Source organism: Hyperolius riggenbachi, chromosome 6, assembly GCF_040937935.1.
Source record: "Hyperolius riggenbachi isolate aHypRig1 chromosome 6, aHypRig1.pri, whole genome shotgun sequence".
In the NCBI taxonomy this organism is placed as follows: Eukaryota; Metazoa; Chordata; class Amphibia; order Anura; family Hyperoliidae; genus Hyperolius; species Hyperolius riggenbachi.
In genome coordinates, this window is record NC_090651.1 from 94,801,329 (window position 1) to 94,945,507 (window position 144,179).

A 144,179-nucleotide genomic window follows, 5' to 3' on the forward strand; every position below is an offset into this window, starting at 1 on the left:
AAAGACAGTCCCGGTGGGCATTGCAAAGGCTTTGGCGTTTTTGAACAGTTCCTGGAAGGCGGTGGGTATCGCTCAGGGAGTTTCGGAGGGCTTTCTTCTGGAAATCATGGTTCTGATGGGTGTCACACTGGGGCTTGTAGTACTGATGGGCATGGTTCTGTAGGTTCTGGTTCTGATGGGTCCAGTCTTGTGGGGACTGATTCTGGAATTCGGTCTTGCCGGGCTGTCCCGGTCATCATGAATTATCAGTCAGACTGTTTTGTTGGGAATTTCAGTTTTGAAAAGCGTCTGGAATCCGCTTTTAAGGGCGGGGGTACTGTCATGATCGCTGCTGCAGCAGGCATTGCTGGAAGTAGTAGTGCTGCAGCTCAGGTAGTTCTGATCTCTTTCCATGCAAGCTGCATAGCTTTGTCTGCCTTTCCCTGCTGTCAGCTTGTGACTGATTATCATTCACCTGTGTGGGAATCTGCATGTCTGCTCCCATTGGATGACCTCAGTATAAAGATCTGCTTCCTGCAGGACTCCTCGGGTTTTCATAGCTTCAGTTTAAGCCTGTCTTGCTGTCGCTTCAGCCCCCGATCGTGGTTCTTGTTCTAAAGATACTTTGCTGGTCTTTGCATCATATATTGGTTCATTGCCAATATATATGCATACCAGCACGTTTATTATTTTCCTTGTATTCGTGTTACATTGATACATCAGTGTCGCTGATGTATACGTACACGAACTGTTTATATCCTGTGTGCAGTTAGTCAGCTTTCCAGCACGTTTTGGTAGGTTGCGCGTACCGTGATCACCCGTGCTGAGGTAGTTACCCTGCTCCTGGTTCTGTTTGTGGATTGCGTTCATCTCTGCGAAGAGATAACGAATCCTTCTGAATCCTGTTCTGTTACCGTTTGTGGATTGCGTTCATCTCTGCAAAGAGATAACGAATCCTTCTGAATCCTGTTCTGTTACCATTTGTGGATTGCGTTCATCTCTGCGAAGAGATAGCGAATCCTTCTGAGTCCTGTTCCCTGTATTGCTCCAGTCTAAGTCAGTGTTCCTGCTTATGTCATATATCGGTTCATTGCCGATATATACATATGTTAGTCAGACGTTACAAATAGTTTCATTGATAGCTGTAATTGTAATACGCTAGGAAAACATACTTATTGTATTTTTGTTTGTGTTACATTCATCTAAAATTCATCTATCTTGATCCTGCTGATCGCTGCAAACGCATTGGCTGCCTCATTCCAGTCTGTCTTGTTGTGGACGCTTGCTGTCACTAAGTAGCGGCTAGCTAGCAAGCGTTCATTCTGTCTACCTGTCCTGATCTTCTCAGTTCTGGTTTATGCGCTCAGCGCTACCTTGCGCTGAGACGTTATCGCAAAAGTATTGTTTGTGGCTGTCGGATCTGCACCGGCTCTGTGCGCCACAATCTCCTTTTGGAGTCAGTCCTCCCCTCCACTATACTAGGGATAGCCTGTTTCCTTGTGCTAGTGTGTGTACCTCCTCCACGTCAGCTCATGCGTTGCATGCTGACTGTGGAGAATACACCACCAAGCCTTACACAGCCAAAGCAGGATCATCCACAAGACAAGGTTGGCAATTACCTTTGGCCCAGTGGGTGTCATGGGGCCCACCTACCACTTTCTCTGACCCATCTACCATTTTATATTAACAAAAGGACCATAAGGTGAAGCCAAAGCTACTTCCTTGCCTATGGCCACATCTTAAAGGGAACCTAAACTGAGAGGGATATGGATGTTTCCTTTTAACCAATACCAGTTGCCTGGCAGCCCTGCTGATCTCTTTGGCTGCAGTAGTGGCTGAATCAAACACCTGAAACAAGCATGCAGCTAATTCAGTCTGACTTCAGTCAGAGCACCTGATCTGCATGCTTGTTGAGGGGCTGTGGCTGACAGCATTAGAGACACAGGATCAGCAGGAGAGTCAGGCAACTAGTATTATTTTAAAAGGAAAAATCCACATCCTTCTCAGTTTAGGTTCCCTTTAAAGAAAACCAGGCTTGGCCAGGCTTTCAGGCAGTATTGCGGGTAACAGGAGCCACCCGGGGAGACAGTAAGGAAGTAAGCGACCTCAAGGGGGCTTAAGGAAGCCCTCGGTTAGTATGGTACCTGAGATGGCTGTCATCTCATATACACTTTAATCCGTCTCTACATACACCATATAGGTGTCCCTTCTACATTCCAGCATACCACTGACAATAAGCCTGAATAAACCAAGGTGTAGCATATGGCTTTTCATGCACAGCCAGCGGATGGTTAGAATGATTTGATTTCTCCAGACATTGCTCTGTCCTTGTACTCCTCTGCAGTGCTTCATTATTTAGCGATACTATGACAACACACACACACCGCAGCCCCTCTCTGCTTTCACTAAGAATCTCACTGATGTCTTGCCATATCCTGGATACATCAGGCTCTGAAGAGTCTGACACGCAATCCAGAGGCCAAAAGTGTTTGATTATAATTGCCCAGATATGTGTTCTTTTAAGGAGAGATTGCATTTGCTTCTTCGGGTCTTAAAAAGCACCTAACCGTACAATGGCACAATGACGTAAATGTGGACGGGGGAGCGCGCGTGAGAGCGCACGTGTCTTCTCTTCCCAAGACATGTGCAGGCTGAGCGCAGGTCTCTGCCGAGTGATGGTGACTGGCTGAACACTGATCGGATGGACAAACATTGTCATGCCGCATGCTGCTCAGAGTCTTAAAGTGGTCAGATATATCCAGAGTGATCTGGGGAGCCTCACCACATCAATTCATGTAGCAAGCACTACATCCAGGTGAATGCTATTATTTGTGCCTGTGAATAACTAAGGGCAGAAAATTATAAAGGTGAAGTGGGGCCCTAGGCAAGATAGCAGTTTTTGCCCACCGCTGATAAACACCTCACTCTTTTTTTTTAGTAAGGTTTGGTTAGGGATATCGTCAGGCAGTTTCTAGGCTAAATTGCACCCAGGATGGGGGTGTAAAGATTGCATCCCCTTCCCCCCCCCCACCCCCGTGGACTCTCGAACCCTTAACCTTTAGGGACAGTCACACAGCTACAGGTCACAAGTAGATCTGCCTACTTACTAGTTACCAGCCACTCATCCAGGGGGAAGCAGGGACCAGGAAAACACACAGGCGAAGAGAGCTCAGAAAGCCGACTCCTCCATGGGCACCGCGCACTGACAGCCTGCAGTACCGCTACAGGACATCGGGTGTCATCACACGTTGGTGATGTGATGATGACTTGACGTCTGACGCAGACAGCCCAAGAGGAGTAAAGGAAGGTTATCGTGCTGGTAATCTTCTTTCTTCTTCCATTTAGTTGTACCATGCATCACCAGCTCCCTAGCAGTTATGTCCTTCTGCCTGCGCCCCCCCCCTTCTTCTACTTGCCGTTTTGCACCCAGGGCGGTCGCCCTGCCCGCACTACCCAAGAAACGGCCCTGGCTATCATCCATCAGGTCCCTAGACATTTTCCAAGCGCCAGGCAACTGCCTAGGTTTGCCTTGTAGATGATTCGGCTCTGACTGAGGGTGAGGAACAGGAGCATCAGGGCAAAACAATTGGAATTAGGGTAGGGTTTTCAAGCAGTCTGATCCCTTTCCCTTCAACTGCAATCTGCCATTGAAGGGCAAGTACCAAAGGTATAGATAAGGAGCAGTGGGCCCCATTGCAAGTTTTACATGCCGCCCCCCCCCCCTTCCCCTCTTAAACACTCTGTATGTAACAATTGATGTGAAGAATCAAAACCCACCAACCCAGCGCCAGAAGGTATAAGAAAGAAGAGGAACAGTTTGTTAATAATTACCATCATTAAAAGCACATATAGGGGTGGCCATTTTAAGCATACCACAATGAAGAGCTAATACAGCAGTTGAAGGAGGGACCTTAGTGGGCCCCTCTGACCTTGGGGCCCCGGTGTGGTCACAGCCTCTGCATCCCCTGTGGCTACACCACTGGCAACTACAGTATAGACTGGCAACTACCACTACAGCATAGACATGATCAGTGGCGTTACTAGGGGGCTACACCTACAGAGGGGGTGACACTAAGCTCCAGGCGAAGGGACAGTGAAGTAGGTCTATGTAAAGACAGACCAGGCTATTGCCCAACTCCCTTTTGCCCTATAGCAAATGGCTCCAGTATAAACCCTTCCCAACTCCAGTCTCAACAAATGTAACAAGTAATGATACTACTGTGAGAAAACGCGGAAAAGCCACCGTATTGATAGCAAGGCGGCTGGCTCCGCGTCCAGCGCGGCGGTTTGTACGCAGCAGCATGTGTCTGATAATATGATAGATCGCGGAAAAACCGCCGCATGTACTGGCAGCAAGGCGGCTGTATCCGCATCCAACGCGGCGGCATGCGTCTGGTGTGGCTGGGTCTATTGGTGCACCTGGATGGAGAACTACGCGCGCGAGCCAGAAGTCAGGACCTTTATGCCTGCAGGAGATGGATCAGCTGATCAGGACGATCAGCTGATTCCTGCTGGACTCCTGATTGGCTGAGTGGCTCGGGCGGGGCGGCAGAGTCCTGCAACTATATATACAGCTTGCTTGCCAGTTGCTGGTTGTCTGCCATTGCGATCACTATGTGGAAGCACTCAGACCTAGTTGGATCCTCAGTGTGTTTGAACCAGGTGGACCTGGGAATACACACTTAGACAGATTATTTGAATTGTATTCTGTTTATGCTTAAGCTAGTTCCAGGGTGTAGAGACCAAGGACCTCACACCCAGCTTAGGGAACTGTGTTATCATCTGTGTTATACCTTAAGCTAGTTCCAGGGTGTAGAGACCAAGGACCTCACACCCAGCTTAGGGAACTGAGTTATCATCTGTGTTATACTTCAGTCTAGTTCCAGGGTGCTGAGACTACGGACCTCGCACCCAGTCTAGGGAAACTGTATTATCATCTGTGTATTCTTCAGACTAGTTCCGGGGTGCTGAGACCAAGGACCTCGTACCCAGAATAGGCATTGTTTGATATATGTTATGACTTATAGCTTTTCTGACCACTCTTCTGTCTTCTGATTCGGTACCTCGTATATCTGATATTCCGTTGCCAGACCCTGCTTGACTTTGATACCGAATCAGCCTTCTGTCTTTGTACTTTATCTGTCAGTGTGTTGCCGACCTGGCGTGCCCGACCTCGAAAGCTATCTCTCCCCTTTAAGAGATAGTCTCCAGATCAGATAGTGACATCCATCTTAGGTGTCACTCACTCCTAGGCCCTTCCTGTCTCCAGCCTGACTCCTGCCCTCGGAGAGCCTCAGGCTGCTGGAAGGTTCCTGTGTTCTCAGAGCAGTGTCTCTATATTGTCTATCGCCTGCTCAGCAGGTACATCACTCAAAGTATTACTGTTACACCAAACACTCACATATCCATAGGTGTCCAGAGGTTAGCAATATATCTGATTGTCGGTGATACTGCAGATCATCAATAATCGGGTATATATCTGCATTCTTGGTGATACTGCAGATCACCAATAATCAGATTCTCTCTGCGTGCTGACACCAATCGTTACAACTACAAAAAAAGTATTATTGGTTTTGTTTAGCCTGGTGAGGTTGGTTGGAGGTTCATGGGGTAAGAGAGGGGTGACATCAAGAGTTTCCGCACTGGGTGACAACAACCCTAGTGATGCCTCTGGACATGATTTCATTGCATATTCCGGATGGGCGGATTTTCTTCCATCTATGGCAGGGGTGTCAAACTCAAATACAAAGTGGGCCGAAATTGTACACTGGGACCTACCGTAGTTGCGGGCCAAAATTGTACACTGGGGCCTAGTTGAGGGCCAACCACAATGTCTACTGGCCACCTTCCTCCCTTATAAACTTCTCTGGTGTCTAGAGTTCCTCCCACCCCTACACAGTTCCCTGGTGTCTAGAGACCCCGAGCCTCCCCTATACAGTTCCCTAGTGTTTAGTGCTTTCCCCCTACCTCCCCATATGGCCTCCCATGTGTTCTAGGGCTTCACCTCCAATATAGCTTCCCTGGTGGTCTAGAGTGGGCCAAACATAATGCAAAGTGGGGAAACCACTTGAGGGCCAAATTTAATGGCTCTGAGGGCCAGAGTGTTTTTACATGTATGATCTATGGGCAGGGCCATTTTGTGGGCAGTGCGGGCAGGGCGACCGCCCTGGGCGCAGACCAGCAAGTAGAAGAAGGGGGGCGCAGGCAAAAGGACATAACCGCTAGGGAGCTGGTGACGCATGGAGCAGCCCATGGAGGAGTCGGCTCTCCAGGCTCTCTTCGCCTGTGTGTTCTTCTGGTCCCTGCTCCCTCCTGGATGAGTGGCTCGTCACTAGTAAGTAGGCAGATCTGACCTGTGGCTGTGTGACTGTCCCTAAAGAGTAAGGGTTCAGGAGTCCACAGGGGTGGGGGTGAGGAGGCACAATTTTTACACCCTCGCCCTTGGTGCGATTTAGCCTAGAAACTGCCCTGTCTATGGGTACCTCTACTTACACTTTATAAAGTGAAGTAAACAGAGGTGCTGCAATGCTCATCAATTTGTATAGGTGTACCCTAATCGTGGATGGGGGCTCCTGAAGCTCGGGTCGGGGGACAGAACGGGGAGTGACACCTGCTACTATGAAATCTCTGTTCACCATCTGGAAAATTATTCCAATAATTCAATCCTTTCTCTGAAATGTTGCTCTATTAATCTTGTCTCCTTTCAAGCATTACTTCATGAATTCTACCTCCTCTGCAGACAGCTTGCTTGCCAAAAACTGACTGATATTCAGTGAAAGCGGCACTAGCTATTCTGCCTCATCAAGTAAAGGTTTGGGAATGTTAATTCTGTGCTGTCCTGAGCCAGTATCTGGTCTTGTCCTCACAATAAAGCCAATGCCTCCTCGTCCATGGCTGCCTTAGTAGGGAATAGCAAGCCTGGAGAGAGTCCTGAAATGTACCCCCTCTGGGCAGATCTCGGGCACGGAACATATGCCAGAGATCCAACACTATAGTGGAATAGCACTCACTCAGTGTGCATACCTAGAAAGCTACACACCTTGCATTTGATGGCTTGATGAAAATTTGGAATGTGTGTTTTTCTTAAAGCGATACTTAAAGGAACACTATCAATAACAAAGTGCTCTAAAATAAAATTGTACAAATAATGTGTAAGTAGCTGTGTGTTTTCCTACACTTTTCATGCTAAATATCAGAGGCAAGTGCTGTTCTTTGCATTTGAGACTACAGATTATTGTTCTTTAGAGTATTTTTCTTTAAAAAGCAAAACACCCTTAGTATGAAGTATCAGGTTTCACACACAATTACAAATATTTTTGCTGCACATAACAAGATACATATCCTATGGTCTGTGCGGACAGCTCATTCAGAAAGACGAGCAACTGCTAGTGAGTCCTGTCTGCAAAAGGTATAACGTACACACAGGGTTAACAGATGTAAGTGGAGGAATTCCTCCTCCCCTCTTGACTCACTGGTCCTTCACCCTGGCCCGTCAGTAAATTGTGAAAGGAATTCGATAACAGTAAGCAATAAGATAAGCAGTGAAATGTATAGAGCAGTAGTTAGGAACCCTTCACAAACTATTCCCACCCCAGTTTAAAAAAAACATGTTAATCAATAGTTTTCCTTTAAACAAGTGTTCCTTGAAAACAAAGTGAAGAGATAAACAATTGTATTTACCCTCCTACTCCTAAAAATGACTTTTAGATATCCCACAGTTTTATGTTATGTTTAAAAACTTAAAAAAAAAAAGCAGATTTATTGTTTTGTCTCAGCTGAATGAAACAATCTGTCTCTGTGTCTCAGAGTGCTCAAATATATGAACTATTGACCTTTTTTTAATCTATCCTCTCCTGGCAAAGAACTGGGCTTCCTAGCGAAAAGTATTTTATGGCTGTAATTCCTTATCATTAGTCCGACTGGGTCCTGACTGGAGAAAAACTGTCAGTTGCAAAGTAGAATATTTACTTTTTCAGGCAAATAAAGAAGAAAAGCATCACAGCATAGTAATTTGTGTGCTATGCACAGTACATACACATATCTATCTCATCGTATCACATATCAGTTAAAGTTTCCTTTAAGGTCCGTGGCCTGAATCTTTATATAAAGGCAACTGCCAAAAAGGGTGCCGGATGTAGCAGATCCGTGAGATGAAAGACAACAGCAGCAGCTCTGTCCCGCAGATCAGAGAATCAGTGAAAGGCAGCTGCAGCTCTCTCAGTGAGGCGGCTAGGATAGGCTTGCCGATCATGTGCCCAGTGAGCAGCGGCTCTGACTGTAAGGAGGCGGCTCACTAAGAGAGCCAGCAAGCAGTGTACTTAAAATTAAACAGGGCCGGCCCTACCATGAAATCACCTGAATCAAATGAATCACGTGACAAAATCTGGGGGGGGGGGGGACTAAATATGCAGAGTGGCCGCAAAAGAGCACAATTACTTAGTCCATCACCAAGTCCTCTCCTTTTCCGCACTGCAGCCAATCAGTGCAATAGCGTCTCTCCATAAGCATAATGTTACATGTCAGAGGCACCGAAGACTTAACAACAAAAGTTGTTTAGGTGATACCTGTAATGACAAATTGTACAAGATATCTTTGCAAGCTTTTGAAATGTTAAAGAGACACTGAAGCGAAAAAAATATATGATATAATGAATTGGTTGTGTACTATGAATAATTACTAGAAGATTAGCAACAAAGAAAATATTCTCATATTTTTATTTTCAAGTATATAGTGTTTTTTCTAACATTGCAACATTCTCTAATATGTGCAGATTACACAACATTCGGCATTCAAAATGATTCTTTCAGAGCAGTCTGTGAACTAATGACCTCTCCTCTGCCAGAGAAAAATAAATAGTTAACTAACAGTTGAGATAATAAAAGTCAGAAAACAGCCCTCTCTACGACTTTTGAAAGGAGTTTCTTAACTCTTCCTGTACTGGAAACAATTAGACTGATGTATCTGATCTTAATGTTTTATTTCTTAGCTGTACTACACATATAAATCATAACATCATAGTTTTTTTTTTCGCTTCAGTGTCTCTTTAAGTTTCTTCTTCAGGGATGTTACAGAACTGGTTATGGTTCTGATCCAGTTCTGAAACATGCCCACCGGCATAACTATAGGGAATGCAACCCCTTCAGCCGCAGGGGGGCCCTTCTGGAGCCCGCCTGCCGTGTGAGCTTTGCCGCCCGCCCGATTGTGGGACCCCCCAGGTGTTGAACTGACCGCAGCTTCTAATAGACACCGCGCCAGTTCATTCCCCGCAGCCCGCAGCTCACCTTAGCCTGCTGGAGTCTTCCGGGAGGCAGAGCAGGGCTACGGGAAGATGGCGTCTTAAGCTCTGCACTGGCGACTATTTGTGTCTCCAGTACAGGGCTTCGGGCGCCATTTTCACATAGCCCTGCTCTCAGCCTGTCAGCGCGGGAGATTTGCTGCAGGAGGATCGTCGGGGGAGCTGCACACCAGAGGCCGGCGGGGAAAAGAGACTTCTGCCAGGTGAGTGGATTATTTTTTTTACAGGTGCATTTTTTTCTGGTGAATGCTGCCCACATTAAGATTATTTTCTGGTGACTGTTGCCCACTGTACAATTATTTTCTGGTGACTGTTGCCCACTGTACAATTATTTTCTGGTGACTGCTGCCCACATTACGATTATTTTCTGGTGAATGCTGCCTACATTACGATTATTTTCTGATGAATGCTGCCCACATTAAGATTATTTTCTGGTGAATGCTGCCCACATTAAGATTATTTTCTGATTAATGCTGCCCACATTACGATTATTTTCTGATGAATGCTGCCCACATTACGATTCAGTGGCGTAGCTAAGGAGCTGGGGGCCCTGATGCAAGTTTTACAATGGGGCCCCCCAAGCACTCTGTACATAACAAATGATATGGCGCACAAAAACCATGCCAATGGCAACTACAGTGTCAGAGGTGCAAGAAGGAGATGGGGAACAGTCTGTTAATGATTACCACTGCTCAAAGTATCTATAGAAGTGATTATTATTTGCACAGGACCAATAGAGAGCTAACACTGTGTTTGAGGGGTGGGCCCCAGGGCCCCTCTGGCCCAAGGGCCCCGATGCGGTCACAACCTCTGCTATTGCTACACCCCTGTTACGATTATTTTCTGGTGACTGCTGCCCACTTTACTATTATTTCTGGTGAAATGCTGCTCACTTTACTATTATTTCTGGTGAAATGCTGCCCACTTTACGATTCATTTCTGGTAAAAGTCTGCCCTATTACAATTATTTTATAGTGAAACGCTGCTCCAAAATGGGGAAATCCATTTTTTCGCAGGGGAGCCCAGTGATTTCTAGTTACGCCCCTAAACATGCCTAAAGAAGAAACTTAGTTTTGAAAGCTTGGAAGGAACTCTTATACTGTTTAGCCATTACAGGTATCGCCTAACTGTTTAGCCATTACAGGTATCGCCTAAACAACTTTTGCTGCTTTATCTTCGGATTCTCTCCACGACTAATACTGGACCTCACAAAAGAGGCAGCGGATCTAATAACTTTTTGTGTAGACGAGTATATAAATAGGCTGAACTAATGAGATCTCCATCTCTTCTGTGTCAAGTGGAGCTCTGCCTGTTATGTATATCCTGTTTGCAGCACAGCTCTGAATGGTAGGAGAACAGTGGCTGTTGTGGGTCCAAGGGGCAGATGGGGGATCAGTTTATCCCTCATGCGCCCCTCACTCTAATCACCAGGCACTTGTGTTTATACCAAACAACTGCACTTGGTGAGGAGGCCCAGAATGCATGCAATGTAATTAATGGGAAACTCAGTGTGTACTTACAGATGCAGAACTCAGGGGGCGTAACTACAAACCATGCCCCCCCAGCAAAACTTTGATGGGGCCCCCCAAAATATTCACCCCCTTTTTTCCTTGCCTACCTCTAGTGACCCTCACAGCCTGGGGGGCCCATCTTACAAGGGTCATAAAACAAGTGTGGACATCGTAATCTTCACACCCATAACATGTATAGCCACAAACACCTGATCTGAAGGATGGACCCCTATATCAGAGGGAGTCATTTAGTAGTTGGGGCCCACCTTCTGGCAAAACCTATAAGAGAGGTATTTTCGGCATAGCTGTCACTTCTGCCTTTACTTTCTTTATATTCTGCATGTAAGAGTATATTGCCGCATTCACTCGTATGCATGGGGAGGGCGATCTTTTGCCATAGTGCATAGTTTGTATCTGATTTGTATTCAATGCGCTGCACACCTCTGTTGGTTGAATTTCAGTTGCAGCCCGATTAGGAGCGCTGACAATTTTTCGCTGTAAAATTGTTAGTTAGTGGTTAGGTCTCAACGTGGTGGATGTAGTACTGAACAATCTGCGCGCAAACGGTTTTTGGAAGCTTATATCCTACATTCGCTGCATCTATTTTGAATGCAGGTTGTGTACTCGTGTTTTGGGCTCTGCACATCTATGCAGCTGGTCAACTCGGGTGCAGCCTGCATTTGGAGGTGCTGCCATTTCCTCCTGTTCAGGGGCGTAGCAATAGCCAGATCAGCCATAGCAGCTGCTATGGGGCCCTGGTGCAGAGGGGGCCCAGGTGGTATTCACCATTAACTTTCTTGTCTTTCTCCACCCTCAAACATTGTCTCAGTGCCCATGAACTATGTGCGGTGTTGATTTCATGGCAATGTAAATTGCCCAGCTAACTCCTATCCATAGGGTAGGGGCAGGTGGCATTGCTTATGAGTGTCTACAACTCAGGGCTCCATGAAAGTTTTGCTATGGGGCCCCATGATCTCAATCTACACCACTGCTCCTGTTGTACAAACATTTTTGCCATGTGTATCCATAATTAGTACTTATTCCTCTGCTGGAGGGCAAGCATGGCAATAAAAAGCAACCCTGCTAAACTGGATGGTGCAGGATATACAATCCTGTAGATGAGTTTGTACTAGAAAGCTGGTGATATTTTTACATCTATTTGCTCTGCGGAAAGTATAAAGCATATTTGCTCTCACATGACGTCACTCAATCCTCTGATCCTGGTTATGAATCAAGGTGTTATTCTGTCCACCGTACAGTATATGTTCTGGCAGTGACATGCCCAGTAGTGCTATATCATTAAGTGGCAGTGTTATTCCATTAGCCAGTAGTTTTCCTTAGCTGCAGAGGAATATTCCCTCTGGTTCATTAATACCCGCTCATCTGTCTCCCTGACGTGGAAAAGGACATTTCTTCACACAAGATAAAGTATGTGGGGGACGGATCATTTATTATTAAACAATTGGTACTAATAACAGAGTTCAGAGTGTGGGCATTGCCTGGCTGCGATACATGATGTTCTCCGCAGCTTGGCATGGTCACAGATCTGGACTTTGTATGCAAACACTGCTCACTGCCTGGGGCAACCTCTGCGACGTTATCTCTGATAATCCGTAAAAACAACAACAAAAACACAGCAAATCATGATGCTACAGTCACACTAAAGGGAATAATAAACGCACACTCAGAAAGGTCAAAAAAACAAACATGCATCTTAAAATGCAGTTACACATCATTTATCCAGGTCACAGTGTAACAAAGTGGTCATAGCAGATTGCCATTGGTTCTGGAGCTTTTCTACAGGGTACAGCGACAGGTAGATTTTGCAGCAGCTGTTTAGGCATATCTGGAGCCTAACTAAATTCTGCATCCAGAGGAGGGTGTAGGGCAGTCTCAAGGTATCTTATATGTGGTGGCTGGATGGTGTAATGGTTAAGGGCTCTGCCTCTGACATGGGAGACCAGGGTTTGAATCTCGGCTCTGCCTGTTCAGTAAGTCAGCACCTATTCAGTAGGAGACCTTTGGCAAGTCTCCCTAACACTGCTACTGCCTATAGAGCATGCCCTAGTGGCTGCTGCTCTGGCGCTTTGAGTCCGCCAGGAGAAAAGCGCGATATAAATGTTGTTTGTCTTATATACCCACGAATAAGCTGATTCGCAGATAAGCCCCCGCCTCTTTCACACATACTCTTTTGTGAGTGCAGCCACTATATCTCAATGTGCCATGTGCAATTGTTACTGGGTTCTGAGCTGTTAGCAGAGGTGCAGCAATAGGGGTTGCAGAGGTCTCGACCGCACCGGAGCCTTTGAGCCAGAGGGGCTCCATAGGGTATTAGCTCTTTATTGGTCCTGTGCTGGTAATAATCAATTTCTATAGATGCTTTAATTGTATTCCCCATCCCCTTCCTGCACCTCTGGCACTGTGGTTGTCCTTGGCAGGTTTTGGTGCGCAGTATCAATTGTTATGTACAGAGTGCTTGGGGGGGGGGGGGGGGGGGTCGCACTGGGGCCCATAGCTCCTTAGCTATGTCACTGGCTGTTCGTAAGGGTGTTCTTTATTACCGGAAAATGATTTGTTACTAGACTGTAACACTCGCCAGTTGAAACCCGGTCGATGCTTACCAAGTCTTCCTTCCAACCACCGCGGCTGCCTGGGACCCTTCTGAAGATTGAGCACACAGCCCTCTTCATGCACGAGCGTACTTCACACACGCAATAACAACCATGCCTGGCTTACTGTGCAGGCTCAGCCATACTGGCCCAGGCGCAATATGGGCACACTCATGAATAAAGAGGAGCGCGGTTGCAATCAGATATCCGATAAGCTTTTGTCGGATTTCATTTGGGGGTCCAAGCGTGGCAATGGTGGGGGCCAGGAGGACGTGGGAAGCCTCTGGAGGATAGAATGTTGTAATTACCTTCCATGTCTTTTTCCTCCAACTCAGTCCCCAAGCCACTTGTCCATCGACTTCCGGTGTGTAGCCCCCTTGCAGAGGGATGTTGTGATGCTTCCATGCCACATTTTATCTTAGATAGAGTGCCATGGAGCTACTCTGCAAGGGGGAGGGGCTATGTGTCGGATGGTGGCAAACACGGGGCATGGAGAGTGACTCGGAGACATGGCAGGTAATAATAACCTTCTATTAGAAGATGATCTATAGCATGTGACAGTTGATTGAATAGGCTTTTTAAAGCTTTATACAATGAATTACTTTTTTTTAACCTAACCCTTCTCACCTGCTACCTTACCTAACACTGAAACCTCACTCCTCCATTCCCCATCCATACTCATTTATGGGGGTCTTCTCCCATAACTCCACCTCTTATGGGACAATCTTGGTTCTCTCAACCACCGTCCTGTGATCATCCAGTCCTAATGACACTCTCTTTTCTCTCTACCATAGAAAACAATGGGGCATATGCACAAATGTATGTTGCATATTGCCATACACAAGGAATTTGCAGCAATTTAACTGTTACTTACAGTGCGAAGAATCACTCGCGTTCCCAGCCTGTCGGCGCCTGTCGCCGAAACCGGAAGTAGCCCCCGGCGGGGACAGGAGGATCGGAGTGAGGCTGCGAGGGCACCGGACAGCTGCAGGGGGCTGAGGGAAGCCCCAGGTGAGTAAAACTCATTTTTTCTACTTAAGGTTCACTTTAAAGAGAGACCGAAACCAAGAATTGAACTTCATCCCAATCAGCAGCTGATACCCCCTTTCCCACACTAAGGGCTTGATTCACAAAAGAGTGCTAACTGTTAGCACGGCCGTTTTCGCACGCAAACGCGAATTTTCACGCAAAAACGTTATCGATTTCGCGGTAAAATTTGCGCTTGCGCGCAAAACTGTTATCGTTTCGCGCGAAAATTCGCGATCGCGCGCAATGCGAAAATTTGCGCGAAAACGGCCGTGCTAACAGTTAGCACTCTTTTGTGAATCGAGCCCCAAATGTTTACCTTTTCTCAAACAGATCATTAAGGGGCTCTGTATGGCTGATATTGTGGTGAAACCCCTCCCACAGTGTGATGACAGCGCCTCACAGCACTGAGGTGCTGACATCACACTGTGAGAGCATTGTTGCATTGTGGGAAATAACAGCTGTTTCCAACTGCCGAAAAGGCAAGCAGCAGCTACTTCCACTGACATCACCTGCCAGCAGTAAAATGTCTCCATATTATACATTTCAGAATGTAAATCAGGAAGAGGAAAGAATTTACAATGGGCAAACAATGACTAGATCACTTATATATAATTATTGTAAAAATTAAGCACTTTTTTTTCATTGAGTTATTTTCACTGGAGTTCCTCTTTAACTGTACTTTTGTGCACATGTTCCAGTGGAAGGCATATTGAGTGGCAGGCTGGCCATGCCTCCACCTACAAGCATACACACCCCAACCCATAAGCCTCAGCACTGACTCTATTGATACTGTGGTCAATGCCTTGCTGCTCAAATATAAGCATGCCCACTGCCTAGGTTGGCATGGGATGGGGGAATGAAGTGCTGAAATAGCTATGTTGCGCCACATCCCCTTCTAGAAGAGACAGCAGGAGGCTGGAGCACTCTTGCTAAAGGGCTGATGCCATACCCTGACATCACTGGACATTAGGAGTTTGCCTAATTAGAATGGGTGGGATTTTAAGGAGAGGGGACCCTCTTTAGTGTTAGATAGCATGATGGCTTAATGATTAGAACTCTCGCCTAGCAGCGCTGGGTCCCCACTATCTGCACAGAGTTTGTATGTTCTCCCCGTGTCTGCATGGGTTTCCTCTGAATACTAAGGTTTCCTCCCACATCCCAAAAGCATACAGATAAGATAATTGGCTTTTTCCTAAATTCGCCCCAGACTACGATACATACATAGGCAAGCTCAACACACACCATACAATCTTGGTTGTACAGATTTACCAAATCTATGTAGTATAAGGGCCAACAGATTGAAAATACCTGGAATGATTGATTGGATAAGCTCTTATACTACATGAAAGTGGTAAGATTGAACAACCAAGATTGTATGGTGTGTGTTGAGCCTTAGGGACAGTTAAGTGATAAGACAATATACTCTGTACAGTGCTCTGGAAGATGTTGGTGCTATTTAAATAGTAATAAGTAATAAATAATAATAATAGTGGACAAAGCAGAGGAAGAAAACGTTTGTAGATAAACTTTTCAGTCACATTATACACCCACTCTATATTTATAACACCCAAGCCCAAATTGCAGAGCGGTGTTACACCTGCTAGGGCTATTACTGGGCACGATGGCCGTGGGCAATTAAGAGATAACAGTAATTGACCAGTGAAGGGAAACCTGACTACTGGCTCTTTCGATTGACCTTTTTAAAGTGCGGCTCCGCCATGTATTTTAATTCTGACACGGTGCACCGCAGTCACGTGTAAATTCCCCTGTAGTGCTGCAGCTGTGATTGAATTACAATTCTCTTGCTAAGCTCGTTAGTGGAGTCGTTTACCGCAGCTGGATAACAAGTAAGAGGCAGGCATCTTGCTGAGAGCGGGACCAGCCACATGGGCACACTTATATTTCTATTTTTAGACTTTCTATGCGAGCAGAATAAAGAGTCACGTGACTGCGCAGCTTTCGGCTTTGAATAATATTTAGTGTTGTTCAGCTAAGTCTGTTGCTGTTAGCGGCACAAGCCCTGGCAGCGCCACTTGTATGACTCGTCCTTGCCTTGTAGTCAGCCACTTACTCGCTTTGAGGAGTCAGCAAGACGCTGGTTGGTGGAGAGCTCCGTTTCCATGGTGACATGATCAGCGGGATCTGACAAAAATAGAAAGCCTATATTTAAGCTAATCCTCTTGTTATGGTTCAGCCAATAGTTTATATTCACTGCGCAGTGTATGGTATGACTCAGTACCTGCTTTATGTCTCCCAGGCTCATTTGGCATCAACAGCTGGATTCCTTTAGACAGACTGAACTTCAGGACAGGGCAGTCATCTGCTAAGATAGGACAGAATTCCATACGAATCAATCAATTTATAAAGATTTACATCATGAGCTTGTTTTTTTTTCCTAGGGGAAAAAAACTGGAAGGCTGGGAGAAAAACGTGATCATTTTGCAAAACAGGTGATTTTACTGCAGAACCTCTGTTCAACTCAGATTCTGATATGATACAAGGCCGCCCTCTGCTGGTCAAAGTGCGTTTTCGCATTTGCTTTACTTCCAAGCGGTTCTCAATTTTGTTTGCTGTTACAGATTTGACAAATTGTCATTGGGTCTGTCTTGTAAAGGTCAGGAAAAGTTTCCATAGTAAGCAAAATACAGTAAGTCACACACAGAGTTTCCATAAGTAACAAATAACGTCACACCATCAACAAGGTGGACAAGTAAGGAGCGACTAGACATTGTGTTTCTGTTATTAAGCAGGCCTAATTACAAATAAGGGAGAAGAATGTAAGAAGGCGAGTGCTGGGTGTTCAGCTCAGAAACATTTCATGAGGAGATATAAAGATGACAGCCATACACAGTGGCGCTGCTAAGGAACTTTGGACCCAGAGCAGGATTTATGGGAAGGACACAAAGGCCCAGGACTTGGGCGGATGCAGCCCAAGCAGGTGGCGGGATATTGAAGAGGGGTTGCTGTATATGAAGGAGGAGGTTGCAAATTGAAAAGAAAGGTTGCAAATGGGGAACAACACGTAGAAAATGGGAGCTGCTGCACAAGGGAGCTGTACATGAAAGAGAGGGGCTGCTGTGCATAAATGTTTCATATGGATGAGGGGGCTGCACATGGAATGGGAGGACATTGCTTCATGTGGAGTTGACACAAAAAATATAAATCTGGCCTTGTTTTGGCTCCAGTGCAAGTTTTACATTGGGCCCCTCAAGCATTCTTCATATGAAAAGTATATAAAAAATTTTTAAAAAAAAAACTGCCAAGGACACAGTATGAGATGTGTAAGCAGAGATTACCACTATTCAAAGCATAAATAGAAGTGTTCATTACCAGCATGACCATTGAAGAGCTAATACTGGTTGAGGAAGGGCCCCTCTGGTCCAAGGGCCCTGGTGTGATCACAACCTCTGCATCCCTTATTGCTACACCACTGGCAATGCAGAAGACAAACCCTTTCTTTTTGATAAAAGGAAAATCGTTTTGTAGGGGCCGCTAGTAACAAAAAGTTTTAACTGATTTTTTTTTTTATCGATTTACTAGTCTTTTGTCTAAGCCTCAAAAAATCTCCTACAGCCATTTTTATTATGAAAACACGCATTCATAGATTTCCTGTATTAATTACCTCTTATAAAAATGAATATCTAAGTGATGAAACTTCTGAACTGAGAATCCTGATTATTGAGAACCGTGGGGTGTTATCCATTTCAAAAGTAACTATTCAGTTTAGGTAATTCATAATGTCCCTACATCCCCAAGGAGATAAAAGTCTCGAATAAATAATGTCAGCTAATGGGATTTTAATGGGGATAGATTAGGTAGAACTTTGCATATTATGATATCAAAGAGGACGGAAACATCATCCAGTGAATTAAGAGTTTTACATTTTATTGATTACAAGAAACAATACAACATATTAAAATGTATATATACAACAACAATACAATAAAGTGTGCTTTGTCCATTATTCATAATACATTGTGGATAAAAAAATATATACATATGTCAACATTACCCAACATCAATAGGGTGCAGGGATCACGGAATATCTCCCTTTTTAGACTGGGATCCGCCTATAGAAGTTGAGGACAATTGCCCCATCTAGGGAGTAGGTATCTGTATACCGTACATACTCTAATACATGTCAACCTTGTGTATAAGTCGACTCCAATATTTAACCCTCTTAAGCTGGAATTTTTATTGACTCAAGTATAAGTCTACCTAGCAAAGTTAATGGCTGACTTAGGGCTCAGGAGGGGTTAATGACTGCACTGCATACAGTATTGCAGCCACTACCCCTTCCTGTCCCTTAAGTGCAGCCTATTCCTCCTTCAGGCCCCCAAGTGCTGCAATTATTCACTCCCTTTTTATGCAGTCCAGTATCCCCGCCCCCCCCCCCCCCCCCTGCCCTTTTCCCTGTTAACTGTTGTGGCCAGGACTTTCAGACCTGTGTTTTCCTGGCATTTCCTTTCCTCAAAGTATCACTTACCAAAGGGTAAATTGCTGCAAATGGTAATGTCACTATTAGTACACACATAACTCAGTGTTCTCAGGGTTGCCTGCGACTCGTGTATATGTCGACCCCTATACTTTTATGAAGTGAATCAGACCTAAATTTCTACACTTATACTCAAGTATATAACATATCTTAAAGAGCTATCAAGTTTAGGCCGAGATCGGTTAGATCTCAACATGTTTCTTGAACCATGACGCAGATAGCATTCACTTCTTCAGGAGCAATTCTTTTTTTAAAACATTATTGTTGAATATGCTCTATCTATCTATCTATCTATCTATCTATCTTTATGTTTCTTATTTGGTCATATGAGGAATGGAAAATATTAGTCTCAAACTGGACCAATTACTCATAGATATCACAACATAAAAATGGAAAATGCCCCACTGCTGCATTGCGATGCCTAGATATGGAAGACATAATAAAGCGTGCATCTGAAGTGATGAAACTTACCAGATGAGCCTCTTCTCACATAGCCTTCCTTTGTTAAGTTTGTTAAGCTGCTGTCACTTTTAGACGTGGATCTTTGGGTCATTGTGCTCTGAAAACCACACATTGCCCTTATTGTACAGAACCTTTAACATAAGAAAGACAAATATAGAACAGTGTCTGCAGACAGTCTTTTGGAGGTTGAATACTATGCAAAACTAGATGCAGTTTGTTACAGATTGGCCTTGTCTTGAAAATTTTATATTGCAGGGCTAATTTTTGTAGATGCAAATAAAGTGTTCTTGTTGCATTGGGCTACCAACCAGGTCTCAGCTGTTAAATGAAAGAAGTTTCGGATTGGTTGCTCTGAACAACCGCTCTACTTTTGTCTTCATAAGGCACTCACTGCATATGGCTCAAATTTGGGGTCTTATCAGGGGTGTAACAATAGTCTCCATGACCGTTGGAGTGCCCACAGCCTATGGGGGGCCAGCTCCTGTTTACTTCCCTTTTTCTGCAGCATAGCACCATGGACCATTATATTTACCAGCTCCAGTACTTAGAGAACCAGAGACGAAGCACCCTCATGTATTTTACCATATATATCAATGGGAACATGACAGTAAACACCTACTTTGCTCTTTGTTTCATTTTTCACTGTTCAGTCTTCTTGTTTTCAGCCCTGATAAAATCTCCGACTGATCATTCAGTCTAGCTTTGCCTCATAATGATTATAGCTGAGTCAGTCCTCTGTGATGTATTTTCAACCCCAAGCCTGCTACGAGGATACATAGCAGGAAAGCAGAGCAACAAGGCGGCAGGCTTGGGCTTGAAAAGACATCACAGAGGGCTGACTCAGCTATAATCATTACAGGAAAAGCTAGACTGAATGCTCAGTCGGAGATTTTATCAGGGCTGATAACAGACAGACTGTGCAGTGAAAAATGAAACAAAGAGCACCAAAGCAGATAATGCACATCACTCTGCTACTGTTCTGCATTATGTACAGGAACGGGGCCCCCTATGCCATCCCACAATGGCAGGGGTCACGGGGTCTATTGTTATGCCCCTGGGTGAGATAACCAATAGCTAACATTTATTTAGCTGCCACCAGAGACAGACATGGATACTATGGGGTGAACTTTTTTTAAATTTTGTTTTGCCACCAGAGACAGCAACTGCTTCTTCACAAGAGGTAAGGTAGGCACTAAATTTATATTTGTACAGTGGGATCTCTGCTAATCTTTTAATTTAATTTTATTTACTGTATTTATCTTTTATTTGAAGTTACTTGAAAAGCCCCTACGCATGCTGTTAGTGTCATAATTGCTATGGAAGTTGGAGGCAACATGTGTAAACATTTTTAAGACATTGCAGAGACTTTCCAAAATCAAAGCCAACTTCTTGCCAGGAAAATGCATGTTTAGACTTCCTCACTGTAGTGCTGATAACTCTGCAGTGAGGGAAGGGTTTATCCTGGAAGGGACCACAGATTTACAATCAAAAGAAATACGTGGAATCATGTTTATGGGAGGAGTTTAGTAATAGCTTCTATTTCAAGAGAGCTCAGAAGTTCCAGCACACATTTAATGTGACCTCAGCTCAGAAACTTTGACCTCAACCCAGAAACTAGCATTGAGGAGCACATGTAAGATGGTGGCTTGAGACGATGGGCCTTAAGACCCTTTGTCATCCCTTCTCAGGAACAGTTTTCTCCCCCAACTGATTTCAGGCGTCCATCTAAAAATGGTGCAGGGAGAGAAATGGCGCACCGTTTTGCCGATAAATGTATCTTAAAACGCTATTTACCGTTTTAATGTAAATACATGTCAGGAACCTTGTATTGTCACTTTCTGCCTGCTGGTGGCAACATGGAACAGGACTGTCCTGGACTTCTTTTATTCCACCAGCAGAGGGCTCTGAGGACTTTGCCTTATCCTGAACCTCCACCATCCACCAGCAGGTGGCCTGTTACTGCCTTCACAAAGACTTGCAGTTCCCTGTTTGGCCTCTGGATGGCTTCATGGGAGCTCTCATTAAAACTGTTCACCACCAGCTGCATCCTGTGGTTGCTGATCACTTGGACTATTTAAGGACTGCCTTTTCCCCTTGCTAATTGCCAGAACTTTATGTTCCCAGGTCTGAGTTCTGGACACCCTGGTTCCTGTTCCTTACCCTGATTCCTATGTATGCCTTCCTGTTGCCAAACCTGTTTATGCTGTCTGAGACCTTGCTTTTGTCTAATCCCTGGTACTGTGCTTTCTGATAACCTGTTGCTGACTTTGCTCTCCTGTTTGACTCTGATATTCTGCCTGATCCCTGTCTGTACTGCGATTGATGTGAATATATTTCCTGTATATATTATTGTGCACTTTAGATAGATAGATAGTTAGGTGTTACACATATTTATCACTGCTTCCCGGGTTATTTGTATATATTGTGTGCTGTACATATGTTTGTGTGATACTGCATTACGCTTGCATGTATGCGTGCTCCATTGCATTTGCAATAAATCATTATTTTTTGCACCTTAATTCCTGGTTCCAGTGTCTGTGTACTGCAAACTGTGGTCAAACCCTGTTTCTCCGCTCAGGCCCCTGACAGAAAGTTCTGGCCATACATTTACTGACCACTGCAGTTATACAGGATACTGAGAATCTGTTGTCTGTCAGAATGAGTCCGCAAGATCTGGATTATTATGCATTATTGGCTGAGGATGCAGAGGATGAATGTCGTGATTTCTTTGCAAACTACCCCAGAGAAGAGTTGCTAAAGTTTATTAGCCAAGTGTATGGTTATATTAAAGATGGAGCTTTTTATGCACCTGATTTTGAATGCATAATCAAACTGTGGTATGATCTTGCATTCCCCACTCCAGGAGACCACTACCTGCCTCCATTTACCAATAAAAAGATAACAGTTCTGATTAATTTGTTTGAGAGTGACCGAGCAGGATTTCTTGATTATTATTCAAACAAAAACAAGCAGACTGTTCAAGCTTGCATAGATTCCCTCCAGACTCTGATCAATCAGGGAATATGCAAGTATGGGAAAGCCTCCTTCTTGCTGACTGCATGGCAGAGAATTGTCTCTGCATCATGTTCTGTAGCTTCTGCTTTACCTGCTAAAAACCCAGTTAATGTTGATTTCACATCTGAACAGGTAGATATGTACTATAGATGTCTGAAGAGGGATAGAAGTGCTTTCTTTGAATTCTATTCCAGACAATCTACTGATTTTGTCTCAGGTTGTAAGAATAGCGTGGAAAAGTTAATGCATAAGAAAGGTTGTAAGCATGAACCAGCTGCTGCCTTAATTGCTGCCTATTCAGAGATCCTGCCCTTAGATATTCCTTCTGTTAACCCTCTGAATACCACTCACTCCCAGTCCACTGCAGTTAAACAGCTCCAATGTCAGTCTCCCAGCAAGGAAGAATTTAATTTTATTTTTGACTCTGAACTGATTGATGATTTGTTTGATTTTCTGAGAAAGGATAGAGAAGGATTTATTAATCATTATGGTGAGAAAAGTGAAGGTTTTGTGTCTGCCTGTATACATGCAACTGAGTCATTGATGCTGCATAAGCTCTGTAAGCGTGAATTTGCTTCTATGTTGGTTACTGTCTGGCGTGAGATCCTTTCTTCCTGTTTCCACTCTCCTCCTTCTGCTCGCCCTCCATATATCTCCAACCATGTACAGAGCTCAGAACCTGTAAAAAGTAAAAAGCCTGTAAAATTACAAACTGCCATCAAATCCACACCTTGGTCATGGCAATTTCCGGTTACTTCACAAGAACCTGTTCCTGTTTCCAGATTGGTTCATAAAACAAAACGCAAATACTTTCCAACAGCATCCATTACTCCAGTCAGTTCCTGTCCAGTGCAGCCTCCAGCCGACTCCTGTCCAGTGCAGCCTCCAGCCGACTCCTGTCCGGTGCAGCCTCCAGCCGACTCCTGTCCGGTGCAGCCTCCAGCCGACTCCTGTCCGGTGCAGCCTCCAGCCGACTCCTGTCCGGTGCAGCCTCCAGCCGACTCCTGTCCGGTGCAGCCTCCAGCCGACTCCTGTCCGTTGCAGCCTCCAGCCGACTCCTGTCTGTTGCAGCCTCCAGCCGACTCCTGTCTGTTGCAGCCTCCAGCCGACTCCTGTCTGTTGCAGCCTCCAGCCGACTCCTGTCTGGTGCAGCCTCCAGCCGACTCCTGTCTGGTGCAGCCTCCAGCCGACTCCTGTCTGGTGCAGCCTCCAGCCGACTCCTGTCTGGTGCAGCCTCCAGCCGACTCCTGTCTGGTGCAGCCTCCAGCCGACTCCTGTCTGGTGCAGCCTCCAGCCAATGTTCCTGTGACACAAGTTATACAGACTCTAGCCTTTATCTCACAACTCTTGCAGATTTTACATACACCAGAAACCAATCCAACCGTTTGTTCTGCAGAATCTTGCATCCAGTCTACAGAATTTTTGCTCCAGCCCGCACAGGCTCCGCTCCAGCCCGCACAGACTGTATCGGGGTCTCAGCCAACGGCCCAGCCAGGTGCTCAGCCAACGGCCCAGCCAGGTGCTCAGCCAACGGCCCAGCCAGGTGCTCAGCCAACGGCCCAGCCAGGTGCTCAGCCAACGGCCCAGCCAGGTGCTCAGCCAACGGCCCAGACCCCGGAGGTTTTCCAGCCTGTTGCCACCCTGTCTGAAGCTCTCCAGCCTGTTGCCACCCTGTCTGAAGTTACCCAGCCTGTTGCTACACGGCCTGTTACCCAGCCATCACAGACTTTTGCTGCTGCCCAGCCGTCACAGACTTTTGCTGCTGCCCAGCCGTCACAGACTTTTGCTGCTGCCCAGCCGTCACAGACTTTTGCTGCTGCCCAGCCGTCACAGACTTTTGCTGCTGCCCAGCCGTCACAGACTTCTGCTGCTGCCCAGCCTCCACAGACTTCTGCTGCTGCCCAGCCTCCACAGACTTCTGCTGCTGCCCAGCCTCCACAGACTTCTGCTGCTGCCCAGCCTCCACAGACTTCTGCTGCTGCCCAGCCTCCACAGACTTCTGCTGCTGCCCAGCCTCCACAGACTTCTGCTGCTGCCCAGCCTCCACAGATTTCTGCTGCTGCCCAGCCTCCACAGACTTCTGCTGCTGCCCAGCCTCCACAGACTTCTGCTGCTGCCCAGCCTCCACAGACTTCTGCTGCTGCCCAGCCTCCACAGACTTCTGCTGCTGCCCAGCCTCCACAGACTTCTGCTGCTGCCCAGCCTCCACAGACTTCTGCTGCTGCCCAGCCTCCACAGACTTCTGCTGCTGCCCAGCCTCCACAGACTTCTGCTGCTGCCCAGCTTCCACAGACTTCTGCTGCTGCCCAGCCTCCACAGACTTCTGCTGCTGCCCAGCCTCCACAGACTTCTGCTGCTGCCCAGCCTCCACAGACTTCTGCTGCTGCCCAGCCTCCACAGACTTCTGCTGCTGCCCAGCCTCCACAGACTTCTGCTGCTGCCCAGCCTCCACAGACTTCTGCTGCTGCCCAGCCTCCACAGACTTCTGCTGCTGCCCAGCCTCCACAGACTTCTGCTGCTGCCCAGCCTCCACAGACTTCTGCTGCTGCCCAGCCTCCACAGACTTCTGCTGCTGCCCAGCCTCCACAGACTTCTGCTGCTGCCCAGCCTCCACAGACTTCTGCTGCTGCCCAGCCTCCACAGACTTCTGCTGCTGCCCAGCCTCCACAGACTTCTGCTGCTGCCCAGCCTCCACAGACTTCTGCTGCTGCCCAGCCTCCACAGACTTCTGCTGCTGCCCAGCCTCCACAGACTTCTGCTGCTGCCCAGCCTCCACAGACTTCTGCTGCTGTCCAGCCTCCACAGACTTCTGCTGCTGCCCAGCCTCCACAGACTTCTGCTCCTGTCCAGCCTTCACAGACTCTTGTTACCAACGCTCCTGATAGTGCCAAAACCGCTGTCTGCCCTGTTGGTGCCAAGCCTGTTGGTGCCTGCCAGTCTCCTGCTCAGCCTGATGATCCTCTTCAGTCGCCTGCTCAGCCTGATGATGCATGCCAGTTTCCTGCCAAGCATGTTGGTGCCTGCCAGTTTTCCGTTCAGCCTGAGCCTGTCCAGTTTTCTGCTCAGTCTGGTGATCCTGTCCAGCCTCCTGCTCAACCTGATGCTCCTGTCCAGTTTCCTGCTCAGCCTGATGATCCTCTCCAGTCTCCTGCTCAGCCTGATGATCCTCTCCAGTCTCCTGCTCAGCCTGATGATCCTCTCCAGTCTCCTGCTCAGCCTGTTGATCCTCTCCAGTCTCCTGCTCAGCCTGTTGATCCTCTCCAATCTCCTGCTCAGTCTGATGATCCTCTCCAGTCTCCTGCCAAGCCTGATGCATGCCAGTTTCCTGCTCTGTCTGAACCCTGCCAACCCGTTTTCAAGCCTGATGCCTGCCAGTCCGCTATGTTGCCTGAGACCTGCCAACCTGATACCTTGCCTGATGTCCTCCAGTCTCCTGTTTTATCTGCTTCCTTGTCTGATGATTTCCAATCCATGTTCCAGCTTCCTGAGGTCCAAGTTTTGAAACTTTTCATTGCACAGCTGGTCCAGTTCATGTTTTATTTTTTCAGATTGTTTCCCTCCCTGCCCGCCCAGTTTTGGTATCCACTATCCAGTGTTCTGTTTGCTTTTTTTTGGATCCTGCCTGATACCTACCAGCCTGCTGTTATGTTTGATATTTTCGTTTTCCAGTTTCTGTTCCAGTTTCTTGCAGACCAAGTTGCAAAGTTTTATTTTTTGTTTCCCTCCCTGCCCACCCAGCATTGGCACCTGTTATCCATTCTGCCAAGGTGTTTGCTGCCTGCCACCTCTTGGGACCCTGGTGGTAGGGTTAATAGATCATGGTGGAGCGTCCTGAGGCCGCTCCTTAAGGGGGGGATATGTCAGGAACCTTGTATTGTCACTTTCTGCCTGCTGGTGGCAACATGGAACAGGACTGTCCTGGACTTCTTTTATTCCACCAGCAGAGGGCTCTGAGGACTTTGCCTTATCCTGAACCTCCACCATCCACCAGCAGGTGGCCTGTTACTGCCTTCACAAAGACTTGCAGTTCCCTGTTTGGCCTCTGGATGGCTTCATGGGAGCTCTCATTAAAACTGTTCACCACCAGCTGCATCCTGTGGTTGCTGATCACTTGGACTATTTAAGGACTGCCTTTTCCCCTTGCTAATTGCCAGAACTTTATGTTCCCAGGTCTGAGTTCTGGACACCCTGGTTCCTGTTCCTTACCCTGATTCCTATGTATGCCTTCCTGTTGCCAAACCTGTTTATGCTGTCTGAGACCTTGCTTTTGTCTAATCCCTGGTACTGTGCTTTCTGATAACCTGTTGCTGACTTTGCTCTCCTGTTTGACTCTGATATTCTGCCTGATCCCTGTCTGTACTGCGATTGATGTGAATATATTTCCTGTATATATTATTGTGCACTTTAGATAGATAGATAGATAGATAGTTAGGTGTTACACATATTTATCACTGCTTCCCGGGTTATTTGTATATATTGTGTGCTGTACATATGTTTGTGTGATACTGCATTACGCTTGCATGTATGCGTGCTCCATTGCATTTGCAATAAATCATTATTTTTTGCACCTTAATTCCTGGTTCCAGTGTCTGTGTACTGCAAACTGTGGTCAAACCCTGTTTCTCCGCTCAGGCCCCTGACAATACATTAAAACGGTAAATAATGTTTTCTGATACATTTATTTCAGAACGGTGGGCCATTAAAAAATGCAGGAGACTGCTAGTATAGGCAGGGGGGTTGGGGGAGAGAGGCAGCGGGATACTGGAGGGAATAGGCATCGGGGGAGGATGTGTGTAATATGCATACATTACCTTGTCCCGGCCGCCGATCGCTCCTTCCCTCCGCTCCTTCACTTCTTCCATTCGTTTGCTGTAGTCCTGCAGCTGGCCAATCACCATGTGGAGACTGAAGCCACATGGTGATTGGCCGGCTGCAGGACTACAGCAAACTAATGGAAGAAGTGAAGGAGCGGAGGGAAGGACAGATCGGCGGCCGGGACAAGGTAATGTATGCATATTACACACACATCCTCCCCCGATGCCTATTCCCTCCAGTGTCCGCTGCCTCTCTACCCCCAGACCCACTCTGCATTTTTTAACACTTATAACGCTATTTAGTGTTATAAGTGTAAGGCACACTGCCTGCGCCGGTTTTTAACCCTTATAACGCTAAATAGCGTTATATAATGTAAGTCTATGTGGCGCCCTTTTCATTCCCCTGGCGCTGTGCGCCATTTTTAACTGTCACGGATTTCAAGGCATTTCCTAAAAGACTTCCTGTTTTCATAAGAAAGGAGGTAAAACAAAAAAAAGTTAAAATCAGTCATACCTATGCTTCAGTAGTAGTATGTCACCAGGCCATTTACATCACATGAGCCTATAGAACAGATCTCCTGGCACCCTAAACTTTGCCCTCCATGAACCTACAAACCCCTGCCGAACTGCACCACAAGAGTGCTGGCATTCCCAGCTGTCACTTCTCCCTTACATCCCTTTCCTGGCGTAGGCAGCTACAGGTGCCATTTAGTATGAGGTAGCCAGAGGTTCTCTTAGTATTAAGTAGCTAGAGGTGACCCAAAATATTAGGTAGCTAGAGGTTCCCCCAGTCGAAGGTAGATCTCATCAGTGGAATGCTGGGAGTCAAGTGAGTAGCCTCTCATTTAAACTCAACTTTGGCCTCTGCACAGGGAAAGAAGAGAGGGAGGCACTCAGGGAGGGGAGTGAGCCGCCTTTCCATCATCAGGCGCCTGTAGGCATGTGCCTACAGTGCCTTATGGTAAATCCAGCCCTGAATGTCACATATTTGTATTAATATGTATTAACCCATTAGCAGCTTTAATAGAGTTAGCTCATTTGAGATAAGTGCACTGCTTTTGACCTCAGTCGTCAGAACTTATTGTGCTGTGAATTCGTGGAATGCTTAGATCTCTTTCTCTAGCAGAATATATGAAAACTCAAAGTAGAAGTCCTCCGTTATTGCCTCACACCGCCCCTGGTGACAAGTGGCCGTAAATACACCTCACAGCAGTACTAATTAGAAGCAGGGAAATGTTACAAATAATAAATAAAACATTGTGCTAAAATAAATTAGCCTGGAGCACTTGCAAGCCTCTAAGTAAATTGGCTGCTAAAGGGTTAAAGTTTGTTACCTTTTCCAGAAGAAAATGATGGTGGGAAACACTGTGAGAAAAGCTGGATGAAAAACAGAGCGGTCTGCAGCACCTCGCGCCACCATTCCCTGGATGAGATCACGCTGGGACTCTGAGATATTTATCTAACATATAAACAAGACAATATATCAAATGTTTTACCAGCAGATCTTCATGCCAAGGCTTGCTAAGCACAACTCTGTGTAAACACATACTTGCTGTGCCATCTTAACCACCCTGGCGTTCTATTTTTTTGCGGCGTTCGGCCGCGGGTGGGTTTTTTTAATCTATTTTTTTTTTATCATGTAGCTAGCCTAGCGCTAGCTACATGATTCCCCCCCCCCCCCTCCCTGCGCCATCCCGCCCACTTCTCCAATCGCCGCCAGCAATCATACCCAACAGGAAATCCCGCTCTGAATGGGATTTCCTGTTAGGGCTTCCCTCGTCGCCATGGTGACGATCGGTATGACGTCATCGACTTCATGACGTCAGGGGGAGTCCAGATCCACCCCAATGCGCTGAGGGTCTGGGGGGGCCTCTTTTGCGGCGCATAGCGGCGGATCGGCGGCAAGCGATCAAATTAAACACGCAGCTAGCAAAGTGCTAGCTGCGTGTTTTAAAAAAAAATGTAAAAAAAGACCCACCAGGAGCTGAGCAATCCACCGTGGCGGTAATGGACGAGCTGAGCTCATCCATACCGCTAAGGTGGTTAAAGGAAAAGTCCACTTTTCTCACAAAACAAAAACAACTGAGTTCTCTAAAAGCCATTTCCTAATTTACAGCAGATGAACTCTCTCCAACCCAGCTCGACAAAGTTACAAGGGAAGGGGGGGGGAGGAAACTTGTATTTCCATAGCACCTTAAGTGAAATTCTTTTATCCTCCTTTTCAGTCCTATGAGAGGGCTTTGCTTTGATGTCTGCAATGTGGGAGGAGACAGGATGCACCTTCCAATCAGAGACCTTCCCACTGTTCCCTATTTGAGAGCAGAATGGCCTAGAGCAGGGGTGCCCACTCTTTTTCGACTTGTGAGCTACTTTAACAATTAGCTGTAACGATTGTGGAACTTTCTCCGTGATCAGCGCACAACGCGTGCACTGACACGGCGGAAATCCTCCACAAGCGTATATTTGCAGGCACCCAGCAAAAGGTGCTACGCACCTGTAGAGGGAAATTCCTGTTGGCAGATGGTGCTGGGGAGTGCAGAGGAACCAATCCTCTGTACCTCCACAAGTGCCAGACAGGAATTGTACGAAGCGCAGAACGCAATCGCAAGAGAGGCGATTGCGAATGAGATTGAGCAAAGGGACAGGTTGTATGTGTGTGCGCCAATCCAGTCGCCACCCCGCACACACAACAGCAGATATGAAATAGGAACGCGATCGCGAGAGGTGCGATCGCCAGACGTGACACAAGGCAGATCAGAATAGAATACGAGGGTAGCAAAGGCACAGCAAATAATACAATAAGGAGATACGGAAAATAACAAACGCTAGCTAACCGCGAACACCGCACTCATTCGCAACAGTGCACGCGGTTATGCGCAGTCTCCACGTGATAAGCACAATAGAGACAAGCACGCCTAACTAACCATCGACAGACAAACATGAAACAGAGGACGCGAACGCTTGCTTAACGGTTACCTCACCGAGGCACCAGCAAGCGTAGCAGACAAGACAGACACACGAAAACAGGGACAAGCGAGAGATAGGATCCACAACACTAGCGAAAAGTGGCTAGCGCGATCCAGGTACAGAGTAGGAGAACAGAAGGATCCCCAGCGCTAGCGAAAAGTAGCTAGCGCGATCCCAGGAGACAGAACAGAAGAGATAGCTGGTAGCAACCGCTGCACCAGCTATGCTCCAAGAACAGAGATCAGAACCATTTCCTGTCGACCACCTTTGGGGCAGGACAATGGCAACAGGCAAGACAAGACAGAACAGGCAATACAGATAATACAACCTGACTGGGCTAGAAGGGGAGCCTAAAGCAACCCCCAGGAATTAACTATACTAGACAGCAATGGCTGACACTCCAGCAGTGTCCATCAGGAACAGACCATGGAAAGGAAATGACCAGCAAAGCCTTCTGGGAAACATAAAGCTCTTATAGTGCCAGTCATCAAAGAAGGCAGGTAGGGTATTTGCATAACGAATGTATGCAAATTCCCCAGCAAGAGAACAGACCAGAACTTGCAATGGAAAGACAGGTCTCTGTTCCAGAGTCCTGCAGCATGCAAACCTAAACAATGGTCAAAAGGCTGCCTGCCTGCGCAGGCAGCTGAGCGGATTCTCACATTAGCAAGTCAGAATGATCTACCTAGAGAATGGGGGCATTTCCCCAAATTACCACTTCTACAAAGGAGTATAAGAGGAGTTTGGGGCAAGGGGGATGAAGGATCATCATTCTGTGTGTGTGTGTGTGGGGGGGGGGGGGGGTGGATTCAGCATTTCAATTTGCAGCCAGCATTAAAAAAATGTTTAGAAATTAAAATCACTAGCAACCCTTGAAATAACCGAGGCCATTTCTAAGCATAGGCCTCCCAGACAAGTGTTTAGTATGCCAATAGTGGTGAGGGATTGAGTGTGAGAACCCAGGAAGTTTCTTCCCTCTCCACACTGCTGGAAAGAGAAAGACCTGCTGCTAATGAACTTCTTCCTGGGAGCTGCACTAACTGTCTCTATCTAGAGATATCTCTGCTTCTCCTGGATACCGTGCTCCTAATTGGGTAGTGACTCTTGAACAAAGCTGCCCCATATAACCAAGTTCTGGAAAAGGTCAGGACTGGCAGCTATCTTGTATTCAGAGGTTGGCAGCATGCAGGGCCGGTTTAAGCAACAATGGGGCCCCAAGGCAAAATAAACCTGGGGGGCCCCCCCAACAGATACCCCGGAACAAAAATCGGCATTAAGGGACCTTTTTTGCAGCTGGTATAGTCAGGGTTTGAAGCCCCAATCGGTCGCAGCTCCACATTCTGGCTACCCTAGCCAGCATGGGGGACAAGGGGTTAAAAAGTTTCAGGAGGAGGGACCCCACATAATTTTTTTTTTTTCAAAATTCCCACACTCTAAACATAAAAAAAAGAGAAAATAGGAAAAAAATGCCAGGGATCTTCATACAGCCATATTGCGGCTGTATAGCGATCCCTGGCCAAAGCGCTGCGGCTGCGTATGGACCCCCTGGAAACCCCGTCAGGAAATTTATTGCGCTTTCTTTTGATACATGTAAAATTACACTACTGTTAGCTTTGCTACTAAAAGTGACATTTATCGCATTTAAAAGTATACTTTTTTCCATCGAAACTTTAAAATCGATTTTCTCAAAAACTATAAGGTCTTTTTGAAAAATTGTTTTTTCCTCTTATTCCCAATGATCTCCTTAACATATCCTGCAAATTTAGGGTTTCTAGAATTTAAGGTTGATTTGCTATTAACCATTAAAGTCGGCAGCTTTTTAAATGTGTCTTTTTTTTCCTTTGAAACTTTAAAATCGATTTTCTCAAAAACTATAAGGTCGATTTGAAATTTTTTTTTTCCTCTTGTAGCCACTGGGGGCCCCTACAAGCTCTGGGGCCCTGGAGCAGCTGCCTCCTTTGCCTCTATGGTAGCGCCGGCCCTGGCAGCATGATAGGGTACAGCAGACCTGAAAAGTAAGAAGGAGAGGACCAAGGACCAGAGGGAGTCTTCAGCTCTCCTTCTACATGTCAGATTTTATTCAGTAGCATGGAGTCCATTTTAATCATGCAAAATATCAAATTGGAATTTGATATTCATTTTGTGTCTTGGAATTTGTCATACTTTTTATGTCTACCAGTTCTGTATTTTGTACCACTGTCTATATTTGTCTGCACCATTATGTACCTCATGTTTGTTTCTTACTTTGTACAGTGCCACGGAATATGTTGGCGCTTTAAAAAGCAAAAAAAACAATAATTGTGTTATTAACACAAAAAATGCCAGCCTTGTAGTTATAACGATGTAATGTTTACAGCGCTAGTGGCGCAGGACATCTTTAGGCCTCCTCTCCACGGACTGGCTGCCGGTCACAGGCACCATTCCGCTGCGTGCATCTCTACGGGGCCTGTCCCCCACCCATGCCAAGCGCTAGCAAGCCCCCAGGCCAGTGGATGGGAACAGCTGACAGGCAGTGAATTTACCAATTATCAGATGCTCGTAAAAAAGAGGCCTTACTGTAGAATAGCATGCTACCTGTAGTTATGCAAGTCAGGGCAGCTGAGCTCAAGTTCCTTCACTAAGAGGCTGAGTGGAGGACCTGAATAATTTGTTACTCGGAGGGAATTTGTCAGAAGGGATCTGAGGGGTGACTTGATATGCAGTAAACTGTCCAATGGGAGAGAAGTGTTAAGGAAAAGTCGAGATGGGTCATGCAGGAGGGCCTGTGAGCACTGTGGAGTCTGATATGCAGGAGATGTGCAGTCCAGCCACCGGTCCATACGCTATGTGCATCTTCTCCATCAAACTGGAGCATCTGCTGGAATTTGTAGTTCCCGGCAGTGCCTTTCTCGCACACCGCAATGCATGCTGAGAGATGTAGTCTGTGGATGCAAGTACATCTCCCACACAAAAAAGTGATGACATTTCAAACTCTTCATCACTATCCTGCTATCCTGTCCTGCTACCCTCTGCATTTACACAGCCACACAGAGGTTTAATGGCCTCTAATGAGTCTTCAGTAGAGCTGCTGCTGTCTGTCTGTTCTGACTGCACAGACAAAACACTAAATTATTAACTGTTGCAATAAAAAAAATTAAAAAGAACACAAGCACATTCTAAGGTGTGTATCAAAAAAGAGAGCCTGGAAAAAAGGGCGCGGGATATAGTCGAAATTATAGGTTGTAATGTAAAACAATAATTTTCTTTATAGCTTGTAAACGAAAATGTAGTGCTAAATAGGTTAAATAAACGGAAATTAAACGGCAAAATACCGCCTATAACAACAAACGAATTCTAAAATGAAACGTCAAATAGCGTCTATAACAAAAAACAATATTTACACTTGTATTAAACATAGTAATACAATGGTAGATTTTACCTATATTTTACTGCAATTGTACCTAACTGTAGGCTCACACAGATCTCTCCCTATCCCTATCCCTAACCCCTAGACCCCCTCTTTGTTTAAATATACATAATTTAATAAATTGTATATATTACATATATTGTGCTGTAACTATACCTAACCTTACTCTCACACAGAACCCTCCCTGTACCTATTCCTAACCCCTAGACCCCCCCTGGTGGTGCCTAACCCTAACCACCCCCCTGGAGGTGTATATTGTACTGTAACTATACCTAACCTTACTCTCACACAGAACCCTCCCTGTACCTATCCCTAACCCCTAGACTCCCCTGGTGGTGCCTAACCCTAACCACCCCCCTGGTGGGGCCTAACCCTAACCACCCCTCTGGTGGTGCCTAACCCTAAGACCTTCCTGGGGGTGCCTAACCCTAGCCACCTCCCCGGTGGTGCCTAACCCTAACCATCCCCCTGGTGGTGCCTAACCATAACCATCCCCACTGCACAAACACCCTTGCACACATATAAACAATAATATATTTAATCCTTAAAATACTTCACTATAAATAACTTGAATAGAATAATTTATATATTTGTAATAGAATAAATAGCCTTAAAATAATAAAATCACTACACATTAATAATACTATAAATAGAAAAAGGTGTGTATATATATATATATATATATATATATATATATATACATATACATATATATACTATATATATACATATATATATATATATATATATATATATAGATACATATATATAGATACATATATATAGATACATATATATAGATACATATATATAGATATATATATATATATATATATATATATATATATATATATATACATACATATATACAGTATATATATATATATATATATATACATATATACATATATACAGTATATATAAGCCAAGGGATGAGCAGCACAAACCGAATTTTATGCAATACTATGCAAAGCATGCACGCAGCACTGGAGGTCCCCAGACTCCATAAGAAATATATAAATACAGAGGGTGCTGCAGCACACAACAGGAAAACAGTGACAGGGGCTCTTGGTTACGCTTTAACGCATTTAAGCTCAACAACTGCGCCAAAGTGTCCCCAATCTGGTGAGTCCTGCTCTAACCAGGCAAAAATGCTAGTTTTTATCAGCGTTCTAGTGGGAACCATGCCAAAGTTGGTGAGCTTAAACGCATTAAAGCGTAATCCATATTTCTTATGGAGATTGGGGTTCTCCAGTGCTGCGTGCATGCTTTGCATAGTATTGCATAAAATTCGGTTTGTGCTGTTCATCCCTTGGCTTATGTTATTTTCCCCTGTGAGCGTGCATAACCACACCCATCTCTAGCACAGTTAAAGGAAAACTTAAGTCAAAAAAAAAAAATGACATTTACTCACCTGGGGCATCCCTCAGCACCCCGAAGCTGGATGGTGCCCTCGCAGCCCCGCTCCGATCGTCCTGTCCCCGCCGGCGGCTACTTCCGGTTCGGCGACAGCCGCCGACAGGCTGGGAACGCGGCTGTTTTTCCGCGTTCCCAGCCGCTGCTATCACCCTCTATGCTGCTATAGCGTATATATATACGCTATAGCAGCATAGAGGGTGATAGCAGCGGCTGGGAACGCGGAAAAACAGCCGCGTTCCCAGCCTGTCGGCGGCTGTCGCCGAACCGGAAGTAGCCGCCGGCGGGGACAGGACGATCGGAGCGGGGCTGCGAGGGCACCATCCAGCTTCGGGGTGCTGAGGGATGCCCCAGGTGAGTAAATGTCATTTTTTTTTTTGACTTAAGTTTTCCTTTAAGCATATAAATGAGCGGTGCTCATAGTTCAGTTAGTAGCTAGTAGAAGGTGAGGTGTTTTTAATTTCATTTCTCCCATTTAGCTGACCCCTGGGCTTTTGGCATGGTTTCCACTAGAACGCTGATAAAAACTAGCATTTTTGCCTGGTTAGAGTAGGACTCACCAGATCGGGGACACTTTGGCGCAGTTGGTGAGCTTAAACGCGTTAAAGCTTAACCAAGAGCCCCTGTCACTGTTTTCCTGTTGTGTGCTGCAGCACCCTCTGTATTTATCACGTACGCATTAGAATTCTTAAAATAACGGTAATATTAAAAGAAATATATTAGTAAGTTAATATAACTATAATCGACGCATTATAAGTGTGAAAAACAAAGTTAATACCAAAAGTGATGTATTTCTAATACAATAAGGTTGATAACGATATTTAAAGAGAACCTGTACTGAGTAAAATTATTTAAAAAAAACCACATGAGGTAACTTCAAATGAACATTACATAGTTACCTTGCCATCAGTTCCTCTCAGAAGCTCACCATTTTCTTCTTACAGTGATCCCTTCTAGTTCTGACAACATTTTGTCAGAACTGAAATATATCAGTTGCTGTCAGTTATATATCAGTTGCTGTCAGGTACAGCTGAGAGGATAACTGATGTGTCCATGTTTCCCTATGGCTCAAGTGGGCGATGTTACAGTTTAACAGTGTGCTGACCAGGAAGCTGTTATGGGGTAATGTACGGTGACCATATGTCCCACTTTACCCGGGACGCGTCCCGCCTTCGGGGGGCGCTGTCCCAGGCTGCATGAGGTCCCGGGAAACGTCCCGCTTTTAGCAGCGGGACGTCCCGGCCTCGGGACTCTGGCCACCGTACAATGAACTAGCCGTAGCGTCTCCTAGACGCTGCGCTAGTTCATTCCCCGCAGCCCCGCTCCAGCCTGCATTGTCCTCCTCCGGCAGGCACAGGCAGAGCAGGGCTACGGGAAGATGGCATCCGGAGGCGGAGCCCTGTACTGGAGACTATTTGTGTCTCCAGTACAGGGCCCCGCCTCCGGATGCCATCTTGTCGTAGCCCTGCTCTGCCTGTGAGAGGCTGAGCGGGAGATTGAAGATCGTCCAGGCCAGGGGGAGCTGCACACACCAGAGGCACCAGAGGCCGGCTGCGTGAGGGGACGTCTTCTGCCAGGTGAGTAAATGCTTTTTCTTGCAGGTGAAGTGTTTGCCCACATTGTGCACATTTTGTACTGACATGTTTGCCCAAATTGTGTTCATTTTGTACTGACATGTTTGCCCAAATTGTGTTCATTTTGTACTGACATGTTTGCCCGCATTGCGTTTATCTTGTACTGACATGTTTGCCCGCAGTGCGTTTATCTTGTACTGACATGTTTGCCCGCCGTGCGTTCATTTTGTATTGACATGTTGCCCGCCGTGCGTTTATCTTGTACTGACATGTTTGCCCGCAGTGCGTTTATCTTGTACTGACATGTTTGCCCACAGTGCGTTTATCTTGTACTGACATGTTTGCCCGCAGTGCGTTTATCTTGTACTGACATGTTTGCCCGCAGTGCGTTTATCTTGTACTGACATGTTTGCCCGCAGTGCGTTTATTTTGTACTGACATGTTTGCCCCCATTGCGTTTATTTTGTGCTGACATGTTTGCCCCCATTGCGTTTATTTTGTACTGACATGTTTTCCCCCATTGCGTTTATTTTGTGCTGAAATGTTGCCCGCAATGCGTTTATTTTGTGCTGAAATGTTGCCCGCAATGCGTTTATTTTGTGCTGACATGTTGCCCATTGCGTTTATTTTGTGGTGTTGCTGCATTTATTATTTAATGGTCATAGTTGGCTGTGTTTGTTGCTTTGGGGTTATGGCATACTATTAAATAGCATCACACAGTTTCTGCACACCTATGATGTGAATCCACGTTTGACCACATCACGGCGTAAACACTGCTTTCTTATGCCTCGCTGTTGCATCATTACGTTAGCTCCGCCCATAGAATGTCATGGCCACGCCCATTTTTCGTGCGTGCCGCACCCCCTATTTTTCGCAGCCCCCCCCCCCCCCCCCAATTCCCCCCGTCCCAGGTTGAGCCTACAAAAATCTGGTCACTCTAGGTAATGGTCATTTTCAAAATGGAGGACGGAGAATTCCATTGATCACAGTGGAAAAACAGGACACAGGAGAGGAAAAATAGATTGAGGAGTAGACTACACAGGAGGTTAGTATGACTTGTGTATGTTTAGTTTGACTTTTAATGTTCAGTTCAGGTTTTCTTTAAGCATTATACATAAGAAAACGAATTTTAAATGACAAAATAAGTGTAAACGAAAATTTACTTGTTACAGTCCTGTAAGCAAATTTTTAAAAACAGGAAAATAAGTAATAAGCCAAATTTAAAAACGGAAAATAAGTATAACACAAAGTCAAAAAACGAATTTGTAAACGATATTTGTTATCAACCTTATTGTGTAAATGAAAACTTTTGTAAACATGATCCCTGCAACCGCTATTATGTAAACGAATTTTTAATGACAAAATAAGTGTAAACGAAAATTTACTTGTTACAGTCCTGTAAGCGAAATTTAAAAATGGAAAAATAAGTAAAAGCTCCTATAAGCGAAATTTAAAAACGAAAAATAAGTATAACATAAAGTCAAAACAAACTTGTAAACTATATTTGTTATAAACCTTATTCTGTAAACGAAAACTTTTGTTAACACAATCCCTGCAACCGCTATTTCTCGGGCGCCCTTTTTTCCTGTCGGGCGCCCAATAGCCGATATTTTGCATTGAAGTCTATGGCGGCGCCCTTTTTGTCCACTAGCCATGTGCGCCTTTTTTTACTGGCCCGCATCCTAAGCATCGTTGATACTACTTGTACACGTTTATCTCAACATGCACCTGACACTTTAGGTACACTTTAAGAAACTTCTTTTCATCTTACCCGAAGTTTGGGTGGGGCGTCGCTAGCCAGGAACAGTTTAACAATAATTCTGACTTTTGAGCGTAGGATCGACTCATCATTTAACCCATTCATTCCATGTGAAGCTAAGGCTATTGTGGCATCACACATGCGGAAAAACCTGCAAGACAAAACAATGATTGTTATTGCGAAGGCTGCGAAGGCCAAATTTATACTTGTTGTGGTCATAGGCTATCTTGTGCTGCAACCCCCCTTTCACCCCTTACCCCAAACCAAGCTTGTTCCATGTACAGTGACCCCATTCTGTGTGCAGCACTCTCCATGTACAGCAGCATCCTCACCATTTGCCCCATGTATGGCGGCCTCCTCCCTCCCATCCCACGTGCAGCACCTATTCCTGTGTGCAACCTCTGCATGCAGTTGGCCCTTCTTCCATGTGCAGCCCCCGTTCTATTTCCAATCTCCCCCCTTGACAGTAGCTCCCCTAGGCCATGGCTGCCTACAACTGCAGTGACACAACCACTAATCCACAAATGTTTCAGAAAACTTTGTTATAATCTTACAGTACATTACAGTATTGCAGTATTGGGTGTATTGCATACCTGCAGATGGTAAGTCCTTTCTTATTTAAATAGCTATACAGCATACATTTTGTCTCTTTTTATATATATATATATATTGCTTTATGACATTAGATTCTGGGCTCAAGGCCCTCACTTATAGTCTTAGTATGCACTGCTGCAAGGACTTTCATTTATATTCAGCATAAGCACTGTAAGCTCTTGTGTATACAGAATATACATGGGTGCTAAATGACTGTGGCCCCTATTGTCATTATCTTTTGTCCTATAAGCTGGAATTTTTTAGTGTGTATATATATATATATGTTTATGGGCTTATGCTTTTGTGGGTGTGTGCCCCCGCTCACACACATTATTGTGTGGGAGTGCACACATCTATACACAGGCGGGGCACTCTCATGTTCAGGAAGGGGTATTGAAAAAATATTGTTTTCATTTTTTATGATATACCTGTTATCTCTAAATTGTTTTGAGATTACCTGTTTACTATATGCTCTTAATATACATACCGTCATGCAGGGGCGTAACTAGAAATGATTGGGCCCCCCTGCGAAACTTTGTTTGGGGCGCCTTCCTCCAACCACCGCCCCACCAACTCCACTTCCCTTGAGAGATGCTGGGGGTAGAGCAGCGCTGTACACAAGACCCTGCTGAGCACTGAATAGGGACTGTCTACAAATCTTTGTCTGCAAAACTTTGTATGATTCCTTATCAGTAGCTAAGCAGATGCAGTCATTAGAACAATTGTGCAGAGAGCTCTTAGTTGTCAGTCTCTCAGGACAGGGGAAATAAACTTCTCCCTCCACAGGGCCCCCTCTGGCTTCTAGGCCCCCCTGTGGCTGCATCCCTTGCAGGGTCTATTGTTACGCCCCTGCCGTCATGCCACTATGCAGGTCTCTTATATATACCGTTGTCTCGGATATTACAGTTGTATGCTCCTACCTTATTGCCTGATAAAGCAGGGTTTCTGGAGTGAGTAAAACTATATTTTATTGACTGTCAAAATCAACAGTTCCTTATGTCTGCTTGGAGGAGGTAAGTCCACCACTACCTCCTCTCAATTTTTATAAGCTTTTTAGTTTATTTTATTCTTTTGACGCCTCTGTTTGCTTTATACTATATGACCAAGCTAACGGCCTGTACAGCTGCTAGATTAAAGAGACTCTGTAACATCAGAAACATCCCCTGGGGGGTACTCACCTCGGGTGGGGGAAGCCTCCGAAACCTAATGAGGCTTCCCACGCCGTCCTCTGTCCCACGGGGGTCTCGCTGCAGCCCTCCAAACAGCCGGCGACAGACCCGACTGTCAAATCAATATTTACCTTTGCAGGCTCCAGCGGGGGCGCTGTGGCTGCTTTCGGCTCGGAAATAGACGGAAATACCCGATCTCCGTCGGGTCCGCTGTACTGCGCAGGCGCTGGAGACTTGCGCCTGCGCAGTAGAGCAGACCCGACGGCGATCGGGTATTTCCGCCTACTTCAGAGCCGACAGCCACCAGAGAGCCTGCACAGGAGCCGGGAAGGTAAATATTTACATCGCCGCTGTTCGGAGGGCTGCAGCGAGACCCCCGAGGGACCGAGGACGGCGTGGGAAGCCTCATTAGGATCCGGAGGCTTCCCCCACCCGAGGTGAGTACCCCCCAGGGGACGTTTTGACGTTACAGATCCTCTTTAAAGTCGATTGAGGTGGCCGACAATGGATACCTCTGCTGATAATCTGGCATGTGTACAGCAGCCCCAGACTTCCCACCACTGTCCAGCCAGCGATGCACCAAGGAGATTGATTTAGCTGAGCAAAGGCTGATAGCTTTCTTCTCCCCGCTCACCCTGTCCACTGTGTGATGTCACAAAGGCACTGCTCTGACAGCCCCCCACCCCTGCATTGCCAGAGAACACAACAATAGCCTACAGACAAACTACGAATCTATTTCAGCAATGTCGCCTGAGGGATCGAGTCACGGTCCCCTGTGGGCGACATCCATCTAGCGTATATATGGGCCTTTAGAGTGGCAAATAAACACCACCACAATAGCAGACAGTTTGTAATTAGAGATGGGCCGAACGGCTCCAGGCGAACTTTGGGGGTTCGCGTTCGCCTGCATCAGGCGAACTTTTGCGGAAGTTCGATTCGCCCCATAAAGCTGTATTGAGCAAAATTTTTTGCCTCCATTTTACTGTCAGCAGACATGTTATTGTGAAACACACTGCTTAAGACCCCACCCACCCTCCCTCCCTTCAAAGCTAGGTCCTTTTATACCATTTGACTCAGTTGTCTGCCTACACTAATTAGTTATGGGACAGCTGCTACACACTCTGCTAGGGAGATTTTAATCGGCCTCCCTCCTCCCTCCTCCCGGAGGGAGGAGGGTCTCTTCTGCCAGGGAATTATACTATTTTAAAAACCAGTATACATCATACCATAGCCGGGAATCGAACCCAGATCTCACTGTGTGGTGGGCACGTCACCCTAAGCACTGTACCACTACAGTAGTAAGTGAAGCGTGCCTAAAATTTAACATTTATGCTCAACGCAATAGAACCATTAGGTTGCTTAAAGGAGAACTGTAGTGAGAGGTATATGGAGGCTGCCATATTGATTTCCTTTTAAGCTATACCAGTTGCCTGGCAGCCCTGCTGATCTATTTGGCTGCAGTAATAATAATCCAAACATTTGTATAGCGCTTTTCTCCTGTCAGACTCAAAGCGCTCAAGAGCTGCAGCCACAGGGACGTGCTCAAGAGGCCACCCTGCAGTGTTAGGGAGTCTTGCCTTGAACTCCTTACTGAATAGGTACTTGACCTAGCCAGGATTCAAACACTGGTCTCCCATGTCAAAGGCAGAGCCCTTAACCAGTACACTATCCAGCCACTGTAGTGTGAATCACACCAGAAACAAGCATGCAGCTAATCTTGTCAGATCTTACAAAAATGTCAAACACCAGATCTGCTGCATGCTTGTTCAGGGTCTAGGGCTAAAAGTATTGGAGGCAGAGGATCTGCAGGATAGCCAGGTAACTGGTATTGCTTAACCACTTGCCGACCGCACGCTTATACCGTGCGTCGGCAAAGTGGCAGCTGCAGGACCAGCGACGCAGTATTGCGTCGCCAGCTGCAGGCTGATTAATCAGGAAGCAACCGCTCGTGCGAGCGGCTGCTTCCTGTCAATTTACGGCGGGGGGCTCCGTGAATAGCCTGCGGGCCGCCGATGGCGGCTCGCAGGCTAAATGTAAACACAAGCGGAAATAATCCGCTTTGTTTACATTGTACGGCGCTGACGTAAGGCAGATCGGCGATCCCCGGCCAATCAGCGGCCGGGGATCGCCGCCATGTGACAGGAGACAGCCTGTCACTGGCTGCACAGGACGGATAGCGTCCTGCGCAGCCCGGATCTCCAGGGGGGGCCAGGTAGGAGAGGGAGGGGGAGGATTTCGCCGCGGAGGGGGGCTTTGAGGTGCCCCCCCCCCCCCCGCAACACCCGGCAGGCAGGAGCGATCAGACCCCCCCAGCACATCATCCCCCTAGTGGGGAAAAAAGGGGGGCGATCTGGTCGCTCTGCCTGCACGCTGATCTGTGCTGGGGGCTGCAGAGCCCACCCAGCACAGATCAGCTAAGACAGCGCTGGTCCTTAAGGGGGGGTAAAGGGTGGGTCCTCAAGTGGTTAAAAGGAAATCAATATGGTAGCCTCCATATACCTTTCACTACAGTTCTCCTTTAAGCAACCTAATGGTTCTATTGCATTGAGCAAAAATGTTAAATTTTAGGCAATCTTCACTTACTTCTGTAGTGGTACAGTGCTTAGGGTGACGTGCCCACCACACAGTGAGATCTGGGTTCGATTCCCAGCTATGGTATGATCTGGTGTTTGACATTTTTGTAAGATCTGACAAGATTAGCTGCATGCTTGTTTCTGGTGTGATTCACACTACTGCAGCCAAATAGATCAGCAGGGCTGCCAGGCAACTGGTATAGCTTAAAAGGAAATCAATATGGCAGCCTCCATATACCTCTCACTACAGTTCTCCTTTAAGCAACCTAATGGTTCTATTGCATTGAGCATAAATGTTAAATTTTAGGCAAGCTTCACTTACTTCTGTAGTGGTACAGTGCTTAGGGTGACGTGCCCACCACACAGTGAGATCTGGGTTCGATTCCCAGCTATGGTATGATGTATACTCATGTATGTATCCCCAGCTATGGTATGATGTATACTCATGTATGTATTCCCAGCTATGGTATGATGTATACTGGTTTTTAAAATAGTATAATTCCCTGGCAGAAGAGAGGCAGGGAATAGGTAGAAGGGTAGAGGGAGGATAAAATCTCCCTAGCAGAGTGTGTAGCAGCTGTCCCATAACTAATTAGTGTAGGTAGGCAAATGGTATAAAGGACCTTGCTTGGAGGAGGGAGGGTGGGCGGGTCCTCCAGCAATGATGTGTATTTCACTCAATTAGGTGTGACTCCAGGTATTAGAGCTTTTGAAACATGTTTTCTATCATTTTTCCAGCTGATAGAATGTTTTAAAACTTTGAAAGTTCGCCTCCCCATTGAAGTCTATTGCGGTTCGCGAACTTTTTCACGAACCGAACCTTTTGCGGAAGTTCGCGAACAGGGTTCGCGAACCTAAAATCGGAGGTTCGGCCCAACTCTATTTGTAATTAATCCAGTCTAGGTTTGTTGAAACACCTAAGGTGGCCACACACGATACAATAAAATGATCCGATTTCACAGCAATTCGATAAAAACAACTGTATCTCCCGGAAGAATCGAAAGCTTTTTTTTCATTCGACTGAAAAATCTGATCAGATTTTTAGTTTTTTTTAGATTTATATCGATCCAGAATGCCAGATATTTCTCTTCAATTTTTTTAAAGATTGTATGGTGTGTGTTAGATTGTCAATTTATTAATATACACGCCCTAGCAATTTTCTCAGCGTTTCCAATCATTTTTATCATAACTGGGGAAAAATTGAACATAGGTGTGTGGTACATTGGTCATATTTTTGAAATGTTATAATCAGTCAGAAAAATTGATTGCAATTCTTAAATTGAACAGATATTTAAAAAATTGGATGGTGTGTGGCCACCTTAAAGGCCACCTTTAAAGCGGTATCGTCACCATAAAAATCAAATTTCAACAGCAACTGGTCTGAGTGTATTAAGTGATAAAGATGCTAATCCTGCATTCAAAACTTTTTCTGCTGTTATGATTTTAAATTATCACATACTTAACCCTTTTTGGACCAGCACCCTCTGCCCCCTTAAGGACCAGAGGGTGCTGGTCCAGCAAACCGCCGCTTCTCGATGAATCGCCGCAAGTTACCGTCGCTCCCGCCGTACACGCCGCTCTGTCCCCGCCGCAGGCTGCTCTCCTTGCTGTCGCTATGACGGCAGAGCGCTGTGCGCCGGTCAGGAGCTGCTTTCATTGGCTCCTGATCCTGTCATTCCATGTAAGCCAATGGGAACGGCTTACAGGAATGACAGGGCCAGGAGCCAATGAAAACGGCTCCTGCCCAGCTCACAGTGCTCTGCCGTCATAGAGGCGGCAGGGCATCACATTGCGGCGGGGGCAGAGCGGACCGAGCGAAGTGGACGGGCTGGGGCGCGCGGTCAATGGGACGTAGAGTTTACGTCCGGTCAGGACCGCAGCGCCCCCCGTACTCGCTCGGTCCGCAGGTAGTTAAGGAACACTGGCCCTTTAGTAGTCGTGCCAAAGAATTGCATGCTGGGGGTTCTTTTTATCTATAATCTATTCCTCCTCTTCCCTTTATTTACCTGCCAGCTTCTTATCTGAAACCTAATCCCCTACTCACTTGTGTTTACAAGCAAGGCTGAGGTGACTCAGCGATTGGAGGAGACAAGAAAAAAAGTAAAGGGCAGAAATGACATCATGAGTTAGCCTTAACTGTGGGCAAAAGACATGGCCCCCACCAGGAACAGAATTCTCGTAATTTACTATATAACATTCACTGAAATCAAAACTTGGACAGTACAATACATGTGTTATGTAAGTAGATCAAGTATTTATCTACTTATATATGTGTTTCTTTCCCTGGCATAGTATGGCTGATCCTACCGCTTTAAGAATTGCAATAAATTTTTCTGACTGATTGTAACATTTCAAAAATATGACCAATGTACCTATGTTCAATTGTTCCCCAATTATGATAAAAATAATTGGAAACTCTGAGAAAATTGATAGTGTGGTGTGTATATTAATAAATTGACAATCCAACACACACCATACAATCTTTAGTAGAAATTGAAGAGAAATATCTGGCATTCCGGATCGATATAAGTAAAAAAAAAAAACGGGAAATCCGATCGGATTTTTCAGTCAAATAAAAAAAAAGCTTTCGATTTTTTCGAGAGAATCGATCGTTTTAATCGAATTGCTGTAAAATCGTATCATTTTATTGTATTGTGTGTGGTCACCTTTAGACATTTCCACTGGAGATGCATGAAGATCTCTGGGGATGTCTCAGTAAATCAGGCTCTTTGTGATCACTCACAAAATGGCAACAGAATTTGTGGCCATAAATATTTCCAGTATTCCTGCTCATGCAGTCATTGATAGGCTCTGAGTCTGCAATCAGTATGACTAGATACAGTAAGATGTCTGGTTGTGCCTCTTCAGGGGCTTTTGGGTCACTGCTCTGTCCACTGTAGCTCCCCACAGCACCCTTGTCCATGGCACTGATCTTCCCCATGCAGGGCCGCTTTTAGGGCATCACAGATGGGACTGCAGTATGGGGCCCAAGTGAGTCTGTGGCCCGGCAAACATTGCCACAAACATGGGCCCCAGCTGCAAGTCTGGCACAGAATATACAGACTGTTAGTGAGGGCGGACAATTTTGCATTGTGATTTTTTTTGTGATTTTGCCATGCTTGGGCTTTGCTATTCTCATTTGAGTTAATGAGAATTGCATCGCAATCAATGAGAAAAAGCTGCATGCAACACGTTTGCGATATGCAATTTGCAAGCGTTGCTCAAACACTGCAGTGAGAGTAATCCTATAGGATCATGTGTCATAGCACTTTGCTGATCTACAGGGTTCATCTTAAATATAGGGGCTTCACCTTAAATATGGGGGTGGAGGGGAGTGAGGGGGCCCAGTATGTTTTCCCAGTATGCGGCACAGAAATTTCTCACGACAACCCTGTCCGCATGAAACCTGTAATGTTTACTGATGTTCTGTATGTGCTGCTGTCCTCCTCACCTCAGTACCTCCATGCAGAAGGACAGGTCATTGTTCAGGTAATTAACAATGATGGTACGGTTGATTACAAAGCGCAGTCTTGGATGCAAAACTGTTGATTCTTCCAACATAAAACTCAAACCATTCCTTGGGGAGGAGGTGGTACCAGAGTGCCGAGAACTTGGAAGGTCTGCAACAAGAAAGAATACACATTTTTATCAAAGTACCTGACAACACTTCCTAACCGTCGTTTTATAACGCAGGTGTAACGATTGTGGAATTCTCTCCGTGATCAGCGCACAGGATGTGCGCTGACACTGCGGAAATCCTCCACAAGCGTATAATTTGAGGGAACCCAGCAAAAGGTGCAACGCACCTGTAGAGGGAAATTCCTGTCGGCAGGTGGAGCTGTGGAATGCAGAGGAACAGCTCTTCTGCCTTGCCACAGACGCCAGACAGGAATTGCACGAAGAGAAGAAACGCAGGGCAAGATAGCCCTGAAAGAGAGAGATCAAAGCGACAGAGGGTATGTGTGTCCACCAATCTAGTCGCCACCCTGCGACGATGAACACACAACCATGAAGATCAGGTGAGAAGACAATCGCCAGAGATGGCGATTGCTAACAGCGACACAAAACCGAATAAGCACAGATGAGGAATGTATGTATGTCCACCAATCTAGCCGCCAACCTGCGTCGGCGGACACACAACGGAGGAAACCAAGTGAGAACGCAATCGCAAGCGAAGCGATTGCGAAAGAGAATGAGCACAGGGACAGAATGTATGTATGTGCCCCAATCTAGTCGCCAACCCGCGACGGTGCACACACAACAGCAGAAACGAAGTATGAACGCAATCGCGAGAGAGGCGATTGCCAGAGGTGACACAAGGCTTAAACAAGACAGGGCATGAGAGTAGCAAAGGCACAGTAATCATACAATGAGAAGATAAGGAAAATAACAAACGCTAACTAAATGCGAACACCGCACTCATTCGCAACAGCGAACGCGTTTACTGCGCGGTCTCCGCGTATTAAGCACAACAGAGACAAGCACGCCTAACTAACCACTGACAGACAAACATGAAACAGAGGACGCGAGCGCTTGCTTAACGTTTACCTCACCGAGCCTCCAGCAAGCGTTCGTAGCAGACAAGACAGATACACGAAAACAGGAATAAGTGAGAGATACGATCCACTGCTCTTACCGCCAGAGCGAGTGCAACCCAAGTAAGGCAACAGGGCTTAGCAGGATCCACTGCTCTTTCCGTCAGAGCAAGTGCGATCCAAGTATAGCAAGAGAGTTGCAGACCAGAAGGATCCACAGCCGCTACTGCTAGAGGCTAGGGTGATCCAAGCACGACAGACAGACAGAACAGGCAATACAAATAATACAATCCTGACTGCTCTAGCAAGGATGCCTAGTGCAGTCCCAAGAATTTACTCTAAGCTAATCTTCAAACAATAAGCATGGCTGACACTCCAGGAGTGTTTCATAGGACAAACCCTTATGACCAGCGACGTACTGTGGAATCACATGGTATATATAGAGCAAGCCTACAAAGGATGTGGCTAGGCAATTTGCATGACAAACGTATGCAAATTCCTCAGCAGCAGCAAGCTGCAAAACTGACAAAAGGTCTCTCTTCCAGAGACCTGCAGAATGCAGACCTGAGCAGTGGTCAAAAAGCTGCCTGCCTGCGCAGGCAGCTGAGCGGATCATTACAGTACCCCCCCCCCTAGGGTCGGATTCCAGACGAGCCTCTAAACTGATATTTGCAAAAGATTCTAACTGAAGACTCATTAAGGTCGGGACAGCCCGACAAGGCCCAATTCCAGAGTCAGCCCACCCGAAACCGACCTTGTCGGGAGGAGAAGCCACCGAAACATGCCCATCAGTACCACAAGTCTCAGTGTAACACCCATCAGGACTGTGAATGCCAGAGAAGAAGCCATCGACACCCACCGAGCCATGCCCACCACCTTTCAGGGACCGTCCAAAAATACCAAACCTGCCACAATACCCATTCGAAGTGTCCCTTTCCACAAAGCACCCACTGCTGATCTCATCCAAGGTACCAGAAAATATTTCTCCCAGGATCTCACAGAACACTTTGAAGCTCCGCAGAGATCCCAGGAGGGCAGAACGATCACCAGGCTCACACGGAGAACTATCAAGAACCCCTATGGAACCAATGACAATTCCGGATTTAGAATTACCAGGACAAGCATCAAGACCAGGGCCTTCAGGGACCACCTCTGGGCATGCAGGCAGGCAGGCAACATCAGAACAGGTTTCCACCGAGGAAGCATCTGAGCAGGCTGGCAACCGAGACACACTTGGGCTTTCTGGGTCACAGAACACATCGGGGTACACTAGCCCAAAGGGGAAGCTCAGGACACGTCGAGGAAGTGCCAACCTCAGAGTCCGTTACGACAAGACCAAAACCAGAACCGGGCAGAGAATCATCACGAGCAGTGGTCACAAGCACTGGACTTTCAAAAGAAGGCTTGGACTCAAACCTAGAAATTTCTGTGACTGTACTGGTATCTACCCCATATTCATCATTGACTACACAAGACTGAAGCTCCTCCAGAGCTGCAACAGTGGGCAGCACAACAGCAATGCCCACTGAAGTGGGCAAAACCTCAGATGGATCTGGGGGGCAGGAGGTATCTCCTAGAAGTTCTGCACCCTTTAGGAGGGACTTGGAAACCTCCAAAACATCAACTAAGACCTCAGAAATGTCATTTTCCAAGTTTTCTATGAAGGGTTCTAAACTATCCATGTTACAGGGCTGAACATTAAATACCTCCTGCAGGCAGGACAGATGTCCCAGGAATGGTTCCACCATAAGCTGAGACTGAATTTCATCATCATGAGCGGAATGTACAGGAATATTTACTGGAACACACACTGACTCCCTAACTTCAATCTCACTGCACCCAGAATTCTGCGTAGCAGTCAAACTAGCTTGCAACTCCAAAACTGCAGAAAAACAGGTGAGTATAGTAGCAATACCTAGACGAGCCTCTAGGGACACTGCAGGAGATTCTAAACAAGGCCATATTAACTCATCCAGAGTACAGGGTGCAGAATCAGCATTTTCCTCAGAACAAGAAAGGGACTCACAAATGTCAGTGCGAGTAGAGATCATGTTTTCATTCATGGTACAGGGCAGGTTCAGAGAAAGCTTCTCTGGGCAAGGCAAAGAAGCTTCAGCATCAGATTCGCAAAACCGAAGCGCTGTCTCACTCTTAGATTCGGCTAACAATGTCGAATCCGAGGAGTCAGAACGCAAAACTTGCAAATCCAAAATCGCTTTAGGTTGTGAAACTGACGCTTCCACAGCGCAAACCTCCGCAATCTGCGGAGCAGACTGTAAGGCGTTCAGGACAGAAACACTGGAGCAACTGTCACTAGGCAACGGGCCCTTACAGGTGTGAACAGGGTGAGACAAAGACTCATTAGCAGAGGAAACAGCGACAACAACAGGACAAAGTTTATTAGACATATCAATTTTACTCTTGACGCTGCATAATTTGGGAATTTTCCCCATAGCAGGATCATAGATGGAAGATCTCAAAGATCTGTTTCTAAATGACAAGGGATCCCACACCTCCTTGAGAAAACTGGCATATTCATGCTGATCACAATCTGCAGGAACATCCGAGAAACAGGCATTAGATCGCATAGATTCAAACTGCACACAGTCAGGAGAGAATCTTTCAGGATTCGCACCGGAATCAACTACAGTGGTACACCCATTCATTTCAGATCGCACAATGTCAAGACTCACATGCTTTACCCCAGAAAGGCAGGAACAATCATCCGACAACGATGTCTCTTTATTGGAATCAATTGATTGGTGTGTGTGCAACTCATCCAAAATCGTCTGCCACACACACATCACTGGATCCACAAAACACCTGTCACACTCAACAGAATCTATCAAAGTGTACACGGAATTTATACAAGCGTTTAGCGTCTCTGCGCTTTCTGCGATATAGAAATCACAAAACGCTTTCCAATCCATCTCGAATTCCTCAACCAAAGCTCCAATATCCCAGGGAGCAAATGGGGGTTCAAACAACCCGGTATCTAAGTAGCTTTCATACGGGTTGGGGTCAGGTACATGCATAGACTTTTTTACTCCCTTAATATAGAAAATAATTCTGCCCATTAAAGGATCCACAAATGCTTTAGATTGGGGCAAAAAATCCTGACACTGAGCAACCTCATTAGGAAACGTTTTATTCAGATGTTTGTGTCTTTTAGATTTTTTCTTTTTAACAGCTTTGGATGACTGCTGTTTAACGCAAGAGAGGAATCAAATCGTTCCTCTTGCATTTGTTTAGAACCTGAAGTGGCAACATTGAACTGATTGTTATACTGAATGGTTTTGCCTGGAAGGGATAGATCAGCTGACTAATTAACAGCTACAGACCCAAACAGAGCAGGTGGTAAGCAAGGCAGCTTAAACCAGTGAGAGCAGATCAATGTAAGAAATTGATACAGATTATCATTCCAAGAATTGTCTTTTAACACATTATACGCCCAGGAGAACAGATCCCCTTTCAAGAGCACATAGGCAAACTGAAGAGCCGATGTGGACGGATCAGTAATCTGAAAGGTGGGATTCAGGCAAAATCTCACACATTCAGAGAGAAACTCCGCCTTGGTCTCTGAGTTTAGCCTTTTAAAGCTCTTAAAGACACAGGACCCATACTCGATCAAATCGTACAAATCGGAAATTCCCTCTACACTGGGAATTTCGGTTTGGCTGGTCATACTGTAACGATTGTGGAATTCTCTCCGTGATCAGCGCACAGGACGTGCGCTGACACTGCGGAAATCCTCCACAAGCGTATAATTTGAGGGAACCTAGCAAAAGGTGCAACGCACCTGTAGAGGTAAATTCCTGTCGGCAGGTGAAGCTGTGGAATGCAGAGGAACAGCTCCTCTGCCTTGCCACAGACGCCAGACAGGAATTGCACGAAGGGAAGAAACGCAGGGCAAGATAGCCCTGAAAGAGAGAGATCAAAGCGACAGAGGGTATGTGTGTCCACCAATCTATTCGCCACCCTGCGACGATGAACACACAACCATGAAGATCAGGTGAGAAGACAATCGCCAGAGATAGCGATTGCTAACAGCGACACAAGACCGAATAAGCACAGATGAGGAATGTATGTATGTCCACCAATCTAGCCGCCAACCTGTGACGGCGGACACACAACGGAGGAAACCAAGTGAGAACGCAATCGCAAGTGAAGCGATTGCGAAAGAGAATGAGCACAGGGACAGAATGTATGTATGTGCCCCAATCTAGTCGCCAACCCGCGACGGTGCACACACAACAGCAGAAACGAAGTATGAACGCAATCGCGAGAGAGGCGATTGCCAGAGGTGACACAAGGCTTAAACAAGACAGGGCATGAGAGTAACAAAGGCACATTAATCATACAATGAGAAAATAAGGAAAATAACAAACGCTAACTAAACGCGAACACCGCACTCATTCGCAACAGCGAATGCGTTTACTGCGTGGTCTCCACATGTTAAGCACAACAGAGACAAGCACGCCTAACTAACCACCGACAGACAAACATGAAACAGAGGACGCGAGCGCTTGCTTAACGTTTACCTCACCGAGCCTCCAGCAAGCGTTCGTAGCAGACAAGACAGATACACGAAAACAGGAATAAGTGAGAGATACGATCCACTGCTCTTACCACCAGAGCGAGTGCGACCCAAGTAAGGCAACAGGGCTTAGCAGGATCCACTGCTCTTTCCGTCAGAGCAAGTGCGATCCAAGTATAGCAAGAGAGTTGCAGACCAGAAGGATCCACAGCCGCTACTGCTAGAGGCTAGGGTGATCCAAGCACGACAGACAGACAGAACAGGCAATACAAATAATACAATCCTGACTGCTCAAGCAAGGATGCCTAGTGCAGTCTCAAGAATTTACTCTAAGCTAATCTTCAAACAATAAGCATGGCTGACACTCCAGGAGTGTTTCACAGGACAAACCCTTATGACCAGCAACGTACTGTAGAATCACATGGTATATCTAGAGCAAGCCTACAAAGGATGTGGCTAGGCAATTTGCATGACAAACGTATGCAAATTCCTCAGCAGCAGCAAGCTGCAAAACTGACAAAAGGTCTCTCTTCCAGAGACCTGCAGAATGCAGACCTGAAGAGTGGTCAAAAAGCTGCCTGCCTGCGCAGGCAGCTGAGCGGATCATTACAGCAGGTATGAACCTGAATGGCTCTCAGAAGCAAGACAGATCTTACATCATATTTGAAGAAGATTCATCCAACACTGTAACAGATGCATTTTTTTTTATTAATGTTAATCAGTAGTTATGGTGATCCAACATAACAGAGTGTATATGGCAAAGTGGTTGAATTCTACTATATGATGTAGGTGGTGGTGCTGGCAGGGGGTAGCTGGGCACTGAAGGGAGACTGGCAGCCGTTTCGCATGACTGTGCTTCTTCCGAGGCTGACCCACCCTAGACTGATAGTGCCAAAGCAATTTCTTGCCTCTTTCTACTACACATCTTTCGTCATATGCAGCCCAAGAATGTATAACAATGGTAACAGATAGAACACAGGTTTAAATGTGTAATGGATGCCTACAAGCACTTTGGATGAGTTTAAAGGTTACACCTGCATAGTCCTGTACTCCCACATAGTGCAGTGCATGGTGGCCGACGGAATCAATGGTAACCTATGAAAACTTACCATTTTCACCAGGCTGCTCGTCTCACATGTTCTGCAAGATACTCACCTGCCATCGTAGATTCAGGTCCCTGCATGGAACAAATGCCAATCCCAGAGCACCAGCAGAAGCATTTCAGGCTCCCATTGGTTGCAATAGACCAATGGGAATTGTACCTCCCTACGAAGCATTCTCATTGGTTCATTAAAAAACATCCTGCTTAGGAGGGATGATTCCCATTGGTTTAAATTGCAAACCAATAGAAGCCTGATAATTCTGCTGGAGCTCTGGGATCAGTATACTGGCAAGACCCAAATGGATAGCAGTGGATAAGTACGAGAATGGACGCCAACACCAGCGGCGGGGGAACATGGCAAGCGGGTAGAGAATGGATCGGAAAACCGGATGGAAAACTGGCACACAAGTATTTACAGGATCACTTGTTCATCTGGTATAGTGTGACTCCAGCCTTACAGTTCAGTCACATATTCACTCTGTAATTGAAATTACGTTATAAAACAGCCGATTTCTAATAAACAACACTATTTTTTTTTATTCTTACTTTCCAAGTCATTGTATGCCTCTTTCTGCAAGAACCTCTCAAAATCCTGCCGGGTCTTTGTGTCCTTCATGGATTGGAAAAACCTGGCTGAGCACCGGATGAACCAAATCAGAATATTCCAGGCTCTGTCCTACAAAAACAACCCGAGGCATAAATATAACAGTGATATTCTTAACCACTTAAGTACCAGTGATCTCTGCCCCCTTAAAGGACCTCTGTCGCGAAAATCTTAAAATTTAAAATACATGTAAACATATGCAAATAAGAAGTACGTTTCTTCCAGAGTAAAATGAGCCATAAATTACTTTTCTCCTATGTTGCTGTCACTTACAGTAAATAGTAGTAATCTAACATTACCAACAGATTTTGGACAAGCTCATCTTTTCATGGGGGGTTCTCAGGCTTTTCTTTATTTTTAAAAGCACTTAGTTAATGGCAGTTACTCCGTCCAACTGCCAAAAAGTGTGCAGCGAGCAGTGAGGCTGGCCAGCATCTTTGTATAAATCTTTTTCAGGGAATGTTTTTTTAAAGACTAAAGGCCATGCTGAGAATCCCCTATGGATAAATGGACTAACCCAAAACCTGTCGGTATTGTCAGATTTCTACTACCTACTGTAAGTGATAGCAACATAGGAGAAAAGTAATTTATAGCTCCTTTTGCTCTGGAAGAAATGTTTTTCTTGTTTGCATGTGTTTTAAATTGTAAGATTTTTTCGCGACAGTTCTTCTTTATGGACCAGAGACCACTGGTACCAGAAACCGCCGGATACCGACGAATCGCTGCACATACCCGCCCCAACCGCCATCCACACCTGGAAGCTCAGGTCACCCCCTCTTATGACGGCAGAGCCCTGTAAACCGGTCAGGAGCCGCTTTCATTGGCTCCTGACCGTGTGATCAATGTACACCAATGGGAGTTGCTTACATTGATGACAGAGTCAGGTCAGGAGCCAATGAAATCGACTCCTGACCAGCTCACAGGGCTCTGCTGTCATAGCGATGGCAGGGTGAGTGAGCTGCAGTGGGCAGAGAGCGACAAGATCAGCGGAACGACGTGAACGGTGATTACGCGCAGTGGCGGTGAGGTGAAATCTACTCCCTGGCAGGTATTAGGGGATCAAAACAGGGCGTAGATTTCAATCACCGCCGTCTGTAAGCAGTTAAAATACATTTTAAAATATTTACTGTACTATGAACATTAAAATACAATAAAACTTTTTACTCATCTATTAATATATAACCATTCAAGACTCCAAATGACACTGACTATGGTGGGGATCCCTATGAGTTAGGCTACTTTCACAGTAGGACGTTGCGTTTGATGCCACGTTAAGGTCGCACAACGCAGCTGTAAAGGTAAGCATATACACTTTCACAGTGCAACGTTAAAGTCGCACGTTAGAAAATGTATTTACTATGGAATGAAAACGGCGCATGCGGAACATTTTTAAAAAGGAAAAAAAATATTATTGAGCTTGTGCAACACAAGTAACGCAGCATATTTATTGCTAAACGCACAGAATGCAGCACTTTTTAATAACGCTAAACGTTACACACTAATGCAACGTGTGCAGTGTAAATGTCGCACAGACTTTAGCATTGCTGTGCGTTACTCTCCATTAAAGTATTTTATAACGTGCGACTTTAAAGTCACACTGTGAAAGAGGCCTTAACCACTTCACAACTGAGGGGTTTTACCCCTTGAGCACCAGAGCAATTTTCACCTTTCAGCGCTCTTTCCATTCATTCGTCTATAACTTTATCATTACTTATCACAATGAAATGAACTATATCTTGTTTTTTTCGCCACTAATTAGGCTTTCTTTAGGTGGGACATTATGCCAAGAATTATTTTATTCTAAATGTGTTTTAATGGGAAAATAGGAAAACATGTGGGAAAAAATGTATTATTTTCAGTTTTCGACCTTATAGTTTTTAAATAATGCATGCTACTGTAATTAAAACCCATGAAATTTATTTGCCCATTTGTCCCGGTTATAAAACCGTTTAAATTATGTCCCTATCACAATGTTTGGCGCCAATATATGTATTTTTTTATATGTAATTTTTTTTATTATAAAATAAAAAATTGGGGAGTGTGGGGAGTGTGGAAGGTAATGAGTTAATTTTTAGTATATAACTAATGTATTTGTATATGAAAAATGCTTTAGGGTTTAGTTTTACTATTTGGCCACAAGATGGACACAGTAACTTTTTGTTAATGCGTCCTGCAAGCGTCCGGAAGTACGCTTGCAGGAAGTGTTATGAGGCTGTGAAACTTTTTTTTTTCTTCAGAATGATTGCGCAGCTTCTCGTAGAAGCAGCTGATCATTGCGGGGCCTTGGATCAACGAACGGGAACGGTTTTTCCTTTGCATTGTTTTCCGGGCGAGCGGGCGGCTGCGTGCACGAGCGCGGGGGCGAGCGGGAGCGTGGACAGAGGCTGGAGCGGCGTCAGGTGCGGATTTCTCTGTCCCTGGTGTTAACAGGGTGGAAAAGGCGACGGAGAAATCCGCACCGCACCGCTGGGGGTAAAGTGGTTAATGTTACACAATAACAAAACCTCAAGTGGGACTAATAAGGTGGGAGATATCTCTTATTTCTTTTAAAAGTGGACCTGAACTCTTGCACAGGACAGTAGGTAAACATAGAGAGATGCACCCAGAATGTATTTAGAGAGTTTAACCTGTCTAATTCCCCCTCATTTGTGTCTAATCACCACCATAATTTGATCTATCAGCTGTGTCAGCTCAGGAATCTCCTCTGCCTCAGCAGAGCAGTTAATTTGTAAACACGGTATGTTAATCCTATGTCTGCTTCCAGGAAAGCAGGAAGTAGACACACAACAGATTTAATGCAGAATGTGTATCAGCTGTAACAAAGAAATGTTTTTGTTTGAAGGTTATTATGCTGTTGCTTATCTTTTAAAGCAGGGAGGAAGTTCTGAGTTATAATGTAAACAGGTGAACCATACAGGAGTGGTTTTTGTCTGAACCTAACCCTCTCTTTCTAAATTCACAAATTATACGGCATCTCAGAAGTCGATGGCACTTCATAGATACTACCAATAAAAAATACTGTACACTTCCCAAACTTACCAACTTCTCCTGCCTGATGTTACTTTTCTTTCTCTTAGGTAGCAGAATTGGACTAAGAACTTCTGGGAATGTAGCTTGATATCCTTTAAACCTTTAGTAAAGGATACATTTTAGGTGCAATAATAATGCTAGTGTTTGTAGTTTCAAAAATAATTTTCACATGCTGTACAAGTTTTACTTTCATATACAGCATTACATTATAAATATTCACCATAGGTAATGAAGGCTGAATACAGTTTTCAATTTCCAAATAGTGGTCACATAACTTGCGCTTAGTTTTTTATAAATAAATAATGGGGTAAATAATGGGGTCGGAGGAGGACTCTATGCTATGAATCTAATTTGCGGTTTGTGGTAATCACTGATGGACTGCCGCTGTGCATGTGCTGCAGTTGTGGCCTGTAGTAATCACTGATGGACTGCCGCTGTGCATGTGCTGCAGTTGTGGCCTGTAGTAATCACTGATGGACTGCCGCTGTGCATGTGCTGCAGTTGTGGCTTCTGGTAATCACTGATGGACTGCCGCTGTGCATGTGCTGCAGGTGTGGCTTGTGGTAATCACTGATGGGCTGCCGCTGTGCATGTGCTGCAGTTGTGGCCTGTAGTAATCACTGATGGGCTGCCGCTGTGCATGTTCTGCAGGTGTGGCTTGTGGTAATCACTGATGGACTGCCGCTGTGCATGTGCTGCAGTTGTGGCTTGTGGTAATCACTGATGGACAGCCGCTGTGCATGTGCTGCAGTTGTGGCTTGTGGTAATCACTGAGGGACTGCCCCTGTGCATGTGCTGCAGTTGTGGCCTGTAGTAATCACTGATGGGCTGCCGCTGTGCATGTTCTGCAGGTGTGGCTTGTGGTAATCACTGATGGACTGCCGCTGTGCATGTTCTGCAGGTGTGGCTTATGGTAATCACTGATGGGCTGCTGCTGTGCATGTGCTGCAGTTGTGGCCTGTAGTAATCACTGATGGGCTGCCGCTGTGCATGTGCTGCAGTTGTGGCTTGTGGTAATCACTGAGGGACTGCCCCTGTGCATGTGCTGCAGTTGTGGCCTGTAGTAATCACTGATGGGCTGCCGCTGTGCATGTTCTGCAGGTGTGGCTTGTGGTAATCACTGATGGACTGCCGCTGTGCATGTGCTGCAGTTGTGGCTTGTGGTAATCACTGATGGACAGCCGCTGTGCATGTGCTGCAGTTGTGGCTTGTGGTAATCACTGAGGGACTGCCCCTGTGCATGTGCTGCAGTTGTGGCTTGTGGTAATCATTGGTGGACTGCTGCTGTGTATATGCTGCAGGTGTGGCTTGTGGTAATCACTGATGGACTGCCGCTGTGCATGTTCTGCAGGTGTGGCTTATGGTAATCACTGATGGGCTGCCGCTGTGCATGTGCTGCAGTTGTGGCCTGTAGTAATCACTGATGGGCTGCCGCTGTGCATGTGCTGCAGTTGTGGCTTCTGGTAATCACTGATGGACTGGTAATGAAGGCTGAATACAGTTTTTAATTTCCAAATAGTGGTCACATAACTTGCGCTTAGTTTTTTATAAATAAATAATGGGGTAAATAATGGGGTCGGAGGAGGACTCTATGATATGAATCTAATTTGCGGTTTGTGGTAATCACTGATGGACTGCCGCTGTGCATGTGCTGCAGTTGTGGCCTGTAGTAATCACTGATGGACTGCTGATATGCATGTGCTGCAGATGTGGCCTGTAGTAATCATTGATGGACTGCCGCTGTGCATGTGCTGCAGTTGTGGCCTGTAGTAATCACTGATGGACTGCCGCTGTGCATGTGCTGCAGTTGTGGCTTCTGGTAATCACTGATGGACTGCCGCTGTGCATGTTCTGCAGGTGTGGCTTATGGTAATCACTGATGGGCTACCGCTGTGTATGTGCTGCAGTTGTGTCCTGTAGTAATCACTGATGGACTGCCGCTGTGCATGTGCTGCAGGTGTGGCTTGTGGTAATCACTGATGGACTGCCGCTGTGCATGTGCTGCAGGTGTGGCTTGTGGTAATCACTGATGGGCTGCCGCTGTGCATGTGCTGCAGTTGTGGCTTGTGGTAATCACTGATGGACTGCCGCTGAGCATGTGCTGCAGGTGTGGCTTGTGGTAATCACTGATGGACTGCCGCTGTGCATGTGCTGCAGTTGTGGCCTGTAGTAATCACTGATGGACTGCCGCTGTGCATGTGCTGCAGGTGTGGCTTGTGGTAATCACTGATGGACTGCCGCTGTGCATGTGCTGCAGTTGTGGCTTGTGGTAATCACTGATGTACTGCTGATGTGCATGTGCTGCAGTTGTAGCATGTGGTAATCACTGATGGACAGCGCTGTGCATGTGCTGCAGGTGTGGCTTGTAGTAATCACTGATGGATTGCTGCTGTGCATGTGCTGCAGTTGTGGCTTGTGGTAATCATTGATGGACAGCTGCTGTGTATATGCTGCAGGTGTGGCTTGTAGTAATCACAGATGGACTGCCGCCGTGCATGTGCTGCAGGTGTGGCTTGTAGTAATCACTGATGGACTATCGCTGTGCATGTGCTGCAGATGTGGCTTGTGGTAATCACTGATGTACTGCTGATGTGCAAGTGCTGCAGTTGTGGCTTGTGGTAATCATTGGTGGACTGCTGCTGTGTATGTGCTGCAGTTGTGGCTTGTGGTAATCATAAGTGGACTGCTGCTGTGCATGTGCTGCAATTGTGGCTTGTGGTAATCATTAGTGGACTGCTGCTGTGCATGTGCTGCAGGTGTGGCTTGTGGTAATCACTGATGGACTGCTGATATGCATGTGCTGCAGTTATGGCTTGTGGTAATCACTGATTAACTGCCGCTGTGCATGTGCTGCAGGTGTGGCTTGTGGTAATCACTGATGGACTGCTGCTGTGCATGTTCTGCAGTTGTGGCTTGTGGTAATCACTGATGGATTGCTGCTGTGCATGTGCTGCAGTTGTGGCTTGTGGTAATCACTGATGGACAGCTGCTGTGCATGTGCTGCAGGTGTGGCTTGTGGTAATCACTGATGGACTGTCGCTGTGCATGTGCTGCAGTTGTGGCTTGTGGTAATCACTGATAAACTGCTGCTGTGCATGTTCTGCAGTTGTGGCTTGTGGTAATCACTGATGGATTGCTGCTGTGCATGTGCTGCAGTTGTGGCTTGTGGTAATCACTGATGGACAGCTGCTGTGCATGTGCTGCAGGTGTGGCTTGTGGTAATCACTGATGGACTGTCGCTGTGCATGTGCTGCAGTTGTGGCTTGTGGTAATCACTGATGGACTGTCGCTGTGCATGTGTTGCAGCTGTGGCTTGTGGTAATCACTGATGGACTGCCGCTGTGCATGTGTTGCAGCTGTGGCTTGTGGTAATCACTGATGGACTGCCGCTGTGCATGTGCTGCAGCTGTGGCTTGTGGTAATCACTGATGGACTGCTGCTGTGCACGTGCTGCAGCTGTGGCTTGTGGTAGTCACTGATGGACTGCCGCTGTGCATGTGCTGCAGCTGTGGCTTGTGGTAATCACTGATGGACTGCTGCTGTGCATGTTCTGCAGTTGTGGCTTGTGGTAATCACTGATGGACTGCTGCTGTGCATGTGCTGCAGGTGTGGCTTGTGGTAATCACTGATGGACTGCTACTGTGCATGTGCTGCAGGTGTGGCTTGTGGTAATCACTGATGGACTGTTGCTGTGCATGTGCTGCAGTTGTGGCTTGTGGTAATCACTGATGGACTGCTGCTGTGCATGTGCTGCAGTTGTGGCTTGGGTTTGTAGGTAGATTCTACCTGTTAGATCATATTCAATTTGCAATTTTTGAAGTAGTTTGCAAGCTGAAAAGGGTGCGCACCTCTGGCCTAGCCATTTTATTGTCTTTGAAAATAGCTGAAGTTAGAGGTATATGGAGGCTACCATATTTATTTCATTTTAAACAATACCAGTTGCCTGGCTCTCCTGCTGATCCTCAGTCTTTAATACTTATAGGCACAGACCCTGAACAAGCATGCAGCAGATCAGGTGTTTCTGACATTATTGTCAGATCTGACAAGATTTGCTGCATGCTTGTTTCTAGCGTGATTTAAGCACTACTGCAGCCAAATAGATCAGAAGGACAGCCAGGTAACTGGTATCAAAAATAAATAAATATGGCAGGCTCCATATTCTTCTCACTTTAGTTGTCCTTTAAAAGCCATTTATCAAGCAATCTGTATCTCTAATGATCCCCGGACTCATGTAAATAGCATGATTCAGACAACCGGCTGGAGAGGGTGTATAAAACTTTAGCAAAAGATGACTGTTGAAGAACAAAATTTTATTAAAAGTTAAAAATATCAAATGTTATCCTTTTTTAAATGTCTGGTCTAGTGACACTCTGTAGAGTTTCCCTTTAGGCTCTGCATAGACAGTGTGGCACAGTGCACCCGAATAGACATAGCCTGTATTTATGGCTAGATAACGGCTTACCATTTTTCATCTAGGCTCTTGAAAATGAAAGACTGAGCAGACTTGAGGGTGTTTGCTGACAATAACTCCATCCTGGGGATTTCTTTTATGATGGCGGCATCGCACTGCAAGAGCTCTTCTGCCAGAGAAACCAGAGATAAGAAACGGCCTACATTTCCTGCTACAAAACTTGTGATCACCAAAAGAGTACTAAACATCCTCTAATAGGAATGCCAATACATGTGAACATGTGGTAAGTGATATTTTGAGGAAAGTACCGTATTTTTCGCCGTATAAGACGCACTTTTTCTTCCCCAAAATGTTGAGGGAAAAGTGGGTGCGTCTTATGCGGCGAAGGTACGGATTTTGGGGTGCAGAGGTGCGCAGGGAAGCAATAAATACATTACCTGCTCCTGCCGCCGCGCTCCAGGCTCCAGTCCTACTTGATCCTCTTCTTCCGCTGCCCGCTGCTGCCCCCGCCGAACATCGCTGGCCGGTCCTAATTAGCCGCATGGATACGCTATCATCACACGCATGCCGCCGAACAACGCTGGCGGGTCCTAATTAGCTGCGCAGGGATACAAGATCAGTGTGCGCCGGGTCACGTATGCGTGACCCCGGCGCATGTGGTGTGCTGATCGCGTATCCCTGCGCGGCTAATTAGATCCGGCCAGCGTTGTTCGGCGGCATGCGTGTGATGATAGCGTATCCATGCGGCTAATTAGGACCGGCCAGCGATGTTCGGCGGGGGCAGCAGCAGGCAGCGGTAGATGGAAGAAGAGGATCGGGCAGGATTGGAGCCAGGAGCGCGGCGGCAGGAGCAGGTAATGTATTAAGTGTACTCACGCTGCCTGCACAGGGGGGACACCGACACTGGAGGACACTTACAGAGGGGGACACTGGCACAACAGGGGGGCACAGGCACAATAGGGGGACATGGCAGGCACAGGGGGAACTGGCACAACAGGGGGCCACAGGCACAAGGGACACTGGCACAACAGGGGGGCACAGATACAACAGGGGGACACTGGGACAACAGAGCGGCACATGCACAACGGGGGACATGGCAGGCACAGGGGGAACTGGCAGAACAGGGGGCCACAGGCACACTGGCACAACAGGGGGGCACAGGCACAACAGGGGGACATGGCAGGCCCTGGGGGCCACAGGCACAGGGGACACTGCCACAGGGGACACTGGCACAACAGGGGGACACTGCCACAGGGGACACTGGCACAACAGGGGGACACTGACACAGGGGGCCACAGGCAAAACAGGGGGACACGGCAGGCAGAACAGGGGGACACAGCAGGCACAGGGAGACACAGCACAGGACCAGCACAGGGGGACACAGGAACAGCCAATCACTACACTGGCCACATAGAGGAACATAGGCAGGCAACATGGGAACAACCAATCATAACACTGTCCCCTTATGTGGTGTAATAGTATGTAATGTAACTGGAAAGGGGGGGGGGGGGTAAAAAGTCCTTAAGACACCCCTGCATCATAGACACACCTAGGTTTAGTTTTTTCTTTTTTTCCTGATTTTTGCCCTCTAAATCTGGGTGCGTCTTATATGCCGGAGCGTCTTATACGGCGAAAAATACGGTAAATGCTAAGAAAAACACAGGTCTGAAAGTCTTGGCCACAGCAATTAATAAGGAAAGGGGCATTGGGGGGGGGTACTGTGCTGCATAAAAGGGAGTGAACAATTGCAGCACTTAGGGGCCTGGTGGAGGTATTGGCTGCACTTAAGGGACAGGAAGGGGTAGTGGCTGCAATACTGTATGCAATGCAGTCATGAACCCCCCCTTCCCCCCCCCTCCCCCAAGTGCAGCCATTAACTTTGCTGGGTAGACTTATACTAGAGTGAATAAAAAATTCCAGCTTAAGAGGGTTGAATATTGGAGTCGACTTATACTCGAGGTTGACTTGTATTCGAGTATATACGGTACTGTAAAACACTATTCCACTTCATATTCTAACAATATCACTTTCCCACAAATAAACCACTTCATTATTAAATGCTTTTTTCCTGATATTCCCTAAGGGCTAGTTCACAGTACTCAGTTGCCAGTCTCTTTTGGAGGGACAGTCCCACTTTGGGAACTAAATCCCTATGTCCCTTAGTCTGCCCCATTTGTCCCTCTTTCAGGACTGATGTACAAATTTGTGTTATTATATGTATTTTATGTACTGAAAAATGTGTTTAATTGACACTAAACGTTATTTCCATCAATTTTTTAAATTGATATACTGTATATTCTGGCGTATAAGACTACTTTTTAACCCTTGAAAATCTTCTGAAAAGTCAGGGGTCGTCTTATACGCGGGTGTCACTAATGCCAGGTGATACGCTCTATCCTGTTACTGCCTCTCAGATCTCCCTGCTGAGGACTGTAGTGATGCGGCGCAGGCGCACATGTGCGAGATATGAGAGGCAGAGAAGGAGGTAATAGTATACAAGGGTGGGCCAGAAGGGTGAAAGAGGCATGTTTTATGAGCACAGCGTGATCTACTGTATTCTTCCATACCACTCTGATAAACAGGTAGACAAGGAGAGCTGACCAATCCACTTAGGGAGAGGGAGAGTTAACCATTTCAAGCAGTCAATTGTCAATATACTGTTATATACTGGGTATCACATACAGTACAGCACCAGTATCTGTTCATACACAGCACCAGTATATGATTTTTTTATTTTTTTCATTTGGTGTGCGTTGGAAGAGGGGTCGTCTTATACAGCGAGTATATCCCATACTCTATATTATAGCTGAAAAAAGTTGGGGGGTCATCTTATACGCCGGAATATACGGTATTTCTTATTTTCAAAAGTTAAAAAGAAGGAAAATGAACCAGGATAGAAAGGGCCAGTGTGGATTGAATTATAAAACAACACATTTTTCTTATGAAATCTTTATGGTATGCATAACTAGGGCTGTCATGGGGGCATGATTAGGGCTGTTGCAGGGGAATGGCTTCAGTGTTTTTCTTATTTATCTGAAAAAGTTGTGAGGTTTGTACACACTGCTGATATTTGGACTTTAGAAAGGGGATTGAGCAACCCTATTTTTTGTGTTGTTATGCAAACACTCTAGTGGGAGATAAAAGAACAGCAGGAATATAAATGTAATGTTTCACACAGCTCATACGCAAATGTAATGTTACACACAGCTCATACGCAAATGTAATGTTACACACACAGCTCATATGCAAATGTAATGTTACACACACAGCTCATATGCAAATGTAATGTTACACACAGCTCATACGCAAATGTAATGTTACACACAGCTTATATGCAAATGTAATGTTACACACAGCTCATACCCATATGTAATGTTACACACACAGCTCATATGCAAATGTAATGTTACACACAGCTCATACGCAAATGTAATGTTACACACACAGCTCATACGCAAATGTAATGTTACACACAGCTCATACGCAAATGTAATGTTACACACACAGCTCATATGCAAATGTAATGTTACACACAGCTCATACGCAAATGTAATGTTACACACAGCTCATACCCATATGTAATGTTACACACACAGCTCATATGCAAATGTAATGTTACACACAGCTCATACGCAAATGTAATGTTACACACACAGCTCATACGCAAATGTAATGTTACACACAGCTCATACCCATATGTAATGTTACACACACAGCTCATATGCAAATGTAATGTTACACACAGCTCATACGCAAATGTAATGTTACACACACAGCTCATACGCAAATGTAATGTTACACACAGCTCATACGCAAATGTAATGTTACACACAGCTCATACGCAAATGTAATGTTACACACAGCTCATACGCAAATGTAATGTTACACACAGCTCATATGCAAATGTAATGTTACACACAGCTCATACGCAAATGTAATGTTACACACACAGCTCATACGCAAATGTAATGTTACACACAGCTCATACGCAAATGTAATGTTACACACACAGCTCATACGCAAATGTAATGTTACACACAGCTCATACGCAAATGTAATGTTACACACAGCTCATACGCAAATGTAATGTTACACACAGCTCATACGCAAATGTAATGTTACACACAGCTCATACGCAAATGTAATGTTACACACAGCTCATACGCAAATGTAATGTTACACACAGCTCATACGCAAATGTAATGTTACACACAGCTCATACGCAAATGTAATGTTACACACAGCTCATACGCAAATGTAATGTTACACACAGCTCATACGCAAATGTAATGTTTCACACAGCTCATACGCAAATGTAATGTTACACACAGCTCATACGCAAATGTAATGTTACACACAGCTCATACGCAAATGTAATGTTACACACAGCTCATACGCAAATGTAATGTTTCACACAGCTCATACGCAAATGTAATGTTACACACAGCTCATACGCAAATGTAATGTTACACACAGCTCATACGCAAATGTAATGTTACACACAGCTCATACGCAAATGTAATGTTACACACAGCTCATACGAAAATGTAATGTTTCACACAGCTCATACGCAAATGTAATGTTACACACAGCTCATACGCAAATGTAATGTTACACACAGCTCATACGCAAATGTAATGTTTCACACAGCTCATACGCAAATGTAATGTTACACACAGCTCATACGCAAATGTAATGTTACACACAGCTCATACGCAAATGTAATGTTTCACACAGCTCATACGCAAATGTAATGTTACACACAGCTTATACGCAAATGTAATGTTACACACAGCTCATACGCAAATGTAATGTTACACACAGCTCATACGCAAATGTAATGTTTTAACACAGCTCATACGCAAATGTAATGTTACACACATCACATACCCACATGTAATGTTACACACAGCTCATACGCAAATGTAATGTTACACACACAGCTCATACGCAAATGTAATGTTACACACAGCTCATACGCAAATGTAATGTTACACACAGCTCATACGCAAATGTAATGTTTCACACAGCTCACACGCAAATGTAATGTTACACACAGCTCATACGCAAATGTAATGTTACACACACAGCTCATACGCAAATGTAATGTTACACACACAGCTCATACGCAAATGTAATGTTACACACATCACATACCCACATGTAATGTTACACACAGCTCATACGCAAATGTAATGTTACACACACAGCTCATACGCAAATGTAATGTTACACACAGCTCATACGCAAATGTAATGTTACACACATCACATACCCACATGTAATGTTACACACAGCTCATACGCAAATGTAATGTTACACACAGCTCATACGCAAATATAATGTTACACGCAGCTCATACGCAAATGTAATGTTACACACAGCTCATACGCAAATGTAATGTTACACACACAGCTCATACGCAAATGTAATGTTACACACACAGCTCATACGCAAATGTAATGTTACACACAGCTCATACGCAAATGTAATGTTACACACACAGCTCATACGCAAATGTAATGTTACACACAGCTTATATGCAAATGTAATGTTACACACAGCTCATACGCAAATGTAATGTTACACACAGCTCATACGCAAATGTAATGTTACACACAGCTCATATGCAAATGTAATGTTACACACAGCTCATACGCAAATGTAATGTTACACACAGCTCATACGCAAATGTAATGTTACACACAGCTCATACGCAAATGTAATGTTACACACAGCTCATACGCAAATGTAATGTTTCACACAGCTCATACGCAAATGTAATGTTACACACACCTCATATGCAAATGTAATGTTACACACAGTCAGCTCATACGCAAATGTAATGTTACACACAGCTCATACGCAAATGTAATGTTTCACACAGCTCATACGCAAATGTAATGTTACACACAGCTCATACGCAAATGTAATGTTACACACAGCTCATACGCAAATGTAATGTTACACACAGCTCATACGCAAATGTAATGTTTCACACAGCTCATACGCAAATGTAATGTTACACACAGCTCATACGCAAATGTAATGTTACACACAGCTCATACGCAAATGTAATGTTTCACACAGCTCATACGCAAATGTAATGTTACACACAGCTCATACGCAAATGTAATGTTACACACAGCTCATACGCAAATGTAATGTTACACACAGCTCATACGCAAATGTAATGTTTCACACAGCTCATACGCAAATGTAATGTTACACACAGCTCATACGCAAATGTAATGTTACACACAGCTCATACGCAAATGTAATGTTACACACAGCTCATACGCAAATGTAATGTTTCACACAGCTCATACGCAAATGTAATGTTACACACAGCTCATACGGAAATGTAATGTTACACACATCACATACCCACATATAATGTTACACACAGCTCATATGCAAATGTAATGTTACACACACAGCTCATACGCAAATGTAATGTTACACACAGCTCATACGCAAATGTAATGTTACACACAGCTCATACGCAAATGTAATGTTTCACACAGCTCACACGCAAATGTAATGTTACACACAGCTCATACGCAAATGTAATGTTACACACACAGCTCATACGCAAATGTAATGTTACACACACAGCTCATACGCAAATGTAATGTTACACACAGCTCATACGCAAATGTAATGTTACACACAGCTCATACGCAAATGTAATGTTACACACATCACATACCTACATGTAATGTTACACACAGCTCATACGCAAATGTAATGTTACACACAGCTCATATGCAAATGTAATGTTACACACAGCTCATACGCAAATGTAATGTTACACACACAGCTCATACGCAAATGTAATCTTACACACACAGCTCATACGCAAATGTAATGTTACACACAGCTCATACGCAAATGTAATGTTACACACAGCTCATATGCAAATGTAATGCTACACACAGCTCATACGCAAATGTAATGTTACACACAGCTCATAGGTCATACTTCATACAACCCAAAACAAGAATATGGACTTCAGGAAAGTTCCATATACAATTAGGCTACATATCTGTTGATGATATTTTCAGGTTTACTTTAACACGCAGTGACCGATTTCACACAAAGGCATGAGGTCATCTCACTATCTAGACAAAAATAGTATGTGAGGTAAAGTTCAAGCATGCAAAAGTCAAACTGTTTCCAGCTGTATGGAAAATCTTGAATCATGTTTATGCAATGCACCTCCAGTATATACTATACCTGGATTCCTCTGTGACTGAAAGAAACGTTTGAGGATTCTTTGTATGAAGCCTTGTTGCTGCTTTTGATCACTCATGGCAGCCATTTTCTCCACCATTAGCCAGAAATTCAGAGGTTCTTCAGCATGATGACTCTTCAGATAGTGACGAAAAAACTCCAGGTGCGCCGCGTCATGTAGAACTTTATGCAGTGTTCTAATAAGATGGCCCAGGAAAACAGAAAATGCAAAAGAAAGGCAGAAACCATTTATTACTGTATAACAGCAGTAATTTGTGTGTCACAATGTTTTGCGGTATGTTTTGTGAGATATCTTATGAGGTAAGAAAGGGGCCTCATAAGAATGCAAAGGGATGACTTTCCTGAGAATGCATAGAGCATCACTTAAAGGGTGCATAAAATCAAAAACTATAAGGTAGGACTAGCTAATAGGACAATATGGAATTCAAGGAGGAACAGAAGTATTCCTCTAAGGTTTTAAAACTGGGTGCCGTGGCACCCTGGTGGGCCTTGAGCACCTCCCAGGGGTGCCTCAGCTTTCATCCCCATCCTTGTTGCATCGCCATCAGGTAATGCAACCTCACATTGATATACAATGTGGCTGCATTACCCGGCATTTAACCTTTAGTTGGACATCAGAGGAATTGGGGTGGAGCGACAGATCAGTGCACCTTGGCCTGGATAGGTAAGGAGATGTTTGTCTAGCCAATTAGGGTCACTTACAATCTGGAAGCGGGGCTGAGGGGGTGCTGCATAATTAAAGGGGGATATACTTGGCTAGCTGCAGTACCCATGTGGGGATAAATGGTTATGTGCTCTACAAGATTGTCTCTTTATCCTTGTCATGTTCATCCAAGGAGGATGCTGCATAATGGAGGGGATGCTGTCTCACTGGCCAACTGGAGTGGGGGATGGTACCTAATGGGGACTCACTGAGTATTTGGAGGGAAGTGCTGCCTGATGGCGAGTCAATGACTATTTGGACAGGGGTAATGCTGCCTAACATGGGGGTCACTGACTATTTGGGGGGAGTGCTGCCTAATAAGGGGCATAACCAGGGGTGTTGCTAGCCCCAAAGATAAGTGGCACAAGCCCCGTTTTTTTTCTAGGGTGCACCGGATGTCCCCCAGGCAACGGGCAGAAGTACTCACCTCCAGCCTCTTGGTCTCCAGATTCTGCAGACATTTTCCCTTCCAGGCTTCTTCTCCTAGTATCGGAGAATGAATCAGACACTAGAGCCCCTAGTGTCTGATTCTTGGATGCTAGGGGGAGAATCGCCAGCTACCGAGGAAGTCTCCAGACTTAGAGACCAGATGGTGGAGATGAGTAGTTCCTCCCGCTGTGCTTCTCTGCTGGGGGGTCAGGGGAAGGAACAGTGAGGACACACACGATGCATGCTCCCTATGGAGTCTCCAGGCACCACAGCTTTCAGCATATCACCACAACACCCAGCATGGCACCACACAGCACCCAGCAGGTCCAATATGTTTAAGTGATACATTCTATTTATGTGATGTGCCGCATTTTATTTTTTTTTCTGGGCAGGCCTACCAAGACCGCTGTTAAGTTCATGTAATTTTGGCCCTACCCATGACCACACCCAAATTGTGGTGCATGGCCACACCCATTTTTGTCTGGATTGCACAAAAGTGCCCGGATCTCTTGTGCCTAGTACACACCATACAATTTTCTGTAAGATTTTCTGTTAGATTTACCTGCCAGATAGGTAATTTCCAACATGTTGGAAATGATCTATCTAACCATCTATCTGCCTAGCAATTAAGCATTGTTCTACTCAGCAGGAGATAACCAGAAGACAATGCACAAGAGATAATTAGCAGTCTCTACCAGTACTTTACAGAAAATAATCTAATTACAGAAAATCTTACAGAAAATCGAACAGAAAATTGTATGGTGTGTAGGCATTAGGATTCTAACAACGCCCCTGGGCATAACGGCATTTTGGTAGTTTTTGCTGAGAGGTGCCTTGAAACAATTTCAATGCCACCAAGGGTGCCCTCACCTGAAAAAAGTATGAAAACCACTGCTCTAAAGGAAAAAGTCCAAGTCAATCCTCTCTACAAAGGCTGAAGGACATTAGAATGTCCATCCATGTTTATTTCATTTTGCCTATGGTTAGAGATATTTTATGTTACTAAAATACCTAGTTGTGAAATCTGTTCTGGAGGTAACTTAAAGGTGGCCATACAGGGGCGTAACTAGGCCCCACCAGGCCCCCCTGCAGAATTTCATTTTGGACCCCCCCCCCCCCTCCCTGGGGCCAGCTCGGGGCCATTTTGTGGGGGCTGGAGGGGTGGCAGCATGAGGGGAAAGCCTTGGCCACAGTCGGCGGGGAGAGGGGTAGTTCCCCCCCTCTCCCTCACCTTGGGGCTCTCCCCTCTGCGCTCCCCTCCAGCTAGTTACAGTGTGGGCAGCGGCAGGCAGATACAAACCTTCTTCCGCGCGTTCCACCGCATACTCCTCGCTCTAGTGGTTGACGTCACTTCCGGAAGTGACGTCACTTCCGGAAGTGACGTCAGCCGCTAGAGCGAGGAGTATGCGGTGGAACGCGCAGAAGAAGGTTTGTATCTGCCTGCCGCTGCCCACACTGTAACTAGCTGGAGGGGAGCGCAGAGGGGAGAGCCCCGAGGTGAGGGAGAGGGGGGGGGGAACTTTCCCTCTCCCCGCCGACTGTAGCCAAGGCTTTCCCCTCATGCTGCCACCCCTCCAGCCCCCACAAAACAGCCCCGAGCGGGCCCCAGGGGGGGGCCGGGTCCCCCCCCGCGGGAGCAGGGGCTGCAGGGCCTATTGTTACGCCAGTGTGGCCATACACTCGTTAGATTAGCAGCAGATAGATCATCAGATAGATCATCAGATAGATGTCTGATCTATCTGATGTGTTTAGGAACATTTTTTACTAGGAACAGATTTCAAATAGATTTTAGTTTGAAATCTATTGAAAATCGATCTGATGGCATTTTTTTGCCATCAGATTTCCATTAAGGCAAATGCAAAATGATAAGCAATCTCAACACATTAGATCTCAACTAGATTTTCCAGCCTGCTAGATCAATTGAAATTGATCGAAATCGATCGAAATCGGCCGCAAATCGGTCGATTGGTCAATCGATTTGCAATCGACCAATCGATCGATCGATCGGCCAAAAATCGGCTGAGTGTATGGGCCCCTTAACACTCCCCTTTCCAAGTTAAATTATTTTAAACTATTGTATTATCAGCAGGCACCTTATAGTTGCTATCTTATACTGTTATCACCTCTGTTGGAAGGTGAATTGGGTGAAAAGGATCAGCAGGTGTCTAATAGACTCCTGTGCTAATTATTGGCAATCGGGCACCCAGGTGGTGAGTTGGGTGTCTCATTCAGTAGTATTAGCTGACTGGCTGCTATGATCTGAACTATTAGGTAATGCATATAATACATTTTGGGATTAAAAAAGGTTATATTATATGTAACCGAAACTGAATAAGTATTGTTTAGTTAACTAAAAGCTGAAAAGAATGTTTGAAAACTAGTTATACATAATTACGAAGTAGTTTAACCCTTTAGCAGCCACTTTATTTAGAGGCTTGAACGTGACCAGGCCAATTTATTTTGATGCATTTTTTTATTTCTTATTTGTTGCATTTCCTCACTAGTAATTAGTCCTGCTGTAATGTGTATCTATGGCCACTTGTAACTAAAGGGCCAGTGTGAGACAATAACAGAGGACTTCTACTTTCAGTTTCTATATCCTCTGCTGAGAGACAGCAAAGCATTCCGAGAATTTACAGCACAGCGGGATATGGTAATTCCTTCGAAGCTGCTAATTGGTTGACAAATGTATGTGTGTTAGGTGCGACTTGAAATGATAATACCCATACTAGGTGTACTTGGCAAATACTTGCTTTCATAAAGGGGGTATGTTTTGCAATAACATTGAGATACATTGCTTTAGAGTATGCATGATATATGAAGATAAGTAACTTGGTTATCATATGGGCATTTACTTTTATGGTTCTGTCATGTTTGAATTGAGAAGGGTCTGGTCATGGAAGATGACTAAAAACATACGGGAGAGTTTCTTCTGCAATGCCACGGTGTAAAGGCCAGATTAGTGCTTTACCAATTACCATCAGGTTTTTAATGTCCACACAAGACTATGATTACTATAGAGCTGACCAGACCAACTGGACTATTCAGAAGAAATGGAATCCCATTCTAGAAGAATATGGAGTGCAACGGGAAGACCAGATTAGTGCAAACGATTTATTTGCCAACTTTTCTATTACTGTTAGAAGGACTAACAGTATAAAATGTTTGTACCTAAGTGATGAGTATAGATTCCATCATATTCAATATTATATGCATGTGCTTTTATTTCTGTTCAATAAATGCTATTGTTATCAATTAAAGGATACCCGAACTGACATGTGACATGATGAGATAGACATGTGTATGTACAGTGCCTAGCACACAAATAACTATGCTGTGTTCCTTTTTTTCTTTCTCTGCCTGAAAAAGTTAAACATCAGGTATGTTAGTGGCTGACTCAGTCCTGACTCAAACAGGAAGTGACTACAGTGTAACCCTCATTGATAAGAAATTCCCACTATAAAACACTTTCCTAGCAGAAAATGGCTTCTGAGAGCAAGAAAGAGTTATAAAAGGGGAATTTCTTATCAGTGAGGGTCACACTGTAGATACTTCCTGTCTCAGTCAGGACTGAGTCAGCCACTTACATACCTGATATTTAAATCTTTAAAGCAGAGAAAGAAAAAAAGGAACACAGCCTAGTTATTTGTGTGCTAGGCACAGTACATACACATGTCTATCTCATCATTTCACATGTCAGTTCGGGTATCCTTTAAGCAGTCTTTACATTGACAATATTCACTACCTTGGTCTTGCTGACGGTTTGGTTAACAAGACATCCCCCTTCCTTATGCATAGCAGATCCCCTTTATGAAAGCGAACTGATTGATAGGGTTGTCTTCTGCTTTGAAATACACAAGAATGGCGGGACACTGAAAGAAGGAAGAATGTGTTATTGATATGTCTAAATGAATGGAAACTAACACAAATGGAATATTCCTTTACTTGGGCCTGTCTCTGACATATTCAAAGACACAACACTGCATTATAATAATGCCATTTAGTGCCTTGTCCTTTTACTGTCCAGAGCTGCAAAATGTCCTGCTTTTATTTCATAGGGATGCTATCTTCTTGTTTGGAAATAGCAGATGATTCAGTATGAGCTCTGACAGCTTAAGTGTTATCTCTGTCTCTGCTGCCCCCTTGTCAGGAGTTTGTTTACACTAGAGGTACAGTGTAGGGTCGACACTCACTTCGCAAAGATTACCATATCACTGAGATAGCAATCTTGAAAATATGTAATGGATATAACATATGACTATGTTAATCCATTATGTTATCTATTTTCACACCCAGTTCTGTGTTTCTAATATTCAAGTGGTATTTGCTCTCCTAATTCTACACAATGGTCAGCGCCACCCATCTGCAGAGCCGGGACCAGGTCCTCCAGCAACCAAGGCTGAGACAGCAAAGTACGCCCCTCCATCCCTCCCACCCCAGCCGTCACACACACTGGTTGCTATTAGACTAAGAGGCTCCCCAGGGCCCCCAACACCTTAATCTCTAGTTATCTGGCTTGCAGTCACTGCCATGTATCCCCTTTTCTTATTTCTCTCTGCTTCAAACACAATTGGGAATGACAGCAGAATGAATTGTGCGCCCCCTCCTACACTGCGCCCTGAGGCTGGAGCCTCTTTAGCCTAGGCCTCGGCCCGACCCTGCCCATCTGATTATATATAATGAACAGTCAGTAACACCCTTCTGATTATCAAAAATGAAAAGTAACACCCTTTTGATTCTACACAGTGAACAGTAACATCAGAGGCGTAGCTAGAAATCATGGGGCCCCGTAGCAAAGTTTTGGTTGAGGCCCCCTTTCCGAAAACACCAAGGCTCCTTTATGACCCTTTCCTTCACACAACAGTTTTAGGTAACTAGAGGGTCTCCCAGCATTACATAGCCCTTCCTTCAATAAGGGTAGCCAGAGGAACCCCTTAGGTATACACCAGCATAGGTTGCCAAAAGTTCCCCCCACCAGCATAGGTAGCCAAAAGCAGTGGTTGGGGGCGGGGCCATAAGATGTAGGCATTCTTGAGGAATGCCATCTGCCTCTACCCTATGTATATGAATTATTTGGACAATTTACATTCTCATGCAATCTACACTGCATATAGTCAGTGGGTACTTAGATAAAATCATAGGGTGGAGGAACACAAGAAAGTTGGTGAATACATCAAGTACCACCTGGTCCAGGGCCCCATAGCAGCTGCTATGGCTGCTATGGCTATTGCTATGGCCTTGAGTAATATCCTTCAGATACTACAGCGTGACTAGTATTACCCTTTTGATTCTACACAGAGAGCAATGACACCCTTCTGATTCTGCACAGTGAACAGTAACACTCTTCAGATGCTACAGTGTGAACAGTAAGGCCCTTTTCATTCTAGACAAAGAACAGGGACACCCTTCTGTTTCTACAGAGTAATTCTACACAGTAAACAGTAATACCCTTCTGCTGCTGCAGAGTGAACAGTAAAACTCTTCTGATCCTACACAGAGAACTGTAGCACCCTTTCGATGCCGAAGTGGGAAAAAAGGGCGCAGGAGCCTTTTCGGAAAAAACGGCACCACCATTGGCATCTATAATAAAAAACGCATTTTGCGGGAAATTTGGGCGTATGGCGGCGGCCACTAGCCGCGCTGGATTTGCCACAAATTGCGGCTTTTAGAATAGCCGTGATATACAGCTATGAAGGTAAATTTCGGCACCTAGAGGTGCCTGATTAGCTGCAAGAGGGGTCAATTTCTGCACACAGGCATGCAGAAAAAAATTTGGACAATCACATATTTTTTTTCCGCAAGCCTGTCTGCAGAAATGTCCCCCTCTTTCCGTTAATCGGGTGCTTCCAGGAAGAGGGGGTTAGCTTTAGGAGAGGGATTAGGCTCCACCAGGGGGGGTTAGGTACCACCAGGGGGGTCTTAGGGTTAGCAGAGATGGATTAAGATGTTATGGGGCTCTAGGCAAGGTAGTAGATGTGGGGCCTCCTTTGGGTCCTTTTAGTACGCTGAAGTGGAGAGATGTCAAAGAAGGTGGCAGGTGGGCCCCTTGACTCCCACTAGGGCCCAAGCACCTGCCTGGGTTGCCTGGTGGATAATCCTGCTCTACTACACAGAAAATAGTAACACCCTGATTCTACAAAGTAAACCGTTACAACACATGTCAAAATGTTTTACCTACCTAGTGCTGTTTTATCCTTACTGTAGACTTGGAATTGTTTGCTGAGATTATCAACAGCCATCTTGGGGTTCCATAAAGCCAGTTCCTCAAAGGACATTTTACTGTAGTCTGCCAGAAAGAACCTTGTTTAGTGAGCATCACAGCTGTATTGTGAATATACATTTTCATTATGAAGTACAAAGATCAATTTTCAGATTGGCAAGCCAGTCCAGCCATACATATACTACCAGCCTATACAGTCCAGTCCAGCCTATACATATACTACCCTAGCATTGCAGGAAAAAAGATAATGAAACTGCTTCAAAAGATAGGGTGAACGGACCTGGATTAAATCATTTATACATAATTATTGTAAAGGTTAAGCACTTTTTTTATTACATTATTTTCACTGGAGTTCCTCTTTAACTTCTTGTTGCAGGGGCATGTAAGTGTCTGCAATTACATAACTAATATGCTAACCATTAAACAGGCCTTATTATCGTCTGATATGACCCAGATGAATGTTGCAATCTCTTGCCACCTAAGAGCACATGATATATAATAAATCCAGGGCAGTTTTTGTAAGATCACATTATTTGTAGGCGTCGCCGGTGAGTTGTTCGCAGGGTGATCCGAATGGCGTCTCTCCCTGCTGCTGCAAAACTCCCTTGTGGCATTAAATAATATTCCCCCTCGCATTGCAAATCGGAGGGAGATGTAATTCGGGGTCAAGCAACCACCAGAGCTCCGAATTACCTTTACGTGCCTCATGCATCATTACATTGCTGCTATGGGGTGCCTAGTTTCGGTGCTTGAAGCTAGGCGCCATGCACCAAAATAACCTGCTTCGGATGTCAGATAATTACCAGTACAGAGGCTCCTCAGGGCCGTTTTGGGCTGCTGGAGGGGTCGCAGCATGAGGGGAAAGCTATGGCCACACTCAGTGGGGAGCTCGCCCGCCGCTGCACACATATAGTTATTGAAGCTGGAGGGTAGCGCAGAGGGGAGAGACCGAGGTGAGGGGGTGGTTCCCCCCTCCCCGCCGAGTGTGGCCATAGCCTTCCCCTCATGCTGCGACTCCTCCAGCACCCCAAAACGGCCCTGAGCAGGCCCGGGGGGGGGGGGGGGGGGGCTCAGAATTTCTGCAGGGGTTCCCGGGGGTTCTTAATTATGCCCCTGTCCTCAGTAAAATAGTTGTGATTTTCTGAAGTCAGACCCCATATTCTCTTGTGCATTAGATCTCAAAGTGAACTTGTTGAGTGAAACTTTATGAAATGCTTAGTAGATATTCTACAATAATCTGCATGAAAAGTGCTCTGGCCAGCATTTCGATCTTCAGCAGCAAAGCAAGCGCTAGAAGAGTCAATACCGGCCCAACTCAGCAAGCAATTGATCATTCCCTGGTCAGAAATCAATCAGGTAGTAGTGAGCAATGTACCTTGTCTCAAAGACCTTGATCTGATTTCAGAAGTTGTGTGACAGTGTGACATCTAGTGGTGTCTTTACGGCATTACCTTTTCTGTACACTGGTAGTAGTGGAGCAGGGGGCTGATGGAAGCTAACATGGGAAAGATCTTTTAGGAGCAGGTTTAGACTTTCAAGGTCCAGCTCTCCCACATTGCCACAAGGAGAACACGCCTGTGCCAGTGTTAGCGCCATTCTAAGCCAATGTGCAATGCATTCACTTCCATCTTCTGCAGGTACAGGTACCCTTGTTGTCGTCTTTAGATCGGAATCTGAGATGCTGAAAGTCTGATGCAATATTGAAAAACAGCATTAGCAGCCCAATTACTTAAAACAGACTTAAAAATGCATAATCATTATGATCGAATATGCCAGATTGAAATTGATCATGGAAAACAAGTGATGTATGGGCACTTTAAAGGACACTCAAAGCGAAAGTACACGAATGAAATAAACAATTGTATCTATCCTCCTTCTCCTAAAAAATGACTTTTTAAGATATTCCACAGTTTTATTTTATGTTTAAATCTCATTTTTAAGTTTAAACTGTTTTATTGTTTTTGTTTAATGACTCATTCATTGAAGTATGCCAGAGCTAATATCTATGAACTATTGGCCCTTTTTATCTCTTTCCTGCTCTCAGAAGCCATTTTCTGCTAGTAAAGTGTTTTATAGTTGGAATTTCTTATTCCAACACTGTAGTCACTTCCTGTCTGAGTCAGGACTGAGTCAGCCACTTACATGCCTGATATTTAACTCTTTCAGGCAGAGAAAAAAAAAAGGAACACAGCATAGTTATTAGTGTGCTTGGCACTGTACATACCCATGTCTATCTCATCATGTCACACGTCACTTTGGGTATCCTTTAACCTCTTGACGACCAGCTAACGCCAATTGGCGTAAACTGGTCGTCTGCGGGTTTCCATGGAAACGGCCGCTCGAACGAGCGGCCTTTCCATGTCCGTTCACGGAGGGTGTCTCCGTGAACAGCCGGGGAGCCGGAGAAATCCCCGCTGTTTACATCATACGGCGCTGCTGCGCAGCAGCGCCGTAAGGCAGATCGGCGAACCCCGGCCTCTGATTGGCCGGGGATCGCCGGCATATGATAGGCTGAAGCCTATCCTACAATGCGCAGGATGGATATCCATCCTGCGCAGCCCAGGGAGGAAGAGGTAGGGAGGGAGAGGGAGGGAGCACAGAAAATGCTGCAGAGGGGGGCTTTGAAGAGCCCCCCCCCCCCCCCCCGCAAAGCACAGCAAGCCGGCGGAGATCAGACCCTCCCAGCAGGAAATCCCCCTAGTGGGGAAAAAAGGGGGTAAGTCTGATCGCCCTGGCATAATCCTGATCTGTGCTGCGGGCTGGAGAGCCCACGCAGTACAGATCAGGCAAACCACACCTGGTCGTCAAGTGGTTAAAGGGGAACTGAAGTAAGAGGTATACGGAAGCTGTCATATTTATTTTCTTTTAATCAATACCAGTTGCCTGGCAGCCCTGCTGAGCTATTTCTCTGCAGTAGTATCTGAATAACACCAGAAACAAGCATGCAGCTAGTCTTGTCAGATCTGACATTAATGTCAGAAACACCTGATCTGCTGCATGCTTGTTCAGGGGCTATGGCTAATAGTATTAGAGGCAGAGGATCAGCAGGGCTGCCAGACAACTGGTATTACTTAAAAGGAAATAAACATGGCAGCCTCCATGTACCTCTCTCTTCAGTTCCCCTTTAAGTCTAACGCTGTCCATACATTAACTATGCCCAATGCAAATCTAAAATAAACTAGGCATTTAAATGCTTTTATTTGTGCAGGCATTACTGATCTTAATCACAGTGACAAGATGACTACCTTGCCAGGCTGAATAGGGCACCCAAAAACCAGCTCTTCAACATGCACTCTTATTCACAGAGTTTGTTCTAAAGACCGACCACTTGACCTGAGGAAGTGGGTGAGAACCCGTGAAATGCATTGTCTTTTTAAATTGTTTAATAAAAGAAATTATGCATTCTTCTTAAAGAGGAACTGTAACCAAACATTGAACAACATCCCAATCAGTAGCTGTTACCCCCTTCCCCATGAGAAATCTTTAACTTTTCTCGAATAGGTCCATCTGTATAGCTTTTCTCATCAGGTCCATCTGTATAGCTAATATTGTGGTGAAACCCCTCCCACATTGTGATGTCAGGATCTAGGTCCTGACATCACACTGTGGGAGCCTTGTTGCATTGTGGGAATTAAACAGATTAATATCATTTTAATTGGAGAGCCTCCTCCCTCCTATATACAGTAAAAGGAAGAGTGGCACTGCCCATTAAAGGGAGGATACAGTACATGGAAAGGGGGACTGCTGGACACAGAAGAGAGAGGATTGCAGTAAACTGAAGACAGAGGCGGATCATCTGAGCATAAAAGTTGTTGTGGCACAAGGTAGCTGGTCTGGGGAAAGGAAAGAAGGGGGTGAGGTGAAAGCTATGAGTTCGGGCATGGGACTAACATGAGGTAAGGTCCAAAGGATCCTGTATTTGACATTGAAATTCATAATTTTGACCAGAGGCGGGACAAGGTCCTCCAGCACCCAAGGCTAAGACACCAGAGTGCGCCCCTCCATTCCTGCCACCCAAGCCATCACACACTGATTGCTATTAGATTAAGAGGTGCCACAGGGCCCACAACCTCCCCAACACCTTAATATCTAGTTATCTGGCTTGCAGTCACTTCTATGTATCCCCTTTTCTTATTTCTTTCTGCTTCAAACACAATTAGGAATGACAGCTGAATGAATTGTGCGCCCCCTCCTACACTGCGCCCTGAGGCTGGAGCCTCTCCAGCCTATGCCTCGGCCCGGCCCTGATTTTGACACACCATTAGGCCAAGTTCACACTGGCATTAAAAATGTTATGCTTAGTGAAGTAAGTCTGCTTTGTTCACCACCATCTCTATTGAGGGTTGGGAGGATATCTGGGAGCAGAGGCGGGACAAGGTCCTCCGGCACCCAAGGCTGAGACACCAAAGTGTGCCCCTCCATCCCTCCCACCCCAGCCGTCACACACTGATTGCTACTAGACTAAGAGGTGCCACAGGGCCCACAACCTCCCCAACACCTTAATATCTAGTTATCTGGCTTGCAGTCACTGCTATGTATCCTCTTTTCTTATTTCTTTTTGCTTCAAACACAATTAGGAATGACAACTGAATGAATTGTGCGCCCCCTCCTACACTGCCCCCTGAGGCTGGAGCCTCTCCAGCCTATGCCTCGGCCCGGCCCTGTCTGGGAGAAAGCTAGGCACTCATCAATGTGTATCCAAACTAGAGAAAATATACCGTATATAAGATTTTATTTCGCTGGTACTTGAAGTTTTGTCAAAAATGTACCCGAATACTCCTGATACTTGTTGGAGAGGATGTGGGGAGAAAGGTACCCTTGAACTTCTCTTCTGGCATTGCTCTGTGTAATATCCCCTTTATTGCTGGAGGTAGAGGCCCATATGCAATTCCCTTTTTCACCTGAGTTTCCTCCTAGGAGATAATTTTTCAACTTCTTTTTAAAACAACTTTTCAGCATTTTGTAATCTAAAAAGTACCAAAAAGTAAAGAAAAAGTATTATCAAAATTATTTGGAGTATTTTCTTGTTTGCTGGTGGCTTAAAGGGGATTTTATGACATGGTGTGAAAATGTTAAAGAGACTCCGTAACAAAAATTGCATCCTGTTTTTTATCATCCTACAAGTTCAAAAAGCTATTCTAATGTGTTCTGGCTTACTGCAGCACTTTATACTATCACTGTCTCTGTAATAAATCAATGTATCTTTCCCCTGTCAGACTTGTCGGCCTGTGTCTGGAAGGCTGCCAAGTTCTTCAGTGTTGTGGTTCTGCTATGAACTCCCCCTTCCAGGCCCCTCTATGCACACTGCCTGTGTGTTATTTAGGATTAGAGCAGCTTCTCTCTTCTCTCTTATCTTTTACAAGCTGGATAAATCGTCCTCTGAGCTGGCTGGGCTTTCACATACTGAAGAATTACAGACAAGGGCAAAGCTGTTTGCAGGAAGAAACAAGCAGCCTGAAACTTCAGTACATGAGAACAGGGGGAAAGAAACACACAAATGATCTCTTGAGATTCAAAAGGAAGGCTGTATACAGCCTGCTTGTGTATGGATGTATTTTCTATGTGTGGACATACTGTACATCAACCTACTTCCTGTTTTGGTGGCCATTTTGTTTGTTTACAAAAAACTTTTTAAAACTGTTTTTAACCACTTTTAATGCGGCGAGGAGCGGCGAAATTGTGTCAGAGGGTAATAGTAGATGTCCCCTAACGCACTGGTATGTTTACTTTTGTGGGATTTTAACAATACAGATTCTCTTTAACTTGGAGATATCTCAGGTGAAAAAGTGAATTGCATATGGGCCACAGTCTTTAATATCTTCTCTGGTGTCCTTGTTCTTCTTCCCATCGAGTTTTGCTGCAGGCTGCTGGCCAATAGGGAAGCAGGGGAGGAGACTGAGGGAGTGGAGGCCTGGACAAGCCGCAGACACCACCGATGGAGCTGGAGGGAGGTAAGTGATAACTAGTACCTATCTATCCAACCTATACTGAAGGCACATATGCCTAGCTAATCTATCCTGAAGGCACATATACCTAGCTAGCCTATACCGAAGGCACATGTACCTAGCTACCTATACTGAAGGCACATATGCCTAGCTACCCTATCCTGAAGGCACATATACCTAGCTAGCCTATACCGAAGGCACATGTACCTAGCTACCTATACTGAAGGCACATATGCCTAGCTAACCTATCCTGAAGGCACATATACCTAGATAACCTATACTGAAGGCACATATACCTAGATAACCTATACTGAAGGCACCTATACCCAAATACCTATACGGGGGGAAGGGGGGGGGGAAGCTTAGCATTTGAACGGTGGTAGATCTCCTGACCTCAGCAAAAAAAAAATCATATTATAGAAACTCCATAATTCAGGTCCATAGTTTAACATCTGAATCTTTTAAATGTATTATTCAACAAGCATTTACTAAAAACACCCATCTATTTGCCTTATTCACTAATCCTTCCATTCCAGCACCCATTCCTTTCCTTCATTCATTTATTGGGTTGATCCTTTTTCAGTTATAGTATTATGTTCAATCTCTGTTTACCGTCACTGATAGACATGGAGGTCCCCGCCCCCCTGTTCCCTCATGGTTCTGATAAATTCCTTGGTATTCTTATACTCCATCCATTGGATCAATCTCTTATCATGAGATTTTCCTTCTCCATGTACAAAACTGGTCAACTCTTCCATTTTGTGGATTTCCTCCACCTCTCTATACCATTGCTGGATTGTAGGACTTTGAGTGGTTTTCCAGTGTCTAGCCAGGATCTTCCTGTATCTCCATTCCCAGGATCTGACCTATATTACCCCTAACCCTCCTCCAAAATTCCACCAGTTCTTTACAGCTCCAAAAAATATGTAACATATCACCTTTACCTTCTCCACACCTCCAGCACAATGGTGAAGTACCTGGGTACATCCTACTTAATTTATCCGGGGTATAGTACCATCTTGTATAGCTCTTATACCCGGCTTCCTGCCCCCTTGTAGATATCGCACCCTTACTGGCCATGGAAGTCACCCGTTCCCATTGTTCCTCCGTAAACATCCTCCCCAGGTCCCTCTCCCACTTCACCCTCAAGGTCTCAGTAGGGTCTTCGCTTCTATTATTATTAATATAGAAGGACCTTATAAACCTTTGAGAGGAGTCCCTTAGCTTGCCCCTCTCTTCTGCACATTGCTTCAAACGGCGGTGGGTCTCTGTTCCAAGCCTCTCTAGAGCCGCACCTTCTCAAGAAGGATTTTATTTGGGCATAGTTTCAATCATCCAAATATCCCTTTTCCCTTATATTCAATAGGTCTGGAATTGGGACCCACTCTGCATCTCTCACTACATCCTTGGCCCGTAAACCTTGTCTCCTGTTCCAGTGTAAGTAATTAAGGGGATCCATTCCCATGGGGAATTCTGCATTACCAAAAATAGGTACCGTATATTCCAGCATATAAGGTGACTGGGCGTTTAGGACGACCCCCGCCCCCCCCCCCCCCTCCAACTTTTCCAGGTAAAATATAGAGTTTGGGATATACTCACCGTATAAGACTACCCTTTCTTCCAATGCTCTCCAAATAAAAATGTAAAAAACATCATAAACCGGTGCTATGTATGAACAGATACTGGCGCTGTACTGTATGTGGTACCCAGTATATAACACTATACAGGGGATTGACTAACTGTTGGATTGGTTAACTCTACCTCTCCCTGTGGAGAGGATTGATCAGCTCCCATTGTCTACCTGTTTTTCAGAGCGGTATGAAATAATAGATTGCGCTGTGCCCATAAAACACGCCTCTTTCACCCTTCTGGCCCACCCTTGTATCCTATTTACCTCTTTCTCTGCCTCTCAGATTTCACATATGTGTGCCTGCACCGTTCCACTACAGTCCTCAGCAGCGAGATCTGAGAGTCGGTGACAGGATAGGGCGTATCACCCGGCGTCAATGACAGCTGGCGTATAAGACGACCCCTGACTTTTCAGAAGATTTTCAAGGGTTAAAAAGTAGTCTTATACGCCAGAATATAAAGTATCAGTGGAGTAGGCCAAGGCGACACCCCTGAATCTTTTCTCCATTTATCAAAAATCCTCAATGTATGTCTTATCATTTCTGTCCCCTTCTTATGTAAGGAGCTTCCACTCTTCCCATATATCCAAGGTGTGTCGCCTATAGATCTCCCCGCGATTTTTTCTTCTAGGCCCACCCATCGTTTTTCCCCATGGTTTCTGTTCCAATCTATGATTCGGACCAGCATGGCTGCTTCATAGTACAGTTTTAAATTAGGGACTGCAAGTCCCCATTTTTCACTATCCGCTGTCTGCAATTTATAGCTAACCCGCGTTTTTTGTCCTCTTAATAAATCCACCAATAATACTTCTTAGTTGTCTAAAGAATGCAGGGGGGACATAGACCGGCAAAGCTTGAAACATATAACTCAGCGAATTTTAAAGTAGCTTGCGTGCCGAAAAAGTGTGGGCACCCCTGCACTACATGCTGCATAACATACGTAGGGATTAGATTTGAGCCCCTCCGAGGGGACATTTGCTTGCAAGCTGATGGCTGGGATCCGCTGTATAAACTGACCAGAGCTCGCGTGAGCTCCAGTAGCGAGAGGTTCCTTGCGGACGCGCCTCTGATCTGGTGGTCTGTAGCTGGTTAAAACAGATCACTTTTTTTTATCCTCCATTGCGAACCCAGCTTTAGGACTTAGTGGTATGTAGCAAGACACAGAACATTTATATTGCAGTTGTCTCCTGGTAAGCTCAAAGCACCAGAGCTACAGCCACTATAGGCCGTAGCAGTGTTAGGGAGTCTTGCCCAAGGTCTCCTTACTGAATAGGTGCTGACTTACTTAACAAAAAGAGCCGAGATTCAAAACCAGGTCTCCTGTGTCAGAGGTAGAGCCCTTAACCAGTACACTATCCAGCCACATTCTAATTGCCACGTTACATATTAGTTTTAGAACACAGCTGGATACCTGTGTTAAAAAGTTAGAGTTAGAGGCCGGTCTATGCTCCAATATAGGAAATACAAACAGGAACATTTTTGGATAAAGCAGTTCATTCAATAGTGGGAAAGTGGGGGGTTGTCTTACTGATACCAGAGACTTGGAATCCCATCTTTTTTCAGGCCTGATTAGATTTAAAAAATATATTTTTTTTTTACTTATCACACACTTTTGGCGTTTTAAAGGGCTATTTAGTAAGCATGTACTCACAGGGGCTATAGGCTTCAATTCATCAAGCATTACCGCATTCGGTAATGCTGAAAACAGCTGACTTAACGAAGCACTTTAGAAAATGTTAATTCATCAAAGCTGTTACCGAATGAGAAGCTGAAATGACACAGCAATGAGATAAATTACCGACATGTGCTCAACAAATGTTAATTCATCAAGGTTCCCACATTCGCTAACACATTCGGTGTTTATCTCAAGCTCTCCCCTGTCGTTACAGGCTTCGAAAGCCTTCTGTGTGAATGTTTTCATGATTAGCAGGAGCAGGCAGCCAATAGAAACAGCCCCTGTTCTCCTGCAAGTGCCGCTGATAGGTCACACAGGCTTCTCCACACAAGCTTTCAGACCCCCCAAGCAGTGAGCAGAGAGAACGGGTCAAAATATATCCCCAGATTCCCTTCGGTGGTGTAACCCTTTCAGGCCCTGTTTGATAATGCAAAGATGCTGGTGGTGAAATCACCAAGCATGGCATTTGTAATGTCTCCAGGAAGTTCATCTACGTTGTGGCAAATAAATAAAATGTTAAGAAAGACTGATCGACAGATTCAGAGCAGCAGAGGCAGTATAAATAACAGTAACTATAACACCTTTACATCACAAAGGGATGTCTGGATGCCTTCTATTGTTATCAGCTTGTAACAACACACGGACATTCCAAGCTGCTCTGCACCACTCTGCAGTTATCGAACAGCCTTTGATGAATTGAAGCCTAGTAGTTCGGTAACTTAACGAACCTCTACCACACATGGGAAAATATTGATGAATTAGCACAGTGAAGTGTAAAATACCGAATGCGGTATTTTAAGGACTGGGGTTTTGTTATCGAACACCCTTTGATGAATTGAAGCCATAGAGACCTCTCTAAAGCCTCATCTACACGGTACATTTTTCCATTAGCTAGACAGAGCTATTAGATAGATATAATAAGAAATTGCATAGTGTGTAGACTGTTTCAGATCAATTTTGCAATAGATTTTGCTTTTATAAGTACCCAAAATCTATTGCAAAATCTAACACAATCCGATTGGACCGGTTAGAAATGATTTAATAGATCCGTCTAATATATCCGATCTGATGGAAAATTGTGCCGTGTAGATGAGGCTTAAAAGAAGCTATAGTGGGTAGACACTTTCCAGTAGCTGACATTCTAACTTCACCAACTCCAAGATCACATGACAGGGCTGGGGGAGATGGCTTACCATAAACTGCAGGAAGATTTTATCTTCTTCATCAAGAAACGCTTCATAAAGAGAACTGAGACTCTACAAGGACATAAAGCAGTATGTTTGCATTATTATATTGTATGGGAGCACTTACTCTAAAGTACAATACACACATTACTTGTTACTGTTATCCATGATTACCTGGATGACAAATCTTTACTGCTGGATGAGTATTAATTCAACTAAATGGTAATTGCAGGTAGGAAATACTTACCTGTCCTGCAGATAAGTACAGTATGTTCTTGTCTCCCCCTGGAGGAAGAATACATGATGACTAATGCTAAGGAATCATGTGAACCCTGGTGAAAGGACTGGGACTGACATTCAGCCCGAGTCTGTCAACCAACACAGATTTATCAGCAAAGTAAAGGTGTACCATAAAAGTACATCTCCAGCTGGGGCTGTAACTAGAAATCCAGGGTCTCCATCAGTGGTGTAGTTAATTAGCTAGGGGCCCCAGTGTGACTTTTACATTGGGCCCCAAGCACTTTACACAAAAAACTGATATGGAGCACTGCAACCTGCCAAGGACAGCTGCAGTGTCAGAGAAGTTTACCACATTTTTTTGGCATATAAGACACACTTTTTCACCCTGGAAAATAGGGAGAAAAAGTCCCTGTGTCATATATGCCAAATACAGGGCATCCCTGACTTACTAATGCCCACCAATATGAACAGCTGCAATGTCGGGGACTCCTTGTATTCTCCTTATGTCCTCCTCCTCTGCCCCCCGTGTATAAGTATAATCAGCGGCAGCCCATCCATGGCTCCAGCGACGATCAGAGATCTCTCCTCTTCTGCAAGGTTCCCCTAGTGCTGGCTTCTGCTGATGATGCGATAAGCCCCTTGTCTATGGATTGGAGAAGGGATCTAGGATAGAGAGGAAGGCTTTCAGAGCTCTCCCCACATATCATGGACCATGCAGCAAAGTATAGCTCCGGCAGTGGAGCCCCACGTGGTCCGGCCTCCGTATTTTGGCTATACCAGCCTGCATCGGTGACAAGGGGTTAAAGAGGCCTCAAAGGAGGATCCAACTTCATTCTTTTTGTTTTACTGTTATCAGTGCAAATAATAGGTATTTTTCCAACCATCCGTATGCAGCAGTATTGCGACTCCTGGCAGTGATCCCTGACCAAAGCGTTTCCACTTCCACCAGGTTTCCAGGTGGTCATTACGCACTGCGCACTGATCACCATTGCCCTGAAATTCACTGATCTTTCTATTGATTTATGTAAATTGTTACTAATGATATATACATTATCTGTCATTTAACAAAATTTTTCCTATTGTAACTGTTCTCCTTAAAGGGGACCTGAGACAGCGGTGGGGGGAAAATTCATACCTACCTTGGGCTTCCTCCAACCTTCTTTAGACTTTTGGCTCTCTCGCTGTCCAGGGTCGCCTCGATCCACCGCTAGCATCCTCTATAGTTTCTCCAGTCTGGGAATACTGTGCAGGCATGGCATGGCCATGCGCATGCGCCCCATCATGCTCCCATTGCCGGGAGCATACTGTGCCTACACAGTACTAATGTGCAGGCGCAGAACGCTCCTGGAGGCAAACGCGTAGTGAACGTACAGTCAAAAGATGCATGCACCGACTGGAGAAACTTCAGAGGACCCTATCGGCAGATCGAGGCAGCCCAGAAGGTCTGTAGGGGGCTGGAGGAAGCCCAAGGTATGCATGAGTTTACCCCCCACTGCCGTCTCAGGTACACTTTAACACGCCTAGCAAATTTGGTGAATCTGGCATGTGAGGGGGCTTTGTTATTAACCTCTGCACCATTGTATTCGAAAGAGCATGAAAACGGAATTTGCGGAAACTACTGTGTATTCAACAAATTTTTCACAATTTTCGCTCATCCCTGCTAACCAGTGGCTTACCACTACCATTTTTGTGATGCCACTGCAAAAAGTTCATTTTAGGCCCACTACTTACCCTATATAGATTATTTACCTGGCAGAGGTCATGCTGCGCTTGTAAAACCCAGGGCACTGCTTCTCTGCAAGGCAACCATTCCATAAGATGTTCCATAGTGACTGCTCCTATGTGGGTTGAATGAATTCTGGTGGAATCATCCTTTACCTCCAGAGCACAATGATGGAAAAAACGCTCCGTCAGTAGCACGCACAGGTTAAGGTTTCTATCACTTAGCAATGCACTTAGAAGATTAGCCAAATCCTGCCACAACATGAGTAGCTGAGCAGCTATGCTCTCTCCCTTTGTTATTAGGAATGAGTGAAAAGGGTGGCCAGCGTGGGCCTCAGCCTTCAAAGCCCAGTGAAGCCAATCAGAAGACACTTGCTCAGCTTCAGGTATCTCAGTTGGAGGAAAGGAGTCTGTCACGGGGGTTTGGTGCTGAGGAAGAGGTGAGAAAAGAATCTCTGGATATAGACTTGCTGTATTAAATTGGCCTTTTCTGTCTCTCGGATTTATAAATGTTGTTTTTGGTAGCCGCTCAGGACTCACAAGCTTCTGGTTGCAGCCTATTAATTGGATAGACCTATTTTTATCATTTTGTAAGTGTTTCTGTTTTGTCATGTTTCTTCTGGATGACGTTGGGCACAGATCATCCTGTACACTTGTTATTGCGTGCCACATTTGCTTCTTGTTGACCTTGCTTGAATAATGTTTGGATGCGCCCTTCTGCGGTGCTATACTCGGTGTTGGTTGGACACGTAACTTCTTCGCTAGGTCCATATGTTTATCCGTTTCAAGCATTGCAGTTCCCTTGGGCAGCTTGGACAGACTGGAACAACAGTGAGAGATATAGGCTGGCACCCAGTAATGTTGTAGTTTCAAAAGGGCTTCTATTTGCATCTGTTTCAATACGTCACGCCTGGCCCCAGGAAGATGCCAGCTCATCAGCTGCAGCACAGACTCTGTGAATGAACAGAACACGTTAAACTAATGACCATATAATCAGATGTCCCTAAACCTCCTTCATTCTATTCTGTGTTGTTACAGGAATGTGTTTGACCACATGGTAGCTGTATACAAGTTGCTTACCACTATTCAAACTGCATGTCTCCAGCACTGCAGAACCAGGAGAGAGATGAGTAGCCTTTAATATTCTGTACAGGGAATAATACTGGTCGGTTTCTGCCTCGTTATGCTCATCTAAACGCAGAATTTTCTCAGTTATCAGCCAGAAACTGGTTAGTTCCCCACCTGTAATAATGAAGTAAATGGCAGCTTTTCCACAAAAATCATAATGAAGATTGACCACTAGATGGCATCTTGGAGTCACATTTTATTTTTCTGCTTTTTACCATTATTATCCTAAAAAGTCACCTTATGTAATTAGACACTGAAGCGAAAAAAAATATGATCTAGTGAATTGGTTGTGTACTATGAATAATTACTAGAAGATTAGCAGCAAAGAAAATATTCTCATATTTTTATTTTCAGGTTTGGCTGGATAGTGTAGTGGTTAAGGGCTCTGCCTCTGACATGGGAGACATGGGAGACCAGGGTTCGAATCTTGGCTCTGCCTGTTCAGTAAGCCAGCAGCACCTATTCAGCAGGAGACCTTAGGCAAGTCTCCCTAACACTGCTACTGCCTATAGAGCGCGTCCTAGTGGCTGCAGCTCTGGCACTTTGAGTCCGCCAGGAGAAAAGCGCTATATAAGTGTTTGTCTTTGTCTTTTTGTCTTTATATAGTGTTTTTTTCTAACATTGCATTATTCTATAATATGTGCAGATTACAAAACACTCAGCATTCAAAATGATTCTTTCAGAGCAGTCTGTGAACTAATGACCTCTCCTCTGGCAGCGAAAAATAAATATTTCAGGAACAGTTGAGATAATAAAAGTCAGAAAACAGCCCTCTCCACGACTTTGAAAGTCATAGAGCTTAATGGCTTTTTTGCATAGAGATAACAACTGGTGTTTCTTAACTCTTCCTGTACTGGAAACAATTAGACTGATGTATCTGATCGTAATGTTTTATTTCTTAGCTGTACTACACATACAAATCATAATATCATAATTTATTTTTCGCTTCAGTGTCTCTTTAAGGTAGATGGAACACAGAGACGATCAATTAGATGTAAATAATTCCACTAAGAAATGCAATCGCAGTCGGGATTGCGAGGTGATCAATTTTTTTTTCTATTCTCCACTACCGCAATTCCACTGCAATCCAACCATGATCTGTCGGGTATACGGCAAGATTGCAGTGCCATTACAATTTTCTACAAGACGAAAAAAATCTGGTGGAAATATAATTTGAATTGGCGTATTTCATGAAAATCACATAACGGTGCCAGTGTTATGCGATTTACCTGCACTCCTATATTCTGTATAGGAGCACAGATAAAGGTTGGTGATTGCGATTCTGTAAAAACTCAAATGCACTAGTGCAAAAAGACCACCCGAATTTACATGTCAATCGTGGTGCCATTGCAATCTGCAAAATGCGAGCGACACGAACAGGCTCGGACTGAGCCACCGAACCACCGATTTTTCCATCAGGGGGCCCCGGACGCCCCGTCTCCTGGGGGCCCCAGTGCTGATAAGGAAGCGGGGCACAGCGCAGGAAGAGGGAAAGTGGACACAGCGTGCCGGGGAGTGGGGAAAGCCTCCCCCCCTCCCTCACCTAGGGCCCCCCTTCTGCGCTCCCCCCCTTCAGAATTGCAGCCAGCCAGCAGAACGGCTTACCGAGAGTGATAGCTCTGCGTGCTGCTGGTCTGGTCTTCTGCACTGACACTGTCCAATCACGCTCTCGCAGTACTTCCTGTGAGAGCGTGCAGTGCAGGAGACCAGACCAGCAGCGGCACGCAGAGCTCTTCTCTCGGTAAGTGATTCCCGCTCGCTGCCGCTGCTGGCTGCAATATTGGAGGGGGGAGCACGGAAGGGGGGCCCTAGGTGAGGGAGGGGGGGAGGCTTCCCCCCTCTCCCCGCCGCTCTGTGCCCACTGCCCCCCCCTTCCAGCATGGGGGCATCTATAGACCTGCCTACCTAACTGGGGGGGAGCGTGGAAGGGGGCGCCCTAGGTGAGGGAGGGGGGGAGGCTTCCCCCCTCCCCGCCGCTCCGTGCCCACTGCCCCCCTTCCAGCATGGGGGCCACCACTAATTGGGGACCTGCCTACCTAAACTGGGGACATCCATAGACCTGGGTATATCTATACTGGGGACACCTATATACCTGCCTACCTAAACTGGGAAATCTGCTTGCTGCCGCCAATCTGATTGCGTTTTGTGGGGAAATGTGCCGTCAATCTGAATGCATTTTGTGGGGAAATCTGATTGCATTTTGTGGAGAAATCTGCCGCCAATCTGAATGCATTTTGTGGGGAAATCTGCCGCCAATCTGATTGCATTTTGTGGGGAAATCTGCCGCCAATCTGATTGCATTTTGTGGGGAAATCTGCTGCCAATCTGATTGCATTTTGTGGGGATATCTGCTGCCAATCTGATTGCATTTTGTGGGGAAATCTGCTCCCATTTGACTACTTGATGAATTATCATGAGGCATGTAACTACTTGATTATTTTATCTAAAATGTATCTGGTCGGACCTAATCTCTGTGAATAACACCACTACTTATTTGTGTGTGTGTTTTTTTTTTTCTAAGTCTGCCCATGACTCATCATGCCCATGTTCCAGTGTGTGGTGACACCCATTTATTTTTGCTCCGTGTGCCGCATGCGGACATATCCCTATTGGAGACTGTCCTCAGAAGTGCTCACAATCTATTCCCTACCATAATCATGCAAAATTTCTAGAGTACATGTGTATATGAGCCCAAAATGGGGGGAGGGGGGGGGGCTGGGGGAGGCGTGGAGGAGGAGAGGTTATCAGAAGGGGAGGGCCCCAGGCTCAAACTTTCTTGGTGGGCCCTTAGTGTCCCAGTCCGACCCTGGATACAAAAGTCAGATCGCAATGCAGAAAGTGGAAAAGGGACATTATTAAGCTTGTAGAGTGATCTATAAGTAACATTCACATATAACAAATACAAAACAAAAAAATGGGAAGGGACCAGAGAAAAAATCACCTGCTGTTCCACACAGAAATTTGCGGAAGCTTAGAATACCACAAACAGTTCCAATAACGCACCGCAACAGCGAATCTTCGGCACCTTCATCTTCACCTGGTGTAGATGGTAAAATAAGTGACACTGTAAGTAAAATGTGACACTGATCTGAAATAGCATTTTGGACAGTTTATTGGTTTATTCCCAGATAAGGGTAAACTGGGCACGGAGTCTTTGCAACATCCCCTCCCCCCATACACAAACTCCTCCCGCCCACGACCACCGCTACCTCATCACCTCAGACAACTTTATTTTGAAATAATTGCTAGGAACCATCAGCCGCCTTGTAAATGCAATGGAAAAAAGGCTCTGAAGAAGGGGGTCCTGGCAGAGTGGTAAGTGGGGTTAACGTTTAGGGGGTTTCTGCCTGTGATTGGTGCCCCAAAGGCCTCCTTTACAGATATGTGAAGACTATATAATAAGTAGGAGGAAAGACTACAGGGGGGCTGGAAAAAGCCCCAGATAAGTAAAAACCATTTTCTCCCATTTGTCTCAGGTTAATTTATTCATTAACTGACTGAGGTAACTCCTGGATGAGCCTCCCAACACCTCTCACCACATTAATAGGCAGCCAGAAGGACAGACACAGACTGGAGCTTGTATCTGTGTGTGGCACTGTTTGCTGGGCCTCAGATTCACTTAAGCCCCATACAACAGTCCCCCCTGTTATGCCCTGAAGGAGGCCCTGGGCCCAGACTTGCCAAACGTATGGGGATTGTAACAAGGGAAAGAGGAGGGAGAGGAAGACGGCGTGGGAGTGATCGCTGTGGAGGGGGCTGGAGGAAGCCCCGGGTATGTATAAAACTTTTATATATATATATCTTTGTCTCTAGTACACTGTAAGGTGGCCATACATCTATCAATTTTGTGTCCTGATGGACCATCTGATTTGATAATTTTATTGAATCAGATTAAAATCGGTGCCGCAACAAGCATGCCCGATTGGCATGCAAAGAACTCTCAGGCCAATGTGGTTGATCAAGTGCATGGCGGTAACAGCGTGCAATATCGCAGTGACTGAGTAACGCAGTGGAACCCCCAGTCACTGTCTCCCACTAGGCACATGTGTGACGTTACACACGTGTCACATGCTATAAGACGCAACCACTTGGTGGTGACAGAGGCGCTAATAGGCAAGCAGCATATGAGACCCAGAGCAGCTGGACAATCGCAGCAGTTGGAAAGTTGAGATTTGAATGCATGGCCACCGAGGGTGATGGGGCCTTTTGGGGGGACAGCGGCCAGGCAGGGGCAGCTTCACAGGGCCAAATCCTGAAATATTTCATACTGACTCGGCCTGCGGTTTAGATCAGAAAGAGATCTGTCTCTTTGTTGATTTCCCTATACATCACTAGATGTATGGACATCTTTATAGTTGAGGGGAATTCTAATCTTAATGCTACCTAACTTAAGATACTTGAAAACATATTCACAAACATTTACCTAAAAAACTATTTTCTATAATGAAACATAAATGGTTAAATAATAATGAAATACACTATGTTTAATATTGCTTTTTCTACATTGTACAGTATAGGGAATGGGTAAACCATTCATGTTTACTTAAAGAGACTCTGAAGCGAGAATAAATCTCGCTTCAGAGCTCATAGTTAGCAGGGGCATGTGTGCCCCTGCTAAACCGCCGCTATCGCGCCACTAAACGGGGGTCCCTTCACCCCCAAACCCACCCCCGCAATCGTTGGTCGTAGACTTGGTCATGATTTATTGCTTCCTGGAGGCAGGGCTAACGGCTGCAGCCCTGCCTCCAGTCGCGTCTATCAGCGGCGCATTGCCGCCTCTCCCCCGCCCCTCTCAGTGAAGGAAGACTGAGAGGGGCGGGGGAGAGGCGGAGATACGCGCTGACAGACGCGCGTGGGGCAGGGCTGCGGCGGTTAGCCCTGCCCCAACCAGGAAGTGCTCCCCCGCTGCACCGAGGGGATTTGGGGGTGAAGGGACCCCCGTTAAGCCGCAGGATAGCAGCGTTTTAGCAGGGGCACACATGCCCCTGCTATCTATGAGGTCTGAAGCGAGATTTATTCTCGCTTCAGACTCTCTTTAAAGTGTACCAGAGACGAGTGATACTTACCTTTTTATACATACCTGCAGCTACTTCCAGCCCCATGGGAACGGATCGTTCCCACTCCACCGCCCTCCGCTGCCTGCAGCTCCGGTACCGGGTCCCATAACTTCCTCCACTCGCGGCCAGTCTGACCACTTTCTCTTGCGTCAGACTGGCCGCGACTGGAGGAAGTTACGGGACCCGGTCCCGGAGCTGCAGGCATCAGAGGGCGGCGGTTGGGAGCGATCCGTGCCCATGGGGCTGAAGGTAGCCGCAGGTATTTATAGAAAGGTAAGTATAGTTCGTTTCTGGTTTCCTTTAATTGTCTGTGTATTTATATTCCCATGTATACCGGTATGTGAGTTCAGTAGGAGACTACAGAATACATTACGTTCTTGCCGGCCACAGTCACTGGTGTTGTGAGACTTAGTATAGACATTTTCTGGATCTTTACAAACTCTCTCGTCTCCCAGGTTTTTCAGCAGTTGTTGGCACAGCAAGAAGTGCAGGTACAGGTTTGTGTGATGGAAGAGTTGGAGCCGGTGCTTCTGCAGCCAATCAATAAAGCTCTGGTAAACAGGACTCTGCAAGATCAAAAAAGGGACAAAACTGAATTCACTGAACCTTGAGGCCCCTATAATATTACACTTGCATTGTAAGTGTGCATTACATTATCCTGTTTTACCACAGGTTAATGCAATGGCGATGCAAGGCAATGGGATTTAGCGCACTTACTGTGTCGCGTTGTGTCGGAAGTGCCCGATCCCCTGCAAAGTCAACAGTGCACATACCTGCCAACTTTTTGAGATAAGAAAGAGGGACACATTAGGACATGCCCCTGCCACACCTCTAACCACGCCCCACCACGCCCCTCATCATGCATAACACAAATAATTTAGAATTCAACTATGTAGTTTTATCATTCAAACCACACTGTTCACTTCTATCAACCTTAGTTTTCCTTCATTTCAATATTTAATAATAAGAAATATATCAATTTAAAGGATGTGAATAAAGTTTATAGACAATTAAACACATTTTTCAGTAAAAAAAAAAATTCATATATTTTCACAGATCTGTACACAAGTCCTGAAAGAGGGACAAATGAGGAAGAAAGAGGGACAGTGGGATTTGGTCCTTCTTTCTTTGAAAAAGGAACAGTTGGAAGCTATTAGTGCGTTACCGCTGGACTTCCGCGGCAGCGGAAGTAATGTAAGTTAATGGGTGAAGCATACCTTTCAAAAAGATTCAGGGCGGTGTTGCGGCGCGCATGCATGGAATAATGGGAATAAAATGGGGAACCCCGGGAATCCCAGTGACGTACCTCCTGTCCAGCAGGAAGTATGTCACTGGGCGAGGGGCATGCGGGGAAAGGGGAGGTGCTATGCATATGACCCTGTCAGAGAACTCTGCCGCAGGGTCCTATGTTTGTAATTTTGTCTGTTGCGGCACAGTGTGGAGGGGTTGGGCCTGAAGCACACACCAACATCTCCAAAAACTGTGCAGTGCCAGTGAATAGAGCATATCCACTGAACTTTAGTAGCATTCTCTGCTCAGGCTGCACCCAATAAAGCAAGAAAACAGCTCTCTCCCATGGTACAAAGCCTGTATTATTGCAGATAAAATTGTGCACTTGCACTTCCAATGCATATTAGTAAGTGATATGCAGAAACAGAAACAGTGCATAAACAGCACCATCTGATGGGCACAGCTATGTACTGGCTTCATATTTGCTTGGTCTACTGTGGCTACAGATATTACTTCCTAGTGACCAAAATATTCACCCATCCATTTAGAAGCTGACTTCTTAAACTAATACCACACAAATAATTAAATGTTTCCATGTTTTTATTGAACACACCATGTAAACATTCACAGTGCAGGTGGAAAAGGTATTGGTTACAGGGCAGCTATAACCAATGCCTCCAATCTCATATGTCACTTAGGGGTTACACATAGTACTATGATATACTGGCTATGTGGTTAGTGGTGTAAGAGAGCATAATGGTTGTGGTTTTAGGCTTGAATGTCATTCTTGTATCCTTCACTAATTTTTGGCTACAGCATTGGAACTTGGATATTTATATTGGATAAGGGTGTTGGGAGCACCGGATCCTATACATGTAATTGTCACTATGGGATATATGTATGTGGGTGTTTATATATGCATGTACATATGCATGGGACTTCGATTTCTTGTATGGTCACATGATTTGTGGTGATAGTGGTGTATGGTTGGATGACTCTTTGAATATGATATATATATATATATATATATACACGGGAACTATTTAAAAAAAAAAAAACTTTTTAGATCTCGGATTCATGTTTCATGTTTGTTGAGGGTCCACTTTTGGTAAGATCTTTTTTATTGTATTGGCCGTTGTATCCTGACATGTGCATAGATCTTGGTTGGTATGTAATTATGTGTACAATTCATATTATGTTTTTTAACAGATGTATATATATATATATATATACTGTGTGCCTCTGAGGAAGCGCCTTTGGCTGTGAAACACGTGTCAGGCAACTTGTATGCGATTTGGAAATCCATGTCTGTCCTATATATTGAAGAAACTTTGATTGAGAAGAATTAAAAGGACTATTTGTTCATATAAAGCACCGTGACTGTTTTGGATTTTGAATAATCATACATAGTTATACACTTGCTCAGTGATTGTACTGACTTACCTTATTAGGTGGCAGAGGTGGCCACAAGTTCCACTGACGGAAAACTGGACTATAGCATGGAGTCTGGCCAAAGATCTGCAGCAAAATGTATACGGTAGGCATAAAATAATCTAACCAAAGTGACTGCTTTAGACAAGCCTTCATTATCTTTTATTATTTATTATGTATATAGCGGTGACATCTTCCACAGCGCTGTACAGAGTGTATATAGCCTTGCCACTCACTTAACATAATCTAAACCCTACTATGTCACATGTCTATGTATGTATTAAAGTCTAGGGCCAATTTATGCATAGTGTAATGTATATATACTGTAGCCTAATGCAAATTTTAGGGAAAAAACAATTAACTCTATTAAGTATGCTCCTACTGTGGTGTGTGATCTGGTTTTCTTATATTCCTGCATTTTGCTGTAGTGACGTCACCCCTAAATATTGCATATAGGAAAAAAGGTCCTGGAACACAACAGGTATTGAAGTAATGAAAACCACAAAGTGGGAGCATGGGGCTGAGAGGATTAGGAACTAGAAAAATGTATTGAGTCAGGCCCTGCTTCAATTTCAATAAACAACTTTATTCAAAAGGGTGAACAACACTGTATTGACACCAAGTGCCTCTTTAAAACCATAAAACCACTCACTGCAGATGTTAAACACGCAGCCGGCTGGGCTCACACGTACAGCAAACTTAACACACCAATCAACCTGGGATCCCATCACACTCCTGTTAGACTATAGATACTGACTGTAAAACGAAGCAAAATGAACACAAGCATAGTCCCAAAGCTAGGTCTCCGCAGAGACACAAGGATGGAAGGAGGGCAAAAATATACTGTACAGATCCACAGCTCTAAATGCATATGCACATGCAGTTATAGTAATCCAGCTGCCTCACTGAGGCTCTCACCACTCAGCCGACCAGTTCATAGTCGTTGCTATTCCAATTGCTGTGGGGTAGGCAGTTGCTTGGTAGATGGCCTCTCCTGCTGCAGACAGTACATATGTTCAGGATAATGGAATCCCTCAGGTGTCTAATGGAGGACGTGTGCACACGTGTGTAGCCTGCCGGTGATCTATGCTTGTGTTCATTTTGCTTCGTTTTACAGTCAGTATCTATAGTCTAACAGGAGTGTGATGGGATCCCAGGTTGATTGGTGTGTTAAGTTTGCTGTACGTGTGAGCCCAGCCGGCTGCGTGTTTAACATCTGCAGTGAGTGGTTTTATGGTTTTAAAGAGGCACTTGGTGTCAATACAGTGTTGTTCACCCTTTTGAATAAAGTTGTTTATTGAAATTGAAGCAGGGCCTGACTCAATACATTTTTCTAACCCCTAAATATTGTCTGTAACCTAAATTAATGTTCAGCGCTGCGTAATATGTCGGCGCTTTATAAATACAATAAATAATAATAATAAGTTATCTGTTAAACTGCTTTAAGATGTGGGAGGATAATGGAGTGCCCTGAGGAAACACACACAGACACAAGGTGAACATACAAACTCCAAGCAGACAGTGCCCTGGCTGGGATTTGAACCAGGGGATCCAGTGCTATAAGACAAGAGTGCTAACCACTACACCAGGGGTCCTCAAACATTTTGGGTCGAGGGCCGGGTCAACATACTTGAGACTGCTGGGGGGCCGAAGTATACATAAAATGATGTAGAAGTCTTTGCGGGCCAGACAGTGAAGCATACCCAGGTGACAACCTGCAGTAAAATTGGACAACAGTGTCACCTGATGTGGAATTTGATTGGAAACCAGCGAATTACTGCTTTCTGGCTTCATTCTATATGCAGACCACCAATATTTAAAGATGTAGCGAACCACAGCTATAATACATTTTATGTGTGAGGGGCCGGTAAAAAAGCCTCATGGGGGCCACATTCAGCCCACGGGCCTTAGTTTGAGGACCACTGCACTACACCACCATGCTGCCTTTGACAGTCAGTGTTTTATGATATGAATCTGGGTTTGCTGACTTCTTATCAGCATCTCTGTGATCTAGGCATCTAATACCTGGTACACACCATGACATTTTGCATCAGAATGATGGTCAAATCAATCATTTCCAGCAGATCCGACCTGGTTTACGATAGTTTTTCTGATCGATTTTGTACAGAAGTGATCGGAAAATCGATCAGAAAAACGATTGGAAATCAGATTGGACCTGCAGGAAATTATTGATTTGACCATCAATCTGACAGGACATTGCATGGTGTGTACCAGGCATGAGGGGTCATTTAGTGAGAAACCCAGGCCTGCCATGAAGAGGTAATGGGTATATTGTCTCCTCTACGGCTCTTCCCCTCACCCATCACTGGAAGGAGACCTGACATCCCTGAAAGTGTTTGACTACCCTAAGAACGCCTCACGCCAATGGGCATGACCACAGCGGCAGCCCCTAGACCGCCTAACTCCAATTGGCGTCAAGTCCTTTGGCCAGCTACTGCAGGAGATCGCGCGTAAGCTGCACGTGCATCTCCTGCTTGGGAGGCGGAGCTCCGCCCCACCTTCAGTCTCCCAGCAACCGCTCGGGAGACTGCTTAGACGTTCGCCTTTTTACTGAGTACAGTGCTGCGATCTGAGGCAGCGCTGTATTGGGGACAGCCGTGTGACACGGCTGTCCCCCTGGGGCACAAGAGAGCAATTGGCACAGATAGGCTGAAGCCTATCACAGCCGATCGCTGTGATAGGCTGGCTGAGGGAGGGAGAGTGAGAAAAAAAAATACTTTTATTTATTTAAAAAAATGACAATAAATATTTGTAAAAATAAACAGCTGGGGGCGATTAGACCCCACTAACACCAAGCTCTGTTGGTGGGGAGAAAAGGGGGGGGGGGGGGGAGAGAAATCACTTGCGTGGTGTATTGTGCGGCCCTGCAGCTTAGCCTTAAAGAAAACCTGAACTGAAAATTAAAAGTCAAAATAAGCATACACAAGTCATACTTACCTTCCATGTAGTCTACTCCTCAGTGTCTTTCTCCTGTCCCGCGTCCTGTTTGTTCACTGTGATCAAGGGAATTTTCCGTCCTCCATTTTGAAAATGGCAATTACCTCATAACAGCTTTCTGGTCAGCACACAGTTAAACTGTAACATCGCCCACTTGAGCCATAGGGAAACATGGACATTACCTGGTACATCAGTTTTCCTCTCAGCTGTAACTGACAGCAACTGATATTTTACTGACAGCAACTGATATATTTCAGATCTGACAAAATATTGTCAGAACTGGAAGGGATTATTGTCAGAAGAAAATGGTGAGCTTCTGAGAGAAACTGATGGCAAGGTAACTATGTCATGTTCATTTGAAGTTACCTCATGTGTTTATTTTAAATATTTTTACTCAGTACAGGTTCTCTATAAAGCTACATTTGCCTATTAAGAGAAAAATTGCCTAGTCTTAGGGGGGTTGAACACTGTGGTCCTCGAGTGGTTAAAGACCCATACCCACTACGCAATTTTTCAGATGTTTTTCTGAGCGTGGGTACAGGTGCGCGATTACACAAACAACATTTGCTTACACGCGGCAATCCATCTTCCTACCTCATTAGGTAAGTATTCAGCGTTAAAAGGAAACTCTTCTTAACACATAACACAACACCTTTAAAGAGAAAGTCTTTGAGCGCTTACTTTCATGCAAATGGCGAAAGCATCACACCTGTATGAGATTTATAAAAATGTGTGATTTATCTCACCTGCAAGCCACTGCAATAACAGTAGCTCTTATTATCTGATGTGGCTGACTGAGCCTTCTGCTTCAGTACCCCAGAGCAGAAGCTTTCCCAGGTGCTGAATGAATTTGTTTTTGGGGGAAACCGGTTGAAAAACAGTATGGCAGTTCTCCGCTGAACACTACTGTTGTGGCCCCTCCAATCAGTGAAGGGTGCCTTGCCTGCCACAGTGGTGGGGGGTGCCAAAGCCTCTGCTCATGGGAGCTTCAGATACTTCTGTCCCTCATGTGTCCCCTTCTGTCCCCCCTGTGTCCCCTTCTGTTCGCTCATGTGTCCCCTTCTGTCCCCATGTGTCCCCTTCTGTTGCCCCAATTTGTGTCCAATAAAATTTGTTGTGTCCAATAAAATTGATTTTTGAGGTAAGAACTTATTTAATTACTTATAGCTTTTAAGATCTGCACACATCCTGGAGCACCTCCTGCCACCCATTGTAGTCCATTAATGGAGCAATTGTATCACACATACCATAGACCCCTATTACTTATTACCAAATACCCCATCAGGACAAAGGGGTGTCTAAAGAGCTCACTAGCCAGCAGAAATGTACAGGCCGGTTAAAGCAGCCTTACTATACAGCAGTGGTCCTCAAACTAAGGCCTGCGGGCCGAATGTGCCGGCCCCCCCACACACAAAATATATTACTTATAGATGCAGTCAGCTACATTTTTAAATATTGGTAGTCCGCATTTAGAATAGCAGTGCTGGCACCACCCATCATATGGAAGCCAGAAAGCAGTAATTTGCTGGTTTCCAACCAAATTCCACATCAGGTGACACTGCTGTCCAATTGGACTGCAGGTTGTCACCTGGGTATGCTTTACTGTCTGGCCCGCAAAGACTTCTACATAATTTTATGTATACTCCGGCCCCCCTGCAGTCTGAAATATGTTGACCTGGCCCTCGACCCAAAACGTTTGGGGACCCCTGCTATACAGTAATGCATCAGGCACTATAAAGACAAACGAGCTATGTGAAAATTGAATTTTAATGCGATCTAAGCTCAACAGAAAAACATACAGTGCATACATACAAACATACATACAGTTCAGAAGTCTTTTGTAACATGGTAAATAAGAATACATGTTTCTAGGTTTTCCTACCAGATACTACTTACCGGGAGATTTAGGAAAGTGTTGAAAAAATCTGTAAAGATCTCATCATCCAACAAATTTTGAAGATCTTGGGATGAAAATAAGATGCATTTTCTTTCAATCATCAAATAAGACATAAAGTTAAGGAGCAACTCTGCATATGGGTTACAGTACATTCAGCATCAACAAACCAACCTGTGCTTCCTATCCATAATGATCAATTAAAAAAATGTTTTTCCAATCGACAAAATTATCACTGAATGATCACATTAGGATCGTTTGTAGCCAATTTTGGCCATCAACAATGTTTATTTTCTGCCAATTCGACTGCATCTATCTGACCGCTATGGCGATTCGTCAATGAAAATTGTACCGTTAGTGGGCACCTTAAATTTGTTGCCAGTTCTGGAAGCCAAATGCACTCAGTATGAAGCAATAAACTAGGTGTTCTAGCTAAGGCCCAGATAAACTGTTGTTCAGGACAATACATGTAATGAGGCCTAGACTTGGGCAGCCAGGCCAGCGATTGGACTGCCATTAGTCTCAATAATGTAGGATATTTAAAACAAAGAAAAAAATGTGTTGTTTATACAGTTAACTAGAAAATGAGAGGAAGAGGCTTAAAGGTTGCTATGGGCAACAAATCCATGTTACTGGTCATCATTTATACTGTAAATGTGTGTGGGGAATAGGATCATCTCACACAACTTTACTAAACCTATTCGATTGGGGGCAATTTCGTACAAATTTGTGTCTGCAACCATACTGTCACAAGCAGGAAACAGCAGTAGACTAGACTAGCGCCAAATGTTCTATACATTCATTACATTACACAACCAAAAACCTGTACAGGATGAGGAGGTCGCGTCTGGCCTATCCATGTTACATGTCTCTCTTTCCTAGCTATTCTATGGCCTGTCCAATCTGTGTGACCAGCAGTTTAACTGTTGTTGCAATTATTTAAAAAAAAAAAAAAAAACCACACCAAGCAAAGATAACTTCTAGCAGCCAATCAGATTTCTTTTAATACCCACTAATCAGAGAGATGGATTTCAATTTCGGTGCCTTTATTAATTACTGCATGTTTCTCACCATATTCAGTGCTGTATTGGACATATTCAGTGCTGTATTGGACATATTCAGTGCTGTATTGGACATATTCAGTGCTGTATTGGACATATTCAGTACGGACAATGATTTACACCATGCTGCTTACAGTAATATGAGGCCTTCAAAGGATCGTGCTGTATAATACCTTGAATTTTTTTAAACTGTTGTTTATTAAAGGGCTATTCCTCTTTCTTTGAGAAAAGTTGATTTTTTCAGTTTGACTTTATATAGCGGGAGGATTCATGGCAAACATTTTTCAGCTTGGCTACTTTATAAGATATGAATGCTGTGACAGCGCTCCTCTTCCTTTATAATACAACCTGCAGGGTTAAGACACTCAACATAGTGCATTACTGTTAATTTAAACACTTTTCACACAAACACCCAGTGCAAATCGTGTGTCACTCGTGTTACAATTCTTGTGCGACCAATCATGCGACTCTTTTAAAGTACAGGCTCACCAGATGTTAACCACCTCAGTTTCCAGGTGGGTCTTGCACATAATTCAATGTTACCACTCAGGCACTTGTAAATTTTCCAATGGCTTTAATCCGCTTTTCCACTTAAAAAATCACAATAAAACACACATAGTGTAAATCCATAAAAACAATTGCCAGTGCCCTGCGCTATATAGCACTCACATCAGTATATAGTTAAAAGGCATGTCAGGCTTAGAAAGCCTTGCGGTGTCACCTCCACTGTGGTTCCGGCGTCCCGTCTCCACTACGGCGCATCCGCTGTATATGATACTCCCGGCCGGCTCTCGTGTCTCCGTCTACTACCAATGACGTCAGACGCTCCAATGCTCCGCCTTACGCGTTTCGTCCCACGGGACTCATCAGAGGCTGACGTCACTGGAGCGACCGACGCCTTTTATGTCTCAATAGTTTGTACGCTAAACCAACGCGACCCGCCGGTCGCCCTGGCCGCGTCATTGGTTCCCCGCAGCTGGAACGCATTCCCGATGGCCATTTTCACGCATGCCCAAAAGGAAGCTACAACGCTTCCATATAATTTGTACACGGATCCGAATTTCTTTCATGCAATGGGTGCCCAGTGTGTAGCTGGCTAATTTTGCGCCCTCTGGTGGTTCTCCCCAGTATAATTTTTCATTCTAATCACGAACAATCTATATACATTCTCACTGTGTTTAATAACAATAGAGTCTCTTCTCAATCTCCTATGACCCTTACTACCCACCAGCCACCCCTTGCAAGAAATGCTCTTCAAATGGAGGTGTCCCCCTGGCCTCTCAGTCTCTGCTCCTCTGAATTAATATATCCTCCCCTACACCTCTGAACATTTTTCTGGCCATTACTGATGTTCTGTTTCATACTTATTTCCTCATCAATTTCATGTATTAGTGACAAGCATAATCCCATTACATATTAACATCTATGTTCAGCAGTGCCCTTTAATGCCCTAGTTTACATGTGTACCATCACCAGATGGCCACCCACAGGGGAGAAGCCTGCAGCTGAGGTTAGCTACTCCCTGTACCCCTAAAGTTGCATTCCCCACCAGAGACCCCCCAAAAAAATGTTTTTACTGTGTATAACCCCTCTCATTCATGTATTCTAACACTGCAGGATTCTCGGCACATTATTGATTTATTGATACATTCCCCATACTCCCCTTTCTTTCCATTTAAACCAATTTTCATCTCTATACCTGATCCCCTATAATGTATTCCCCCGGGCCTCCCTATTCTCACAGATCATTGGTTATAAATAGAGTTGGGCCGAACCTCCGATTTTAGGTTCGCGAACCTGGTTCGCGAGCTTCCGCGGAAGGTTCGGTTCGCGTTAAAGTCCGCGAACCGCAATAGACTTCAATGGGGATGCGAACTTTGAAAAAAAAAAATAATTATGCTGGCCACAAAAGTGATGGAAAAGATGTTTCAAGGGGTCTAACACCTGGAGGGGGGCATGGCGGAGTGGGATACATGCCAAAAGTCCAGGGGGAAAATCTGGATTTGACGCAAAGCAGCATTTTAAGGGCAGAAATCACATTGAATGCTAAATGACAGGCCTAAAGTGCTTTCAAACATCTTGCATGTGTATACATCAATCAGGTAGTGTAATTAAGGTACTGCTTCACACTGACACACCAAACTCACCGTGTAACCGTGAACAGAACAGGTATGCAGTGGCGGGTTCACTGAACAGGTATACAGTGGCGGGTCCACTGAACAGAACAGGTATGCAGTGGCGGGTTCACTGAACAGGTATGCAGTGGTGGGTTCACAGAACAGGTATGCAGTGGTGGGTTCACAGCACAGGTATGCAGTGGTGGGTTCAATGAACAGGTATACAGTGGCGGGTCCACTGAACAGAACAGGTATGCAGTGGCAGGTTCACTGAACAGGTATGCAGTGGTGGGTTCACAGCACAGGTATGCAGTGGTGGGTTCACAGAACAGGTATGCAGTGGTGGGTTCACAGCACAGGTTTGCAGTGGTGGGTTCAATGAACAGGTATACAGTGGCGGGTCCACTGAACAGAACAGGTATGCAGTGGCAGGTTCACTGAACAGGTATGCAGTGGTGAGTTCACAGCACAGGTATGCAGTGGTGGGTTCACAGAACAGGTATGCAGTGGTGGGTTCACAGCACAGGTATGCAGTGGTGGGTTCAATGAACAGGTATACAGTGGCGGGTCCACTGAACAGAACAGGTATGCAGTGGCAGGTTCACTGAACAGGTATGCAGTGGTGGGTTCACAGCACAGGTATGCAGTGGTGGGTTCACTGAACAGGTATGCAGTGGTGGGTTCACAGCACAGGTATGCAGTGGTGGGTTCACAGCACAGGTATGCAGTGGTGGGTTCACAGCACAGGTATGCAGTGGTGGGTTCACAGCACAGGTATGCAGTGGTGGGTTCACAGAACAGGTATGCAGCCAGACAGGAACAAGTTAAGCCTAACTAATCTTTCCCTGAGAGACAGTCTGCAGCAGCTCGCCCTACTCTCACTAACGCAGGCAGCACACGAGTGACCGTAATGGCCGCCGCTGCCTGCCTTATATAAGGGGGGGTGGGGCTCCAGGGGCTAGTGTAGCCTAATTGGCTACACTGGGCCTGCTGACTGTGATGTAGAGGGTCAAAGTTGACCCTCCATGTGCATTATGGGGCGAACCGAACTTCCGCAAAGGTTCGCCTGCGGGACGCGAATGCGAACCACTGAAGTTCGCATGGAACCGTTCGGCCCAACTCTAGTTATAAAGCAATTTAGATCAAATTCCACATTCAGACCCCCCGGCACCATGCTTTTTAAATTATATATCCATCATCCCTCTGCTTGTGATATGTCCCTAACTAGACTAGATCCCCTCCACCTTTTAACATGGGCCTCTATTCCCATAAATTTCAAGCCTGTGGGGTCACTGCCATGGACCAAACGGAAATGGTTTGACACACTATGTGTCGCCAGCCCCTTTTTTATATTGGCAATATGCTCACCTATTCTTTTATGTAGTTTTCTGGTCGTCCGTCCTACATATTCCATATTACAGGGGCATTTTAACAGATATATTACTCCTTTTGAATTGCACGTGATACACTGTTTGAGTGTCATCACTTGCCCTGTGTTGGTTGACATAAAGGTTGTTCCCCTCTGAGGCAAGGCCTCTTTACATCCTCTGCATTTACGGCATGGAAAAAAGCCTTTTTGGCCCAGCATGTCCCCAGTTCTTATTTGGGGCGGGTTCACATAGCTCGGTACTAGTTTAGATTTCAAATTGGGGGCTTTTTTGTATATAAATCCCGGCCTATCAGGAATGACCTTTTTCAGGGTACCATCCAATCGTAGAATATTCCAGTGCTTTCTGATTATATTTTCTATGTCCTTATATTGACCATTGTAGTTTAGTAACATATCAAACTCCCTGTTTCTTTGAATTTGTACCTCCTTACTCTTTGTTGTCAACAAGTCCTTCCTATCCATACCTGCCACCTTCTCCACCTGTATATTAAGGGCATCTTGCTTATACCCCTTTTCTATAAATCTTTGCACTATAACCTGGCTCTGACTCCTGAAAGACTCAACCTCAGAGCAATTCCGCCTTATCCGCATTAGTTGTCCCTTAGGAATGTTTTCAAGCCACTTCCTATGGTGGCAACTTCCTAATGGGATATATCCATTTTTATCTGTGGTCTTGAAAAAAGTTTCTGTACTCAAAACATTGTCTTTTTTCTTTATGACCAGATCTAGGAATTCCACCTGATCATATGATTTATTGAAGGAAATTTTGATGGAGTTCCAATGGTTGTTTACTTTATTACAGAAGTTCTCTAGGGCCTCCTCTGGTCCCCTCCATATAAAAAACAGGTCGTCAATAAACCTATTCCATGTGACTATATACTGCGCTTCTTCTGTTGATAATAACTGTTGTTCCCATTTGGCCATATAGATGTTTGCCACTGAAGGTGCAAACTTTGCCCCCATAGCACATCCGGTTTGTTGAACATAAAATACATTCTCATACCAGAAATAATTATGTTCCAATGCATATCTAAGTAATTCCATTATAAACTCTATTTGTTTGATTTTTAAGTCCCCTTGTTGTACCAAAGCCTCTTCCACGGCTTGCATTCCTTCCCGGTGTGGAATCACGGTATATAGGGACGTGACATCCCCGGTTACTAGGATATCATCTTTTTCCATTCCCACATCTTTTATTTTTTGCAATAGATGTTTCGTGTCTTTCAATAGATAGGGTAATTGCCCCACGATGTTCTGAAGGAATATGTCTATGTATTCCCCTACTCTTTGAGTGAGCGACCCCACCCCGCTCACAATGGGCCTGCCTGGGGTTTTTTTTGTGTCTTTATGAATCTTAGGATTACAATAAATAACCGGTATTCGCGGATTGGTAGGTAATAAATACCGCAGTTCATTGGTGGAAATGATAGTTTCCTTCTCACCATCTACCAGTATGTTTTTTAAAATTCTTTTGTATTCATACGTAGGGTCTTTTTTCAATTTTTTGTATGTTAGCTCATCACCCAGCAGTCTTAGCATTTCCTTATTATATTGCTGGGAGTTCATTATCACTAGCCCCTCCCCCCCCCCCCCCCCTTGTCAGCTGGTTTTAATATTAAATCCTTATTCTCCGCTAATTCAAGCACTTGCTGGTTAATCTGACTAGAGTTCTTCAACTTTTTTATCTCCAACTTCTCCAGATCTTGGAGTATAGCTCGTTTAAATGTGTCAATAGTGCTTTCCTTAGACGTATCCTGTGGGTTGAACAGGGACCTGTCTGATTTGTATGGACATATTCTTGAGTAATAACATTAGCTCTGGTGTTAGGGCCCTCGCGACTCAAAAAATATTTTTTCTGTGTGAGTCTTCTGACGTATTTATTAATATCTAGATAAGTTCCAAACTTGTTTAGTCTGTTTGGGGGTGCATAGTTCAGTCCCTTGTCCAGGAGTTTCAATTGTGGCTTAGTTAATTGGACGCCACTTATATTAAATATTCCCCCAGTTTTTAATTCCTTCTTCTTTTGCTGCTCTCTCCTTCCACCCCTTGTACCTCTCCTGTTCTTTTTTCTCCCCCCTCCCATTCTTCTTCCTGATACATGTATGGATGTTTCCATTTGGTTCTTTGATTCATCCCTAAAAAACGATCATTATATTCATTTAGACTGTCATATCTATTAGACTCCTTCATAATTGTGCTCATAGTGTCTACTTCCTTCATATGGGAGACCTTCCCCTTTCCTTTGCCTTAGATTATAGAAATTTTCCCCAAACCTACCACGGTTGTGTGGGTACTTGGGGGGAATTAACTTTTTGGGGGTTCTGTGTGTCTTGGCTTGGCCTTTGCTTGGCAACCCCCCCCATGCTCCATATTGGGTTTCCCCCTCATAGTTTTCCCACTCAGTCTCTATATCTTCCTCCTGAGGGGCATCTCTTGCCTCCTCTGGGTTTAAATGCCTTTCCCGGATCTCTTGAATGGCCCTTTCCTGGGGCTTAGATGCTTTGTTAGCCCCTGAGTTTTCTATGGTGCCATCCACTTCTTGTTTACTTTGTGTTTTGGTACTTGGACCATTCTACCACTTATAGGCTGTGTTTTGTTTGTATTCCCCCCAATCCCTAAGAAATCTCTTCTGCCTAATTTCTATAATTTCTTGCTCATTTTTTATTAGTTTACCCGTAAGTTCCTCCATATGCTTTTTGTATATATCCTTTTCTTTAAATGGCTCCATGGCTACTTTCAACTGGTCAATTTCCCCTTCTAGTCTTTCCAATCTGGCTTGTTTTCTTTTTGCCAGAATTTTTAATAAATTCACCCCACTTTGATTTAAGAATTTGGCTATACTCCAAGATCTGGAGAAGTTGGAGATAAAAAAGTTGAAGAACTCTAGTCAGATTAACCAGCAAGTGCTTGAATTAGCGGAGAATAAGGATTTAATATTAAAACCAGCTGACAGGGGGGGGGGGGGGGCTAGTGATAATGAACTCCCAGCAATATAATAAGGAAATGCTAAGACTGCTGGGTGATGAGCTAACATACAAAAAATTGAAAAAAGACCCTACGTATGAATACAAAAGAATTTTAAAAAACATACTGGTAGATGGTGAGAAGGAAACTATCATTTCCACCAATGAACTGCAGTATTTATTACCTACCAATCCGCGAATACCGGTTATTTATTGTAATCCTAAGATTCATAAAGACACAAAAAAAAACCCAGGCAGGCCCATTGTGAGCGGGGTGGGGTCGCTCACTCAAAGAGTAGGGGAATACATAGACATATTCCTTCAGAACATCGTGGGGCAATTACCCTATCTATTGAAAGACACGAAACATCTATTGCAAAAAATAAAAGATGTGGGAATGGAAAAAGATGATATCCTAGTAACCGGGGATGTCACGTCCCTATATACCGTGATTCCACACCGGGAAGGAATGCAAGCCGTGGAAGAGGCTTTGGTACAACAAGGGGACTTAAAAATCAAACAAATAGAGTTTATAATGGAATTACTTAGATATGCATTGGAACATAATTATTTCTGGTATGAGAATGTATTTTATGTTCAACAAACCGGATGTGCTATGGGGGCAAAGTTTGCACCTTCAGTGGCAAACATCTATATGGCCAAATGGGAACAACAGTTATTATCAACAGAAGAAGCGCAGTATATAGTCACATGGAATAGGTTTATTGACGACCTGTTTTTTATATGGAGGGGACCAGAGGAGGCCCTAGAGAACTTCTGTAATAAAGTAAACAACCATTGGAACTCCATCAAAATTTCCTTCAATAAATCATATGATCAGGTGGAATTCCTAGATCTGGTCATAAAGAAAAAAGACAATGTTTTGAGTACAGAAACTTTTTTCAAGACCACGGATAAAAATGGATATATCCCATTAGGAAGTTGCCACCATAGGAAGTGGCTTGAAAACATTCCTAAAGGACAACTAATGCGGATAAGGCGGAATTGCTCTGAGGTTGAGGCTTTCAGGAGTCAGAGCCAGGTTATAGTGCAAAGATTTATAGAAAAGGGGTATAAGCAAGATGCCCTTAATATACAGGTGGAGAAGGTGGCAGGTATGGATAGGAAGGACTTGTTGACAACAAAGAGTAAGGAGGTACAAACTCAAAGAAACAGGGAGTTTGATATGTTACTAAACTACAATGGTCAATATAAGGACATAGAAAATATAATCAGAAAGCACTGGAATATTCTACGATTGGATGGTACCCTGAAAAAGGTCATTCCTGATAGGCCGGGATTTATATACAAAAAAGCCCCCAATTTGAAATCTAAACTAGTACCGAGCTTTGTGAACCCGCCCCAAATAAGAACTGGGGACATGCTGGGCCAAAAAGGCTTTTTTCCATGCCGTAAATGCAGAGGATGTAAAGAGGCCTTGCCTCAGAAGGGAACAACCTTTATGTCAACCAACACAAGGCAAGTGATGACACTTAAACAGTGTATCACGTGCAATTCAAAAGGAGTAATATATCTGTTAAAATGCCCCTGTAATATGGAATATGTAGGACGGACGACCAGAAAACTACATAAAAGAATAGGTGAGCATATTGCCAATATAAAAAAGGGGCTGGCGACACATAGTGTGTCAAACCATTTCCGTTTGGTCCATGGCAGTGACCCCACAGGCTTGAAATTTATGGGAATAGAGGCCCATGTTAAAAGGTGGAGGGGATCTAGTCTAGTTAGGGACATATCACAAGCAGAGGGACGATGGATATATAATTTAAAAAGCATGGTGCCGGGGGGTCTGAATGTGGAATTTGATCTAAATTGCTTTATAACCAATGATCTGTGAGAATAGGGAGGCCCGGGGGAATACATTATAGGGGATCAGGTATAGAGATGAAAATTGGTTTAAATGGAAAGAAAGGGGAGTATGGGGAATGTATCAATAAATCAATAATGTGCCGAGAATCCTGCAGTGTTAGAATACATGAATGAGAGGGGTTATACACAGTAAAAACATTTTTTTGGGGGGTCTCTGGTGGGGAATGCAACTTTAGGGGTACAGGGAGTAGCTAACCTCAGCTGCAGGCTTCTCCCCTGTGGGTGGCCATCTGGTGATGGTACACATGTAAACTAGGGCATTAAAGGGCACTGCTGAACATAGATGTTAATATGTAATGGGATTATGCTTGTCACTAATACATGAAATTGATGAGGAAATAAGTATGAAACAGAACATCAGTAATGGCCAGAAAAATGTTCAGAGGTGTAGGGGAGGATATATTAATTCAGAGGAGCAGAGACTGAGAGGCCAGGGGGACACCTCCATTTGAAGAGCATTTCTTGCAAGGGGTGGCTGGTGGGTAGTAAGGGTCATAGGAGATTGAGAAGAGACTCTATTGTTATTAAACACAGTGAGAATGTATATAAATTGTTCGTGATTAGAATGAAAAATTATACTGGGGAGAACCACCAGAGGGCGCAAAATTAGCCAGCTACACACTGGGCACCCATTGCATGAAAGAAATTCGGATCCGTGTACAAATTATATGGAAGCGTTGTAGCTTCCTTTTGGGCATGCGTGAAAATGGCCATCGGGAATGCGTTCCAGCTGCGGGGAACCAATGACGCGGCCAGGGCGACCGGCGGGTCGCGTTGGTTTAGCGTACAAACTATTGAGACATAAAAGGCGTCGGTCGCTCCAGTGACGTCAGCCTCTGATGAGTCCCGTGGGACGAAACGCGTAAGGCGGAGCATTGGAGCGTCTGACGTCATTGGTAGTAGACGGAGACACGAGAGTCGGCCGGGAGTATCGTATACAGCGGATGCGCCGTAGTGGAGACGGGACGCCGGAACCACAGTGGAGGTGACACCGCAAGGCTTTCTAAGCCTGACATGCCTTTTAACTATATACTGATGTGAGTGCTATATAGCGCAGGGCACTGGCAATTGTTTTTATGGATTTACACTATGTGTGTTTTATTGTGATTTTTTAAGTGGAAAAGCGGATTAAAGCCATTGGAAAATTTACAAGTGCCTGAGTGGTAACATTGAATTATGTGCAAGACCCACCTGGAAACTGAGGTGGTTAACATCTGGTGAGCCTGTACTTTAAAAGAGTCGCATGATTGGTCGCACAAGAATTGTAACACGAGTGACACACGATTTGCACTGGGTGTTTGTGTGAAAAGTGTTTAAATTAACAGTAATGCACTATGTTGAGTGTCTTAACCCTGCAGGTTGTATTATAAAGGAAGAGGAGCGCTGTCACAGCATTCATATCTTATAAAGACAATTTGGTGGATTTTTTGATAGCGAATACTCTGGATGCGGATGATAGAGGACGTTTTAAAAGGTTTTTGTGGTTGTCATTTAACGGTGGGCGCAGTCTGTATCACTATAATAGCTTGGCTACTTTGTTTTTATGTGTATGTAAAATCTTCCCACACTGTGTCTAAGCAGAGCAGGATCATCCACCAGGGAACCTAGGCAGGTGCTTGGGGCTGAGTGGGTGTCTAGGGGCCCACCTGCTAGGACCCTGGATTACGGCTATGCGGGCCGGGCATTATACCGTTGTGGCTATAGCGGTGCCCAATTCAGGTGATACACGGCACACACCATGAGCCAAGAGGCCCTGTCTCACATTTTAACTGGCTACTAAACTACCATTGCTTCTAACTAAGCTATGTATAAATCCCAAACCTCCATCTCACTTATAGCTTGAGAATTCTGTGTGTCTTTTACGCCACCAAACCATATGCTGTTGCCAAGGCTTTTAGCACTCTTCCTTTAAAAAAAAGTGATAGCATTAAGATGAAAGATTTATATTAATCGTTCTAAGTTACAATGTGAATTGGATGGTGGTGATATATTATTAATATTTAGCATTTATATAGCGCTGACATATTCTGCTTAACAGAATCTTGATAGATTTGTCACTGCCTTCGAGGAAATCCCTGCGAGCAGACCATGTGAATAAAAATAAGGCTGCTGCTCAGGGAAAGGTTTTAACCACTTGCCGACCGCCTTAAGCCGATGGGCGGCGGCAAGGGCTGGGCCCAAATGACCGCAATACGCCCATCGGCGGTGGCGGCGGCGGCGGGCGTGGTTATGCGGTGATCGCGTCATTTGTGACGCGATCAGCCGCCGGCGACTGGCTCCGCCCCCCCCACGCTGTAACCCACCGGCCGTTCGGAAGCGCCGGCGGGTTACTAGCACCCCGATCGCCGCACGGAAAGTGTATAATAGGCTTTGTAATGTATACAAAGCCTATTATACAGGCTGCCTCCTGCCCTGGTGGTCCCAGTGTCCGAGGGACCACCAGGGCAGGCTGCAGCCACCCTAGTCTGCACCCAAGCACACTGATTTCTCCCCCCCTGCCCCCTGATCGCCCACAGCACCCCTCAGACCCCCCCCCCCCCTGCCCACCTCCCAGACCCATATTTACACCCAATCACCCCCCTAATCATCCATCAATCACTCCCTGTCACTATCTGTCAACGCTATTTTTTTTTTAACCCTAAACTGACCCCTGCTCCCTCCTGATCACCCCCCCACCCCTCAGATTCTCCCCAGACACCCCCCCCCCCTGTGTACTGTATACCTCTATCCCCTCTGTAATAACCCACTGATCACCTGTCAATCACCCATCAATCACCCCCTGTCACTGCCACCCATCAATCAGCCCCTACCCTGCCCCTTGTGGGCAATCTGATCACCCACCCACACCAATAGATCGCCCGCAGATCCGACGTCAGATCACCTCCCAAGTGCAGTGTTTACATCTGTTCTCTACCCTAAACACCCACTAATTACCCATCAATCACCCCCTATCACCACCTGTCACTGTTACCCATCAGATCAGACCCTAATCTGCCCCTTGCGGGCACCCAATCACCCGCCTACACGCTCAGATTGCCTTCAGACCCCCCCTTATCAATTCGCCAGTGCAATATTTACATCTGTTCTTCCCTGTAATAACTCACTGATCACCTGTCAAACACCCATCAATCACCCCCTGTCACTGCCACCCATCAATCACCCCCTGTCACTGCCACCCATCAATCAGCCCCTAACCTGCCCCTTGTGGGCAATCTGATCACCCACCCACACCAATAGATCGCCCGCAGATCCGACGTCAGATCACCTCCCAAGTGCAGTGTTTACATCTGTTCTCTACCGTAAACACCGACTAATTACCCATCAACCACCCCCTATCACCACCTGTCACTGTTACCCATCAGATCAGACCCTAATCTGCCCCTTGCAGGCACCCAATCACCCGCCTACACGCTCAGATTGCCCTCAGACCCCCCCTTATCAATTCACCAGTGCAATATTTACAACTGTTCTTCCCTGTAATAACCCACTGATCACCTGTCAAATCACCCATCAATCACCCCCTGTCACTGCCACCCATCAATCACCTCCTGTCACTGCTACCCATCAATCTGCCCCTAACCTGCCCCTTGCAGGCAATCTGATCACCCACCCACACCAATAGATCGCCCGCAGATCCGACGTCAGATCACCTCCCAAGTGCAGTGTTTACATCTGTTCTCTACCCTAAACACCCACTAATTACCCATCAATCACCCCCTATCACCACCTGTCACTGTTACCCATCAGATTAGGCCATAATCTGCCCCTAGGGCACCCAATCACCCGCCCACACCCTCAGAACGCCCTCAGACCCCAGCCCTGATCACCTAGCCAGTGCATTGCTTGCATCTATTTCCCCCCTCTAATCACACCTTGAGACACCCATCAATCACCTCCTGTCACCCCCTAGCACACCTACTCACCACCTGTCACTAGTGTTGGGCGAACAGTGTTCGCCACTGTTCGGGTTCTGCAGAACATCACCCTGTTCGGGTGATGTTCGAGTTCGGCCGAACACCTGACGGTGCTCGGCCAAACCGTTCGGCCATATGGCCGAACTAAGAGCGCATGGCCGAACGTTCCCCGAACGTTCGGCTAGCGCTGTGATTGGCCGAACGGGTCACGTGGTTCGGACCCGAACGCGCTCTGATTGGCCGAACTGTCACGTGGTTCGGGTAAATAAATACCCGAACCACGTCATATCTCCGCCATTTGTCTGTGGGTTTAGCTTTGGGTAGGCAGGCAGGGTAGTTCGCGCTCCAGCCACGCTAGCCAGGGTCCCCCCTGTCATTGTGTCACTGCTGGGAACAGTAGTACACCGCTTGCTCAGCCACACTATATAGCATTCTGTTTACTGCCACTCTGTGTACCTCGCTCAGCCACACTATATAGCATTCTGTTTACTGCCACTCTGTGTCTGCTGGGAATAGTAGTACACCGCTTGCTTAGCCACACTATATAGCATTCTGTTTACTGCCACTCTGTGTACCTCGCTCAGCCACACTATATAGCATTCTGTTTACTGCCACTCTGTGTCTGCTGGGAATAGTGGTACACCGCTCGCTCAGCCACACTATATAGCATTCTGTTCACTGTTCTGTGTCTGCTTGGAATAGTGGTACACCGCTCGCTCAGCCACACTATATAGCATTCTGTTTACTGTTCTGTGTCTGCTGGGAATAGTGGTACACCGCTCGCTCAGCCACACTATATAGCATTCTGTTTACTGTTCTGTGTCTGCTGGGAATAGTGGTACACCGCTCGCTCAGCCACACTATATAGCATTCTGTTCACTGTTCTGTGTCTGCTGGGAATAGTGGTACACCGCTCGCTCAGCCACACTATATAGCATTCTGTTCACTGTTCTGTGTCTGCTGGGAATAGTGGTACACCGCTCGCTCAGCCACACTATATAGCATTCTGTTTACTGTTCTGTGTCTGCTGGGAATAGTGGTACACCGCTCGCTCATCCACACTATATAGCATTCTGTTCACTGTTCTGTGTCTGCTGGGAATAGTGGTACACCGCTCGCTCAGCCACACTATATAGCATTCTGTTCACTGTTCTGTGTCTGCTGGGAATAGTGGTACACCGCTCGCTCAGCCACACTATATAGCATTCTGTTCACTGTTCTGTGTCTGCTGGGAATAGTGGTACACCGCTCGCTCAGCCACACTATATAGCATTCTGTTTACTGTTCTGTGTCTGCTGGGAATAGTGGTACACCGCTCGCTCAGCCACACTATATAGCATTCTGTTTACTGTTCTGTGTCTGCTGGGAATAGTGGTACACCGCTCGCTCAGCCACACTATATAGCATTCTGTTTACTGTTCTGTGTCTGCTGGGAACAGTAGTACACCGCTCGCTCAGCCAGAGTATATAGCATTGTGTTTACTGCCACTCTGTGTACACCGCTCAGCCAGACTATATACCATTGTTTACTGACACTCTGTGTACACCGCTCAGCCAGACTATATACCATTGTTTACTGACACTCTGTGTACACCGCTCAGCCAGACTATATACCATTGTTTACTGCCACTCTGATTCTGCTGGGAACAGTAGTACACCGCTCGCTCAGCCAGACTATATACCATTGTTTACTGACACTCTGTGTACACCGCTCAGCCAGACTATATACCATTGTTTACTGCCACTCTGATTCTGCTGGGAACAGTAGTACACCGCTCGCTCAGCCAGACTATATACCATTGTTTACTGACACTATATAGCAGACTATATAGCATTGTGTGTACACCGCTCAGCCAGACTATATACCATTGTTTACTGACACTCTGTGTACACCGCTCAGCCAGACTATATACCATTGTTTACTGCCACTCTGATTCTGCTGGGAACAGTAGTACACCGCTCGCTCAGCCAGACTATATACCATTGTTTACTGACACTCTGTGTACACCGCTCAGCCAGACTATATACCATTGTTTACTGCCACTCTGATTCTGCTGGGAACAGTAGTACACCGCTCGCTCAGCCAGACTATATAGCATTGTGTTTACTGCCACTCTGTGTACACCGCTCAGCCACACTATATAGCATTGCGTACTCTGCCAGTCAGTGTGTATATTGCTGGGATCAGTAATACTCCACTCACCGTCAACCACTATATGAGCTCAACATGAGTTCCCCAGAGACCTCCGCTGTGAGCAGCACTCCCAACAACAGCAACAGCCAACGCCCCACGCAAGCTATAACATCCACCCCAGCAGCCAGTGGTCAGCAGCAGCCCTCCCCGGAGGAGAACGTTGTGTCCATCAGTCCGTCGCCAGAGCGATTAATGAGGGCTGCCATTGAGGAGATGATGGGGCCTGATGTGGAGGAGGAGGTCTGGCTCAGGCCAGCATCCCAAGTTAATGTTGAGGACGATGAGGGGTCTGTGTCTGGGGATGTTGGGGTGGCAGAGGTGGTGGGTGGGTCAGACTCAGGAGAAGAGTTGTATGATGAGGATGATGATCGGGACCATCTGTATGTGCCTCAGAGTCCGACCCCGGAAAACATGTTGTATCGTGTGTTTAGGTACTAAAATCTGCGTTCCCTCCCAGTAGTGTTGGGCGAACAGTGTTTGCCACTGTTCGGGTTCTGCAGAACATCACCCTGTTCGGGGTGACTATATAGCAGACTATATAGCATTGTGTTTAATGCCACTCTGTGTACACGGCTCAGCCACACTATATAGCATTGTGTTTACTTCCACTCTGTGTCTGCTGGGAACAGTAGTACACCGCTCACCCGCCACTGTATAGCATTGTGCTCTGTGTCACTGCTGACAATAGTGGTACACCGCTCACCCACCACTGTATAGCATTTCTGTACTGCCACTGTACTGCTGCCAGTCAGCGTGTACTTTAAGGATAAGTGAAATGAGGAAGAAATCCGGTGAAAGAGGGAGGGGCAAGGGAAGAGGTGTTTCCCCTGACGGTTCACGTACAGGCCACAGGGGAGCACCCAAGAAAACCCACTCAATACTGCCCATGTTGTCCAGGACAACAACCCTCACAGATCCAAAAGAACAGGACCAGATAATTACTTGGATGACCTCTCAAGCGTCCAGCAGTGGGTTAAGCAGCACCAGCACATCACGCACGAGGTCCGAGTCCTCAGCCAGTTAAAGTCTGGGCTTTCTTTGAAGACTGCACTGAGGATGTTACCATGGCGATTTGCAAGGTGTGCAAGACCCGCCTGAGCAGGGGGAAAAGTATTAACAACCTCTCCACCACCAGCATGAGCCGCCACATTCTATCCAAACATCCCACTCTGTGGGCAAACGCGGCAGGACAGGGTACCACCAGCAACACTGCCTCCCTTGGGTTCACCAGACTCACCACCAGACCCGCCTCAGCAGCAGCAGTAGCCCAGCCATTGCGTGGTTCACAACATTCACAAACATCAGACGATGCTGACACTGTCACTTTCCGGACTAGTGCTCTTGAGGTCTCCCAGTGTTCATCAAACACAACAACCAACAGCCCTTCGGTGTGCAGCGCTACGGTTGAGTTGTCTGTCTCTGAGATGTTTGAGCACAAGAGGAAATTGCCAGCAAATGACCCCCGGGCCGTGGCAGTAACAGCCAGCCAGCATAGCCAAGCTTCTGGCCTGCGAAATGCTGCCATATCGAGTGGTGGAGACAAACAGCTTCAAGGGCATGATGTCAGTGGCCATCCCACGTTACGTGGTTCCCAGCCGCTACCACTTTGCGCGCTCTGCAGTGCCTGAGTTGCATGAGCACGTGGTCAGCTAAATAACCCGAAGCTTGAAGAATGCCGTTGCCTGCAAGGTTCACCTCACCACTGACACCTGGACGAGTGCGTTCGGCCAGGGTCGATACATCTCCCTTACCGCGCACTGGGTGAACCTTGTGGAGCCTGGCAGCGATTCCTCACCTGCTACGGCGCGGGTGTTGCCCACGCCGCAAACAGCTGGATAACAACAGCAGCACCTACCTCTCTGACTCCTTCTCCTCCAACGCATCTCAAAGCTGTACCTCATCCGGAAATGCTAACCCAGCACCAGCAGCAGTAGGATCGTGGAAGCAGTGCAGCACAGCTGTTGGCATGCGTCAGCAAGCGTTGCTGAAGCTGATCTGCCTTGGGGATAAGCAGCACACAGGGGAGGAAATTTGGAGGGGAATAAAGGAACAGACGGATTTGTGGCTGGCACCGCTGGACCTGAAACCGGGCATGAAGCTAGACACCTGGCACGAACTGGCAATGTACGCAATAGAGGTGCTGGCTTGCCCGGCAGCCAGCGTTATGTCGGAACGCTGTTTCAGTGCTGCCGGAGGCATCATCACAGATCGGCGTATCCGCCTCTCCACAGAAAATGCAGACCGTCTGACTCAAATTAAAATGAATCAATCCTGGATTGGAAACGACTACGCAACACTCCTGGACCCCAACCAAGTAACATGACCGATGAACATCTGGGATGGTTTAGCGTTTCCGGTCCCTGTTTATTGAACCTCTCATCTGTATTACATTTATGACTGCATGGCGGCAAAAAGCATTGCTGCTATATCCGCACGCTTTTTGTCCTCATGCAAGGCCTGGGTTGTTGTGTCTCACAAAGCGTGGCCTTCTCCTCCTGCGCCTCCTCCTGTTCCATCACGTGTGCTGCTGCTGCTGCTGCTGCTGCTGGGTTACCGTTGCCGGTCCCTGTTTATGGAACCTCTTATCTTTATTACATTTATGACTACATGGCGGTACAAAGCATGCTATCCGCACGCTTTTTGTCCTCATGCAAGGCCTGGGTTGTTGTGTCTCACAAAGCGTGGCCTTCTCCTCCTGCGCCTCCTCCTGTTCCATCACGTGTGCTGCTGCTGCTGCTGCTGCTGCTGCTGCTGGGTTACCGTTGCCGGTCCCTGTTTATGGAACCTCTTATCTTTATTACATTTATGACTACATGGCGGTACAAAGCATGCTATCCGCACGCTTTTTGTCCTCATGCAAGGCCTGGGTTGTTGTGTCTCACAAAGCGTGGCCTTCTCCTCCTGCGCCTCCTCCTGTTCCATCACGTGTGCTGCTGCTGGGTTAGCGTTGCCGCGTGGTCCCTGTTTATTGAACCACTTATCTTTATTACATTTATGACTGCATGGTGGTACAAAGCATGCTATCCGCACGCTTCTTGTCCTCATGCAAGGCCTGGGTTGTTGTGTCTCAAAGCGTGGCCTTCTCCTCCTGCGCCACCCTCCTCCTGTTCCATCACGTGTGCTGCTGCTGGGTTAGCATTACCGGTCCCTTTTCCTGGAACCTCTTATATGTATTACATTTATGACTGCATGCCGACAAAAAGCATGTTACCTGTGCAAAGAAAACAGACATTTCCCGCATTTAAAAGACAGTTTTCCCTTTGAAACTTTAAAATCGATTTTCTCAAAAACTATAAGCTCTTTTTGCTAATTTTTTTTTTCCTCTTGTACCCACTCACAAGGTGCACATACCCTGTAAATTTGGGGTATGTAGCATGTAAGGAGGCTTTACAAACCACAAAAGTTCGGGTCCCCATTGACTTCCATTATGTTCGGAGTTCGGGTCGAACACCCGAACATCGCGGCCATGTTCGGCCTGTTCGGCCCGAACCCGAACATCTAGATGTTCGCCCAACACTACCTGTCACCCCTTAGCACACCTACTCATCAGATCAGGCCCTAATTTGCCCCATGTGGGCTCCTGATCACTCGGCCAAACCCTCAGATCCCCCTCAGACCCCCTTACGATCACCTCCCCAGTGCATTGATTGCATCTATTTTCCCCTCTAACCACCCCCTGAGACACCCATCAATCACCTCCTGTCACCCCCCTAGCACTCCTATACATCAGATCAGGCCCAATACAACCTGTCATCTAAGAGGCCACCCTGCTTATGACCGGTTCCACAAAATTTGCCCCCTCATAGACCACCTGTCATCAAAATTTGCAGATGCTTATACCCCTGAACAGTCATTTTGAGAAATTTGGTTTCCAGACTACTCACGGTTTAGGGCCCGTAAAATGCCAGGGCAGTATAGGAACCCCACAAGTGACCCCATTTTAGAAAAAAGACACCCCAAGGTATTCTGTTAGGTGTATGACGAGTTCATAGAAGATTTTATTTTTTTGTCAAAAGTTAGCGGAAATTGATGTTTATTGTTTTTTTTCACCAAGTGTCATTTTTCACTAACTTGTGACAAAAAATAAAATCTTCTATGAACTCACTATACACCTAACAGAATACCTTGGGGTGTCTTCTTTCTAAAATGGGGTCACTTGTGGGGTTCCTATACTGCCCTGGCATTTTAGGAGCCCTAAACCGTGAGGAGTAGTCTAGAAAACAAATGCCTCAAAATGACCTGTGAATAGGACGTTGGGCCCCTTAGCGCATCTAGGCTGCAAAAAAGTGTCACACATGTGGTATCGCCGTACTCAGGAGAAGTAGTATCCAAGTAGTATAATGTGTTTTGTGGTGTATTTTTACACATATCCATGCTGGGTGGGAGAAATCTCTCTGTACATGGACAATTGTGTGTAAAAAAAATCAAATAATTGTCATTAACAGAGATATTTCTCCCACCCAGCATCTGTATGTGTAAAAATACACCACAAAACACATTATACTACTTCTCCTGAGTACGGCGGTACCACATGTGTGGCACTTTTTTTGCACCCTAAGTGCGCTAAGGGGCCCAAAGTCCAATGAGTACCTTTAGGATTTCACAGTTCATTTTGCGACATTTGGTTTCAAGACGACTACTCACGGTTTAGGGCCCCTAAAATGCCAGGGCAGTATAGGAACCCCACAAATGACCCCATTTTAGAAAGAAGACACCCCAAGGTATTTTGTCAGGAGTATGGTGAGTTCATAGAAGATTTTTTTTTTGTCACAAGTTAGCGGAAATTGATTTGAATTCTTTTTTTTCACAAAGTGTCATTTTCCGCTAACTTGTGACAAAAAATAAAATCTTCTATGAACTCACCATACTCCTGACGGAATACCTTTGGGTGTCTTCTTTCTAAAATGGGGTCACTTGTGGGGTTCCAATACTGCCCTGGCATTTTAGGGGCCCTAAACCGTGATGAGTAGTCTAGAATCCAAATTCCTCAAAATGACCTGTGAATAGGACGTTAGGCCCCTTAGCGCACCTAGGTTGCAAAACAGTGTCACACATGTGGTATCGCTGTACTCAGAAGAAGTAGTATAATGTGTTTTAGGGTGTATTTTTATACATACCCATGCTGGGTGGGAGAAATCTCTCTGTACATGGACAATTGTGTGTAAAAAAAATCAAATAATTGTCATTTACAGAGATATTTCTCCCACCCAGCATCTGTATGTGTAAAAATACACCACAAAACACATTATACTACTTCTCCTGAGTACAGCGGTACCACATGTGTGGCACTTTTTTGCACCCTAAGTGCGCTAAGGGGCCCAAAGTCCAATGAGTACCTTTAGGATTTCACAGGTCATTTTGCGACATTTGGTTTCAAGACTACTCCTCACGGTTTAGGGCCCCTAAAATGCCAGGGCAGTATAGGAACCCCACAAATGACCCCATTTTAGAAAGAAGACACCCAAAGGTATTCTGTTAGGAGTATGGTGAGTTCATAGAAGATTTTATTTTTTGTCACAAGTTAGCGGAAAATGACACTTTGTGAAAAAAAAAACAATTAAAATCAATTTCCGCTAACTTGTGACAAAAAAAAAATCTTCTATGAACTCACCATACTCCTAACGGAATACCTTGGGGTGTCTTCTTTCTAAAATGGGGTCATTTGTGGGGTTCCTATACTGCCCTTGCATTTTAGGGGCCCTAAACCGTGAGGAGTAGTCTTGAAACCAAATGTCGCAAAATGACCCATGAAATCCTAAAGGTACTCATTGGACTTTGGGCCTCTTAGCGCAGTTAGGGTGCAAAAAAGTGCCACACATGTGGTATCGCCGTACTCAGGAGAAGTAGTATAATGTGTTTTGGGGTGTATTTTTACACATACCCATGCTGAGTGGGAGAAATATCTCTGTAAATGGACAATTGTGTGTAAAAAAAAATAAAAAAATTGTCATTTACGGAGATATTTCTCCCACCCAGCATGGGTATGTGTAAAAATACACCCCAAAACACATTATACTACTTCTCCTGAGTACGGCAATACCACATGTGTGGCACTTTTTTGCAGCCTAACTGCGCTAAGGGGCCCAAAGTCCAATGAGCATCTTTAGGCTTTACAGGGGTGCTTACAATTAGGCACCCCCCAAAATGCCAGGACAGTGAACACAGCCCACAAATGACCCCATTTTGGAAAGTAGACACTTCAAGGTATTCAGAGGGGAGCATAGCGAGTCCGTGGCAAGTTTCATTTTTTTTTTGTCGCAAGTTAGAAGAAATGGAAACTTTTTTTTTTGTCACAAAGTGTCATTTTCCGCTAACTTGTGACAAAAAATAAAATCTTCTATGAACTCACCATGCCTCTCACTGAATACTTTGGGATGTCTTCTTTCCAAAATGGGGTCATCTGGGGGGTATCTATACTATCCTGGAATTTTAGCCCCTCATGAAACATGACAGGTGCTCAGAAAAGTCAGAGATGCTTCCAAATGGGAAAATTCACTTTTTGCACCATAGTTTGTAAACGCTATAACTTTTACCCAATCCAATAAATATACACTGAATGGGTTTTTTTTAAATCAAAAACAAGTTTGTCCACATTTTTCGTGCTGCATGTATACAGAAATTTTACTTTATTTGAAAAATGTCAGCACAGAAAGTAAAAAAAGAATCATTTTTTTGACAAAATTCATGTCTTTTTTGATGAATATAATAAAAAGTAAAACTCGCAGCAGCAATCAAATAGCACCAAAAGAAAGCTGTATTAGTGACAAGAAAAGGAGGTAAAATTCATTTAGGTGGTAGGTTGTATGACCGAGCAATAAACCGTGAAAGCTGCAGTGGTCTGAATGGAAAAAAAGGCTCTGGTCCTTAAGGGGAAAAAGGACTGTGGTCCTCAAGTGGTTAAATTAGCCACACTGTGTACATTCAGGTCAAGCCGAGTCTGGCAAAGTGAGACATAGATTTGTCACTAACTGTCTCTCAGAGGAGCTCACAATCTAATCCCTACTATATTCATATGTCCATCATCGTCTACGGCTAATTTAGGGGAAATCCTATCAACACACCAGTATGTATATGGGATGAGGGAGAAAACCAAAGTACCCAAACCCAAGCAAACACAAGTCAAGCATACAAACTCCATGCAGATACATAGCCAAAAGTTACCCATTAAAGATTCCTCCGTGTCATTTTTGCTTTGATCTGGTATACATCTATCATTAGTATTCCAACAAGATCATTTGTAATCATTTTCATAATCTGAATTATTATTACTATTGTTATTCAAGCAAAGTCCTAGTGTGATTTTACATATATTTTATCAGCAGATGGCGCCATAGCACTAGATATTTATCTTCCCCTTTAGCTGTTGTCCCTAAGATCAAGCTATTTTTAGCCAGCAGAATAATTACTACAAGAGACAGAGGCAGAGCATCTGAATATAATAATGTGGATTGACGCGGTTATTTGTCCTTGGTTGCACTAAACTTGGTTCATTTGGTTATCTAAAAGTGGACCCGAATTCTTGCACAGGACAAAAGGAAAACATAGATAAATGCACCCAGTATGTATTTAGAGCAGGGGTCTCAAACTTGCGGCCCGCGGGCCATTTGCGGCCCTCGATACAATATTTTGTGGCCCTCGCCGGCAAAAGCTTCCTTATAGTTCGCTTCAGTGCTTCCAAGTAATCCGCCGCATCCCCGCCGCTAAACGAAGGCTGCAGAGCCCCCAAATCGCCTGGGGGGCAATTCGCCGGCATTTCCTGGAAGGGGCAGAGCTTTCAGCTTCAGCTCTGCCCCTCCTGACGTCAATCGCCTCACGGATCGCCGCCTCCCCCCCCCCTCTGTGAAGGAAGAGTGAGAGGGGCGGGCAGAGGTGGCGATGCACCGCGATTGTGAAATTCCTTATGCGGCCCAGCCTCATCCAGACTTTGCCTCCTGCGGCCCCCAGGTAAATTGAGTTTGAGACCCCTGATTTAGAGAGCTTAACCTAATTCCCCTTCTTTTGTGTCTAATCACAAGTTGTAATTTGATCTCTCCCGTGTCATCTGACTGCCACAGCAGATAAGGCAGATCAGCTCATTTGAAAGTACAAGATATTAACAATATGTCTGCTTGCGTGAAGCAGGAAGTAGTAACAGTGCAGATTTATTTCAGGATTTGTATGGGTAACCACAGTTACACACTTAAATCTTAATTATCACAAATACCTTCTGTTTTAAAAAGGCAAACCACGCTAAGTATCAACTGTAACGAAGAAATGTTTTTCTTTAAAGGTTATTATGCTGTTGAGTAGCTTTTAGAGCAGAGAGGAAGTTCCGAGTTCATGTCCGCTGTAAAGCAGGATTAAACTCTATACAAGAAGAATTTAAAACACAATAAATGTACTGTACCCATAACTTTCCTCTGTCCAAAGCCTGGCACCATGGTAAATACTTTTCTTTATATTCTTCCTGCGTGAGCATCCATCTTGAGCTCACTTTTGCATGAAAATCGCAGTCACTTTAAAAATCATTCCAACATCGCTCCTAAGGCCCTGTTCACACTTGGGCACTTTCCGCTTTGCTGATCGCCAACACTATTCATGCAGCATTTTCTGGGAGATTGGGATGCAATTTTCATTCACTAAAATAAGAATCGCGAAACGTAATCAAAGCAAAATCACGGAACATCACAATGCAAAATTGCAAACGTGAACTGAAAATTGCTCCAGAATCACTTGAAAAAAATCACTCCAAAAATCACAATCGCCCCAAGATCACAAACGCAGAAAAAATGCAGAAAAATCGCAATTTCTGAGAAAACAACTTCCTCTTTCTCGGCTTAGGAAATAAGGGAAACAGGTACATTCTTCTGACTGTGTAATAATAATTTTTTTGTGTGCAAATGATTTATAAACACTTTAATTAATGCAAAATTATTTATTATAATATTTTTTATTATAAAAAAAAACAGAGTTTAATCCCGGTTTGGGCCCTTTTACACTGAGGCGGTGCGGTAAATTTACCGCACCTAATGCTAATCTATGGGGGAGTTTACACATTGCAGTACGGTGCGCAGGAAGTGCCCTATCGAACGAGCTTCAATACGTACATTACCTGCGCGGCTACTGCGGCGTCCTGCTGAGTTCTTCGTTGGGCCGGAAGTTGTGTAAGTCTATGGTAACACGCGCACTTTTAAAAAAACCTGCCACAATTATTTATTTAGAAATACGCTTCTGTGCACATCATTGATTGCCAAACAGAAAACAATTTTCTGGTAGATTTACCTGCCAGATCGATTATTTCCAAAATGTCCGATCTGAATTTCGATTGATTTTTCGATTTTCCGATCACTTTTCCGATCACATTGGAAACCATATTGGTTTGTATGTTTGTACTGCTGTGGGGGCTTGTGGAGTACAGCATTTGCACAAAAGTAGAACTTTGTGCAAGCAGTGGCTCTGTCCACCATTACTACTGTTAGGGCTGGAACCCACAGGAGCGCTTTTGGCAGCGTTTTGGCAGCACTGCGATACGCTAGCAGTTTGCCAAAACGCTGGGTTAATGTTAATGGATGGGGCAACTTCCACAGGAGCGTTTGCGTTTCCCAGAAACGCAAACGCAGGACCTGCAGCATTTTGGGAGCGTTAGCGCTTCAATGTAAAGTATTGAAACGCTAGCAGAAACGCTCAGCAAAACCTAAACTGAGCGGTTTTGCTAGCGTTTTGCGGTTCAGCACACTGTAACAAAATGAAAAATAATTCACAGGACCAATCAGGATAAAAACGCAAAACGCAAAACGCTAGGCACCCGCTGGGGGAAAAAATACAATGTTGCAAAACACGACCAAAAACGCGCATGAATCCGCTTGCAAACCGCTCAGACAAAACGCTAGCGGTTGCGTTTTGCGTTTGCGGTTTTCAGTGGGTTCCAGGCCTTAGTGTATAGCTATTTAAATACCAGAAAGCGGAAGTGGAGTGCTGCCCAAAATTATTCATACTTCTGGCAAATTTTGACTTAAAACTACTTTTATTCAACCAGCAAGTACGTTTTTTTGACAGAAAATGACATACCGGTAGGTGTCTCCTAAAAGATAATAAGACGATGTACAAGAGGCATTATTGTGGAAAAAACTTTTCTGAGCTTTTATTTACATTTGAGCAAAACGTGTCCAGTCTAAAATTATGCATACCCTTCTCAATAATCAATAGAAAAGCCTTTGTCGTCTATTACACTCCAAAACATTAATGTTGTTGTCTGCTAACCATTTGTTCACCACTTTTGCTATGTGTTTTGGGTCATTGTCATGCTGAAATGTCCCCAATGGTGCCCAATGCCAAGTTTATGTACAGGCTGCCTGATTTTGTCATTGAGAATCCGATTCCTCATGTATTCCTCTTTTTTCATGGTGCTGTTTACTGTGATTAGGATTCCTAGTCCATTGGCTGAAAAGCACCCCCAAAGCATTAGGTTCCCACCACCATGTTTGACAGTGGGGATGGTGTTCTTTGGGTTGAAGGCTTTTCCTTTTTTATGCTAAATGAAGGAAACATCATTGTGATCAAACAATTCAATTTTTGTTATCTGGTGTCTTCTTCTTTGTCCAGATGAGCATTGGCAAAGGCCAAGCGAGCTTTTGTGTGCCTTATCTGGAGAAGTGGTGTCCTCCTTGGTCTGCATCCGTGGAACCCAGCAGTATGCAGTGTCCATTGGACTGTCTGCCTTGAAACATTTGCCACCACCAGAGTCTAGATTCACCTTGGATTCTTTTTTACCTCTCTCACTATCCTCCTGGCCAGCACAGATGTCACATTTGGCTTCTGACCACGTCCTCTGAGATTTTCCACAGTGCAGAACATCTTGTATTTTTTAATAATACTTTGCACTGTAACCACTGGACCGTGAAAACATTTAGAAATGACCCTGTAGCCCTTTCCTGACTTGTGAGCAGCTACAATGTGCAGCCACAGGTTCTCACTGAGCTCCTTTGTCTTAACCATGACTGTCCACAAACCAACTGCAGAGAGCTGATGTTTTTCACCTGTTGAGTTGATTAAAACAGCTGTTCCCAATTAATCAGGGTAATTAGGATGCTTTAGAACAGCTTGGACTATTTTGAATGGTATAGAACTTTGGATTTTCCCACAGACTGACAGTTTGTGAAGGGTATGAATAATTTTGAATGGACACTTTTTGCTCAAATGTAAATAAAAGCTGAGATTTTTTTTTCACAATAATGCTTCTTGTACATCGTCTTATTGACTTTTGGGAGACACCTATATCATTTCCCGTCAAAAAATTACTTGGTGATTGAATAAAAGTAACTTTAAGTCATAATGTGACAGGGGTATGAATAAGTATGGGCAGCACTGTAACTGGCTACCTTGTGTGTCACAGTTAAGAAAGCATACCTTTTTTTTTTTTCGTTTTAGGGTCACTTTAAGTCAATATCACCAGAAATTATCTTTCACAATTACTTTGGACAGTCATTTACCCTGTGATCAGTGACAGGACCTGATTTCTGGAAAGGCCACAAAGGCCCGGGCCTTGGGCAGCTGCTGCACAAGGGGCACCTGAACATAAAATAGGGGTTGCTACAAATAAAAGAGAAGGCTGCAAATGGGAAGCAACACATGAAAACAGAAGTTGATGTCCAAGGGAGCTGTACATGGATGTTACACATAGACAAGGGGACTGCATATAGAATGGGAGGGGCACTGCTACACATGGAAGGGGAGCCTGAACATACTTAGGCAGGGGCGGAAAAGTATAAATCCGACCTTGATCAGTGTTTACAGATAATACAGTACCACAGTCCATTCTATTCTACAGGAGAGGTGAAAACAAACAGGAGTCGTCCTCCTGGTACAGCCTAAATAAGGAATGACAATAGCAATCAGCTAAGAAATTATAATTTTCCAGTTCCATAGCTTGCTGAAGATCACTGACACCAGGGGATACGTGCGCACACACTAGACAAACACAATGAGGAGACATTATTTTGGGTGACAAAGACTAAGGGCTCGTTCACACTATGTGCTTGATTCACTAAACAGTGATAACTCAAATATCACACCTTATCAAAGATATCAAACCTTTTCAAAATTAACACGCCTTATCAGAGTAGCATAGCGAGCGCTACAAACCCGCAGGGGCTCAGGGCAGGACGAGTGCCATTGCCAATTAGCAGGCATAAGTTCATAGCGCTCATTATGCTACTCTGATAAGGCTTGTTACCTTTGATAAGGTGTGATATCTTTGATAAGGTGTGATATCTTTAAGGTGTGATATTTGAGTTATCACGGTGTAGTGAATCAAGCCCTATGTACGTTTCTGTTTTTTTTTAAGTGCTGGCGATTTTAGAGATTGCCCTAAAATGCACTTGTGCATTGTTTTCCTTTGAGAGTGTTCACATCATGTGAGCGTTTTGATTTCTTTGAAATCGCAAATGCGCTACATGTACCATTTTCTGAGCGCTTTGGGTCAATGGAAGGTATAGGGAAATCGCAAAGCGCTTATAAAATCGCTTTGTATAACAATTTCCTGAGCGCTTTTATGAATAAATACATTGTATACACTGACGTCAGGAAGTGAAAAAAATCATTGCTGAGCAAAAGCGCTTAGAAAAGTGCTTTTCTAAGCACAAGGCGCTGGGAAAAGCGCTGTAAAAAAAAAAGCTCAATAAATCGCTTAGTGCTTGCGATAGCGCTGGCGATTTATAATATGAACAAGGCCTAAATGTGCATGCAACTTTATAGTTTGAGTTGCATGGAACAAATGGGTTAACTAATTTGTTGTAGGTCTCTGTATCACATTGTGGAAAATCTGTAAGTGCTATTTAAATAAAATAAACAAACAAACATGATCACTTATATTAAATGCTAATGAGAATGCCTGATCATGCATGTCTACACTCACGTGTGATTTCTGCTTGCCAACTTTTATTAGTGAACGTCACAACAAAATGTACCTTGTACACCGCGTTCCAAATTATTATGCAAATTGTATTTAAGCGTCATAAAGATTAAACATGTTGTTTTTCAATTAAACTCATGGATGGTATTGTGTCTTAGTGCTCTTTTGATCGCTGAAATCAATCTCAGGGCTGGTGCACACCAGAGCGGTTCTGAAACATTTTTTAACCTCCCTAGCGTTCTGGACGAGCTAGACTCGTCCAGAGATGCCGGAGGCCACCGCTCAGGCCCTGCTGGGCTGATTTTAATAATTTTTTTCCTGAAAAAACGCAGCAAGCAATTTGCTTGCTGCGTGTCCTACGCGATCGCTGCCGCTCACCACCAATCCGCTGCTACCCGACGCGACAGAGGCCCCCCCTTGCAGACCCCGTGCGCAGCCTGGCCAATCGCCGCCAGGCTGTGCTTTGGGTTGGATCGGGAGTCCCTGTGACGTCACGACGTCGATGACGTCAGTGACGTCACTCCGCTTGTCGCCATGGCGACGGGGGAAGCCCTCAAGGAAATCCCATTCAGAACTGGATTTCCTGATGGGCATAGGTGCCGGCGGCGATCAGAGGGGTGGGAGGGATACGGCAGGAAGGGGGGTATCATGTAGCTAGCGCTAGGCTAGCTACATGATTTAAAAAAAACCTTAGGTATTAAAAACTATGCGCAGCCGTGCGGCTGTGCATAATCGAAACGCCCAGCAGGTTAAAATACTTGCAGGGGGAAAACCACTAGGCTAATGAAAGTGAATGGGATGGTGCACACCAGAGAGGTTCGTTTTTCCACAAACGCAAACTCGGGGGCTGCAACATTTTTTAGATTTCTGAGGCGTTTCTGCCTCAATGTAAAAGTATAGGAAAACCTCAAACTGCTCTGGAAAACGCTAGATCAGAGCGGTTTTCCAGGTCTTTTTGTTACAGAAGCTGTTCAGTAACAGCTTTTACTGTAACAATATTTGTAATCTGCTACACAAAAACGCTCCAAAAAACGGTAGGCATGTTTAGAAAACGTCTCTAAGCATGCCTAGAATCGCTCTGAAATCTGCTTCAAAAACCTCTAGCGAGTTTTTGGTGCGCACTGGGCCTTAGACACCTATGATAACTAGTTTGCCAGGTGACCTCAATTAAAGGAAAAACTACTAAAGAATGATATTCCACATTATTAAGCAGACCACCATTTTCAAGCAATATGGTAAAGAAAAAGGATCTCTCTGTTGCCACAAAATGTGAAATAGTTAAATGCCTTGAACAAGGTATAACACCCTAGATATTTTGAGAAAACGTAATGGATACATCTGGCAATTAAAAATTAATTATGAATTTTTTTTTAAATTGTCAGATGTATCCGTTAAAGAGAGTCTGAAGCGAGAATAAATCTCGCTTCAGACCTCATAGATAGCAGGGGCATGTGTGCCCCTGCTAAAACGCCGCTATCCCGCGGCTTAACGGGGGTCCCTTCACCCCCAAATCCCCTCCGTGCAGCCGGGGAGTGCTTCCACATTGGGGCAGGGCTAACCGCCGCAGCCCTGCCACATGCGCGTCTATCAGACGCGTACCTCCGCCTCTCCCCCGCCCCTCTCAGTCTTCCTTCACTGAGAGGGGCGGGGGAGAGGCGGCGATGCGCGTCTGATAGACGCGACTAGAGGCAGGGCTGCAGCCGTTAGCCCTGCCTCCAGGAAGAAAAAATTCACGACCAAGTTTACGACCAAGTTTTGCGGGGGTGGGTTTGGGGGTGAAGGGACCCCCGTTTAGCGGCGGGATATCAGCGTTTTAGCAGGGGCACACATGCCCCTGCTAACTATGAGCTCTGAAGCGAGATTTATTCTCGCTTCAGAGTCTCTTTAAGCAGGATCATCGTACTGTTAGAACATTTGTGTCTGACTCAGAGCACACACTGGTTCGTGCAGATAAAGGCAAAATGAGGAAGGTATCTGGCTGACAAATATGTTAGATTCAGAGAGCAGTTGCTAAAATGCCATTACAAATCAGCAAACAGGTATTTAAAGTGAACCTGAGATGGGCAGGTGGGAAAAAATATACACATACCAGGGGCTTCCTCCAGAGCCCAGCCCCCTCCAGGCTTATTACTCCCTCATCTTCCTCCTGCGCTGTGTGAATCTTCGGCAATGCGCCCTGGTAAGTCCTCTGGTCTGGGGTGTACTGCACATGCACGGCCGGCCGCACGCACACGTTGTGCTGCCATGGCTGGGAGTGTTCTGAGTCTGCACAGTACTACTGCGCAAGTGCAGTACACTCCCGGCCATGTGAACGTAACGGGGGGCCGCGCACAGCCGAACTGTGCCGACTGGCTGCGACTGGAGGACTTTTGGGGGCCAGTTTAAGTTGCAGGAAATCCAGGAGGCGTAGGAGGAAGGTGTAGGATCACTTAGCCTGGTGGGGGCTGAAGAGTCCAGATGAATGAAGTTTTAGATGGTTGCTGGATGGCCACCATGTCCCAACAAGGATTCAACATTAGCAAGGATGTTGCAGAGTCATGTTTTGGGCAGGAATCATGGGGAGAGAGCTGGTCGGCCCCTTTAGAATCCCTAAAGGTGTGAAAATGACTTCTGAAAAGTATATGTAGTGTCTGACTGACCAGTTCCTCCCCTGGTACAAAAATAAGGACTGTGCAATTCAACAAATGACTATTTTCTGTTCTTTACAACCTATAAAATATTTTGTACCTCTGTTGTATGTAATTCTTTGGAACGGTGCATTTTAAGTTTTTTATTTCTGAAAAACTTACTGTTATCATTAGAATGTTTGTTCAGTAAGTTTTAAATTACAGTATAATCTCATTATAATAAACCCTGATATAGTAAACATTCGGGTATTATAAACTACTTCTCCAGCAGGGATGCTCATCACGGAATATTCACGAGTAACTACAGTGGTTACTGGTGATTCAAATTAGCTTTAATTGCCCCAGCTGAGCGAGTAGATGCAGCGGGGTTAATTACCCATAATGCCGCTCTCCGCCCAGCGTTTCAACGAGCTTGCAAGCGTCCTAATGAACGCGTCGCAAGCCTCGCTATGGAGCACTTTCTCCTTCCGGGCACTGCCTCCTTCCGGCTTGAAGGAGGAAGTGCTCCATAGCGAGGTTTGCAACGCGTCCATTAGGATGCTTGCAAGCTCGTTGAAACGCTGGGCGGAGAGCAGCATTATGGGTAATTAACCCTGCTGCATCTACCTGCTCAGCTGGAGCAATTAAAGCTAATTTGAATCGCGAGTAACCACTGTAGTTACTTGTGAATATTCCGTGATGAGCATCCCTCCTCTCCAGGTCCCAGCCAATCTCCATTATAAGTCTATGGAAGCAACGCCTGGCATAGTAAAGGCTGATATAATAAACTTCTGTTATAGTAAACATGTTTTTTTGGCCCCTACGTGATGCTGACTCTGGATATATCAAACAGTGGGTGGCGCATGCATCATATGTCAGAGTGAAACCCATGGTCTGCTGCTCTCTTCAGGCTGGTTGCAGGTGAGTTGATGTCAGATAACATTTGTAAGACGAGAAGAGTGGCAACAACGCTGGAAATACAGTACTGTACAAATAGACAGCCTTGGGAAAAATGCAGAATAATGTGAACATAAACAAAAGAGGATGCAGTATTACCACTTCCACTTTGCAAGTATCTTTGTATAAATGCTTTTTAGGGAAAGTCTTTATAAATAATAAGGGCCATGCTTAGAATCCCCCATGAAGAGATTGACTAATCAAAACCTGTCGGTTTTATCAAATTTCTACTACCTACTGTAAGCAACAGGAACATAGAGAAAAGTAATGTATGCCTCATCTTACTCTGGAAGAAACCTACTTCGTATTTGTTTACATGTATTTTAAATTTAACAACATTTTGTGGTAGTGGTCCTTTAAGGAGCCCTGGATAATGTACTAGTGATTTGTCCATTGTGGCTATGCAGCCCTAAGGTATATTTACCCTTGTAGTCCAACAAATGTGTGTAAAGATGGGTGTCTGCACACAGAGAGTGTCTGATTATTGGTGATCTGCAGTATCACCAACAATACAGACGTATACCTGATTATTAACCACTTTGTCCTCCTTGACGTATAAAAACGTCAAGGAGGACAGGCGCGCTCCCGCGCGCTCCCGCGGCCGATCGCGCGCGTGCACGCGCACTCCCGCCCGCGGAGTCGGTAGCCACGGAATCAATGTGTCGGGCTATGGAGCCCGATCATTCATTCCTCTCCCCCGCTGAAAAAGCGACAGCTTCTCTCGGAAGCTTCGCTCTTTCTGAAGCTGTGTCCCTCTAAGCGTACATTGTACGCTTAGAGTGACGTCATGTAAAAAAAATCGAGATTGCCATCTTGTGGCCAAAAAGTAAAACTACAAGTAAATACCCAAAAAGATTACACTACACCAATATTTCCCCAAATAAAACACTTTTATATCCCACCCTCCCAAAAATGCCCACATAAAATGTTTAATAAAAAAAAACAAAAACATTACTATAAAAAAAAAAAAAAACACATAAATATTTACCTAAGGGTCTAAACTTTTTAAATATCTATGTAAAGATGAAATATTTCTCTCTATTTTTTTTTTATAAGCTTGTAAATAGTGATGTATGCAAAATGGAAAAAATGCTCTTTTATTTCCAAATAAAATATTGTCGCGATACATTGTGATAGGGACATAATTTAAATGGTGAAATAACCGTGACAAATGGGCAATAACAATACGTGGGTTTTAATTATGGAGGCATGTATTATTTTAAAACTATAATGGCCGAAAACTGACAAATAATGAATTTTTTCATTTTTTTTCTTATTCTTCCTGTTAAAATGCATTTACAATAAAGTGGCTCTTAGCAAAATGTACCCCCCAAAGAAAGCCTAATTGGTGGCAGAAAAAACAAGCTATAGATCAGTTCATTGTGATAAGTAGTGATAAAGTTATAGGCTAATGAATGGGAGGTGAACATTGCTCGGATGCATAAGCTGAAAACGACTGAGATGTTAAGTGGTTAATGATCTGCAGAATCACCAATAATACAAGTATGACTAACCTCTGGACACCAAACCAGTGTAAGTGTTTGGGTGCAACTGTAACTTTATTAGTTTGGTCAGACGTCGCCAGAGGAGCTGGGGAGGTACTAACAGTGCACTAACCGTGCACTAGCGTACAAGTTCCAGCAGGCTGGAGAGTACAATAACGAAGAGGCTGAATCTCCCGGGGAGCGGGTGATTCATACACCACTGCAGACTCGAGGACACTCGTGGGGCGGGTGACCCAGAATGAACAGCAGCCAAGGAGATACAATAACTTAATGACAGATGCCCGACTAAAGCAGGTAGTTGAAGCTGTACAACAGCTTAGCAAAACTGTTTCACCAGAGGAGCTGGTGTAAGCAGTACCTCACCAGTGGCGAGGGCCCACTGGTGAGTAGTGTGGTCAGGCAGGCAAGGTTCGGCAACAGAGAGGTAAGTATATACAAAATCGTGAGACAAGAGAGTAATCGGTAATCAGGCAGAGGTTCAGCAACAGGAAGGTACGTATTGGTATAGAATCGTGAGACAAGAGAGTAGTCGGTAATCAGGCAGTGGTTCAGCAACGGACAGACGGATGGGCAGAAGTACAGGATCAGAAAACAGGTACAGAGTCAAAGTGCTAGCCAGAGTCAAAATACAGGAAATCAATACAATAGCAATATCCTAGCCTGGGTGTGACGTCCCTGGTATCAACACCCCGGATCCAGTCCATACAATAACAATAACAAGAGCAATTCCTAACTTGGTGTGAAATCCGTAGCATCAACACCAGGGAAGCTATCTAAGGTCTGCGCGCTAACACGCAAGTATTCACGACGACAGACAAAGTATCAATGCAGCCCGGCTGCTATGAAGCAGAGGAGACCTCACTGGCACGCCCTCCTCTCAACAGCCAATTCTGGGCGCCGTGGGTCTCCTCTGACGTCAGCCGACCAGCAGGTCAGCTGACGGGCTTCCTCCCCGCATAAAGTTCTCGTCTATGCGCGAGCCCGCGCGCTATGGCGGCCCCCTGCATGGGAGATTGTTCTGTCCTCAGCGTCCTGCATGCCGAACGGACGGATGGCCGCATGGAGGCAGCTGCGGCGGTGGTGCTGTTTGCCACAGCTGCCTCGGATATTACAGTACCCCCCTTCTAGGCGTGGGCTCCGAACACGCACCACCTGGCCTATCAGGGTGCCTACTATGAAACTCCATCCTGAGCTCTTCAACATGCATGCGAGAGAGTGGTACCCAGGACCGCTCCTCTGGACCATAACCTCGCCAGTGGACCAGATACTGCAAAGACCTACGTACTCGCCGGGAATCCAAAATTTTCTCTATTTCGTATTCCGGTTCTCCATTGACCACCACAGGGGGGGGGGGAGTGGCATCCACATACACTGCAGGCTTTAAAAGTGACACATGGAATGTCCTACCACCCCTGAAACTGGGGGGAAGTGACACTTTCTAGGTAACATTATCTCCCGGTGTGAACTTCCATTCCACCGAGCGTTTCTTGTCGGCTTGCCTCTTTTGAGTCAAAAAGGCTTTCCTTAAATTTTGCTTCACCTGATTCCAAATGTTTCTCATAGTCTCTGACTAGTTCTCCAGAGCAGGAAAAGGTGAAGCCACCACTGGCAAGGGTGAAAACTTGGGTGATCTCCCCGTAACAACCTGGAAAGGGGAGAACCCTGATGAGGCGGACCTCAAGTTATTGTGGGCGAATTCAGCATATGGTAAAAATCTGACCCAATCGGTCTGGGCATCGGCCACATAGCACCTGAGGAACTGCTCTAGAGCCTGATTTACCCTCTCGGTCTGACCATTAGTCTGTGGGTGTTAGCCGGAGGAAAAGGACAACCTCATCCCCAATTGCTGACAAAATGCCTTCCAGAAACGCGAAGTGAACTGGACTCCCCTATCAGACACCACATCCTGCGGAATCCCATGCAGTCTGAAGATGTGAAAGATAAACAGCTCTGCCAGTTCCTGGGCAGAGGGGAGTCCGTTCAAGGTGATGAAGTGTGCCATCTTACTAAGCCGGTCGACTACCACCCAAATGACCGTTTTGCCCTCAGAGAGAGGCAGTTCGCCCACAAAGTCCATGGACACATGGGTCCAAGGTTCTTCTGGCACGGGAAGAGGCTGTAAAGTGCCGGCAGGTGCTCGCCTGGACGCTTTGCTCCTGGCACAAACAGCACAACTTCCCACAAACTCCTTACAATCAGTTTCGACGGAGGGCCACCAGACACTCCGACTTAATAATTCCAAGGTGCGAGCCACTCCCGGGTGACCCGCATTTTTATGGGCATGAAATGCCTCCAGAACTTTAAATCTCAAGTGGAGAGGAACAAAAAGAACCCCCTCAGGTTTACTCTCAGGAACTTCTTGTTGAAAAGGACCCAGCTCTGATGCCCAATCCAATTCAACCTGCGCCGCAGAGGGTTCTGGATCCTGTTCACTAGTTCTGAGCTCATTTACCGCAAAGGGAATCTGGTTCAAGCAGTGGTCCTGACAGAAGGCAGACCAACTTATCAGCTGTCTGGTATGCCAGTCAATGTCTGGAGAATGCTTCTTTAACCAAGGCATGCCTAATATGACCGTAGATGTGGACATCTCCAAGACCAGGAACTGTATTATCTCTCTATGCAGAGCTCCCAGCTGGCATACCAATTCAGGGGTCTGAGTTATGGTGACAGGCAGTGGAGAATCATCCACCGCCGTAATTTTAATTCGTTCCCCCAGTGGAAGCAAAGTAAAACCAAACTGATTGGCGAAGCTTGCCGACATAACATTAACTGCTGATCCAGAATCTACAAAAGCTTCAGCAGTGTGAACCTGTCCCTCCCAGGAGATTGTACAAGGAACTAATACACGTTTGTTGCTTAGAGGTATAGCAATATCGCCTAGGATAGTACCTCCATCTACTCCTAGGCGATAGCATTTCCGCCTTTTTAGGACAAGCCGAAACCATATGCCCTTTATTGGCACAGTATAGGCATAACTTCTCGGCTCACCTTCGATTTTTCTCTACCTCCGAGAGCTTAGTCTGTCCAATTTGCATTGGCTCGTCAGTAGGTGGAGAGGAAGGCGGAGGAGTTGAGAAAGTACATGTTTCACAGGAGCCCTAGTGGCTGACCGCACTTAGCTTTCTAAACGGTGCCAGCGCACAGATCGTGCGAACTCTGGTCGCAGTCAATGCGCAGGAACCGTTAAGAATTAGCCGCAGACAACTCAGAAGGGAGCCTGTGAGACACGGGTAATTACAACGTCACCCACTGGTTCAGAGTAAACTGCCACCACCGCGGTTACCATGGGACCGTGGAGCCCACTAACTGACTGACTAGTCCTGCGAATAAAACGGTTAAACACACGGTATTCTGTCTAGCCAACAACGAACAAACAGTAGCGTATCTTCAGAGACCCGGGATCAGTTCTGTGTGTGCTGATAAGCAGGGTAGCGGACAGTGAATGACTTGGAGAAAGTCGTTTATTCACGCAATATAAATAATTAATATATACAGACAATTATTAAAATCACAATTATTAAGACAGTAATAGCCAGTATAAAAAATAAAAGAAGGGAGAAAAATACTTAGTTCCTGGAAAGATGTCCTTTTTGTGGGAAAAACAGAGTTCTGGGTTTCAATCAGAGTTCAGAGTTCAGACCAGGTGGATGCCAGCATATCCTCAAGCTGGCACCTGATGAGTTCAAGGTGTTTTCAGGGTGGAGGACACTGAGTTTGGGTCCTCTGCCATTCTTATGCCCCTGCTTCAGTAGGAGAGGGCGGGGAGCCATACACCCCCTTAGAAGATGAGATGAGCCCTCCCCTTGTCCTGGGGGCTAGAAATCATATCTACCCATATATGGGCTCTATCTCACAGAACCGTACAGGTCAGGGCCGATTTATTAACATTTTCAGGTCTGTCTCGATTTACCCAGCGCCCTGATACCAGACATGAGGGGTGGGACCCCTGTGGTATCATCAGGGCATTTTCAAACTGCCTAACTGGCAGTCCTTACCTCAGAATGTTCTGAAACTTCCTCAGAACCAGCACCGGGGCTCATGCTACACTTCCCCCACGTTTGGCGAAGCTGCCATCTCAGGAACCCCAGAAATATGACAGATCTGGGAAGTTATGGATATGCTATGAGACTCAGGTTATTCCCAGGCAAAGGCTCTTTGAAGTTTGGAGCAGCCAGCTAGGTGTCATCTCCCCTGCTGGGAGGGAGCCAGTGGGTCTGGCTTCCCCCCAACTAGATTGCTTCTGCCATGGTGCTTGTCACCTTATACCTGATGGATGGGCCATCAGCACAGCTTGAAGCCAGGGACTCTCTGGGCCCAGGCTCATTAGCATATCAAAAGAGCCATCCAGCCTTTAGGATGGTGCTCTTTCTCTGCTAAGAAAAGGACTTCAGCTGCCCCTACACACTCAACCCAGATTGTATCGATTTGAAGCGTAATCGATGCAGGGAATCGAGTGCGATCGCTTTTTCTTCACGGGCGGTCACAGGACGCGCCTGCGGCCCCGCAACCGTCCGTGACAACATGAAGCGAACTTTCTTGAGGGTTTAGACCGAGTTTGTTTTTGGTAACGAATTCGTCTATCGATTTTGACAGCCAAAGAAATGGCCTCATCCAGAGTTTTGGGTTCAGGATGGCCCAACATTAGATCAGATACTGCATCCGACAATCCGGACAAGAAACAGTCTAAGAGTGCGTATTGCCCCCACCTGGCTGATACTGCCCATCTCCGAAACTCTGCAGCGTACATCTCGACAGAACCCTGGCCCTGTCTGAGGGTTTTTGACTTCCTCTCAGATGTCACAGCCAAATCAGAGTCATCATAAATTACAGCCATGGCTTTAAAGCCAATGGGTACCGTTTAAAAAATAAAAAAGTCAGATACTCACCTAAGGAGAGGGAAGGCTCGGTCCTAATAAGGCTTCCCTCTCCTCTCCCGGTGCCCTCGGTGCTGCGCTGGCTCCGCCGCTGCAGGGACTTCGGAGGTCTTCGGGAGCACTCGGGCTTCCGAAGACGGGCCGCTCCATACTACGTACGCGCGAGTGCGTCATAGAGGGTGCTCGCGCATGCGTACTATGCAGCGGCCCTGTCCTCGGGAGCCCGAGTGCTCCCGAAGGCTTTCGAAACATTCCTTCGGCTGCGGAAGTGGCAGTATTTGACCGAACTGGTCGAATACTGCCACGGGGGATCCTGCGCAGGACCGGGCACCGGGAGAGGAGAGGGAAGGCTCATTAGGACCGAGCCTTCCCTCTCCTTAGGTGAGTATCTGACTTTTTTATTTTTTAAACGGTAAACATTCACTTTAAAAAACTCCTCCTCTACTGAGACTAAGGCCTCATGCCCTGTAAGGAGACTATATGCCCATGACTGGGAATCTCCACATAATAAAGTCTTAAGGAACGTGACCCGTTGAGCTTCAGTGCCTGAGGAAACGGGTCGTAATTCAAAATAGGACAAGCATCTATGCTTGAAATTCCTAAAGTCCGAGCGATGCCCCGAGAATTTCTCTGGTGGGGGTACCCTCGACTCGATCACAGAGGGGGGAGACACTCGAGTGTTAGGATCTAAAAGACGGTTAACTGACTCAGATAGTTGGTTAATCTGCATCTGTTGAGCCTCCACCGTTTTAATGAGTTAATTAACGGTGACAGTTAACACGTCGACCCGTTGGCAAAGTGCCTCCATAATACTTTATGGTCTGTCGTTCTGTAAAGATGGGTGTCTGCACACAGAGAGTGTCTGATTATTGGTGATCTGCAGTATCACCAACAATACAGACGTATACCTGATTATTAATGATCTGCAGAATCACCAATAATACAAGTATGACTAACCTCTGGACACCTAACCAGTGTAAGTGTTTGGGTGCAACTGTAACTTTATTAGTTTGGTCAGACCTCGCCAGAGGAGCTGGGGAGGTACTAACAGTGCACTAACCGTGCACTAGCGTACAAGTTCCAGCAGGCTGGAGAGTACAATAACGAAGAGGCTGAATCTCCCGGGGAGCGGGTGATTCAGACACTACTGCAGGCTCGAGGACACCCGCGGGGCGGGTGACCCAGACTGAACAGCAGCCAAGGAGATACAATAACTTAATGACAGATGCCCTACTAAAGCAGGTAGTTGAAGCTGTACAACAGCTTAGCAAAACTGTTTCACCAGAGGAGCTGGTGTAAGCAGTACCTCACCAGTGGCGAGGGCCCACTGGTGAGTAGTGTGGTCAGGCAGGCAAGGTTCGGCAACAGAGAGGTAAGTATATACAAAATCGTGAGACAAGAGAGTAATCGGTAATCAGGCAGACGTTCAGCAACAGGAAGGTACGTATTGGTATAGAATCGTGAGACAAGAGAGTAGTCGGTAATCAGGCAGTGGTTCAGCAATGGATAGACGGATGGGCAGAAGTACAGGATCAGAAGACAGGTACAGAGTCAAAGTGCTAGCCAGAGTCAAAATACAGGAAATCAGTACAATAGCAATATCCTAGCCTGGGTGTGACGTCCCTGGTATCAACACCCCGGATCCAGTCCATACAATAACAATAACAAGAGCAATTCCTAACTTGGTGTGAAATCTGAAGCATCAACACCAGGGAAGCTATCTAAGGTCTGCGCGCTAACAAGCAAGTATTCACGACAGACAAAGTATCAATGCAGCCCGGCTGCTATGAAGCAGAGGAGACCTTACTGGCACGCCCTCCTCTCAACAGCCAATCCTGGGCGCCGTGGGTCTCCTCTGACGTCAGCCGACCAGCAGGTCAGCTGACGGGCTTCCTCCCCGCATAATGTTCTCGTCTATGCGTGCGCCCGCGCGCTATGGCGGCCCCCTGCATGGGAGAACATTCCGTCCTCGGCGTCCTGCATGCCGAACAGACGGATGGCCGCATGGAGGCAGCTGCGGCGGCGGTGCTGTTCGCCGCAGCTGCCTCGGATATTACAATGTGCAAGTGCTTGTACTGTACCTCCAATGGGAGGACAGAGTTGGTCCTTCGCAGCAGAGAATGTACCAGGACATGCTGGGCCATCTCTAGGGCAATTTTTGATATAGTAAACTTCTAATATAGTAAACCACTTTTCCTGGTTCCTTGGCGTCTACTATAACGGAATTATACTGTATACTCTAATGGTGGATAATAAGTACAAAATGATGCTGACTGCCACACATGGGATGCGAAAGTTTTAGCAACCTTGTTAATCAACATGATTTTCCTGTATAAATCGTTGGTTGTTACGATAAAAAATGTCAGTTAAATATATCATATAGGAGACACACACAGTGATATTTGAGAAGTGAAATTAAGTTTATTGGATTTACAGAGAGTGCACAATAATTGTTTAACCACTTCACATCCAGACCTTGTTTTCCCCTTATTGACCAGAGCAGTTTTGACGCTTTAGCGGTGTCCCTGTTTAATCACCAATAACTTCATCTGTACTTGTGCTACTTAAATGATCTATATATTGTTTTTTTCTAGACAAACTAAGCTTTCATTGGGGGGTATTTGGTCCCAAATAAAATGTTCCTCTCTATGCATTTTAATGGGAAACAGGGGGAAAAATTAAAAAATGCATTATTTCTCAATTTTGACCAATTTCTGTTTAAAAATAAAAAGTGCGATTGACATAAAAACTGTGCAACCAGTTAAAGTCGCCCCAGTATAGATATCAAGATGTTTCCCCAGTATCACCCCCCCCCCCCCCCCCCCCAGCATAGCCAGATGTGTCCCCTGTGTTTGCCACCCCCAGAATCGATTGACAGATGCACCCCCAAGAATAGTGCCCCTCTTTATAGCCAGATGTGTCCCCGGGATCAGGATTACCCCATTATAGCCAGATGTACCACCAAGATTAGTGCTGCCCCCCATCATAGCCAAATGTGCCCCCAGTATTAAGTTATGGGCCCCCCAGGTGCCCAGATGTGCAAAATTTGTAACCCCCCCTCCCCTTGGTTACTCAGATGTCCCCCTGTGTATATGCACCCACCCCCCTTTACATATCCCCCCCTCCCCCCAATAATCCATAGCCAGATGCACCCCCCCCCCCATTAGGCAGCCCCCTCTATGCAGAAATAGTTTTAAAAAAATGCACAAGCAGGCAGTCTCACTCACCTTACCTCGGTCCTGCGACTGTCCTGAAGCCTGATCCTCCGATCACCGCTCTGCAGTCAGCCGCATATTGCCGGCAACCCGGGTCCCGGCTTGATGACGTCATCAAGCCGGGACCCGGGTTTCCGGCAATATGCGGCTGACTTCAGAGCGGTGATCAGAGGATCAGGCTTCAGGACAGTCGCAGGACCGAGGTAGGTGAGTGTGGCTGCTTGCTTGTGCATTTTTTTTAACTATTTGTGCGCCGAGGGGGACAGATGAAGGATCACTGCAGTTCACTACTGCAGCGATCATTCATGGGAGGAGAGTATACGAATTGGCCAAAAGGGAACATGTTCCCTTCCACCAATTAGTATTGCAGCTGACAGTGCCGGAGGGTGCGCTCTGAAGTGCACACGACCGTGCACAGCAGGGCTGTAAGGAGGTCAGTATATCTACGTCACTGTGGCTTGGAGGGTGCCACAGCTGACGTAGATATACAGTAGTGGAGGACAAAGTGGTTAAATACAATTAGACAGGTGCATAAATTTGGGCACTGTTGTCATTTTATTGATTCCAAAACCTTTAGAACCAATTATTGGAACTCATATTGGCTTGGTAAGTTCAGTGAACCCTCACCTACATACACGGGTGAATCCAATTATGAGAAAGAGTATTTAAGGGGGGCAATTGTAAGTTTCCCTCCTCTTTTAATTTTCTCTAAAAAAGTAGCAACATTGGGGTCTCAAAACAACTCTCAAATGGCCTATAGACAAAGATTGTTCACCATCATGGTTTACGAGAAGGATACAGAAAGCTGTCTCAGAGATTTCAGCTGTCTGTTTCCACAGTTAGGAACATATTGAGGAAATGGAAGACCACAGGCTCAGTTCAAGTTAAGGCTCGAAGTGGCAGACCAAGAAAAATCTTGGATAGACAGAAGCAACAAATGGTGAGAACAGGCAGAGTCAACCCACAGACCAGCACCAAAGACCTACAACATCATCGTGCTGCAGATGGAGTCACTGT

General features: G+C 45.4%; 1 protein-coding gene across 9 annotated transcripts; it reads right to left on the reverse strand.

Annotated features, from left to right (window-relative positions):
• Positions 1–16,380: 16,380 nt before the first annotated feature.
• On the reverse strand, positions 16,381–102,506 carry RGSL1 (regulator of G protein signaling like 1). 9 transcript variants are annotated; one of them, XM_068239692.1, is made up of 22 exons: positions 102,417–102,506; positions 101,590–101,654; positions 96,748–96,822; positions 94,792–94,854; positions 94,448–94,640; positions 91,959–92,054; positions 88,970–89,131; positions 87,917–88,842; positions 85,937–85,999; positions 76,947–77,184; positions 75,454–75,561; positions 73,021–73,147; positions 68,126–68,319; positions 60,938–61,055; positions 56,485–56,575; positions 53,388–53,517; positions 46,119–46,287; positions 38,344–38,482; positions 28,544–28,668; positions 19,390–19,511; positions 16,663–16,746; positions 16,381–16,583 (listed from the first exon to the last, which is right to left on the reverse strand). In XM_068239692.1, exons 1-22 carry the CDS (start codon positions 102,445–102,447, stop codon positions 16,483–16,485), a joined length of 3,420 nt encoding a protein of 1,139 aa, XP_068095793.1. In that variant the 5' UTR covers positions 102,448–102,506; the 3' UTR covers positions 16,381–16,482. The 9 variants fall into 9 exon arrangements, 7 of the variants coding, with proteins under 7 accessions (XP_068095793.1, XP_068095792.1, XP_068095794.1 ...); XM_068239691.1 differs by having other exon boundaries at positions 16,663–16,743; positions 102,411–102,506; XM_068239693.1 differs by having other exon boundaries at positions 16,381–16,565; positions 102,411–102,506.
• Between the last annotated feature and the right edge of the window lie 41,673 nt (positions 102,507–144,179).

Excerpts from the sequence above, each read along its gene's own strand:
- RGSL1 (XM_068239690.1), bottom strand. The coding sequence starts at position 102,447 with ATGGATAGGCCAGACGCGACCTCCTCATCCTGTACAG. Across the intron at positions 94,855-96,747 it reads CACCTCTGCCACCTAATAAG|TTGGCAGGTATGTGCACTGT; the intron begins GTAAGTCAGTAC and ends TATCTCAAAAAG. Across the intron at positions 61,056-68,125 it reads TCAGTCACAGAGGAATCCAG|AAGAGCTCTTGCAGTGCGAT; the intron begins GTATAGTATATA and ends TTTCTCTGGCAG.